Source organism: Sphaerodactylus townsendi, linkage group LG01 (genome assembly GCF_021028975.2).
Source record: "Sphaerodactylus townsendi isolate TG3544 linkage group LG01, MPM_Stown_v2.3, whole genome shotgun sequence".
Classification (NCBI taxonomy): Eukaryota; Metazoa; Chordata; class Lepidosauria; order Squamata; family Sphaerodactylidae; genus Sphaerodactylus; species Sphaerodactylus townsendi.
In genome coordinates, this window is record NC_059425.1 from 138,287,416 (window position 1) to 138,416,538 (window position 129,123).

General features: G+C 42.5%; 1 protein-coding gene across 1 annotated transcript; it reads right to left on the reverse strand.

The window, feature by feature from the left end:
* Positions 1–25,484: 25,484 nt before the first annotated feature.
* TTK (TTK protein kinase) lies at positions 25,485–101,831 on the reverse strand. Its single transcript, XM_048495491.1, has 22 exons — positions 101,658–101,831; positions 72,596–72,746; positions 60,814–61,039; positions 59,309–59,415; positions 56,404–56,547; positions 54,637–54,733; positions 54,468–54,549; positions 54,279–54,388; positions 52,164–52,260; positions 49,352–49,475; positions 43,231–43,409; positions 40,686–40,825; positions 40,031–40,157; positions 39,416–39,508; positions 37,305–37,462; positions 37,066–37,217; positions 34,112–34,236; positions 32,571–32,651; positions 30,040–30,216; positions 28,148–28,238; positions 26,797–26,888; positions 25,485–26,055 (listed from the first exon to the last, which is right to left on the reverse strand). Exons 2-22 carry the CDS (start codon positions 72,735–72,737, stop codon positions 25,972–25,974), a joined length of 2,628 nt encoding a protein of 875 aa, XP_048351448.1. The 5' UTR covers positions 72,738–72,746; positions 101,658–101,831; the 3' UTR covers positions 25,485–25,971.
* Positions 101,832–129,123: the final 27,292 nt, after the last annotated feature.

Sequence of the window (129,123 nt, forward strand, 5' to 3'; positions counted from 1 at the left end):
ATGTAAAGCCATTTACACCATTTTCACACCATTTTCACACCATTTCTACAACACTGTTTTTGGCCCATGTGGAATCCACCTGGGTTTTGTATTTTGTCAGCAGACAACAGAACCCAGTTCTCAGATGTGATAATTTGGGCTTCAAAGCAAGCTAATTGCATTTCTCTTAAGTCAAGGAAGCCTTGGATCTGAGACCAAACAAGACTCCGAAACCATCAGTTCAAAAAGCTTTATTTGGAAAGCATCAGTAGCCAGCAGAAGAAAAGCCAATTCTGAACTGAGGAAAGCTGTGAAATAGAGAACTCCAAGGCCAAAGGTTGAGATAAGCAGCCATCTGGCCTGGGCACCCCTACTTGAGTCAGTTCCACAGAAAAGAAAGTAACTTTCCATCCAGATTCCTCACTCCCCCTCCCAGTTGCAAAGAGGCCTCCCCGATGCCAGGCTCCTGCCTGACACTCTCACATGCTATTTTCTTACATTTAGTGTTTGATAGATGCTGGTCTTCAAAGTCTCACATCCTGGTAAAAATTTTGGATTTTACTGAAAGAAGCTCAAGTCAATGAAGAAATATGGGAGAAGAGGCTACAGAGAATGAACTTTGTGTGACAAAACTATGAAGAAGAAGTAATGGAGGAGGGAGAAAAGGGGGGGAAAGTGTTGTTTGAAAATGTATGAAGAAGGAAATTACTATAAACTGTAAAATTCAAATGATACAATAATTTTTTTTTTAAGATTTCGGATTTTACAATGGGGGTGTGGTAAATCTCTATTTACAGAATTCAGCAAGCAACCAGGTGGCTTGCAAATAAGGAATTTGTTCTCATGTGAAAGAAGGAAGGATTTTTGGATCAATAGATCCTTAGTAATATAGGGCTAAGGCTTTGTAAAGGAAGAGCCATTCTACTAGTATTACTGTCAATAAGGCTGCTATGAAATGAATTCTACTACTGGTCAGTCTATTAGTATATTATCTAATGACAAGGGTGATCTTGACTAAATTTTATTTTCCTGGCCTGACACAACAGAACCACATTGCTATATGTGCACACTTTAGTCTTCTAACTCAGCATTGTAAGTCTTGCCAGCTGACAAACTGACCAGTACAAAATTGCAAAATATCCAATGAGATATTATCAATCAATCAATTTTATTACAAGATCAGCCACCAACAACAACAAAAGTTACAGATCAATCTGATAAGATGTATATTGGTCCATATAAGTTATAGATGAAAATACCTAACATTATTAGAAATAAGCCATTTTCTTCTGCATTATTTTACATGCTGTGGCATAAATTTTTGCTACCTTATACAATGTTTCAGCAGCAATATCAGGAAAAAAAGACACATAAGAATGGTTTGTTCTATCAGGAAGTTTAGACAAAATTGGATCAATATATCTAAGATGAATATTCTGATAAAAGCAACAGTGTATGATTAATACCTTCCATCATTCCTGACTGCCATGGACATAAACATATCTGATCTCCAACAAAGCAGATGAGATACTAGAACCACATGCCAATGAAGGTTACGGGTTGTCTAGAAAACTTGAGGAATCAAAGGTTTCTGCTAGGAAACAACTGATCAGAGATGCAGATAACATGGGGAGGTTAGCATTTAATCAAGAGTTCAGTTATATGGCATAGCTTGTGGTGGAGGCAACAGCCCAAAGCTGCAAAATCAAGGGGGAGTTTAACCTTAAAAGTAGAGATCACAAACCAGAGATCTGATGGCTTGTGTAGTTGAGTACCTCTCAACTGCATTCATATGGCAGGTAAGCCATGTCTCCTAGACAAATCCGATTTACAGTGCCATCCAAAGCAAAATTACGCACTTTTAAATCCATTGAAATCAAGAGGCTTAGAAGGGTGTAATTATGTTGGATTGCACTGATTTTCTTGTGAGGAAATCCTTCAAGAAAGCTTCCAAAGGACGCTAAAGCTCCAGCCCAAGTGGCTTAATCTCCCTCATCCTTGGTATTTCTGACCCAGAATCCCAGTGTAATACAGTGGTCTGGGAGACATGGATTTGAATCCACACTCTGCCATGGAAGCTCACTAGGTGAACTTGGGCCAGTCCCTCTCTCTCCACTTACCTGATCCCACAGGTGATGGAAATAAAATTCAGGAAGGAAGAATGATGTTGTGAGTGCTTGGATCCTCATTGGGAGGAATAATGGGATATAAATATATAAATCAATCGAGAATACATCGAGCTGTTCTTTCCTCATGGTGCCTTTCTCCATATCAAACATTGATTTTCTCCTACCCACTGACCCAAGAAGAGGAGGGCTGATTTTTATACTGGCACATAAATACTTATAAAGAGATAAACCCATGACACGCAGCAATGTTTTAGTGTTTCCCTAGCACAAGGGTCCATAAAGGGTCACTGAACTTATGTATAATGGGCATTTTCCCTAGGTAAAATGAGAACTCTTCAGTGCATGCCTAAAATGGTTAGTGGTGACATCTGAAGAAGAATGAAGGAGATCTGTCTTCTTCGCTCAGACAACCCTTGCCTAGAACCAAAGATGCCAGGACAAGACTCAAAGATGACTTGCTGATGTTAAAGAGTTATGTAGAAGTCCTAGTCAGCCTTTTGCAGCATCACAGCACCACACCGTGAATATCTATGGTGACAGAATGTAATTTCTTTGCCTTGTAGAACATTTGCATACCAGCTTTGCTTGCATATACTGGCATGCAGGCGAGCAAGTCTGTAAACTGCTGGAGAAGGGTTGGGGACAAATGTTGCTATCTGCTCCCACTAAACATAGAGGTTACTAGGCACTTTTCAAGACCACTTTGATGTGTGCACAGTGAGCAATGAGCATCTGGGGTCTACCACAATCTTAATATGTATTAATGACTGCCACAGAGAGAGAAGATGTAATTCCTCGCTGCTCAATTTCCTCGGGAGAAATTACTACCACCACTCCCCACAGTCCCAGTAGGAAAAAAGATAAACAATCTTATTTAATTAAGTAAACTAACATTCAGACATAATGGTAGGAGGGATCCATATATCTATTCCTGCAGCCATATCGAAAGATGGATAAGGGTCCGTTTTTTAAATAATAATGGAGCCCATGGGCCATGGGAGCTATCGCTGCCCTTTCCAAGGCCTTACCTCTATGTATTCTGTTCTCGGCTTTCTTTGATATCAGAGCTGGGCTGGAAGAAATATTCAGTAAGCACTAGGGGAATATACAGTGAAATATGTTGTGGAAAGGGCAGGGTTAAACTCTCACCTGTGCAGTCTTCACACACTACTCCTGTTTTTTTTATGAATGGGCTCGTATTATTTCTTTATGAATTATTTCTTTATTATTATTTCTTTATTATTATTTCTTTATGAATGAGCTCGTATTATTGTGTGAGGATCCCTGCTCATTATTAGATTTCTTTTGTAACACATGCCTACTTCTTGGGTTGCCAAATTTTCCCTCTGTGGAGATAAGTATTTTAGTTTCCTATAAAAATTGAAGTTTCTTACATCTGACTGAAAGATGGCAGTTTGATGGTAAAATCTCTGAAAATGTAATCTCAGTTGAATGGGCTGGGGGAAAGTTATCGCTGGCAGTGTGCTTCCCCTTGAAACCAGGGGAAATTCAACCTGGACTGACTAAATAAAACAAGGCCATTTAATAAATAATTTAATCTTAACTGAAGTTGTTAAAGATGAAAATGAACCCAGGGCTTTGCACTGGATTAATAGAAATGCAGAGCAGGAACTTGAGATCACCCCTGTCTTAAACAGGGTTACACTCAGTGGTGGGATCCAAAAATTTTAATAATAGGTTCCAATGGTGGTGGGATTCAAACAGTGGTGCCGCCGCACACATGCACCTCCAGTCCCTATTGGGCAGGGATGTTGCTTTAGTAACCCCTTCTCGGCACTCAGAAAAAATTAGTAACCACTTCTAGAGAAGTGGTGAGAACTGGTTGGATCCCACCTCTGGTTACACTGACATTGAAGACTGACATTGAAGGCTGACATACACTGACATTCACAGACTGAGAGTGCTGCTGGATACAGCAGTCATTTTAGAAAACTAGGTACCTGCCAAGGTCCAGAATGTTTTTGTCCAGTTTTGCCATCTGGGTCACATTAACCACAATGATCCATATGCTTTAGTTTCATCTAGACTGGACTGTTGCAGTGTGCTTTATTTAGGGCTATTCTAGAAGGACATTTGGAAACTGTAGGTTTTTCTATAGAAAAACTGGTTCTATTAGCAGCCACTGGTTCAGCTCTCATCCTGCTCACAGGTCACAATCACTGACGTTGAACATTTGGTGGTCCAGATAGTTCACCATAGATATGTGTGCACATCTAAAAACGCATTAACCAAATTTACCTTCTTCACTCCCACTGCTAATTGTTTAATAAAGAATTTCACAGGGAAAAATCTTTTTTCTTATGACATGGGGTCCACCTCTGTCTTTTTTATAGTTTGACCATTAATGGTTGAACTGCCCTTATCTGAAACAGGAGCCGCATGGCATAGTGGTTAAGTGCTTGCACTGCCACTCACACGGTCAGGAGTTCGAGCCCCCTGTGGGTCAGATATCCTGGCAGCTGGGTCATGGTCAACTCAGCCATCCATCCATTTCTTGGTCGGTAAATGAGTACCTAGCTCATAGCTAGGGGGTAAAGAATAGCTGGGGAAAGCAATGGCAAACTACCCCATAGAAGAGGCTTGCCTATTAAATCAATGCTCGCAGTGGTACCCCAGGGTCGGACACGACTGAAGGGGAAACTTTACTTTATCTGGAGCAGTTTGTGTTTGCATGTTCTCGCATGCCTTGCAGTAGTTATAATTGTGAGGAGACATCTCATTTCACCTCCTCCACCATTTTCTCTTTCCCTTCCCTGAAAGGCCCCATTAGTTTTTCCACTTTTCTTATTCCTTCTCTCCTTCCCACCCAACAGTCAGCCTATCTACCTTTATCTTTCTCTTGGTCTTTTGTTCCCCCACCAGAAGCCTTTAACTAGGAAAACTGTGGCCCAGGTGTGAGGTACCAGCTACTGGGTGTGTCCGCTAGCATGGTAGAGAACCTTCAAGGGGGGGGGGGTGCACATCACTTTCCCTTGTTCCCCCACCAGAAGCCTTTAACTAGGAAAACTATGGCCCAGGTGTGAGGTACCAGCTACTGGGTGTGTCCGCTAGCATGGTAGAGAACCTTCAAGGGGGGGGGGGTGCACATCACTTTCCCTTATATCAACTCATGAGCTTCTATGACAGACTGGTGATTTGGTGGTTAAAGTGTAGACTGGTGATCAGTTTTAATTCTGCAAGATTGCCAGCCCCCACCTGGAAGTTGGCAACCCTAGGCTCCAAGGATTCTCCAAATCATTCTCTGCCCTGAAAGGGAACATTAGCAAGCATAGATACAGAGCCTGGATTTCCATCCCAGTATCACAACTATCATTACAGTGGAGTGGCACACTGGATACCATTTATTCTGGTAGAAAATTAAACAGAACAGATCCGAGCCTGCCAGGAAGGCAGCCAGCCTTTTGCTTCCTTGAGGAGATTAATATTGGCTCACACATAGGTAGATGGCCTCAGAGAAAAGGGAGTTGGTTTAGAAGGCTCTAAGTGTTACTGAGGAAGCCTCAGAGTTTTTTTCTTAATTCACTTAATTTACTTGTTACTCACTGCCCTCAGGAGCCCATTCAAATATGCCAGGATCACTGTGGAGGAGCTGAGGGCAACAACTGGGGAATGATTCAGCAGGATTTTCTCTTGTCACCAGAGTGCGGATGACGCTCAACTGTATTTACAGATGAACAGCCAGCCACATGCAGCCTCAGATGTATTGGCCTGTTGTTTGGTAGCTGTGGTGAAGTGAATGTAACAGAGTTAGTTGAAATGAAATCCATCAAAAATGGATCCTGTAGATGGACTGGGAGGATATAGTTTGGGCTGCCAGCTTTTGATGGTATGCAACTGACATCTGCACTAACTGTCAGGAGCCTGGGCAGGGTACTAGATGTCTCCCTTTCTATGGAGGCACAGAATGAGACCTGGGGATATGAATTAGGATGCTTTAAGTTAGATTTATGCTCAGTATGTTTTATTATTTTATTGTATCATGCATTTTATTGTTGTAAACAGCTCTGAGCCCATCTTGGCAGGAGACGGCAGTCTAAAATTTTAATAAACAAATTCCATTGCCTGTGGAATTCAAAAGTCAAATCTTGCAGCTCAATCGGTTACTGCTTTATGGCAGGCTGGAGTGGCCTATCAATCTAATAAATACTCAACACTGTCTTGGGAATGGCACAAGCTTTGATGAACCCTGGGGGAATACCCTGGAGCCTTTTAGGGTTCCAGTCAAGTTTGTTCTAGTACCATGAGATCTTTAGGGAGAGTTATGAGGATCATATCTCGATGGAAGAGCCAGTTCTTGCTCTGAGATAGCTCTACCCCTATTCCTCCTCTGTTTGGGCAAGGACATTTTATCTAACCATTCCGAAACGGTTCAAAGGAGTATGTATCCTGGTAATGGAAACAGCATCTTCTTTTTCTGCCATTTGGTGGTGGTCTCAGACTGAGTTCCTTGAGAGAAATGGTGTCATGGCCTGAACAATGGAGCAGAAGAGTCCATATGCTTCTACTCATTCTGTTTGCTAGAATGACATCTACTGTAGAATACACTTTTTTATTCTTCTGATGCCTGGATTTATGCCCATCCCAACATTTGGACAGGTTACCACCCATCAACCTGTTAAAACATCAGCTGCCAGGACTCCCATATCTTTGGTGACAACTTTCGTTTTCCAGGGCAGGAAACATAGATGAGCCATTGGGGAGAGGTCTACCTTCTTCTGTGGAGGAAACATCTCTGCCTTCCTCAAGTATTCCTTGGTATATCTGGGACCATTACAATATTCAAAAATACAAAATGAGCCAGAGACAGCATCTAATTTATAGAAGGAAAAATAATCTGTCTGGCTCTAGTGCGAAGTTAAAAACTCTATTTTTAATGAAAATAATTAAAACATTCATATAAAAGACCCACAACTCTTAATCAACAATAAGTATACATATTATAAATAACATATTATAGATAACAACAAAGCAATAAATAATACAAACACAGGGGATTCCAAAGACCATACTAAGATATCTAGTCTCTGTAATAAAGGTATCACTTTCAAAGAGATCCAGTGATGGTATCGATGCAAAAGATACCAAGTGTCTGATGCCAGTAAGTATTCAACTTCAGCGGATAAGCTTCATGTACTTATGTACTCAAAACTTCATGTACACAGAACATCAGGATGAAGATGAAGAAATTCTTGCCTGTTGGTCAATAGAAGGTGGGAATACTGACCTGGGAAAAACCAACACTTTCAACTGTTACGTCCTCCTCAGCCACTTTAGCCACAATCGTTAAATATAAATATAAAGAGCCAGAAGAATCTGGCTTGTACACAAAAAATTATCTAGCTCAAAGACAAGACAATTACAATATTCCCTGATGTCTGGGGCTCCCTTGAAAGAGAATCATTGCAGAGTATCCCACTGAGGATTTGATGGCTGTTCATAATCTGCCCTGGGATGCACCTAAATCACTGCTTCAGAAGCCTTGAAGACACTAAAATCATAACCCAAGCTCAGAAAGGAAAAGCTTGGCAGTGGAGCATTCCAAATAGTCACTATGGCAGTTTCCAAAAAACAGCGCCCTAGGGACGAAAAAAAGCACTGTCCCTGGGGCGCTGTTTGCACAGCTGGCGCTGCAGCGCCGTGTGCCGGCCCCTGAAATGGCGGGAAAACGGTGTTTTTGAAACTCACTCAAGGAGCGAGTTTTTCCAAAAGCGCTGTCTTCCAGCTGGCACAATGCAAACCGCACTGGCGTGAGGGCGCTGCTTTTGGCCCCTCTGGTGTGAGGAAGACACTTACCTTTGCTTCCTGTGCAGCTCCCGACGGCTGGAAAGACATGCCCACACGGCCCTCAGACCACCAGGGCAGCGGTGGTATCAGGACTGCCCGCATGAGACCGTGCAAATGGTCCCAACACTCCACCAGCTTCATTTAAGCTGGTGGGAAGCTGCTGCCGCTGGCCATGCAAAAACAGCTGATGTTTTCCCACCTCCTCTTCATCAGGGCTTTTGTGCTGATGCTGTACTGTAAAAACATTCCCTGTCATTAGAGATGGGTGCAAAATGCAGGAAATGTGGCTGCGGGGATGATATAATTGAGAAGTGTGCCTTCCTTCCAGCCTGGATTTCCAAGAGGAAATACACTTCCTGTCAGTCATAACTTTCTCTTCCTAGAAACTCTGGCAAATCTTATTCAGATTTCTAAGGTGAAAAAATGCCTCGTCAAACTAGTTTAATAAACATGATAAAGGCATGTTGTAAAAAAAAATACTCCTACTATGTGCCAAATTTCTTATTTGCTGGGATATTGATTTAGCGATCAATGTTACAAATAGAATAGTTCTTTATGCTATAGAAAGATTTTTTTAAAAAACTATGCATAGATGGAATTTATATAATACAAGCACTCATTAAAAGGCTACTAAAAACAGTCTTTAAAAGCATGAAAAAACCCCATAAATTTACAGTGCAATTCAATGCATATGTTTGTTTTCACTATCACACTATCAAGTCACAGCTAACATCTGGTGACTTTGTGGAGTTTTCAAGGCAAGAGACATTCAGAGGTAGTTTGCTATTGGCTGCCTCATGACTCTAAATGCCCTTGGTGGTCACCCATCTAAATATTAACCAGGGCTTACCCTGCTTAGCTTCCAAGGTCTGACAAGATCAGGCTAGCCTGACCTATCTAGTTCAGGACAGTAGAATATCTTCTTAAACAAAATTTCCCCTATGTTCTGTGGGGTTCAGTCCCTGGTAAAGGTTCATAACATTCCAGGCTTGACCTAAAATACTCTTACTTGGGAGTAAGCCCATTGAATAAAAGGGGACTGACTTCTGAGTAAACAAGCATATAATTGCACTTTTGGAATCACATCTGTGAAATGGTCGCCCTGAGCAGGGGTGAGCAAGGAGGAACAGTGCCTGGGGCATGCACACACCTTGAGCCCCTGCCACAGCACTGCCCACCCTGGAACGCCCCTGCCACGGCCCAGCCACCCAGGGTGTTGCACCACCCCAGATCCCATTTGTGCTACGCCACTGCCACTGAGAGAATATGAAGATTCAATAATTGATCAAATCTAGGTGAATTGAGGACAGAATTTCATGAACATTTTTAGTTACCTTTTGACATGGCCAAGTCACACGATAAATGGATTGCAGTGTTGTTCCATCACATCTCCACGTGGCACATTAGCACACAAAATTTGTTGGAAATTTTGTGCCACGATGAAAAAACCAATTAAAAAAACCAATGAACAGTTCATTAATCAAGTTGATTTCACCATGCCAAGCACAGGAAACAAAAGGATACCTAGGATTTGTACAGACAAAGCAAAACGATGTCAAAACACTGGAGCAATACCCAAACCTGTGATATTTGCATAGATTCCCCCATGACAGGTTTCTTATTTGTGTGGGAAACTGATGGAGAAACATCTGATGCAAGCCAGAATTACAATAGCCTTGGAAATGTATTGATGTAATCCGCTTTTCAAGTGATGCTAGCTGCAAAATATAAGCAAGAAGCTGGGAGCTCATGAGGAATCAAGGGTGAGGAAAGAATGATTTGAACATTCAGCCCCATATCTTCAGGATTCTTTTAGCTATTTCATTGATATACATTAGCTGAGATCTTATCTGTTGGTGGCCCAGTTAAGCTGCTTTTATTGTTGGCAGAAGAACAAACCAGTTTCCTATTAGGTAAAGAGATGATTGTGTTGTGTTTGTCAATAGACAAAAGATTGCAAAGTTACAAAATTTGCATGAGACAGAATTACTTGGAAGCAATATGTGGAGTAAAAGTAATTGTTCAAATATTAATGACATTGCCAAGGAAATTATGGTCAGAAATACTATATAGGTTTAAAGCTGCTTGGTCTCCCATTGTAGCAGGAGACCTCCCTCTCACCTGTCCATCCACCTAATGTTGCTTCAAACAGTGGTAGGATAATTAAAAAAAAATACCTGGTGACATTTGTATCACTACTGTCACTTCTAAGGGAAACCCACAATGACATGGGGTAGCTCTAGGCATTGCTGGAAGCTCTGTGGTAAAACCACAGAGTTTCTGACAATTTCTAGAATTACCATACATCAGTTCCAGGTTTCCTCCAGAAGTGACAGAGACAGCATTGCACTCTCTCATGTTTTAACTCTGCTGCTGGCCTGGCAACCTTAAGTGAACTGGATGTAACCAACTACTTCACTCAGTCTCACTCAATTCTATTCTTTACCACAGCCCCCGTTAACACATTGCTTTTATACAAACAGACCACATGGTATCCCACATAGCCTTTTCGGTGGCATGAGGTCTGCAGCTCAGGGGCGCTCATAGTTTAGCCATCCTCCACTCTGTCTGGTGACAGCTGTTTAAAGGATGAAACCACAGGCCAACCACAAGCCCTGCCAGGCAATAGCTTTGCCCACTTTTCTGGGGCAGGAACCACACTGGGAATGGTGCTCAGAAAGAGTCACTGAGTATTACTGCCTTATATGAAATGACTGGGGGTCACGTCATAAGAAGCAGAATCTTCCAATCATTACCTGCCTCTAACAAGATAAGTTGTGAGAATGAAGCATGTGTGCTCCATGATGAGGACGGATCACATTGTTGCTCTCTGTGCAAGAGAAGTGCTAATTCAGAATCTAAGACCAGCTATTATCTATTACTTCCTGGCAATGCAGGAAGAAGCCTCATGGGGGTTTTCTTATATAAATGCACCTCCAGCTGCTATTAGCATATGGTAGAATAAAAGGCCAGTGTGATATAGAGGTTAAGAATGGTGGCCTCTGATCTGGAGAACTGAGTTTGATTCCTTACTCCTCCACATGACACCTGCTGGGTGAACTGAGGCCTGTCACAGTTCTCTCAGAACTCTCTCAGCTCGCACAGAGGCGGGCAATGACAAACCACTTCTGGCAAACCATGTCTCTTGCCTTGAAAGCTTACTGGGTCCCATAAGTCAGCTGTGATGGCAAAATCATACACACACAGGATAAAAATGGTAAGAAACTTCCTATTCAAGTTATGAAATGCAGTGAATCATCTATTTTCAAATAGATTGAACAATATGGGTTAGGGGGATCAAAATGTTAATTTGGCAGGGAGGATCTTCTGGTTATACTTCTGAGAACAGGGTGGAAGTGGGGGTGGTATTAAACCTAGATATTTGCTTTCCATTAAAACGAAAGGAAATAAATTGAGTTTTTAATGAGCTATAAAACAACAAAATCTCCCCTCTCCTCAATGTCTTTTAGTTTCCAATTTTAACTTTTGTCAGCCTACAATGTATATTTGACACATCTAATGACGTTATCTCTGCTTCATGAAGGCTGATGCTGCAATAAATATGTCAGCCTTGGAAGTGACATCAAACTCTTGTTTTATGCAACTTTTCTCATATCTTGGTTATCTGAAAGTCATTTTTCTGCTTCTTTTGTTATATTGTTATAGGATGTTGTGGGTTTTCTGGGTTGTGCCAGCCACAGATGCAGGTGAAAGATCAGGAGAAAATACTACTGGAACGCAGCCATACAACCCGGAAAACCCACAACATCCTAGTGATTCCAACCGTGAAAGGCTTCAACAAAACATTGTTATATTTTGTAATCCAGTTCTATTGCATAGTATTATTATTCTTGTGTATACTGAATTATACTAGTTTAAGTTCATTGTTCACTATTTTTGTTCAGTTTTACTCACTGTAGTTTGCATGTTTGAGGCGCTATTACTATTCTTCCTAGTGTTGTCCCACTAATGCAGGGTCCGCTGCTCGGATTTTTAAATGCCACTTCTCTCGATCGAGCGTGATGTCTGGTTGCAGGCCTGCAATTTTCAGATCTGCATTGATGGTATCTTGCCATTGTTGCTTTGGCCGTCCGCATGGTCGCTGACCAGTAACCTCAGCGTGATAGGCGATGCTGGCGACAGTGTCCAGGGCTGCTTGTCGGACATGGCCGAACCAGCGCAGGTGCCTCTCTCTCATTTTTGCCTCAATGGGCGTGATGCCACGTTGTTTTTGGACCTTGTCATTGGTGATGTGGTTGAGGAGGGATACACCCAGTTTCCAGCACGTTTCCATGACATGGAGTTGTCTCTTAGCCGCTTTCGTTACGGGCCAGCACTCTGACCTATAGAGTGCTACAGGGTTATCACAAAGAACACCAGTGACTCCCTTCCACCTCAGCCATGTTGTGTTGACTCTCGTCCGTATTTCACTGTATTTTGAGGTACTATTATTGTTTTAATTGTGCAATTTGCCATGAGACTAAGTAAGAAAGGTGATATAAAATATATGAAATAAAGACATGAAAACTAAATAATATTAGGCATTTGCACTTCAGTTTTTTCCTATCTTAAATTTACATTGGGATTGATAGAAGTCATTTTTTATTTTTTCTAATCAGGCAAAACTTCACTTTTCAAAGGACTTCTTGCCAGGGGTGGGGAAACAGGGCAGAGTTTTGTGCAGCATCACATGACACTACTTCCAGAAGTGATATCACGTTTCCAGTGATGATCTAGCAATTCCTTAAAACTCTGTGGTTTTACTTCCAGTTACTTAGAGTAACATTACTTCCAGTTATGTGACTAGAAGGAACATAGCAATGTTGCCATGCCCGCGATGTCAAATTTTTGGCCTGATCTTTGTAGTTTCTACACCAAGCAGTGAACAGGATTTTGTCGGTCTCCCTTTCTGTCCTGCTATACAAAGCCAACAATTTGTGAACAGTTTTGTGGAAACAGTGGGTTCCCCTTGCTCAGCCAGTATCTATATCAGTGGTTGTCAACCTGGGGGTCGGGGGTTTCACAGGGGTCGCCTCTCTGCATCAGTGTTCCCCATCTGTAAAATGGATAAAGGTTAGGGTTGGGGGTCACCACAACATGAGGAACTGTATTAAAGGGTTGCAGCAATAGGAAGGTTGGGAACCACTGATCTATATGCACCAAAATCACAAGATCACCAGTTTTGGCATCTGATACCAGATATTGCTTATGCTGTCCTTCATACTGAAGGAGGAGGAGGAGGAGTTTGGATTTATATCCCCTTTTCTCTCCTGTAAGGAGACTCAAAGTAAGGATACCCTTCCCCCCTCACAATAAACACCCTGTGAGGTAGGTGGGCCTGAAAGAGCTCAGAAGAACTGTGACTAGCCCAAGGTCACCCAACTGGCATGTGTTGGAGTACACAGGCTAATCTGAATTCCCCAGATAAGCTTCCACAGCTCAAGCAGCAGAGTGGGGAATCAAACCCTATTCCTCCAGATTAGAGTACACCTGCTCTTAACCACTACGCCACTGCTGCTCCTGCAAATACTCCTGTTGAACGTATGGGAACTGCAAATACTCCTGTTGAACAGATGGGAACACAGATCAATCTCCCCCCAGTCTATCTCCCCAAGGAAATGGTAGGTTGGAGCTAGCAAAGTTGCCAGACATCTGTGCACATAGATTTCCTTTCATTTAGTTTGATATTGCATGTGAAGGTTTAAAAAAAATCAGGACACAAGTAGGCTATGAGAGTTCATTGGCTTGCGTTCTTCCTATATGTATGTTTGTTTATGTTGCCGCTTTAGAAGAGATATTTGGTAAAGAAATGGGTAACCTTTATCACATAGCTATTTTAACATACTTAAGGTAAACTCTTAAGTACTTAAAGCAGTTGATATGGCCACCCCTTTTTAAACTAGTCATCTCTTCCCTTGCAAGAACCACCTATCTTTTAACAATCCATCTGATTAGAGTTGGCGTCTCATGGTTACACCATTCTGTGTATTCAACCAGTCAGAATGAGGTAAAGAGTCAGATTTTTATCTTTGATTTCAGCAGTTCTCAGGCCAGCATGGAAAACAGAGCTGTACCAGGTGTTCTATTTCACTGCTTAAGGCTTGGTTAAGGTTTCACATTGTTTGAAGCATTTCTATGTCATGGGGAGGGAAATAAAGTACACACCCCTACACTTATGCCCTCAGCAATACTCAGCAGTAGGAAGTTGCACATCCTAATTTATGGAAGATTGCCAACGTTTCAGCTCCCTTTCAGGTTTCATTTGTTTTTGTTGCATTGTTACATCCTGTTGACTGGACTGACTTGCATTGTTAAATTAATGTTGTGTCTCAGTGAGGAAGGCACAGTATAAGCAACAAATAGATTAACAAAAAAAAGTAAACAGAGGAAGGCATGCTACGAAGTCTATACCTGGCTAATATCTATGAGTACTGACCTGGATGACCGAGGCCAGCCCTATCTCATCAGATCTCAGAAGCTAAGCAGGGTCAGCCCTGGTGAGTACTAGAATGGGAGACCACAAAGGAAGTCCAGGGTCACTACACAAAGGCAGGCAATGGCAAACTACCTCTGAATGTCTCTTGCCTTGAAAACCCTATGGGATTGCCAGAAGTTGGCTGTGACTTGATAGCACTTTCTGCCACCATATGTAGAAATATGATTAGCCTATACAACCATGAATCTAGCATGCTCCTGTTCCATTTGTATACCAATAAGTCTATATTGGGGGGGGGGGGATGACTGGCTTTTAATAACTTCAACATGAATTGATAGAAAAGCTCAGAGACCATAAAAGAACCTTTCAAGCTGTGGTCACTGGAAAAAAAGAAGCAACTATAGTTCAGTACCGGTAAAGCACTGGACACTGCAATAGAGAACAGGCTGTTCAGATATTGACGAATTTGGGCATATTTTCACCAGAAAACACTAAACTGGTTCAATCCTCTACATGTGTACTTGGAGCTAACCTGGCATATACTCCTGAGTAAGCATACAAGGAATCGCAATTCTAGACTTTTGCTGAGTTCAATTCCAAACAGATTCAGAAACCATTAGGCCAGGATTCCTCAGTGCAGCACCCATGAATATCATGGAGCCCACAGATACTTTGCCAGATGCTGTTGTGAAGGCAGAACTAGTGACTGGCGGCCTTCATGCAAATAAAGGGGCTTTTCATGTGGGTCCTCCCCACGACTCACTGGAGAAGGATCCAGAATCCTGTAAACAGGATGGGTGGATCAGCATCTAAAACAGTATAAGCCAGGGAGCATCAGAAAATCCTTTTCTCCTTTAGTCACGTTCTGTGTTTTATCCTCCCTTTCCCCCCTTTGATGGTCTTCTTGTTTGCTTCCTTTTGTGTGTGTGTGTGTGTGCACATGTGCTTCATTCCTCCTCCTATCACACCACACAACCTTTATTAGGCATTTGGTCTTCGGTCAAGGGTATACGATAGCTGCACTCCGCTGCTAGAACCTCCAAACAATCTCAAGGTTCCTCCTCCTTTGGCAGCCATTTTGTAGCAGTGCCTACTTCCCATCTCAAAATTTCCACAAAAAGGTTGAAGACCCCAGGATTAGGTCGTTATACATATATGACATTCCCACTTACTTCATGTATTATTACTGTGGGTCATCCTTTCCTAGCATGCCTTCATGACAAATCCTTATCCATACATGTAGATCAGGTCTGCACAGCTTGCAGGATAAAAAGCCAAATACAGCCTGTACATAGTCATGCATAAACCAAGTGTTTTTTGTGGTCTTCCTGACACTGCAAAACATGGAGCAGTCAGATCAGCAAACATGAATGCCAAGTGTGCATTGCAAGTCATATAAACTTGAGCTATGCCCTTAAGGTCTTATGAACACAAAGCAAAATCTCTGCCCGGGGCCATATTCTTAATATAACATAGCAGACATTCAACAGTATGGTAAAACCTGACAATACATGCAAAACAAAAAATCATCTTGGTGTGATATTAGTATTCAAAATTTTCATTGCTTTTCATTGCTTAGCCAGGAATCAGCCACTAGGGGACATAAAATTATTTCAACAGACAAGACATACATATATAGAAAGGCTGTTACAAAGGGCAAGGTGAACAGAAGGGGGCAGACACCACCAATGAATGCTACCAGTTCAGGGCCAGCACTAAGGGAAGACTTTAGAGGTGACTCCTGACAGAAAAGAAACAGACTAGACTAGTCTTGTCAATCTTTCATCTCTTATTTGCAAGAGAAGTTCTTACTATGTTTCACAATTCAATCTCTCCTAGCTCCTATGTAATGGCTCAGAGCTGTAGCATTTTTCCTGGCCTCTTCTACTCCCACCCCATGAGAAGGGAGTGGGGCTCAGTCATCACTGAGGATTCCTGAGGCTGTAACACATTGCAGTTGGGAGGGATGGGCCGTGAATCTGATTAAGAGCTACGCTTCTGATTAAGAGCTGTACTATATTTTCTAGTTAACCAGTTTCCATCTTAGACAGAATCTTGCTCTTGTTGTCATTAGGTGGGTGGATAGGAGGTAGCAGTTTTAAACACATTTGTATCAGCTGGAGATGTGGGAACATTTCAGGTGGGAAAAGGATAACATATAAATAGTGGTAATGTATCATAAGATAGACAAAGGCCTTTTCTGCATGGGCCAATAAATGTGGGTTAAGGGCAGGATAAAACCCGGATTGGAGGGAGCTTTGCATGGATCCTGCTCCTAACGTGAGTCTGCTCTGCGCCCCCCGCCCCCCGGGTTTTTCAAGAATCACGATTTGTGCGATTCTTTTATTTTAACATGCCTTGCAGTCGCGGCCAGGCAGGAGGCACGTTACGTGGCTGTGCTTTTTTTTAAAAAAAAATCTCCCAGTTTCCATCTGCACAGCCATGCAAGTACTTTGGGGAGAGCAAGGCTCTGGCGGTTCAAGTGTGCCTGCCTGCATAGCTGTGCATTGGTGGGAGGTAAGGGGGGGGGGGCGCACCTCCTTGCAAAGTCACATTGGTGATCCGCGTTAGCTCCAGGGCTGCCCACATGGAGGCGTGCAAATGGCCGGACCTGCACTAAACTCATGTACCCTGGCTGCACCCCGCTTTGTTTTGGCCATGCGGAAAGGGCCCAAGATTCCCCATGTCATAAGGAAAGCACTTGAAAGACAAAGGCTCAAATCACACATTTATTTTCAAGTGAGGGGTTGGTTGAAGCCCTGAACAGTCACGAATTCCCATGAAAGGTTTCTAATGGGGGACAAAAATAAACAATGTCTTTACCAGAAGCTCCCTCTGTCCATCCCATTCTTGCCTGGGATCAACAGTGCAACCTATTTTAAACAATCTTGTTCTTAGAAGCTTTGAGGTATAGCAGGAAGTACAGACTTTGTCCTGTCTAATTGTCTCAATAAAAGGAATGAATTCTAGGTGTCTCTACTATAGGTCTAGAACTGGGGTCTGCAACCTGCGGCTCTCCAGATGTTCATGAACTACAAATCCCATCAGCCCTGCCAGCATGGCCAATTTATAGCCAATTGGTCTAGAAGGAAAAAAATTAGTGATCTGGCCCACATTGCACATTATTATGATTCGCTTCAGTTATACTCTCCCGTTCTCACCGGGATTCAGGCCGTTTACACATATGAGAACTATTCAGTCGATTATCAAGCAAATTACAAAATACAGTAGGCAGGCGGTGTGAGGCAAAACAAAAGTACTGTATATACTTGCCTCACACATTTGATGTGTGAGGCAAAACAAAAGTACCGTATATACTCGAGTATAAGTCGACTTTTTCAGCACATTTTTAATGCTGAAAAAGCCCCCCCTCGGCTTATACTCAAGTATATACGGTAATTCCAAGTTGGCTGCTGGAGCTGTGGCTTACCAAGAAAGATCACACCAGCTGTGGCAGTTTTTAAAGGAAGCAGATACTGTTTGCTATCACCACTTTGTGAATAGTATACACTTTTATCCTTGCATGTTCAGGGACATATTTTATTCAAAGGTAAGATTTAGCCATTAGGAAGATCTACAGTGTCTCGTCCCAGAACCGGCTGGGACGACAGTGCCGCGGAGCGCCGTCGCCCGGCCGACCCACCTCTTCCCCGTCCTTCCCCACTCACTCAATTCGTCACCGTCGTCGCCCTGCTGGCCTCCGTAGACCCGCCCACGCTGCCCTCCGACCTCCAGGGGTCGGAGGACAGCAAGGGAGGGCCTTTGGAGGCCAGCAGGGCGACGATGGCGATGAGGTGAGTGGGGAACGACGGGGACAGCAGCGCATTCCCGACGGTGCCGTTCGCACCACGCCGCCGGGAATGCGCTGTATTCCAAAAACCTCCCTCCAGGAGGGAGGTTTTTGGAGGCGGCCTGAGGCCGCCCTGGGGGAGGGGGAAGGGAGCCAGGTCGGCGCTGCTGAGATTTGGCAGCGCCGCCTGTGCGAACGGCTCCCTAGGGACAGCGTTTTTGCCGTCCCCAGGGCGTCATTATTGGCCTGTGCGGAAAGGGCCAAAGAGACACTGTAGATCTTCCTAATGGCTAAATCTTACCTTTGAATAAAATATGTCCCTGAACATGCAAGGATAAAAGTGTATACTATTCACAAGGTGGTGATAGCAAACAGTATCTGCTTCCTTTAAAAACTGCCTTGCTTAATGACATTTTTAAAATTCTAGAGAGCCATTTTTGAGGGAGGCCTTGTGGGTACTCACAGTCTTTGGCACGAAGCAGCCAGGCAGTCTCCCTTCTTGCCTTCATCCTGTTCGTCCTCTGATCATGAAGATTGCTTTTAGTCAACTTTTCTTTACAACCAGTGAGATACCTTCATGAATTTTAATGGTATCTATTTTCTTTTTAAAATTTACCAGTAGCTGCTGCATTTCCCATCCTAGACTTATACTCAAGTTAATAAGTTTCTCAGTTTTTTTGTGGTAAAATTAGGTGCCTTGACTTATATTCGAGTCGACTTATACTCGAGTATGTACGGTAATTGCCCAAGCAATAATAACTATAACAATAAAAGAGAACACAGCAAGGTTAAAAACAGTTTTGAAATTGTCAAGGCCAGGGCATAATATAGATTGCACCACATTAAACATCAGGGTGAGTGTGTGGCACAAATCTTCTTAGCAGTGACACTGTATATGTGACACAATGTTCCTAACATTTCGCCCAGATCTATGGCTGGCATCTTCAGAAGATGTCACAGTGAGATGTCTTTCTTTCCAAAGCTCTGGTGTAATCTTGCTTTTGACAAAGTATGATAAAAAAATTTTTTTACATAACAATAAACATTCCCAGTAAAACAGGATAATTCTATTGGGACTGAGCAATTACAGGTATGAGAAAAACTAATCAATCACTGAACAGAGTACAAAGCATGATAAGACAATTCAAATATTCTTAATTACAAGATAATGCAGTGGGGAGGGTACTGAGGAATTGTTGGCTAAAGGTAGCAGATCAGTGTCAGAAAGATTGATCCCATATAGTCCCTTCGTGAGATGATCCATTAGGCTATAGTTTTGTTCCTTTTAAAGTGGATTAGTTCACTGCAATAGGCTTGCTTTCACAGTTTGGCTGGTGGGAACCCATACCTTATCTGACTTCAGTTCTTGATTGGTTCTTGCCAGTTACCCAGACCATTTTGAAGGTCACAGTAGTGATGAAATTAGCCACAGCCACAGGGGGGTGCTAAAAAGCACAAACTATCTTGAAGCACAAAAGCCACGAGAACACCAAGTCCAGATTCAGAGAATGTTTCAATCCCTTTGAGGAGAAAGCCACAAGATGCAGTTGCCCCCATTCCTATATATTCAGTAATTTAAAAAAACCAAAACGGAGGATAATGTTACCCACATTAGTCTGTGATTTTAATAGACTTGTAGCACAGTGAGGCATAGAAAGTTTTCCTGTTCACCTTATCATCATGGCAGGCAAAGCTTCATAGAGTTGGAAGAGACCCCAAGAACCATCAAATCCAACCCCCTGCAATGCAGGAACACATAATCAAAGCACTCCTGACAGATGGCCTTGACAGTCTAGATTTCTGTTGAGACTCCAGAGCTAGACCAGGAAAAAAAATTAAGTCACCATATTAGTTCTTTGAGCCAGTTAATTCCTCCCTAGAACTCATGAACTGACTTGCCAACCCTTCTCTGAAACCTTGCCACCCTGTTCCTTCCCTAGGGGCTTCCGTTTCAAAAATCTGTCCCTTTGGGCCTAGAATTCCCCTTCTCCATAGATAGGCTTAGCTTTCTGCACTTATGTTCACAGGCATTCTGTCATCCTACATTAATGTGAACTTCAGTTCATGACTTCAGATAATGGATAACCTCGCCCTAGCGGGAGGCAGAGGAACAGCAAAAGAAACAGAGAGTGGGGAAATGAGATTCCCTCTTCCCCAGCGAGTCTTCACAGGTTTCCCACCTCCCACTTACACACACACTTGTTCACCTGAGGAGATCCTAACAGACTGGGAATCATTATGTGCTTCCTGTTGTTTCTCTGAGTTTGACAACACCAATTTAATTGCAACAGTCTACTAGAGAAGAGACTCACTGAAATACTGCTTATCCTTTCAGTACCAGTTTAACTGTATACAACTAAAGGGTGTGGAAGATCATCTAGAAATCCAAGGAATGAGCAGTAAACTGATATCTCTGTGTAATTTCCATTCTTCCCACTTCTTGATAGCATCCTCAAACACACACACCCTTTAAAATATGGATATTGCAAAATTTGCCTTCAGCTTGACTCATAATTATCACACAAAGGTGTGCACTGAGTCTTTGCCCACTCTGATCACAATTAAAAATAGGCATTGCTTCCAGCTGCTGGGCTTTTGGTTGCAAACGATGTAGACAAATTTCATTTGAGCCAACATTCCTACACATCACTGGTAGAGGAGAAATTAGATGGAGATTGGTCTTTTGCAAACTTCTAGAACCCCAGCCTTTTCAAGACAGTGAACACTTCTGGAACTCAAAGGGTGGTAACCACAATCACAAAAATGGCTGCCGTTGTAGGTGGAGCCAACCACAAAATGTCAGGGATCAAGACAGTGACTCAATATTTTAAGCAGAAGCTGTATAACAGGATACCTTTCAATCTGCACAGCCAATCAGAAGCCTTGTTGGGAAAAAGCCACACCTATCCCTGCCCACTTTCTAAAAGCACTTGGCGGATATCAGGAAAAGTATTAGCAGTCACCATCGCACTCATAGACACCATGTTTGGGACTCAGTTCTATTGTATTGCTATTTACCATTTTTATGGTGTTTCAATTCACTCTAGCTTTCCTTGCCACAAACTTGGAAGTGACAGAACAATGTTATTATACAGCAGGTAACTGCTATCATGGATCCTTAAAGGATCCATGTACACCGCCCAGAGCCCTTAGGGGATGGGGCGGTATATCAAATTGAAATAATAAACAAACAAACAAACAAACAAAGGTGGCACTGCTGATTTTGTACAATAACTACTATTTATGTATTACATTGATTCTGCTAACAGTTCAGAGTACTGGCAACCAGCACAGGAACTGGCACAATTACGAGTTGGTTTGTAAGTGTCAAATCTGTCAGGGAGATTTCAGGTTTAAACTTGGTAGGTTAAAAGGCAACAGGGATAACTATATACAATAGATAGTTTGTCACAAGAATGTAGTTGTCTTGTTCTACCAAAACTGTTGAGAGGCATCTCTTGGCTGTCACTCCTTAGAGTCATAAGCTTATTTGACAAGTTAGTCGAGGCAGGAACAGTCACACAGCTTCCAACTTTCCTTCTTTTACACTTAACAGGGATCACCCCCCTCTTCTTGGAGTTATTTCCTTGAGGGAAGGACTACTAGTTTAATTTCCCCATCTCAGGAACCTCCTTGATCTGACATGCCTCTCCTTCTCCACTCCCTAGTGAACTAGATCTTAGTGATTCTGCCATGTTTGAGGCACTGAACTTTCTGGCTAAACAAAGATCTAAACCTAGACCCTTCCCATTTGCCACACTTCCTTCGCTTGCCTACTTGGAAGCCTGCACAACGTTTTTTATCCACACTTCATACTGTTTAAACCTTAGAAAGATTATAATTGAACCATGTAAACTTGAATGCTTATCAACAAGTCTTCAGATAAAAATGAGGAATAATCCTATGCGTATCATGTCGCTCCCTAATGAAGAACAGGAAACACTTATCTATATTTGTATTAGCCAGTTTCCTCCAGAGTCTCTCCCTATTAACTGAGTCGAACACCGAGGCCAGGTCGACAAACATCGCTTTGGTTGGGCCTCGCATGGCTGTGTCAGCTAGTTGGTACAGTAGTTGGTACAGTAAGCTAGTTGGCACAGTAGGCAGTGAGCAACTGTGGATTGCCCCTTCTTGAAACCAGCCTTGTTGTGGATATAGTACCTGATTTTCAGTTTCCCATTTTTCCAGTTTAAGGAGGAAGTATTTGCCAGGCAGTATTCAGAAGGCTTATGGAGGCAGTATTCAGAAGGCTTATTGGTCGGTAGTTGTTTGGGTCTGATTTATCCCCTTTTTTGTGGATTGGAACAATTATGCTAGTTTTCCATCCACTGGGAAAATTACCTTATTGTTAATCTGTGTAAAAAAATTAGCAAGAATTGGCACCCACCAAGATGGGAATGTTTTGAAAAGATCTGTAGGAATGTGGTCTTCTTCAGGGGCTTTTCCAGTGTTTCTTTTCTTTTCCCCTTACTGGGGCCCATATTGGGGAGGAACACATGTCATCAAGAGCAGCATTTATTGTCAGATCAAAGGGTGACAAGAGGGCCAAAGGAGAATCAAAAATTTGGGAAAGTATGCAAACCAAGAGTCACATGATATCTGTGCATCTAATGTTAGGTAATGAGAACTCTTCCAGTTGCAACCAAACCCCAAAAATGGGCTTTTTCTCAGCCATAGCCTTGGCTAATGCTTCCCATTGGTGTCTGGCATATTCTTTTTACTTCTGTCTAAGCAGAGATTTATACAGTGTTCTTATCAAATAAGTATACTTATTTGTAAGATTCTGTCTGGTTCATTACAAGACTGTGTGAGTTTCAAGACCGTGTGAGTTTCAAAGTTTTAGCTAGTTTCCTCTTTAATACTCTGTATTCCTGATCAAACCAGCCATTAAGGGCAGGCCTGTGACGTTTTGAGGGACTGGAAACCACAAGAATAGGTTTAAGGCTATTAATTATTTCATCATAGTTTTCAAACAAGTTTATATCAGATTGTATTCCTTTCAGACTTGAGGGCCTCACTGCCCAACACTGATGCTACCTCTGACATAAGCTGTTCCGTCTTTGTCTGAAAGTGCTAGGAAATGTGTTTTCTTTAATCTCAAGGTTTGGCATTTAAAAAAAAATTTTTTTTGGTTAAAACTTAATATTAGTTTCATTGGGGAATGATCACTTTCTACTCGATCCACCACAGAGAACTCTAGTACTTGGGGCCGTAGATCTGACGATACTGCTATATAATCAATGGTACTAGCTGAAGTAGAGGATAAAAAGGTAAAACAACCACCTGAATTGTCAAATTTTGTGCCGTGTAGAGTATTCAAGCTTTATAACGAGAATATTTCCAAAAGTTTAAGGCCTGCTTTGTTGATAATTTGGTCCTGGGCACGGCTGTCCAAAAGCAAAGCATGGTCAACTACCTGGGCATCAATGCCTGGAATCAGTTAAGATTGTCCTGGACCTATTCTGGCCTTGAAGTCTCCCAAATAAGTAGCTTTACTGCTGGATATAGGGAGACTGAACTTTCTAAAGTCTGCGACGGTTGTTCCCAAATTTCTTCAATAGTCCTTGGTTCAGTCTCCAATGCATCTGCACCATGCAATGGAAGTTATTCTATCATTTTACAGGCAAGTCATGCAAAAGCAGAGCATACGTTTGAAATAAAGCTGATTTTAAATTATGTATCACCAAATTACCCTAGAAACATATGCCCAGCAAACCAATAAGGTGTGAGCACAAATCCAGAGTGGCTACTTGACTAGCTGCAATGCTAAGTTGAACAAGTACGCAATTACTTGACATACTGGTGGGTTTTTTAAAATTACAGAATAAGCAAATTACTCTTGTGCAATGCTTCTCTCAAAAGGCCAGTGCAAAAAGGTCAAATCATTCCTACTTGGGAGGAAACATTTCAGTCCATTCATCAGATCATGAAGCCATCTAAGAAAACCCTGACTTTATCTACCAGTACTTTGTCAAAAGCTGCTGAGAAATGCAGAAAGGGTTGAAAAACTGTATTATTCTTGTGCATTTCGAGAGCTGTCCAGCTGAAAGCAGCCTCCCTTCCAAATTCACACAGGAAGCCACACTGAAATTGATTATTCAAATTTTCCCAGAATTATACAATGATCACACACACTATGTTTTCCAAAAAAGAGTGGAAGAGTCCTAAATCACATGTGTATATGTTTATTTTTAAGAGCCATGGGCTATTCAACAACTGTGCCTGAATACAGGTGCAGAGTAATGTATACTGGGTGGTAGTGGGAGTAAGAGGAATCCTAACCACTTAAGTACTTAACACATACTGAACCATTAGATGTAGAGAAGAAAAAGAAGAGTTTGGATTTATATCCCCCCCCCCTTTCTTTCCTGTAGGGGACTCAGAGGGGTTTACAATCTCCTTGTCCTTCCCCCCTCACAACAAACACCCTGTGAGGTGGGTGGGGCTGAGAGAGCTCAGAAGAACTGTGACTAGCCCAAGGTCACCCAGGTGGCATGTATGGGAGTGCACAGGCTAATCTGAATTCCCCAGAATTTCCACAGATCAAGGGGCAGAGCGGGGAATCAAACCTGGTTCCTCCAGATTAGAATGCACCTGCTTTTAACCACTATGCTACTGCTGCTCCTTAGACAGACCATGACAGGAAACTGAAAACTTCATTATTAAGGCCTTGGATGATGCAAGTGAAAATGCCTGGTATCAACTGTAAAGAAACCAGGGTGTTACCTCATAAATACAGTATTACCTCATAACTATAGCTAGTTGTGTGTGCATTAAATGTCATCAAGTCGTTTCCAACTCATGGCAATCCTATGAATCAAGGTTATTGCACTACTTAAATCTGGAATAAAGATCATACTGAAAAGGTCCAATTAAAGTAAATATTTATTCAAGAAAACCCAAGAAAAACAGCAACGAACACGGTTCTCATCCTCTATCTTTTAAAAAGTAAAGTATTGGAAGATGAAAATGCTGAAATCTGAGAAGGGGCTCAGGTTTGTGGAGAAAGCCAGTGAACAAATTAAAGTTTTATGGTTCAGCTAATTCCTGCTTTCTGCTCTGTGGCTGAGAATTTTTTGGGTTTGACTTTAAAAGACTCAACAAAATTCAGAAAAGCTGAAAAAGCTGGCATGGGGTTCCTGAATTTGTTTTTGAAAATTTCTCATTTAAAGATGAAGCTGAAAAATACTGGGGGAAAAATGGTATACCCCAATCTAGCATTGTTTGCAATAGCCACCGAAATACCTCTGAAGTTCATAAGAACACAAATGCAAATTGTCAGCTTTTTACTATAGTGAGAAATAAGTCCATAGAATTTTCATTTCTTACAAGAGAATACTTCATATTTTTATACTGTAATTTTTTTTATTTACAAGGTTACTTTTTTATCGGCATATTACACATTGAAATTTCCAGGGGAGCATAAAACACAGGTACATCAATTTACTTGCTTTTATTTACATACACATGCACATCAGCGTCCTCTGCAAACACTATTTGGAACTATACTGGATGAGAGAGGGATGAAATTAAATGATTGAGATCAACAAATGACAAAGGCTCACATTTTGTAATGGAACAATCACAATGTTTTTTTCACAATTTTAAGAGTTAGGGTAAGAAACCTTCTGAACTTTTTAACTTTAAGTCCATTTCACGTTCACTGTTCAAATGTTACATCAATATTCCAACCTGTTTCACAATGAAGTTGATATGCAAATAATGTATCAACAGATTAGCATTTCGTTACAAGAATAAGACGCAACAGGACCAGTCAATACCTAGCATACCACGCATTTTCATTACGTTATTTTAAAGTTACAATTTATATATCACTTTGCACTCCACGATTTACCAGAGTTTGCAAAAACAGATACATCTAATCCTTCGCCATTGCTGCACTGCTCATACAAAGTCTGAAATATAAAAAAGCAAAAGATGTTAGTTGCTTCTTTCAAATCACTCTTCAGAACTTGTATAGCTTTTGGGTTCTGCTTCCTCAGCTCTAAAGTTCAAGTACACTTATTTGCAGTTGCTTCTTTCTCCATTTGTTATCCTTACCTCTCCATTCTATTTACAATCTACCCCACCAATCAAATGTAACTAAGCTCACTGGGATTTTCTTTTTCTTTTTAATGAAAATTAGCAATACACCATGAATACTGATGTGGAGGCGAAACATTTCAGATTTTGTTGAAATCATGGAGATTTTTTCCCATTGTTCCACTTACACAAGATAAAATGCCTACTGTGAAAAAACATTATTATGCTGTACATTGTTTAGCACGTCACAGCTTGTGTGACAGACCCCATGAAGACAAGATGTGGACTGATATACCTATTCTTATGTTCTTATGTTCTATGTCTAAAACTGGGAAGAAATGGTCGCAAACACTGGGCCTCTAAGTATTTTATTTCAGGACTGCCATCTGATTTGATATGTTGCAACATGTTTCTTAAAAGACTGGATACTTCAAGCTTCCCTATTTCTAGCAAATTCTCTATTACCACTCAATTCTTTCTATTCCATTCCTCACTAGTAATTTTTTACATTCTGAGTACATATCTCTCTTGTGTCCAAAATGGAATTCTTTATAAGCATTAAATGCATATTACAAATATGAAATTATTTTATTCCAGGGTACTAATTTACTTACCCTAGCAGCTCTAGTAATGGAGTTAGGAGAGTTCAGGCCAATAAGATGACCAAGAATACGTTTCATTTCCTCTGTTGTTCCTTTTGCATCTCCTAAAGGTTTAAGATAAACATAACAAAAACTTCACACATTTATTTGCTGCCTCTTCTAAAAAAAATAAAAAATACTATAAATATTGTAATATTGTATATTTCCACCAGTTTAAAAGAAAGGGGAAGGGGATGGTGTTAAACACACAACAGATTATCATCATATAACCCAACATAATACCCTTGGAAAAGCACTATCGATCAAAAAACACTTGAAATAAACTGCCTTTCAGGATTTGTGTGAAGCAAGTAAGAAAGGCACCTTTGTATGCTGTCTGGTGAAGCGAAGACCCCACAAGGGGTGGGGGGAGGGGGAGAAATGGATTCTTATTTTCTCACAAGCCCCAAAATAGAGGAACTATTTCCTCAGAAATTATTCCCGCCTTTTCCTCTGAGTACCTCTAGAATAATCAGTACCAGAGCCGTACCACTTTATAGTGCAACAAAAGATTTTATTTAAATGAACAGTAAAGCTAAACTTCCTGTGGTGGGGTGAGGAACAAATAAACATACAATGAAAAACAGAAGTATGTATGGTCATTCCAGTATTTAGGCTCTCATATGGTCCAAAGCCCAAAGGTGAGTTGGTTGGGTCCCTGCCTAGAATCCTCATGTCTACTGGTTACACCAAGAAGGGTCACAGCTATCCCTTTCGGAAGCTGGTCTTCCACTTCAAAACTGACCAGTCTTCCTCAGGCACTTCCCTGCAGCCATAACTAGGAGACCTCCCCTTTAGGGAGAGTAAAGAAGCCCCAATGACACATTTCTAGGGTCACCCTAATTTTATTTCTTAGCCCTTTCAGTTTTTCAGGCTCAGACCCCTTTCTCAGAGTGTCCCTTCCTGGGATTCTCCCCAGAGAACTCCAAAACAAAACAAAAAAAATCCTCTTACTGCCTCTTTTTCAACCTGCAGACAATTCCCCTCAGCCAATCAGGACTAGACAGGGATTAATCATTCCATTCTGTCAATCACTTGAAACCACCTCCCCTATGGGTGTTTGTTACATCTGGCATTTCATTTCTTAAATTAGGGGCTACAAACAGAAAATGTTTGGGACCAAAGTAGCATCATATGATCCACCCAAACACAGGGCTCATCCAGGAAAAGGAGAAAGACCTCAGTTCCAATCCAGTTTCACAGGGAAAGGCGATCTTTTAGATTTTATACATTCCCAACTGGCCCACACACCACTTTTGTCCATAACATTCTGGTGAAGGTAAACAAACTGCAATTTTAATTTCATGATAGCTATTTAAGTTACCTGTTGCTGAGTTGGCTTCAATATTCACATAAGGATGAATCAACAATTCAGAGACTGATATTCTTTGTTTAGGATTCCTCACTAAACAGCGCTGGGGGAGAAGTCAGAAAACACACAGAATGTTTAGCCTCCAAAGAGAGACTGCCATTTCCTTAATATAGCTACACATAACTTGTTCTTCATGTCTTAAGAACAGGCAAACTTGCTGAGCTATCTCTGTACTTCATTTATGTAATTCATTTCTACAGCAAAACTCATTGTGCAGATTTAAAGTTGGTCCTATTTCACAAATATAATTGGGCATTGTAAACGGTAGATCCTCTGAACAGAGGCAGGCTAAGGTATAATAGGTTGCAGTTAGATGTTTAAAAAATCTGCCATTACCAGAATAGCAAGATATTATCTGAGAATATTAAATAATGGATATCCCAACTACCCTGCTTCTTCTACACCATACCTGTAGTGTCAATTATTGTCAGTGATACTAAGATGCCAATAGAAAAAAGACAGACAACCTCCCTGAGGAGGAAGTTTTCCTATTCTGTATGGGATTGCATTTCCCTAAAGGGTTTCCCGCAAAGTTTAGGTACCATAACAGAAAAGGCCCTCTCTTGGGTCACCACTCAACTAGCCTCAGATGGTGGGGCAACTGAAACAGGGCCTCCAAGGATGACTGGAATGATCGGGCGGTATAGAAATTGAATAAATAATAATAATAATAATAATAGGTTTGTAGAGGAGAAAGCAGTCTTCAAGGTATGTTGGTCCCAGGTCATACAGGGCTTTTAATATCAATAAGAGAACCTTGAATTGAGCAAAGAAGCAAATGAAGCCAGTGTAGGTTGAACAAGACTGGAGTGATATGGATCCTACAACCCACTCTAGTCAACACTCTTGTCCCAGCATTCAGTACCAACTGTTGCCTCTAGACAATCTTCAAGGGCAGCCCCAACATCACTGCAGTAATCTAATTTAGATATTATATGGGCATGCACCACAGTGACCAGAGCTTTTCTGTCCAGGAAGAGCTGTAGATGGCTTATCAGCCAAAGCTGCTGAAAAGGCACCCGGGCTGCCACTGCAACTTGCTTATCCAAAAGGAGGGCCAGCTCTCGGAGCACCCCTCCTCCCCAAGCTAAGAACCCTTTAGGGAAATGTAATCCCATACAGAATAGGAGATTTACTAATTTCCTGGGTCAGATCCCCATCCCCGCCCCTCAGTTACACCTCCATTTTGTTGTGACTAAATTTCAACATGATAGCCCTCATCTATTCCAAAACTGCCTTCAGGCATCAGGTACTACATTATAGCATATTTAATATTAAAGTGATTACAAACCAGATGGAGTTGCTCAGTTTAAGTTGTATACACCTATTCACTTGTTATTGTATAAGTTACCAAACTACACTTAATCAGTTAATTTATAACATTAAATTAAAATAATTATTATATAATTTATTTTAACTAAGACCAGGCTTCAACATATCCAGGATACGGGCTGTAGCTGAGATGGAAGGAGGGAAGGAAGTCAGCATAGACCAGGGATCTCCAAAAGGTAGCTTGCAAGCTGCCGCAAAGCAGATTATGAATCTCCTAGAAAACCCAGTTTTATTCACAAGACTTTTCTCTGCACTGCTTAGCTAATAAGCTTCAGTTCTGTGCTCTTTCTGGACCATGGCTCATCTGCAGAACAGAACAAAACTTGGTAACGTGCTGAAGGAGGAATAGAGGGGCGAGTCACTCAGAATACTTTTCATCACTGAGAAGTTGCTCTCATGAAAGAAAAGATTGGAGATCCCTGGTATAGGTAATTTGTCATAAATTATTAAAAAGTCAGAAATTAAATCACCTTTAAGTTTGCATGGCAACCACATTGCACTCACAAAGTTACCTTTAAGACATCCTGGAGATCTTTTTCCACAATGTCAGGAAATACTATTGTATAACTAGGGTCAATTATGGCATGAAGTTTTGTGATGTGATTGGTTATATGTTGAAATGGAGTTCTCCCGTAAGTCATGCAATATAAAATGCATCCCAATGACCAGACATCGTTTTTGGGGCTGATCTAAAAACAAAAGGGTCCTCAGACAATTAGCACCATCACTCATTGTTACAGAATATCACCTACCTGATGCAACAAAATGAAGCTTAAGCAATAAGAATAAGGTATACAACTTGATCAATGACACACCTTTTGCATTGGTATGGGAAATCAGCTGACTGGAGAAATCAGTTTGCTCACAGCAAGCCAAAGAAACATATATAACTATGCAAGAGTGTTATAAAAATGGCTTTTCAAGACAATGTTACAATGACTGCTAGAGCCTGTAGGTCATAAAACATGTTTAAGAAATCAATGCAGTGAAGAATTACCAAACATGAGAACGTTCTCTCACAGCTCAGAGTATAAACAGAACCTTGAACTCAACCCACAAGATCAAGGGTCCCCAACGTGATACCTATGGGCACCGTGGCACCCACTGAAACCTTTTCAGGTGCTCACCTTGGTGTTTTGGGGAAGTAGGTGGAGCCAACCAGGGTTTTTACCCAGCAAAGCTTCTGATTGGCTGTGCAGATTTTTTAAAGTGCTGCTTTGGTAGCAGCTGCCACCAGAACTCAAGGATCTATACCATGTTGCTAAGTTATACTATGGCAATCATTTTGTGGCTGGCTCTGCCTCCAGTGGCAGCCCTTCCGTTGTTGCACCCACAACACTGTGTCAGAAATCCAAATGTGTCTGCAGATTCTAAAAGGTTGGGGACCACTGCATTAGGTTATTTGTATTTAAGGTCTGCCTAGTCCCAACAACTCAGCTTTTACCCTACAGTTATTTCTCTCCAGATCAGCAAAATCTGGTTGGCTTCAACCCACATTCTCTCTGTGAACATGTGCTGAGTATAAGTACTGAATGCACAATGTAGCAAGTTACTACAGTGACATTGATTTCAGATGTCAAAATGGGACACTTCAGGACATTAAAGCAAGTACTTTAGGTACAAGTGTTTAAAAGCAGGAACCATACCGGGGTTCCAAGAATGCCTGCAATAAACATGGATTCTTCCTGTTTGCAGTCTTAGCGGCCCCTACCTTGGCCTGCTTTGGTTCCTCTACCTCTGGACTCATTTCTTTCTAGTAGTAGACACTTTGTACATGGAACAAGACCCTTGAAATAGAAGTTCTGGATAGGCACCATCTTTAAAACCACTTTCTTCTAGGACTGCCCAAATCTGCATAGGTGCCCTTATCACTATGTTAAAGGTCCAGCTAAAACTCAGTAAAGACATTTCTTTAGCAGTGGAGCTAAAGTTTCCACATTCTTAAAAGTGGGTTTGCTTATGTCTGCCACTGCGCAAGATTCACAGACAGGTTCTGACTTTATTGGATTATTTCAGCTGTACTATGCATTCAAAACAGCTATTGCATGCCTAGGAACCTGGCGGTCATGTATTCCAGAGGTCTAGCATTTCACCTGTAAATGGGGTGCTCTCCTTCTGTACCTGGCAGTTAGGCTTTTTACCAACTGCACGGTGATATTTGTGACCTCTTCTTCCATTTCTAACTAATCACAAAAACCCTATTCTCACAGGGCAAGACTAACATGCTAATCTCACGGGGCAAGACTAACATGCCGATGTGAATTAGGAAGGCCAAGTAATTATTCTGTTATCTCATTCTTTGAGAAAGTTACTGGAAGAAAATTGTTTTGGGCTTATCTACCTTACCAAAACAGCAAAATCAAGTATTTCCTCTCTCCTACGCAATAAAGAGCTTTTGTAGCAACAAAATACAGATAATGCTTACTATACACAAGGAAGATGAATCATATTTAGGTGCAACTTTCATATCACATGAAAGCCAGTAAGAATATTTTGGTTTTCAATAGACTATGAATCTCAGCCACAGACTCATGCAGTAGCAATGGGCCAGCAATTGATTCTCTAGGCCTCAGTTCCACATGCATAGTAATAATGGACTACTTGAGGCGATTTTTGTAATGCTAAAATAAAACTATATGAAGAACTCAGGACACTCTGAAGTGATGTCTAAATGTTAAATTTTGGTCAACAAGACTGTTTTATGAGTTTGTAAGGAAACTGTTGCTGTACTGAATTTCAACAAGCTGTATTACTGATTTCTAGCCATAATAACAATAATTTTTAAAATCAAGTTTTTTACATTCTCACTTTCTAGTTTTTCCAACTAAATTTTTGTTTAGATTGACTCTTCTCTCCTAGTCAGTCTTAAATTACTCCCTGTAATATTTGGCGCTCTCCACCCACCCACACACTCACAATATCCTGATTGTTTCATTTCCACCACTGTATCCAAGAAAGTGAAATAACCTTGTCCCAGATGAGCGTAAATGCACAGAAATAGAGAACAAAATTTTAACCTTTCCTCAGGATAGGAATATTTTACCTTTGATCTTGGCCTTCCATTTTCTACACAAGATGACATGTCTTTAATTGCCTCTGGTGACATATAGTTAATTGTGCCAACCTAACAACATAAAAATAGGGTTAAATACATCTAAACAATTATATATTAAGTATTCAAGTTTCCTTTTGAAAGTTTATACTAACAAGGGATCAGAAAACAATTGTCTCCAAACTCAAAATTTTAACCCATCCAAATATAGGTTGGGGTAAGTGGTAAAGGTATTAGAAGAGTCCTAGATTAGATCTTCTGAAAAACATGGTTGGATTTACCTGTAACTGTTGCTCATCGTCTTCTGTGCAGACACACATTGGGACTGCACATGAACAGGTCTGTGCTGGAGAGCCTATTCAGGTAAGAAACCACCAGGGATACTATGTGTTGGAGCCAAACTGAACCATTCTCATGAAAGCGGTCACATGCTTTAATGCAATGGAAACCCTTGGCCTCAGTTCCTCCTGAGCTGGTGAAGCCCAAACTATAAGCAAGAAGAGAGCTTACAGCAGGGCAGGAGGGAGAGACTGTGTGCCTGCACAGATCTTCAATGAGCAACAGTTGCAGGTAAGTGCTGCTTTCATCCCCGACCTTCTCGACAGTCCCACATTGGGAGCCTAACAAGCTACTCACCAGGAGGTGGGATGATGTGCTTGTTGAAGGCACATCATTTTAATAGGGATGAAGCACCACCTTGGCCACTTGCTCTCTCTTCTGGCTTGCAGGTCCAGTGTGCAGTGTCAAATGTGCTGGCAGAAGATCAAGTTGCACCTCTGAATATTTCTGACAGAAGAATTCTGTCAAACAAAGCTGCAAACAAGGTTTGCACTCTATTTGAATGGGCATGCACGTACAGTGGACAGGCAAGCTTAGCCTGGGTGCAGAAAACGTGATTGTTGTGACAATCTGTCAGGACAAAGGCCAGGCCCTCCTACCCTTAATAGGGCCAGCATAGCATACGGAAAAGTTCATATCTTTTCTGAATTCACAATATCTTTTTTAAGTAATTATAATTTTAATAGTCATGTTTCTAAATGAAGATCAAAAAACTATTGCTGGGACTACTGTAGATGTTTCTGGAAACCAAAATAAAAAGGTCGAGCTTGCAGAAACATCTTGAAGGGGAGGTGAAACAACACAGAAAATAATTTCCAAGTGCTGAGATCTCAACAAACTGCCTCATAAGATTTTGGGTGCAATTTTGGATTGCCTGTGCAACCACAGACCACATCTTCCAGGCCACCCAAAATGGCTCTGATATCGAACAAGGCGGAATGAGATCTTGGAACTTTTAACAATTTTGGCTTTATTGCACAAACTCCTTTGGAAATGAGGAGAACTGTAAGCAGGGGACAGGAAAGATGAAACTAATAAAAGCTTGAGACTTCCAAGTAACAAACTGGAGAATCAAGATGGGGATGCGTCAGTGACAAAAGCCTCACTATCCCAGAGATAATAACAATTGCTATTGAGAGGGGACCTCCAGCAGACAAAAAAATAACTTTCCCCCAATGGTAAGCTTTACTCGCCTGTGAATCTTTAACAATGCTAGTCACATCTGGTTGCATTTGGTTTGCAATGCCAAAATCTATTAATTTTAGCATTCCATCCACTAGCAGAAAATTTGCTGGTTTCAGATCACTATGAACAATACCTGAAAAAGAATTGTTTGAATTAAGTATGTAGTTTCTGAGGTAACTGTCTGTAAATAATGTTTATTCTGTTCTCGTTCATCATCTATAATTATAATATAATTCCTATTGCATGACATAGCTAGAACGGGATGGGCAGAAGGTCACTCAGGAATAATCAGTCACTCTTCAAGCAATTAAAGTACCTCTCTGTCTCTTCTTCAGTGCCATGGTGATTGCTTCCCTATTTTTCCAAAAAAAGCTACCACAGAAACATTACCCCCCCCCCCCCATTTTGATGAAGAAGAAGTAAGCACTCCGGGGAAGAGGCGGCCTATAAATCTAAAATATAAATAAATAAATAAATAAATAAATAAATAAATAAATAAATAAATAAATAAATATGCACCTTTGCTCTGGTTGGCAGGTCACAAGCCCACTTTCCCTTTTCTGTCTCCTTAACTTCCATGAATGCATGCATTAAAGTTGGCAGAAAGCCTGCAGGAAAAATGTCCTGCGTCTTTAATAAAAGCTTCATATATGGAAATGGGCAGCTGAAGATTTTCATGGCATGGAAGTAAATAATATCACACTAAGCTTCTTTAAAAGGATAGGAAATTTATATTTATTTATTTATTTATTTATTTATTTATTTATTTCACATATACACTCCCCAAAGTGGGAACCCCAAAATGGCCAACACCAGTTCTCATCATTGGTTTTATCCTTACAATAACACTGTGAGCTACTTTCAGCTGAGTATGTACTAATTGCTTCAAGGTCACCCAGCAAGCTTCTGTGGTAGAGTGGGGATCTCAGATTCTGTGGAAGAGTGGGGATCTCAGCCTACCTGTCCAAACTTCTAATCACTATTCATTACAGCCTCTCCATGCAACTGCCAATCCCAAACCTTTTTGCTCTGGATAAAAAAGGTACCTGATACTGACTCATTCTTCTTGCTTCAAAGCTTATATTTACTTTTTTTCATGGGGGAAAAAGAGAGATAACTCTGTATTTTTCACTTGCAGGCAAGTAACAATTTGGGCAGGTGGCGATGGCAATTTGTTTTGTGAAAACAGCAGAGGAAAGATTTCATCACCCAAGCACTGCATACCTACTCAGATATGTTGTAATTTTTGTACATGCCTCCTTTTTGGGACTAGCTCCACCCACCAACTCACCATTTTATGACTGGTCACAATCAAGGCTCTTAGGGGAAAGAAATTATATAGCTCCAATAAACATAATGTCTGACCTTCCCTGACGTAGCAAAACATTTGGGAACATACTTCAAACAATTAAGAGGTGATACCAAATGGTATGCTTAAATGTTCCTTGGCTGTTGTAAAACTCCCTAACAGTAACAGCAGTATGGGAAAACTTGTAACAGAGGTTCTTCTGGCACTGGTATACTTGCAGCTTCTTAATTCAATAATGCACACATACATGCAACTTTTTGTGGGTTTCAGGCAGTAACTTCCTTTCAGTTATTTATGAGTTCAAATTTAATAACAAGGTACCCAACATTTCATGTGAACAGTCTGCCTTGTTGGAATTTGCCTCAAACTACCTCATGGATTATTTAAAAAAAACAAACCAGAACAGTGTTAGTTGTATTACAGGTGAAACTGAAGTCTAGTCTGCAGGCAGACTGTGAAGATGGCAAGAAGAAAACATGTATAGGCTGGTGGCCTGAACTGCCTAGAGTAAGCTTAGGAAGTAAGACTTTGATGAACATTTGCTCTTAGCTTCCTTTGTCCAAGCAGCTTACGGCAGACTTGTCTGAGGATTATTATATCTTCATAGAAAAGTTGTTTTCATTCTGGGCCAAGTAAGAGCAGGGTGAACACCACACACAAAGGCAGTTTGCCTCTCTAGTTTGACACCAAGGTTCATGTTTGCAAAATGGCCTTACCTTTTTTCCCCTCGAACATGGTCAGTTTTCAAGGCAGTGGCACCTTGCCTGTGGAATGCACCCTCCCCCACTCCAGCTGTTCACCTGGCAATACTCATACGAGTGTGACAGGTAAAAGCATTCTTGTTCTCTTTCGCATTTGATGATTAGTGAGGATTTGTTGGATTGGAAACATTCTCTGCTGTTTTTTTAAACTATTAATCTGTAAATATTTTTGAGGCTTGATATCAGTAATTACACTATTTTAATAACTTCTCATGTAATACTGTTTTAGATATTTTATTGGAGTTTGGTAATGTTTTAATCATACAAGACACATTGACAAAGTTGCTGCTGACTTCACTCTAACACACTTCTCAAACATGATTTGCATGTTACTTAATACACATATACAACTAATGCAAATTGCAGAACACAAATATTCCTGGGTATCTCACTTCAGATTTCATTTCTTTGCAATGCAACACAAGTTCCCTTCCACAAATAACCCGAAATAATAGGAAGCACTAATCAAAGAATAAAATCTGCTTTGGGTATGGCTAACTTCTTACACTGAATGGGTTGTCCTGCTCAGAATCCAGATGTTTGCGACGAATTTCAAAGCAGGTAAGTGATGCATAGCAGCAGGCAAACCAATGTAAACAGTGAATGCAGGATACACAATAGAACATGCTCAAAAGGACAATGCATAGCATCTCTAGGAATGCTCTCACTTCATGCAGGGAGCAGCCTCATTCCCAGCTGGAAAAGTGTTAATCTATTGTGCATCAAGGAACATAGCCTAAATCATCTAGTAAGCACAGACTCCACAAAATCATTTTGTGAGCCACATCCAAAATTCAGTGAGTCTCGGTAAGAAAGGAAGACTAAAAATGAGGAAATATAAATTCTCAAAGCACTATAGAGACTAGAGACACAGACAGATTTTGATAAATACCGTGTTGATGGATTGTATGGACAGCTTCCAACATATTTTTCCAGTAGCTCTTCCTTTCCCATGGGTTAATTGCTTTTTTCTTTTTAAGCCAGCTACTAAGATCAATATTTCCACACTCCATCACCATGAAGATACTCTTCTCATGTACTTCACTGAAGCAAGGTTATACAAGTAAATATATATTTGAGAAAAAACTTACACAAAAAAATCGATCCTGAAAATTAAAAAAAATTACTCACTAGTCATAAAGTCGGATAATTTTATCACTGTGTTGTTGAAGCTTATTTAAATGAACTATCTCATTTTTATAACTTTCTATAGTCTGTTGATCCGCATCTTCCAGATTGACGTATTTGATAGCACGAAGGTGCTTCTCTTCATCGAGTACCTGGAATACCTGAAAAACAATCACAGATACTGCAGGTTTGTCAGTACACTCATACAATCCTAGACTGTAAAGCATAAAGAAACCAAGACAGTTCCTCAAACAAAGCTCTGCACCTCCCCAATTTACAGACTGTACGTCATGATTAAAGCAGGCACTACAAAGCTAATCTCATCTGCTGTTATGAATACAGACATCTCAGCCATATGCTGAAATATTTCCCCTCCACTTAGAAAAATAACCAAACATGTGTTGAGAACTCTTGGACTATTCAAGTGATCCAATACCAAATAACTATTCAAGTGACCCAATAATTACAAAGAAGTTGTAATTATTTTTCATTTCAATTTGTTCATTATACTTCAAATGTCAACATGTCAAAGAATAATCCAGGCTTTTAGCTTGTCCTTTAGATAATTAAGTCCACTAGCTCTAGGAATTTAAGACTGTGAACAAGTGGACACCAGTGATAGTCATTGGCAGGGGGAGTTCCTTCCCTCATGTACCCCTGTGCAGCTCCCAGGATGGGAGCCAACATGGTGTAGTGGCTAAGAGCAGTGGACCAGGTTTGATTCCCCTCTACTCATGAGTGGTGGACTATGATCTGGTGAACTGGATTTGTTTCCCTGCTCCTACACATGAAGCCTGCTGGGTTGGCTTGGGATAGTCACAGTTCTCTCAGAACTCCCTCAGGTCCACCTACCTCACAAGATATTTGCTGTGGGGAGAGGAAGAGAAGGAGTTTGTAAGTTGTTTTGAGATTCATTACAGAAGAAGTAGAAGAAGAAGAGTTGGGTTTATATTCCCCCTTTCTCTCCTGCAAGGAGACTCAAAGGAGTTTACAATCTCCTTTCCCTTCCCCCCTCATAACAAACACCCTGTGAGGTAGGTGGGGCTGAGAGAGCTCCGAAGAACTGTGACTAGCCCAAGGTCACCCAGCTGGCATGTGTTGGAGTGCCCACGCTAATCTGAATTCCCCATATAAGCCTCCACAGCTCCAGAGGCAAAGCAGGGAATCAAACCCGGTTCCTCCAGATTAGAGTACACCTGCTCTTAACCACTACGCCACTGCTGGAGAGAAAGATGGAGTAAAAATCTAAGCTCTTTTTCATCTTCTGCCTCTGCAGTCAGGCCCGCCAAGGTTTGATCCTACTAACGATTGATACTGGTGAGCACCCATGCAGCTCCCAGCCTCACCGATCCCCCCACCTATTTATGACAATGGCAAACCCCTTCAGACCTGTTGGGATTTGTCCCCGCCCACAGGCATACCCTGCACAGCTGTTGGTCTCTGCAGCAGGACCTGCTGTGGCTTCCAGACACAGCTGCTGTCAAACGGAAGAGGTAGGGGCATTGGCTGCACATATGCGGACAATGTTTTTGCTTTGGAGAGATTTAAATTCCTCACTATTTTTTTAAAAATACCTTTACAAATCTTTCTGCAAACCTGGGAAGTCCCTCAAGTCTGCAAAACTATCTGTTTTTAGGCAGTGTGAGCCCAACTTACAGGTTTAGGAATCTGCAGAAGACATCATGAGTGACTATTGCAATGTGAGATATCCAGGAGACTATCAGTTAGCAATCAATTATCACATTAAATTCAGTCTTTTAAAAATTCCATTAAAAGGTAAAGTAATGTCCATTACACACATGCAGAATAATGCACTTTCAATCCACTTGGGTTTGCCATTGTCACAGATAGGTGGGGAATCGGTGAGGCTGGTGGCCGCATGGTGCTCAATGCAGCTGTGCAGAATAGCAAAATCCACTTGCAAACAATTGTGAAAGTGCATTGGAAGCACATTATTTTGCATATGAGGAAGGGTTCTAACACAGCATTAGACAGAGAAAATCAGGTCACCTTACATTATTTGTGCAGTTAGTCAAACACATTACTTTTGTGTTACCTCACACATGAAAGTTAGCGACTTAGATTGGTTTTTAGAACTACATTTCACAACTTACCTTACTCGAACCTCCACTGCCAATTTTTTTCAACACAGAATACCATTTTCCTTTGATAAAAATACATTCATTGGAAGGAGCAGAAGCTGACACCTGAATAATAAAAGGACATATTTTTGTGCACAAATATGTTAGATGTTTAGTTATTAGTCTTACCTAGCACTTCATTTGGGTGTTTATGACGGCCTACAAACATGTATCACACTGTATAACTAACAGAAGAAGGGGTACATTCTGCATAACTGGCACAGTGACAAATTTCATTTATATGTTTTAAACACAACAATGACATTCATGAAAAGTGTCCCACTATACAGCATTACCTCAGGTGAAATTGTTTTATTCAACACTTTTCATTCTGTGTATAACTTTTAAATTAAATATGGGGGCGAGGTGCTGGATGGCAGCTCTGCAGCATGATTGGCCCAGCCGAAGGTAAATATAGCTAGGCCAAAAGTGACATAGCACTGTGGCAACCAGTACAGCCACCTCACAACTGTGGCCACAGATTGCTGAAAGGCCTGCAAAGTTGATGAATAGGTTTTCAGGAGCAGCTGAATTCTGTGCTAGTTCTTGTTAAGACCAATTAAGCCGGCATTTCAAAAAGTCTCTTACCTGTAAACAGTTCTGTCCTTGGAATGGAGTTGTTGGAGTACAAGGATTAAAATAGGAAAACTGGTTGTAAGGTGTGGTCACCTTTGTCCCCGGAAGAAAATCATTATTTACAACAGGAGTGCTGAAACTGTCAAAAACACTTTTTTTCATTAAAATGGTTGCTAATATGGTACACATCCTACTGTCACCCAAATCTCCTGCTAAGTAATCAAAATCTTGATTTTCCCCTCCCCCAACACCAGCAGTTGAAATGTAGCTTGCCAGCAATATTTAACAACTTGCTGATTCATCAAAGGATCTAATGCTGGTTTGCTGTTTTCAAGCAATCCCTCAACAGATTTTCAGACTTCAAAATCTTAATTTTGTCTAGTATATGAAATGACATTTCCTAGTTTTTATCACCGTTCACGATTACTTTTGATGAGATTTACTTTCTTTTAAAGAATTCAGTCCAAAATTTTAAACCCAATTACAAGATGCTTCTTGGACTTCACATAGGCACTCACTTACATGAACGAACAGTTAAAACATGCCTGCCATTTGTCTAGTACACAATTAACCGCTAGCTTATTTGAACAGTACCAAAGCAAATGCCAACACAAATATATAAATTTCTCTAAAATATTAAAACAGAGCGCAGCACAGAGAAAGTTACCAGGTCATGTAATTGTTTGATGTGTTGTTGCAAGGTGTACTGCCAACAAATGCCTGGTTGTTTCTCTTCGAAGCAGTCTCTGGTGGTGAAAATCTTCTGGAAATCGGAAGCACTGGCTGTTCGAAACATAGATTTTTCTCCTACAAAACGAAGAAAAGTGTTTGCCACCAGTTTTCCACTGACCACATACAGTACAGAAGGTCCTTCTGACAGACCTGTTTGCAGTGATGAAAATATAATGTGCAAATCAAAGATTGACAATGTCAAGTGACATCTGTAGGGCACGGGGTCCTCTTAAAGTTCAGAGCTGCTGCACACTTATTCAGCAGTATTCACTGCATCAGCATCTGGATGACAGGCATGCCACTTGCTAAACAGAACTAGACAAGTACAAGGCTGTGATGAGCTTTAAACAAACCTACTTCATAGTAGTTCTGGCCATCATTCCTTAAGATCCAGCTCTTCTAGTATGAATCCAAGATCCTGCACCACTCACTGCAACAATGTTTTTGTTGCCTTTTCCCACAGAGTAATGAAGAACATATTCAGACACTTTGACAGCTGCTTCAGCCATCAACACTCTCCTTTTGCCGTGGTCTTTAGTTATTTTTACACATATATATTCCCTCCTTTCTGCCCTCAAAAGGATCATCAAGGTGGCTAACAAAATCACACTTTAAAACCAAACACACTCATCATTAATACAATTAAAAACAGAGCTAAAATACAAACAAAAACCTAAAAACACTTGTGATTTAAGCTGATTTACAGTAAAACTGTTTTAATATCCATCTTTAAATATTATGTGAACCATTGGGGCCTCTTTTTAAAAGAAAAGGCAAGTTTAAATGTTTTAAAACAAACAAGTTTGTGCAAACAGGAATATCTTTAGGCAATTCCAACAAGCTGGAGAAGGGCCACTCTCTATATACAAGATGCTATTTTGAGGTCAGGTTAATACTGCATACTTAATGCTACTTGTGGAGTCATCACCATGCTTCGCACTCAAAGACTTTTCCAATCACATCCGTATTGTTAAACTCAATGTTACTAGGTGACAATCTTTCTGCCACGCATGGCTTTGGACATGGAACAGGGAAAAGAAGAAGAGGCTGACTAACAGACCCATGCTGACATTGTAATGATCATAACAGCATTATTTTTTTTGCGGAGGTCATAGCCACCTCTCATATTTTTGTGTGGTTAGCAGTGTCCAAGCTGAAAGCAGGCCCCAGGCAAAAGGTCTGTTTGCAAGATTAAATCAGTGGATGAGTTACTCCTGCATAACCTGGAGGTCTCATTTCGTTTGTGGGCATGATCTTGATTACCACACCTTGCAAAGATACTGTTAAAACAAAGAATATGGAAAGCCACTTTAGCATCAGTTGCTGAATTTCACTATCTCTTCTAGCAACAGATGGTTGCTTCCTTGCATTTCCCCAACCTCTAGATATGATCTCCCTAACAACAAGATCCCATCCTGAATCAATCAAGCCTCATTCAAATCTGAATACTGAAGGCAGAGACTGTAAGAGTTACTTTGCATAAAGCCATTCTGTGCTTCCTGATATAATCTAGGACCAATTGACTCCCATTGTCCCAAGGTTTAGAACAATAGAAGAGCTTTTGGATAGGGCTCAGCCCAGCAAGCCCAGCATGGGAAGTTCCAGAGAATTTAGAAAAATGAAACTTAAGACTCACTTGTTCCCGCCCCTACCTGGGCAAAAGGGTATAAAAGTTTAGTTCACCCCAACACCAGTGCTCTTACTAGCCTGTACCTTCCTTGGTCTGGTCAGTTTGAGACACGATATCGTCCTTCGCCTGGATTCAGATGCTGGTCATTTGAATTCTTGCCTTCTACAAGATCTTCTTCAGCTGAATTTAGGTAACATATTACCCAGAAAACCCCCCTCCATTTCTATCATCCAATCTATCTTTTAAAACCTTTTTATATCTTAGGAACTTGAATGTATGTGCTCTTATGTCTCACTGTGTGTTTGTATTTTTAAACAAATTTATATAAAACGTTTAAATTCAATCTGGACTCTTGCTTCTCTGTGGAATATTCATTGCCAGAATTCCTTCCCCATATTATACAGTCTAAAAGATCTCCTCCTGGCCCCTCTTGCTGCCAACGTGAGAGTTCATTCCCCTTTGCTACTTTTAAAACCCTATGTGTGCTGTTACACTTTTAGCAGCTGGTGGAGAATCCCTTTAATAAAACCCTTACCCCTATCAGGCCAGTAACACTAGCTAGCCAAATATTGCAAATACCAGAATACGGCAATGTCTTTCAGAGATCCACTCACTATGTAACATCTTTATATTTTGGAAATTGAAAGGATGGTTCCACAATCAGTAACTATCAAATGGTTTCTGGAAAATGTAAAAGCTAGTTGGACACCATGCTTATGCACTTGTGCACTGCCCACCGTGTATAAAAAGCCAAATGACCAAGATTTGCTTTCACATTTCACCACGACTGACACAGCACAGCTTAACAAGGAGTGCCAAAAACTTCACTTAAACGGATTTGCGAAATTACCTCTGAGTTCTTCTTTTGCATCACTTCGAGATGACACAATTTAGTTCCAGAAGGAGGACACCTTATTATGGACTGTTCATTTTCTTTGGAGGTACTTTCAGAAGAAAGAGAACACTGCCACTTCGTTTCTGAACTGCCTGACTCTATGCTCCTCAGGCCTTCATGAGGTAGTTCAGTTTCTGAAAATAATTTTTGCATATCATTATTAAAATGGGGGTGGTGGAGTCTCCTAACATGATGGCATTAGATTGTGCTTCCAGCTTGTGAAGAAAGCAGCTGGACTACTCTGATGGATAATAGCATGTTCTGCTCTCAAAGCACACAGTTGGGCAATTTATCTGTTGCCCAAATGATAGAGGTGAGGGTTCTTGGATGTTGGTGAAAGAAGGATTAGGAGGTCTGCTGGTTTGGCATGGAGTCCATGACAACCAGTGTGATGTAGAAGTTAAGAATGATGGACCAGAACCCTGGAGACTCAGGTTCAAATCACCACTTGTGCCAAGGAAGTTGACTGGGGGCGGGGGGGGGGGGGCTTAAGCCAGACATTCTCTCTCTGCCTATCCTACCTCACAGCAATGTTGTGAGGATAAAATGAAAGCAAGAGGAATGATATAAGCTGATCTGGGTCCCTAGGGAGAACAGACCATTGGATACTCACTGTGAATGGTCCATCTCCTATGGGGTCAGGAGGGCATCGTGACTGGGAGATTCCCACTCTTCCTTAGGAAGGTAGGAAAAAAATCTTGAACTTCCTATCTCCTTGGTATGAATCACCCATCTTCAGCCTGGATATTCTGATAGCAGACGACTATACGGATAAGTATAATTCACACTCAAACTGTGAAACATCCGTTACTCATAATCGTAAAGTATAGTTGTTAAAGAACAGAAAGGACAAAAAATAAAGTATGTGTAAGGAACAAGAGTAACCTGTTATAACTGAGAAGATAAATACAGTGGCCTGGGCAGGATAGTGTATAGATGATGTAGTCAGGAGGGACAAGATGTCCTCCTGACCTCATAAGAGAACGATCATTAATGGTGAATATCCAACAGTTCATTTTCCCAATGAGGCACGAGACCATCTTGACTGGGACCTCCCAAAGCAGTGTCCCCAATAAGGCAGGACATTGTCTATTATTATTAATCCAGAATGTGCTGTAATACTCTCCTACTGAAGGTCACTTCAGCATAACTATACAAGTCCAATTTGTAGTGCCTAACAGAGGTTGAAGGTGTGGACCAGGTCACAGCCCTACAAATTTCTTTCACTGGAGAATGATGCTGAGGTAGCAGCAATGCATACGGAATGTGCCATAATCCTCGTCAGGACTGGCATCTTATTAGCCTTGTAGGCCTTGATGATGCAAGATTTTAGACTTGAGCTAACATAGAGAAAGCCTCACTGACAGCTCCTTTAGGGTCAAAAACCAAGGTTGCCTTGACCAATAAGGTGCAATAATGATGATGATGGCCTTCAGCTTGCAGATTCTGCAGAAAAGTTATGGGGGAATTGGAATGGGAGGGAATGTGTATAGTAGCCTCTTGGGTCAGTCTGCAGAGAGGTGTGTCGGTGCCTTCTACCTGGGAATGAAAGTATTTGGTGCAGAACCTGCCCAGTTAATGGTTGTTTAAAGAAGCAAACAGGTTCATCAGTGGATGGTCAAGACGTCTCATCACCAGCAGGAACAGGGACTTCTTTTAAAACCATTGTGTCTTGGATCAGCTGGTGGCTTAGCCAGTCTTTCTGGATGTTTAAGCATCCTTTTACATGCTCTGCCTAGATTGAGGTAAGGTTGGTCCCTCTCCAAAGAAGGTTTTTTAGTTCTGTGCATAGTTGCGATGAATGCAATCTCACCTGATTGTTCAGGGATATTACATGATGATTCTGAATCCTCGACCTGAATGGGATTAGTGCTAGGCATATTGAATGAATCTCCAGTCTGTTTATTGGCAGTTTGGACCCTGCAGCTGACTATAAACATTGAATTGGATGGTCCTCCAGTATTGCTCCCCATACGGTCAGGCTGGTATCCATAAACATCTGTAGCTGAGTCAAGACATGCTACACCTTGCTGTTTGGTTGAGTCCACCAAGTCAGGCTGGAATATACTTTCTGAACGAGGGGTATTTTCTTGTCCATCTTGTTCATGACATCCAGTTGGTAAGGATGTAACAGCCTTTGTTGGTTCCCGGCTGAATTGTGTTGGTGGTTGAGATCATGAGATCCATCTGTTTGGCAAGCTGCACCAGAGAGTAAGATTTGCTGTACATTACCTGAGCAGCCATCCCCCTGATGGTCTCTGGCAGGAATCAGGCATGATGAAATCAGTCTATGGTAAGTCCCAGATGTTCCAGCCATTTGGTAGGAACAAGAGAGTTCTTGATGATGAATTCATTGTTCTGTTACACCCGGATTGGATGTATGTGTGTATGTCAATGATTTTTACCTGGAGCTGGATCTTATGAGCAGATCATTCAGATAAGGATAAAGGTACCCATCTATTTCCCTAAAATAGGTGATGGGTGCCAGGAGGACCTTGGAAAATACATGTGGCGCTACTGATTGTTCAAAGGGCAAAGCTCAAAACTGGAAATGACTGTTGTTGACACAGAAACGGGCAGTGGTAGGATTTAGCACCACTTCAGCAGAACCAATTGTTAAAATTGTGCTTGTAAACAACCAGTTGTTAAATTATTTGAATCCCACCACCGGAACCGGTTGTTAATTATTTGAATCCCACCACTGGAAACAGGGGTATTTTTTGTAGCCAGGGAAGATGTGGATGTGAAGGTAGGCCTTGGTCAAGTCCAATGATGTCATGAAGTCATTGGGTTATACAGTCTTGGTGATAAAGCAAAGGGACTCCATCCAAAACTTCCTCAGTTTGATTTATTTGTTCAGCAATTTTAAATTCAATATGGTCCTTCAGTCCCCGTTCTTTTTGGGAACGATGAAGAATATGAAATAAATTCTCTGCTGCTCTTCATACGTATCTCTTCTGTCGTCCATATTTCCAGGAGGTGCTGGAGAGGAGAGCCATCTGGGTCCTGAGTTGCTTAACCTTGCTCTTGCACTTGGGTAAAAGTTTGAATCTCTCAGGGGGGATCCTGGCAAACTCTAAGGAGTACTCTTGGAGACCATTTCCAACATTCAGGCATCTGTGTGATGTTGACGCCACACCTGTTGGACCTGTCGCAGTCTCCCTCCCACAGGAATATGTGTACAGTCATGCTTTGAGATTTTTGGTCTTCCAGTTGGACTTGTAGGTCTTGTTGGAATTGTTGAAGGACTTGTTGAAATCCTGGTGACAAAAGGGATGACCAGAATCTCCCAGGTAGATTTTCTGGAATCCCTAGAGAATCTAATTAAGGTACACTGAGATTTGAAGGTAAGTTGACTCGAGGTCTTCTCATTTTTGCTGACATATCTGGCTATGGTCTTCTTCTTATCCTTTGTGACCGCCTGGATGCTCTCCAGTGGATCTCCAAACAGATAATCTTCCTGAAAGAAGTATGTACTGATTACGGATTTGGAATGTAGATTGGCTGATCAAGTTCTCAGCCAGATGTTGTGATGTGCCATTACCACACAGTCAGTGTTCTGGATAAAAAAGATGAGGGCATTGAGGGTGGCATCTGCTGTAAATGAACTGGCTATAAATTAATTCTGTTGGCCCTCTCCAACATTCTGCAACTGGATGGAAGTAGTAGCTGGATGACCTTTCTCAAGCAGATGGTAGATCCTCTGGACACTAGGGATGAAAGTAGCTGAAGCGTGGATAGACATTAGCTATTGCTTCATGGGACTCTATGAGAGCAAACATGGCTCTTTTATCCATGAGGTCACGAATGCTGCCCTTTCAATCTATAGATACCAGGCCTATGGCTCACAGCGCAGACATAGGAGCATCCACAAGAGGGACATTAAAGAGCTTGTTGGTAAAGCTAGGAAGGTCATAAAGCTTTTTGACAAATAAAGAGAAGTTTCTGATGGCAGCTGATTTGTCTCATTCCTTTTAAAACTGCCTCTCAAAAAATCAGGAAAGAGAAAAACCTTTTCAGTAACATCACAGTGCGGAAAGAATTCCCTTTTGCCCATAGGTCTGCCCTTTTCTGATTCCTTGTTCACAGAGGAGCTATGTTGTGAATTATCCTGTAAATCCAGTGCTGCCACAGCTTTGGTTAGCAAATGCTGGTAATCATCAGGTTTAAAAAATCTTAGGAAGGAACCTCAATACGGTTTCTTCATCTTCAGAAATAAAATCTCCTTCCTCCACACTTAATTCTCTCTCACTGTGAGAAGATGGTTTGGAAGGGGAAGATTCCTTTGGTCTTTTGTGCTTCTCCTACCCTTTTCACAGTTGCCTCAGGTGCCCATGAAGAACAATCAGGTTCAGAATCCCTTTGTAGGACTGTCTAGGGGAAGGAGAGCAGCAACAGTCTAGTGAGGAGTACTCTAGTAGATGACGTCTAGTAGATGACATCCAGTCATGATGGTTAATAATCAGTTCCAGCATAGGTTGTTTAAAGAATTTCATCACTTCTTAGTGCCCTGGTGAGGAGTCTTACTCAGGATTAATCCTGAAGGGTAAGCCTTACTGACTGGTTAGTGAGAAGATCCGGCAGCTTGTATCTCTCCCACAGTCATTGAAGCAAATTGGCTGTCCTTTATTGGGCCGATATTGGGAGCTTTGCTGAGTCAAAATGACCACTGAACCATTCTTGTGCCCTTTTTTTTGCCGTGGCTTTCTTCTTCTCCCACAGAGGAAACCTCATGATAAGCCGTGGTAGTGGGTCCTTGGCAATTCAGCCCCCTTTCTCCTTCTCACTTGCTGCGGGCAGCTGTAAGAGGAGCTCCCAGCTCCTCCTCCAATAAAATGGTGTCATCCCTCGGTATTATGAGGCCTGGGATACGCTGTGCCTCTGTTTCCTCGTCTTTCCCTACTGACAGATGGGGAGGAAAGGGATGGGAAGGAAAGGAGATAGATGAGAGCTCAAAGAAAAAAAATTAGAAATTAGGAAAGAAAGCCCAAGTAACAGAAACTGAGTGAAAGTGAAGAAAGCGCTCTAAGATCAAATGGAAGCACAAAATCCAGGTTTCAAGAGAAGAGCATACTCTGAATGCTGCTACTCCAATCTGAGGCAGGAAAAAGACTGAAGATGACTGATCCACACCAAAGAAACAGGAAATTCAAGATCTGTTTCCTGCCTCTCTAAGGAAGGTTGAAATCACCCAGTCAAGATGTCCCCCTGCCTCATTGGTAGAAAGGTTGGGTGTGTATGAATGGATGAATGAAATAGGGGACTTTAGGGGACTTTAGATATTTTGTAGTACTTCGGTGCTCTTCCTATCAGAAACAGTTGAAAATTAAAAGACTTTCTCTTTCATATAATAAATGAGTTGAACAAGAAAATTCACTGTTACACATTCTTAAGTCTCAGACACTCCAGTAACTTTGTTACTGTAATACTGAGAAGACTGGAGAAAAGAAAAACAATAAACCAACCCACATATATCACTGAAACAAACTTGTTTCTTAGCTATCTTATGGTTTCCTCATAATTCCCTCTATACTAGGGCAAGTAAATCTCTGGTGGTGGTCTGAGTCCAGCCTCACTGATGAATAGAAGATGAAGTAGTCCCCAATGTCTTAATTATAAAAAAATGTATAAAAAATACAAAACCATTTGTAAGGTATGGAATTTATGTCCCTAGTTTCTAGGTTTGGAGACAAGCTGCTGACAAATCATTACAGCAGGACTTTTGGTGGACATTATTACAATTGTGCAGATCTTGATTATGGATCTGGACTTTTAGATAGGTAGTAGAAAGAGACAAAAGAGTGACAAGAGCAGCAATGTCCCTCAAGGGAAGAAGTTATGTTTTTCAGGGGCCCAGGTTACAAAGCCATAAAATAATGAGGAATCTATAGATGTTTGAAGAGCAGACTGTTTTCATCTGTCCTGAATTTTAACTTGCAGTACAATTTACTGTGCCATAAGATACTCTTGTCATGTATTTTATAAGAACTGGGGAAAATATTCATAGGATTATGCAAAAACACCACACACCGTGACGATCAATGTTAGCTCCCAACTGGTAATACATTAAACAAACCTTTCATTTTAGCAGCGTAACTGGAATCGTGTTTATTTCTTAAGGTTATGCTTGAATTGGCAGAAACTTCTGAGTGGTCTTCATCCAACAACTGTAGTTCTGCAGGTTTCCTGTTGGGCAATGGCTGAACAAAAAAATACACAAGTTTGAAAAAAAAAGAGACCATGGAAAATCCCAGCCACAGAACCCAAATAGAACCCCATCAGTTTGTTATTAAGCAGGTGAATGCAGTTAGTGGTTCAGTGTCCTGCTTGTGTATTTATAGACCGTCTGCTTTTAAAGGCTCAGGGCAGACTATGAAAGTGCAGAGCTAGATCATCATTATAAGTTTAAAACCTAGAGAAACCATCAACAGATGCACAGAATCAGATCTTCCAGCCCACAACACATTGCTTTGAGATTGCATGATACTTAGTGGCAAGTCAGACTCATCAGCAGTTCCACAGCCTTCATTCTCTCTTGGAGCTAACTGCACAATTGTATATCTTTTTATCCTTCCAAGGATCTCAGGGAGATAGTTGCATGTTTCTCTACCACTCTAGGCTCTACCACTTTGTCATGTAATATTAGCCCCTACCTTCACATGTGTTCCTATCATCATTCAAGATCAATGCTCCTTTCTCTTCAACATAAAACATGAGAAAGGATCCTAAATGGTAGGTCAGTCTTTGCATTTGGCTTATAGATCTGTATCAGCAAAACTGTGCTTACTTTCAAGTTCTTTTTTACAGGTTTCTTTAACAGCATGTGGCAGACTATGCAACTGCATGTAATGATTGCATATTTTTATCTTGCATTCCTACAGTAAGTTCAAAGCATGTTTCTCTTCTCCTGCAGATTAACCTTTTAGCAGCCTTGCAGAGCAGGTTAAACTGAGAAATAAAAAGTGTGAAAGGCCAAAGATCACACAGAAGGTTTCTTGGCAACTAGGGATTTCAGCCCAAATCATTTTATTCCCAGTCCAATATTCTAACCACTACACCAACTTTCTAGGCCACACGCGAACATTGTTTTTACTTATATACTTATTTTTTATCCTAAGCTGCTTGGTATGCAAAGGTGAAAAAAAACCCTTTTCAAGATAAATACATGTATTTCATATGTGTAGAAATATACACTGGTCAATTTAAATAACAAGATGATTTCGAGACAGAAAATACACTTTCCACTTCTATTTCATTTCCTTTTATTACAACCTGCTAAGCTGTGGATCATTAGCTGCAGGGCATACACACCAGTACTCGTCTGGTTCTGAGAGCTGCAGCCTACTTGCAAAGTGATATAATGCAGCAGTTTGGAGTATAGTATATAGGAAAACCCCAGATCAGATCTCACTTTAACCAAAACCTCAGTAGGTGGCCTAATACAATCATCATCCCTCAGTCTCAGTGGAATTAGGAACACAGACATCCCTTAAGGGGTTGTCATAAGGACTGCACAGAATATTACACCTGATATAATCATATACTCAAAGTATAAAGTTGTAATTTCACATGTGTGAATGCTTTCAAAGCACTGCTTTCAACTGAACTCAAAACATTCAAATGCAAAAACAGAGAATAACTATGAGTGAAGGTTTTTTTACGTTCATATTTAAAGGAACCTCTTTTAAAAGCAAACCAGGAAACTTTTCAAGCTGTGCGTTAAGATACATCAACCACTTACAAAAAAGCTTCTCATTTTATAGTATCTTAAGTACTAAGTACTAAACATTGCGTAAAACCTACCTTAATTGCTTGAATTATGCAGCACAGTGTTTCTCAAGTGGAAGGCAGCGCATCAGGGAGTACATTGTTTACATGCTTACTACTAATAGATTCAAGGCTCAGGAGCTTTCCCAAAGTGTGGACTATGACTTCACTGGAAACACTGAAAGGGAGTGTCTTCCTTGCTGCAGGCTATGCACCCAATGCCAGACTGAAGTCAAGGCAGGAGAGGTGGTGAGTAGAAGCCAAAGAGAAGTCCAATAACTGTATAAGGAGCAAAACTGCATGGAGTGGGGGAGCCTCCCTGACGCCGCCACGTGCAGATAGGGCCCAGCATGAGGCTGGGCTCGTCCCTGTGAAGCCAGCACAGGCAGCCAAGTGACAGGGGCCTGGCCTTGTTAAAACCGGTTGTGCCCGCCCCAGGGGCAGAGCTGGTGATTGGGGGGTGGGACTGGATAGGAGTACGAACACTGGAGAAAAGGGATAAAAGGGCAAACAAGGGAAAGCATGGGGTGGGTGAAGGAGGTGGAGAAGTGGTTAAAGTGAGTGACAAGCAGCACGGCAGAGGAGGAGAGCAGAGTGAAGAAGCTGGAGGGGAGGAACAACTGGAGAACAGGGACATTCAAATTTGTTTTATTTTACTAATAAATAGGCCATTAAAAGTTTAGTGGGTCACAGAGGAGAGGTATTAAAATAACTGGCAAATGCTGCTCTAAGGAAATTTTCATGACAGATTAAGCACACAGGATTAGATCCAGTGGTGGGCCTGGGCAAGCAGAGCAGCACTTCTATTGGCAGAAAGAAAGGCTATTTTGTACGGTCCTCTATTACAGAACCTCATTTTGCATCCATGTCGAATGTGGGGCTAATTCCTGATTCAAAAATATAGAGGGAAACCCACTTTTAAGCTCACAACTCTGACACTATAAGTAACAATTACAGCACAGGAAGAGATTTTTTTTTTGTAAGTACTGTTATTCATTTTATATTTACCTATTTTGGTTCCTGGTGGTACTACATTTCTGTTTTGCCAAAATAATCCAATATTCCACACCCAAACAATCTTAACTGCAACTGTTTATAAGAGAAACAAACATTGGAACTACCTTCAAGTCTTCTGGATAATATGAAGCACTTCTATTAGGTTTTGATTCATGCAGAGGTGAATTGATCAAACTGGTGTCTTTTGAAGCTGGTATTTGCCTAATTTATCAAAACAATAGCGTTATTTTAAAAGGCCAAAAAGGTTCTTTTGTTTTATAACAGAACCATGTACAACATATAAACAAAATATTTCCAAAAATAACCATTCCGATAACATGGAAAAAGGACTACACATCAGTAAATATGGGTTTTTTAAATATTTTATGGAATACTGTAGGATCCAGAGTTAAAAAGAGCGAACCCAAAAAGCATCCAACAAAATCAGAACACGTTAATAAGAATATACCAAAAAAACAACAACCAGTAAAAACTTTTTAGTGACTGGTATGATGGGAGGGGCATAAAAGATCCATCAAATGACTAGCCACTTGGCATCAAGTATTCAAAACAAAGCTTCCCAGTGCATTCAGTGAAAACATACTGCTTGTCCTAATGGCCAGAAGGTGTCCCAAAATCTTAGATTTCTTTGTTTAAGAGATGATGCAACCTCAATTGGCCTATGTAGATGATGCAACCTCAATTGGCCTATGCTGACAGGATTGAGAATATTTCATAGGCTTTAGTTAAGGAAACAGCTAACAGGTAAATTAAAGTGGGACAGAAGGGGGTATAGTATAGTCCAGTGGTGGCGAACCTTTGGCACTCCAGATGTTATAGACTACAATTCCCATCAGCCCCTGCCAGCATGGCCAATTGGCCATGCTGGCAGGGGGCTGATGGGAATTGTAGTCCATAACATCTGGAGTGCCAAAGGTTCGCCACCACGGGTATAGTCCTATCTGGTCATATCTTAAGCTAAGCAGGGTCAGTCCTAGTTACTACTCTGAAGGGAGACCATCAAAGAAGACTCTGCAGAGGAAGGCAACAGCAAGCCACTGCTGTTTCTCGCTTGCCTTGAAAGCCCCATGCTGAAGTTGTCATTATAAGTCAGCTGTGACTTGACAGCACTTTGTGGACACACACAAACAAATCACAGTGACCCTGACCTGGATGGCCCATGATAGCCTGATCTTGTCAGATGTCAAAGCTATGTAGGATCAGCCCTGGTTGGCACGTGGATGGGAAACATTAAAGAAGTCCAAGGTTGCAAAGCAGAGAAAGGAACTAGCAAATGACCTCTGTTCATCTCTTGCCTTAAAAACCCCATGGGTTACCATAAGTCCACTGCTACTTGATGGCACTTTCCACCACCAAATTAAAGCAATAAAGCTTTTAAACATCATTGTGCATGGTTTCAAGCACTACTTCTGCAGTATAAGCATAAAGAAGGCAGTATTGAACTTGCCTGTAACTGTTTTTCATGAAGTGGTTCTCAGTGCAGGCACACATGGGAGTGCGCAGGCCCTGACCAGTTATGGAGACTTTTCCCCCAGCTTCTTAGGTGCAACCGGGGGATGGGAGCACTCATTAGTCGGCTATCGCTCTTAAGAAGCTGGGGGAAAAGTCTCTGCATCTGGCCTGTGCAGTCTCATGTGAGTCACGATGACAAAATAAATTTTTGCTATTTTGAACAAGTCATTGTGTTTTTGTTTTTCTTTTTAAATTTCATTTGGAACATGTTTATGTTGCCTTTCAACCTAATCAGGGTTCGCAAAGCATTAAACACAACAAAATTAAAATATTTAAATTATTAAAATACAGTTAAAAGGTATAATTCAATTAAAACCACATAAACAAATGATAGTAGAGAGAGGGCCGATAACTCTTATTGACAGGATGCCAGGTGGAAAAAAAAATCTTCACTTATGGGTGAAAAGACACCAAAAGAAGATAGATTCATCTGCCTGGGGAGGGTATTCCAAATTTGTGGAAGTAAACCATTACAAAACTCAACAGCAGATTATAGCTCACTAGTCAGTACATACAACAGCAGACCAGTATGTATGTCCCACAGTCTGAGCCATCTATACCCCTTCCTGCATCACAGAATCCTGGGCAGCAAGTTGCTTCTACTCCAAAAAGACAGTATTCCAAATACTTCCGTTCTTTCATTTAATATTCCAAGCTGCCAATAGAAGCAGCAGAAATAAAAATATTTTTCACTAACATTAACATACCTCTTTATGACATTAGTCACATATGAAATATCGATCTTTTCTGAATCATCTGTATCATCATCTTCATCAACCTTTACTAATCCGATTGGCACTCTCCCAAAACTACAGGTCTAAACAACAAACATACAGGAAGGTATCAGATGCACAAATACCAGCATAAAATGCATGAATGTAAACAGACATAGCTACCTGGTTAGGTTGGTTTAATTGCTTCAAGGGTTTGCGTTCACCCAGGACAAACTCAGGCTGATGAGGATTCTCATTTTTCTGCCTGAAAAGAAAAAGTGTGATATTCTATATCTGCCAGCAGTCAGAAATAGAATCTAAATAATTCTATGGAGTGCATTATATAACTTACCCCAGACAAACATTGGAGGCACTGCCAACAATCTCCCCAGAATCCATGATTTTCTTTCTATTCAGCAAATTTCCAGGTACATTTTGTGAACATGGTGCTATAATTAAGTAATTTATTATGAGAATATTAAAACTCAGCTGTGACAATATTTTACCACAGGCCATAAAAGAAAAAAATGGGAAGACAGGCACAGACACATAATCTAACAGTCTAACACTGCAATGGAAGCAAAATTACTCAAACTAGGTTTTAATTTAATTAGATATACCCCCTACCACAATGTCATGAAAGCGATTTTATTTTTAAAAGTTTATTCTCCCTTTCTAGCAAGGATTAGATTTTAGACAACTGTTAAGGTTGCATCAATGTCCATATTTGACTGACCATGATCCAAAATTAAGATTTAAACTGTATGAATTTAGTTAAGATGTGGAGTTTATTCTCACTCTTCATTATCATCATCCTACTATAATTGCACATGAATACGATACAAGTCCACGAAAGGACATAAAGGTATAGAATGTGGTACTCATTCAGAATACTGCTCCTCAAGAACCTCCAATTTTCATTTATTGCAAAAATACAGTTCAAAATATATTGGCAAATTCTTTTGCCTTTTTTGGAAGTCAGAAGGGAGACTATGAGCAAGGCTTTAATACTCTACAAAACATCTAACACGTGTGAACAGCAAAGACAGAAGTTACACTAAATAAGGTAAGACTTAAGAACTAGGAAAATAAGTAAAATTAAACCACATCTGTATAGTTTATACTGGTTAAAGGAATGGGTTTTTTCAAGACACAACATTTACTGTGCAATCCGGGGCAGGGGGAGGAGGCTGAAGCTGAAGGGTTACACTGGCATCTGTGCCACCAGCACCTTGCAAAGTGGCACAGAGAGACTTACCTCAGTGTCGCCTGCCACAGCTCCCAACCTAAAAGTTGAACCCTGCGGTGTCAGGTCTCCACCAGTGTAGAGGGGACATTCCAGGGGCAGAAGTACTTTCAGTCCAGGAATGCCCCTGTGCTGGCAGCTGATTTACGTCACCAAAAAGGGTGGCACAAGTCAGTGTTTCCTATGGGATTCTTCAGGCAGTCAGGGTCCTCCCCCTCCCCCCGCGGCCCATTCCTGTACTGCTTAAAACTCCACTGGAGGCAGCACAGATGCACTGTCACAGTGCCATCCCTGGCTGATGCTCTACCCCCACCCCCTTGGATTGGGCTGTCCATCCCATAGCAACTCTCCTTTGCCATGCTTGAAAAAACAAGAGAAATGCAACAGGAAGGAACAAAGTAGACCAATGAAATGAACTCGCCCTTTTCCAATTAATGGAAATATTGTTTTTCCTTCCTTCCTATCATCATCCACCAGATCACTAGAGCAGGGTATCTTTGACGTAATATGTAATTCACAGTGCAATCCTAAACAAAATTACAACCTTCTAAGTTCTTGAAGTCAGTGTGCTAAGGACTGTACAATTAGACATTTTTGTGCAGAATAAAAGAATATCAAATCAGAATTAAATTACCCTTTAGTAAAGCAATTAAACTTGCTAGTTTTTTCCTTTACAGTTTGTACAGTCTAGGCCCAGATTTCAAATTAAAGGGAAGGTTCCAAATGTATGCTTGCATACACAATAGGGCATTCAGAAACAGGCTTGCACAGCACCGCTGAAGTTTGCAACTTCAAAATTAATTGCAACAATGTGTGAGTCAGTTCAAGAAACTATAATGGTTATAAAGTGGAAGAGTTTACTTAAAAACTTACCTGCCAAATTCTCTTTCTCTTCTTCCGAAAGTAGCTGCTTTTTTTGCAAGCTTAAGTTTTTCAGAGCAATTTCCAACATTTCTGAAGGAACTGCCAAACATTCTACAGCTTTTTCAAGAAGCTGTTTACACTTCTTAATATTTCCTAGTATAGAATAAAACATGGTTACAGACCAAGCATAATGTAAGATATTAAATCAATCCTTTGCATTCTTTATTACACATGTATAAATACTTGAAAGTAAAAACAAGATTTGGGTGTGCAAGTATACTTTTTTGTAAATTACAAAAATGAATAGGTCTTCTCCATCTGCAACCTTACATATTATGAACTAGATAAGGGGGGAAAATATTAAACACTGACACCAGATTACTACTTGGCTCTGTAAGGCTCATTCCGCACATGCAGAATAATGCACTTTCAAATTGCTTTCAGTGCTCTTTGAAGCTGTGCGGAATGGCAAAATCCACTTGCAAACTGTTGTGAAAGTGGCTGGAAAATGCATTAATTTGCGTGTGCGGAAGGGGCTTAAGAGAAAAGAATTGAGAAGGACAGCTCTCTGAGCAGCTACTCCCTTGTGAGGCAGGAACTAAAACTGAGCTCCAAGGGCCAACAGGTGGCCAGCAAGTGGATATTTAGTCCTGTCTTCCTAAAAAATGGGCAGGAATTACCCATGCTTTGAAGATGCCCTCTCCCTCAGAGCAAGTGAAACAATGCACTCTCTCTCAACACACTGCCCCTGAAAACTAATGGAGTGTCATCCTCTTTGATATGTTGGAACACAAACTTTTGCCAGAACCCACAGGCTCTAGAATTACTTCCCTTAGGAGCAAAAGACAACCGTCCTGATTGTTAATGACATGAACTTCTTATCCTAATGTCCAGGAAAATCAGCATTACTTATTGATATCCTGAAACTTCAGCTAAGTCAGGAAGTTTTCCAAAGAGTTCACTGCAGTGGTTCTACAAGAGAACACACTGTTGACCACTATGTGGAAACAGCAGTTACTTGACATACTTTTTTGGAACATGAAATCTTGTGTAAAGCTAAATTCCATACTAGATCAGTATCAGAACAGCTACCACAAATATTTTTTGCCTAAACTTTGTGGAGTATAATCACTGCATTGTTTTTCTTGCACAAGATCCCCAATTTCTCAGTGTCTCCTTCCATGCAAGATAATTCCACACTCAATTATTTAAACCATCAGTAGCTGCAACCGTCTTATTCTATATTGCTCAAAATGTAGTAACTACTATGTCAACATGATGTGTTAGAAAGCACATGTCCATTTCATTATTTCACTTCCAGGACAACCACCACTTGGGAAAGCCAAAATTTATTTGCCACCATGACTTCCTTAGAGTCCCAAGAAAGAATGCCCAGGATAACAAAACTAGCAAGCATACTAGACAGTTAAACTGCAAAGTGTACTACGTGCCAAGTAAAAACATTGTAAGTTAGACATGTTCAATCATGTTTATCAAAATTTATGCACCAGATATCTTTCCACCCACAATTTAGCAAGTGGTAAGAAATTTAAGTTCCATGGGAAATTTGTGCTGCAATATTGAGCATGAAAATCTTCCTCCAAAATTGTAATTTAGATTGTCCTGCTTACAACTGATGCAGGGATGGCAGGAGCGTAGGGAGAAAAATAGTCAACATTTTTTCCAGTAAATTTATTACTCCGTTATTAATGGTGGTATAACAGGCATTACCAAGTCGAATTAAGTGTAATTTATGCTGTTTAGTGCAAACTGATTTAAAATCAGTTAAGTTGATATATGCACGAAAGAAATTAAAATGTTTTTCTACACTTTGGGAACCTATATTTTACAACACAACAGCTGCAAATAGGTTGATAGGACCTTGACCACATTGTGCTTCCACCAGATTAACTGTTCATAATGCAGGTACTGATGGGAGGATGGTACCTCAATTATTCCATGTCAAATCAAGAATTGGCAAATGAGAGTTGATTCAGTCATGTCATTTGTTGAATTTTGCACCACACATTTCCCACAGGAAATCATTTGGTTCTTCCACAGTGTACTCAGATGAATACAAACTGACAGCTTTTGTTTCTGTTTCTGCTGCCAAGTCACAGCTGACTTATGACAACCACATAGGGCAAGAGATGTTCAGGGTTGGTTTGCCATAGCCTGCCTCTGCCTCACAACCCTGGTATTTGTTCGAGGTCTCCTATGCAAATATTTGTGAGGGCTGACCCAACTTAGCGGTAGCTTTTCATTAGGCATAACCAAGACACCTAAATGTGACATAGCACTGGACAAAACTTGGGAAATTTCTGAAATAACATAGAGATTCATTGTAATTTATCATAAAGCAGCACTCAAATAAATACTTCCATATGGACATTCATAGGATGACAGCAGTTCTTTGGACAATTGTAAGCTTTCCTGTGAATATATGACACTAAAATTATGGAGCACGCTCTCTAAGTACCACAGTAGCAGTATACAAATATGGCACTTTTTCTAGTAACCCTTTTCTTTGTTGGGTTTTTCAAAACCTTGGCTTTCTGAGGAACATTACACCAATGCTTGGGAAATTAGTGTCCTGACCGGGATAGCCAGGTTAGCCTGATCTCATCAGATTGCAGAAGACAAGCCAGGTCAACCCTGGCAAGAATATGGATGGCACATCTTCAAGGAATGCAAGGTCTTGATGAGGAGGCAGGCAATGGCAAATCACGTCTGACCATCTCTTGCCTTGAAAACCTCACCAGGGTCACTATAAATCAGCTCTGACTTGACTGCAAAAAACCAAAAGGAACGTAGAATGGCCACAATAAGCTACAGCTACATTTTTTTTGCACAAGGCATCTGGTTCATACTGAAAAGCCATTTCAAATTTAAAAGAAAACAGATTCCTACAAACCTTGTGAGAGTTCAAACTGGGCAAAAGCTACATGCACAAAAGCAAATTTCTTGCAGTTCAGCCTAGCAAGATGAAACTGATCACGTGCCTCTTCTGGGTCTTGAATACTGCAAAAAATAATAGAAAGTTCCAATTGGAAAAAGTAGTATTTAAGGGTACAGAAGAGGCCAGAATATTTGACACCAAAATGTACCACAGGAAACATACGTTCCTCAACCATTGTAACTCTACCCACTAGTGATCATATATCTATACAGAATGTTCTCAAGAGATACAAAGAAATCATTTTTTTCCAAAAACAATACATTTATTTGTTTTAAAAAAATCAGCAGAGGTCCACTGTAACAGAACTTAATTTTCCCTGCTTTACAGTATCAAAAGTGACACCCTTAAAGATTTCCACTGGACAGATATTAAAAATACCTACCCACCCCTATTCTGCAAATATACTATGTGGTGTTCTTGCAACCTTAGGGGCTGGTTTCAAAAGTAAAGTAAGCAGAAGCAGCAACACTTAAGCAGATTAGAGCATAAAGTAGTTTGATGGACTTATCGGCTCATGCAAATATAGTGACTATAGTAACTTTGCCCAATGTAATTTCCTAAGTTTTCCTGATTTTGTAGCAAGCCATTGTTAGGATTGTGAAATTCATAAATATATTCACTGGAAGTAAATATATATAATAGTTTCTCAGTGTAACAGCCTGAATAGTTTGCATCTTAGTAAGAACTGTGGTCTATAAACCAAGTAAACATTCAGATTCAGCCTGGGTTTTCTGGGCTGTGTGGCCGTGGTCTGGTGGATTTTGTTCCTAACATTTCGCCTTCATCTGTGGCTGGCATCTTCAGAGGTGTATCACATAGAAAAGTCTTACACAGCCCAGAAAACCCATAGAGCCTGGAAAACCCACCAGAGCCAGTTGAATCCGGCCATGAAAGCCTTCGACAAATTCAGAAGCTGTTTGACATTCAATTTCCACTTCTTATCAAAAACTATTCGGTAGCAAAAGCAATCATTATTTCTTGATATACATATACATTTTTATGTGGGAGACAACTGGATTGTGGAAGTTGCTTCTTTCACTGACCAGAATAAAAACTGGTAATTGGAACAGGGTTAGCAGTTAATCTAAAACAATTCAGACAAAACAAACAATTCAATTTGTATGAAGTAGTAATTTAATGATAACCATTTGTTTTAGCACAGGATTAGATTACCTCAGTTTCTTTTAGCCCAACATCAGATTGTCTCAATAAGAGTAAGAAAGAGATCACAAATTTATGCCTGGCATGGGAAATACTACATCATGATGACACTTTCTACAAGAGCCACGTGCTTAACTAAATTGGAAAAACAATCATGATAAAAACTGGACTACCTAAAATTATTCTATGGATGCAAAGCAACAGTTCATCAATGGTGTAAGTTTTAGAGAAATTAAATCCTTGTTCCGTGATGCATATAAATTCTTATAGAGAACTCATGCCAGGTCCCTAATACTTACGCTTTCAATTCTGCAAATCTCACCAGGATGCGAGCATAACTTTCATTCTGGCTGTGCTGTTCCGCAGGCAATGCTGCAACTGATTGACTGTAACGGCCAATTAATCTATTCAATAAGTCCATGTCAGTCAGAGGGACAGCCTTTCTTTCCAGTTTAAGTAAAAAGCTCAACCAATCTTCAGGATGATTTGCAGTCATCATAATCTGATTAACAGTTCCAGAATTGTCTAAGAAAACAAGAGAAAGGCACTCTTGAGATTTACTTATACAGACCAGATCCCAAAATATCTGTCCCTCTCTTACTAGACTACAGTCCAACACAGAATCACTCAGGGACGTAGGTATGGATTTTTTATGGGGGGGGTTCGGGGTGGGGCCACACCCCCACCCGCCCCTAGGGCATGGCCACGCCTCCCCAAGCCCCGCCCCTGGCCTAGTGCTTATAAAAGCAGCTCTCCGAGGTCGGGGATGGCAGACTCCCCTGCCCTGCCCTTCCCCTCTGGGCAGAGGCATAGAGGGAAAATGGAGCCTGGTGCAAAATCTGAGTTTTATGCCCCCCCCCAGCAGCCGCTGTGATGCTAAAATCCACCCCCAAACAGCATCGCTTTCAATGGTATTTAAACTAAAGAGGCCAAATTCTCCTTTTAAATCCACCTTAAAGGGAGAATCTGGAGTCCCTAGTTAAACAACATTGAAAGTGATGTTGTTTTGGGGTGGATTATCCCCCACCCTGAAACAGCATCACTTTCAATGTGGCGTAGTGGTTAAGAGCAGGTGCATTCTAATCTGGAGGAACCGGGTTTGATTCCCTGATCTGCCACTTGAGCTGTGGAGGCTTATCTGGGGAATTCAGATTAGCCTGTGCACACCCACACACGCCAGCTGGGTGACCTTGGGCTAGTCACAGCTTTTCGGAGCTCTCTCAGCTTCACCCACCTCACAGGGTGTTTGTTGTGAGGGAGCAAGGGCAAGGAGATTGTAAGCCCCTTTGAGTCTCCTACAGGAAAGAAAGAGGGGATATAAATCCAAATTCTTCTTCTTCTTCTAAACTGAGGACCTCAGATTCTCCCTTTAACTCCATGCCCAAGGGGGTGGATTTAAAAGGAGAATCTGGGGAAATTTGGGGGGTGCCTGCTGTCAGGGGTGCAGTGGTTCAGCTAGAACGGTCCATTGGTTACTTACCGAGAAGGGTCCTTCTACTGGACGGCAGGGGGACATCTTGATGGGTGTTTTCCAACTGGATCTCAGGGAAGCAGGAACTAGAATCTTGTCACTTCCTGTAGACCGGTTTGAAGCCCATGCTTGATCTCCAGTTGAAAACGCCTAGCCGAAGCAGTGAGCACTCCCTTTTTTCTTATTTAAACACAACTTGGGAGAAGCTCAGTATATAAGGAAGTAACAAGTAACATATTAATAGAAACTGAATAAGGCAAATAGAGTGCCAACCAGAGCTCCTATGGGGCTACAAGGTCTATTCCCAGAATTTAAGGTATGGATAGTGCTGGACCCGTATATGAGGACCTGACTGACAAGCGGAGGCTTCGCCAAGATGTCCCCCCTGCCGTCCAGTAGAAGGACCCTTCTCGGTAAGTGCAACCAATGGACCGATTCCCTACTGGAGTATGGGGACATCTTGATGGGACCTACCTATAGCGAGTGTCCCCTAAGAAGAGGAGGCGTGGTCTTCGTATCAGTCCCTTTAATGATGTGCTCCTTTTGCACTCTCCTACCAAAGGTCGCTTCTGAAGCCATAGCCATGGAGGTGGAGTTTGTAGAAAATGCCGGACAAAGGAGGAGACTAGAAGACCATGTAGCAGCCTCTACATATGTCTAGAACTTTCGACAACCTGACTTCTGAGAGCCGCTGCTTAGTGGGCGGAGCTGGGCGTTTTGAGTGTGCTGTAATTTCCCTTGGGGAATGGGCTGATTGGTGGCTTTGTAAGCCTCGCCGATGATACGAAGCCTTGATGAGTACTGGTGCATAATAGGCGGCTTTTGGGACATGGCTCCCCCCCCTAAAATTGGGAGGGGCGATGTTGATGAATAGAGCTACTAGTGCTTGCATGGATGGGCCTCGGTCCTAATGTATGTAGGTGGCCACTGATGAGCGACCGACGCATGCGTCGAGGTTATGCCATAGAAGCGTTCTTTAAGGAATTGAGACAGATTTGGAACCAAAAGTTTGAGTACTATTATGTCTTGGTTTAGATGGAGAGGTTGATCTGACTTTGGGAATGAACGATCGGATCCGTCCCTCAGGATCCACCAGGTCTTTAATGTAGAACATACACTTAGGTCCCTTGTTGACTGAAAGAGCGTTGATTTCGGACACCCTCCTGGCTCGTAGTGATGGCTAGAAGGAATATGATGCTTCATCGCGAAAGAGCCACTTTAATGTGAATAGTTTGAACTGGTTCGAAGGGTGGAGAAGTGTTAGAAGCTAGAGAGAACCAGGTGAAGGCGCCAGGATGGAAATCGAAGTGTCTGATTGGTGGTTTGAAGTTTGGAGCACCCCTTTGAGGAAGCCGAACCACGTCCGGGTGCTTGGGAGATTGGAAGTAGGCCCCTGTGCGAGGAGGCCAGATAGTGGAGAGAGCGCTGGCTACCTGCCTCTTCAGTGTTGCACTTACTGAGGGCCATGTCATAAAGGCCTTCTTGGAGAAAGAGGGAGAATCTGGGGGAGGTCTGGCGATATAGGGGTTGATAGAATTTGTTTCCCGCACCATCTCACAAGACCTTCCAGGAACAGTTATAAATGTTGTTGGTTGATGTTCTGGCGGGAGGCGAGAATAGTTGATGTCCACCTGTGCTGAGTAGCCTTTGTCATTTCAGCAAGTCTCCGTTTCAACAACCAGGCGGTCCAAGTCGGAACCAAGCCAAATGGAGTCGGGTGGATGAGACTGGGCCCTGTATGACAGCACAGAGATCGTGTGGTGTTGGAAAGCTGTCAAGGCTGGAGTGGTTTATAGCAAGTTCCATGATCGCTGACTTGAGCCAAGGTCTCCCATTGGCCAGAATATGGAGCCGCATGAGGGATCCACTTTGGCCTTTTCCTGGATTATTTTCCGAAGCACTACTTCTTTGGGGATGATCGGAGGTGAGGTGGATAGGCGTGAGAAGGAGAACCACTTGGGCCATGAGGATGTCAGGGCATCTACACCGAGAGCTTCTGGGTTGATGGACAGCGTGACATGAACGCCCAGGAAGTTGACGGTTGTGGATTGAAGCAAAAAGGTCCACTTTGGGAGGTTCCTTTAGGGATTGACTGACAAGTTGGAGAGATTAAGTTGGTTTGAGTTGCCATTTCCGCTTCCGACGCGACTGTTTGTGACGGCTCAGCCAGTCCAGCTGTGGTGTTCAGATGCCCTTGTATATGTTCGGGCCGAGAGCTGAGCTTAGGGGTGCTGCTCTTGCCCACTTAAGAAGTAGGGGATTTGCATGCGGCTTCGATGTAGTTGGGATGACCTTGAGCCGCCTCTGGATTGTTGATATAGGCTTTGGCCCGATGTATTTGTCCGTTCGGATCCATGCACGTGGGTGCTGTGGATGTGAGGTTTGAAAGTGTTGCAAGGCCAGGAAGATGGCCCCTTGGTCCTCTAGAGATGTTTATGGGAAGGAGGAGGAGACCCTGATCTGTGGTCCATTGACCCTGGACGCATAGAGTCCCCGTGTTGTGGCTCCCCAGCCCTGTGGAGGCTGGCATCCGTGGAAGATTTCCGATCTGCTGAGGTGGAGGTACACCTTCCCTCCATCCAAGAATTCGATCGAAAAGTCGTCCACCATCAGAGTTACGTCCGCTTCAACTGACGATGGCAGGATCAGGGTACAATCTCTTTCTTTGCCAACTTGATCCCCAATGGTGTTGAAAAGGTCGGAGGGAAGCGTCTTAGGAGAGGGCACACATGCAGTCTTCCCCATTGGATCATGTCGAAGACCGCACTACCATCAGGCCGAGGAGACTTGCCAGTTAGGTAGCTTAAAGAGGCATGCCTTTTTGGCAGCGACACGGGTTGGAAGATTGTTGAGTTCATGATCTTGTCTATCTTGGATGGGGGGAGCGAACAGGGCATTCTGGGTGGGTGTCTATGATGGCCCCCAAGGTGCTCCAGACGTTGAGATGAGGTTTGTGTGGCTTTTGGCATAGAATTCCACGAGGAAGCCGTGGAGTTGGAGAGTTTCTTGGGTTCTGGGAGACATCTAAAAGGTGCAGCCTCTGGTTGGCGGGACTTTGGACCTGATTAGAGGTAATGTCGCCCAGACCTATGGAGTGCGGTGTGAATGGAAATTGTTGCCTGAGGAGAGGATGATGGGTGCCAGGAGCACCTTGGAGAACACACCACGGGGGGGGGCTGTGTGCCGGAGGGCGAATCGTTAGGAGCCCACGAGGAACTGGAACTGGTCTGGCCCCCACTGCAAATCTGAGGAACCTTCGATGTCTGGATTGATGGCCAAGCCGACGTGCAGGTATAAGCCTCTGTCAGGTCCAGGGAAGTTAGATAGATCCCACTGGGCGTGGATTCTCTATTATCGACCTTAGGGTCTCCCATCGCGGAAGCGGTGCAGTTTGATGTGCTGGTTGGACAAAACCTTAGAGTTTTAGGATGGTGCGCCAGTCTCCGTTCTTTTTGGAGCCGGTAAAGAGAGTGAAAGGAAAATACGCCCAAGGATCTCTCTTGCCGAGAGAACTGGTTCTAATTACCTTGATGTTCAGCAGATGTTTGGAATGGCCAGTTGTGTTCTCCTGGCCCCTTTGCTGGATGTTGGAGTTGACCGGGAAGGGTTCCTGAACCGAGGAAGGAGGATACTTTGCGAATTCCCTATGACATATCCCGTTTGGATGATTTCTTGCGTCCAGCGATCCACATAGTCATGCCTCGGATCCACTGTTGTTGGAATAGGTGGAGGCTGACAGCCCACTGGTGGAAACGTGAGTCAGGATCTGTTGTTGCGGTCCACGCAGACCGGAAGGGTTTTCCCTGTTTGTTGTGGGGCCGAAAGGAATGGTTGAAAGGTATTGTTGGGATTGTTGTTGTTGTTTCGGTTTAAGAAATCCCCTGAGTGGAGTTGCCAGCGTCCCCTGCCCTCTTCCGGGGAATCTTGGTAAAGATTACGGTGTGAGCCAAAGGTGTTTGTTGGGCTTGGATGAGTTGTGGTCTGCCCTATAGAATTTTGGCATAGGCCTTCTTATGATCCCTTCGTCTCTACTCAGGATACGTTCCTAATTTCTTGGTCGAAGAGGGCGGTACCTTGGAAGGAGAACCCGGAGATAGAGCTGCTTGGAATGGTAGTCTGCCTGCCAGGAACGTAGCCAGGCGAGGCGTCTGGGGACTGAGGCCATGGCCTAGAGGAGCCACCGAGAAATGCGGTCAAAGAAGAGCCATCGAGAATTGGAATCAGCTAAGAATGACTATGGTGAGGAGTAGCCTTTCAACTCCCTCTCTGATCCCCTTTGTTTAGCGCCCATGGTGGGATTAGTTCTAGTAGTCCCTACTGAGCTCCAGACTATGCCGGCTCTGGGCCATAGTGGCCGGCTAAGAAGCTGTTATATTTTGAGGTGAAAGCCCAAGTGGCTAAAGTTCTCGATGAAGACGCTTTTTAAGGACTGTCCAATCAGCCCGCTTGTCTAAGGGGTCCCTTGATGTTTCCAGGTCACCATCTTGTGAAACTAGCCCTCCTGATGACTGAAGGGAAGGCGACGGGGGCGTCCACTAGTGGCACCTGGAGAAGACGAAGAAGGTGTGGCGGGGGAGTAGTCATGTAATAAGCTTCTTGAAGCTGGCGCTGGGAAGCCTTTGCTGGCGGAGGGGTTGAGCCATTTCCCTTCTACTCATTCTTTTTCAAAGTATGCTGGCAATGGGAGAAAAAATCTTTGCAGCCTGATCATCCCTCTGGGAAAAATGTCAGTTTTCTACTTGGGGTACGCATTTAATTGGCTTCTGAGAGGAGGACTGGGGGAAGCGGAGTCCATGGCAGAAGTCCCTCGGGGTCCCTTCAATTCCCTAATGCACGGCAATGGCCTTGGTGATGAGGAGAGAGGCATCCTCAACCTTAAAAACCTTATGTGTCTTTTCTGTGTTTCTCAGGGGTTTTTTCCTCGGGTTCCCTGAAAAGTGATCAAGAAATCTCTACATTTCCCCTTCGCTGGTTCCCCTCCCTCCCACTGGGAAAATGGTGGGATTGGAGAGAATATATGGACTGCTCTGAGGAGCCCCTGGATCTGGTGGGCGAGGGGGAGGAAGAAGAGGAAGGGGACCTTTGTTCTCCTGTGGTAAGATCCTATGATATGCCCTGATCTCCTCCCTCGTACTCTTTCCTAAAAGCATTTGCCACCAGCCTGCTTTCGGGGGGGGAAGCCTGTTGCCAAGTTCCCTGCTGGAGGGACTGAACTGGCATTAAACTAGACACGGAGGCCTGGTCTACCCCCCTCTCGTCGCGATCTTGCCTGCTATGATGAGTTGATCCGACGCTAGGGGGCGCTGAGCATAATGGCGGATCGTCGACCGTGGCCCTCTCCGGGACACTGGCAATTTCACCTTCCTCCTCCTCAGGCTCTGGTGGAGGAGGGCTGAACGGCCTGCCGGGGTCTCCAGCAACCGGATTTACGAAGCTGGGATCGTCCCCCGCAGTCCGGGGACGATCAGTACTCAGCGCGTCCCTGTAAGGGGCGGAGGTACTTGCGGCCGTTTTCTTCTTCTTTTTGGCGGCAGGCGCCGTCTCTCCCTCCGTTCGCGCCTTTTTCTTCTTCCCGCCCGCCGAGCCCGTGCCATGCTTTCTCGCGAGCTACTCCTTGCCTGACGGCTTGGTGCAGTCCTGCGTTCCCCCCCCTCCGTTAAGCGATCGACTCTGGATGCTTCTCCTGGCAGGAGATCAGAGTGTTTTTGTTAGAGGACCTCGTCCTCTCGACAGAGGAGCGAGAAAAGGTCTCCCTTGGGGGGGAGAAATGGCGGCACTCCATTCTGCCCAAGGGCAAGGAGGAGAAGGGGGGGAGCGAGAGAGCGGAGGGAGAAGAAGGGAGGAGGAAAGTCCTGGCTTGCGCCAAGGAAAGCCTCCTGGGGAAATAGATGAGAAGAGTGAAGAATTAGAGAATAGTTTGAGGAATTTTAAAGAATTTTTTAGGAGCTCTGTCTAAGTGCTGCTATCTCTGATGAAGCAGGAACGTAACTGGAGATCAAGATGGGCGCCAACCGGTCTACAGGAAGTGACAAGATTCTAGTTCCTGCTTCCCATCAAGATGTCCCCCGCCTCCAGTAGAAGCACCAAACTTTCAGGGTATCTCCTAATGATACCACCAGGTTTGGTGAAGTTTGGTCCAGGATGTCCAAAGTTATGGACCCTCAAAGGTGTAGCCCCATCTCCTATTAGCTCCCATTGGAAACAATGGGGGATGGGGCACCCCCTTTGGGAGTCCATAGCTTTGGACTCCCTGGACCAAACTTCACAACACCTGGGTGGTATCAATAAGAGACTCTCCTGATAGCGCATCCCAGGTTTGGTGAAGTTTGGTTCAGGGGGTCCAACGTTATGGACCCTCAACGTTATGGACCCCATCTTCTATTAGCTCCCATTGGAAACAATGGAGGATGGGGGCACCCCCTTTGGGAGTCCATAACATTGGACCCCCTGAACCAAACCTCACCAAACCCGGGTAGTATCATCAGGAGGAGAGTCCCCCAAACAATCCCTGAAAGTTTGGTGCTGCTAGCCCAAACAATGCGCCCCCTGCAGGCCAAAAACCAAAAAAGCACTAAAATGTTTTTAAAACCCACAAATGGGTGGGTGGAGCTCGGACATGAATGGGGGTTTTTTCAAACCTGAGAACCCCCCCTTACCTACGTCCATGGAATCATTCCAGTCTATATCCCTTGAAATGAATGGCTTTAGAATGGAGTAACTATGTACTGCTGTTATAGCTAGCTTCACGAAAAGTACTGAAAATTTAATTTGGTTTCAGAATCCAAACCTTCTGATCTCATGTTACTCCCAATGGAAAAAAAATAGGGCATTTGACTTCCCACATCCTGAGAAATATTTTGTATGTCAGAATCAGATGCTTTTTGAAGCAACATTTATAGTATTGCTTTAGCTGCCTTTTATTTAAAGTGCCCTTTAAGTCTGCAAGACAATCTGCAGGACCAGGTAAGTACAGTGTCAATATACATGTATAAATTTCAGATCTTCTAGACTGCTTGTGGTGTCATATAGGACAACTAAGTCCACTGATAAACAAGCGTGGTAGTGGTCGTGGTGGGTTTTCTGGGCTGTGTGGCCGTGGTCTGGTGGATCTTGTTCCTAACGTTTCTTTTTCCAGTTAGCACAAAAAAAAAGGTATCCTTACTGCAACTTAATAAACATTGGGCTGTTCTTGAAAAGTGTCTAGAGACTACAGCCGGCTCAGAAAGCTGCTGCAAGAATATCTGGAGCAGATTGTAAAGATCCATCTCTCTGCAGCCTTGCTCCATCTGATCTTGCTTTCAAAATCCAGGGTCAATTCAATATGCTGGCACTGAACCTTACAGCTATGGGACCTGCATATCTTAAGGACTATCCACCTATCAAGCCACCTATCAAGATCATCTTTTGGAACCCTGTTTCAAGCACACCCATCATCTGAAGCTGGACTGGTGGCAACTCAAGAAAGGGCTTCTTGGCCATGGCAACAAAATTTTGAAATTTCTTTTCCAGGAACTCTTTCTACCTCCCTCAATTTGTCTTTTGCTAGCAGGTCAAGATTTTTGTTCCATTGGGTATTGACTCCTGCTTTATTTTAGTAGTTAGTTTTATATGTATTATCATGTACTATTTTAAAAATGGATTTTGATGTATTTTAATTGTTTGGCATCTTGAGGATAAGCTGCATTCAAATGTTTTAATAAAATATTAATTCTTTATACAATAAATATCTTACAATGGCATTCTAAGCAGAGTTAAACACCTCTAAGCCCATTCTTATACAGATGTATCTCTGCTCAGGTTTGCACTGTTAAAGAACTGCTTACAGCTCCATCTCATGTCCAATACTTCTGTTTAAATTAAACATATTTCAATTTTATAAATGTACTAGCAGGATACCCGTGCTTCGCTATGGAGATTATAAAAAATGACCCCTCCTCTTCCTTCCCCCTTCCTTGCATGCCACCCCTTACTCCCTCCCCTTCCCTTGCATGACATCTCTCACTCCTTCTCCTCCCCCTCCCCCTCCCTCAACTAGGGTGGGTGCGCCATGTCCAGATGCCGGGGCCCCTCCCCTTCCTTCCCCTCCCTTGCATGCCACCCCTCACTCCCTCTCCTTCCCTTGCATGCCAAAAAAAATGAAAATACTGGAAAATACTAAAAATATGAAATGTACCTGACTAAATTACCCTTGAAGTTTGAAATGTTCTGAATTCATAAAAATATACATACTGGAAAAATACTGAAAATATAAAACGTATGACATAAAAATACCCTTAAGAGTTGCAATTTAATGAATTCATAAAAATAAAGATCCTTTAACAACACTGAGAATACTAAAACATAGTGAAAATATAAAAGTGACCTGATAAAAAAATACCATAAGCGAGAGGTTTCAAATGCTTAATGAAATTCATAGAAACACTATTAACCTATTTTACAAATGGTACAGGATGAGGTTTCTGTCACAGGATAAAACAATTGTAAAGGAATAAAGAATAATCACCATCCCTAGCTTTGTGGTCTACGAAATATGCCATACTAATAACTTGTTCAGCAGACAAGTTTTCATTTCTCCCTCAGATTAAGTTGCTTTCAAAACTTCCCTGTAAACAATATCACTCCTGGTTTTCTCTCTGGTTTGAAGGACTGACTTCAAGCTGCTCCAGGTGAACTAACTCTGGAGCACTCTGCATGTCCCTCTCATTGTTATCACCGCCAACAAAGTATATCTGAAGAATTGATGGCTGCTGCTGGGGTGCCGTCATGAGACTTCCTATCCTGTGGTAGACCTGTCCCTGCACTTTGAATGTTGGCATGAAATTGCTCTATTTCACCTCTCGGGTTCCAAAAGATGTCATTTAGAAGCATCCAATGTATTTCCGGGAAGCAGAAAGAAAGTGTTCTGCCATTGGATGCTGATGAGTGAGAAGGCTGTGAAGAGGTTCAGGGTAGGGTTGAATGGAAGGGAGCTGAACTTTACCACCACTGCAGCACATTCCTGGGGGCTCATCCCGCCACTTCAGAGCATGACACAAAGCACAGGGCGATCAAAGTCCGAGATGGATCACCTTGTCTCCTCAGTAATCAATGTGAGAGCCATATTCAAAACCCGACAAATATTTTTAGTCCAAGATGATAATTTGGTTTGTAATTTTTTTTATTGTATTTGGGTGCAGCAGTCTGGTTTATGTGAGGGATGTTAGAGGAATACTTTTTCACAGCCTGTCTGTGAACTTTGGGGTGACATTCAGCATACTTTTTCACAGCCTCTCTATGAACATCTGTGTTGGTTTTCGCATATTTTGCAGCAGCTTCCCTTACTTGTTTTTTTTAATCGAATCTATAAATCGCTTTCTGCGTTTAATCCCTCTCCTCCCTTTAGATGTTTCAACAGAAGGAACAGGTTCATATGCGTTGAGGAGGTCAGTGGTAGAATCCAGTTGGGCCACCATTGGCTCAATTGTGCTTGCTGTTTGGTGGGCATTATCAGAACTTGTCGATTCGACAAATGGAAGTAGAGCGTCAAAGTGCCCTTCATTAAAATCTCCCGTGAAACGAATAATTTTTACTCCCCGTACTGCATCCTCAAACTTGGCACGCAGGCTTTTAACTGTCACCTTTAGAATGTTCGCGCAGATGGCCAGAGTTCAACAGAAACGCAGATGGCCAGAGTTCAACAGTAAATGTGTAATGAGTAACACTGAATATTTTGAAAAATCCTTTCTTAGCGAGCACCTAAACCACATAATGAACCGGTGTGCCAAATTTCAACTTTGTAGGTTCTGTGGTTTTTGAGTTCTTTGCATGAGTCAGTCAGTGGTATTTTGCGTTTATAGATATAGATAAACAAAGCGAGTCTCAAAGGTTGAGCTGTAAACTATAAAATCTATAACAAAATAATTATATTTATTGTATGGTGTACACAATAGGTTTGCTAAACACACAGGGCCTGGAATATAGGATGCATTAAAAAAACATCAATATAAACTGTTACAAAGATCTCAAACAAGGTTCATGATACAATCATCATGTACAAGACCATACATGTTTTGGCCTATAGTTATAAATACCAAACATGATTATTCAGTACACCTCCGGAAACACACCTTACAATGTATTTTTATCTGAAAATCGAAAACATTATAACTTGTCTGGCGTGATGTTAACTATTAATACAAACCATGGATCTTGAAACATGGAAACCTGCTCACATAAAAATCTGGTATGAAACTACCAAAGTTTCTTTAAAAATTGTTTTTAAAACCAGTGTTAAATTGTTTTTCAATTCTGGTTTGGATTATGAGCTTTCCATGACAGTCTATGGGCTTTCCAGTTCTAGTTTGTACAGCAATCTATGGGTTTACCACAAACCAAGGGAAAGTGGAGTTGCAATTTGTGAAAGAGAAAAGAGCACGTGAGACCAAGACTGACAGATGTAATAATCATCATTTGTTTTTATATCAGAAGTGTCCCACAATGGTATAATTAGATTTGTTCTTGTATTTAATAAAAAGCAAATGTATCAGTTCACCACTTCAATCCTAACCACTCACTGTCCAAGTCAAATTACTAACTTAGTCCACCAATATACAGAACAAAACACTACATACCTGTTGTATCAGCTGATACCTTGGTAAAATTAAGCTCATCTATAACAGTGTCCTCATTTTTATATTTGCTTTTCAAGTCTCTAACTCTGCTCATAATAGAAGCCACGAACAGTTTTCTTCCACTTAATTCATCTTCCTCCATCTTAAAAGACTGAAAAGGAAAAAAGGTTTAGAATAGATCCAAATTTATTAAATTCACAGGAGAAAACTAACAGCTCAGAGAGAAACCTTTATCATCAGTACATTGCTTGAATTTAAGAATGCACTGAAAAGACCTGAAAAAACAGCATTAAGTAGTATTGTATTTTTCTCAATGTTATTTTTAGGTGTTTTCATTTCCCTAAAAGGGTATGACTTCAAGGCACTATCCTAAATTAGGGTCACATTTAGACATCATGACCAGGGTGATTTGGTAATCAAGTTCACAAAGGGGAAGCAAAGTTTACCTAGACACCAGCTTGCAGAAGTCACAGCAAAATGAAGTTTGATGACTTCTCAAAACAGGAAATTTTCAATTGAACTCCAAGCATTTGGGGTGGGGAGGGGAACGGAATTAATGTTAGCCCAACAAAGCACATGTTTATGTCAGGCACAACAAATCCAAACGAAAACAATGGGACTTACTTTCAAGTAAATGTGTACTAATTGCTGTGCCCTAAGGTCTTTGGATATTGGCTTCTGTGGAGTTTGATCTTCTCCCCCAGGCTACTTAATATCTGTATGAAGCTACCAAGTGGTCATCAAGAGGTACAGGCTGCAGTGTCATCAATATGTGGATGATACCCAGTTCTACCTCCCACCACCACCACCAAATTCCAAGGATGCTACTGATGTTCCGAACTGGCACTTGGAGTCAATAACGGGCTGGATGAGAATGAACAAGGTGAAACAATCCTGACAAAACAGAGGTTCTCTGAGTTAACAGAAACACAGACTTGGGATTTGAGAGCTTTCCTGTTTTGGACAGGGTTACATTCACCTTGAAAACCCAGGTGAAAAGTTCACAGCTTAGGACTGCTGCTTGAGACAGAAGTCACTTTAGAAAACAGACCATTGGTACTCACCCTGAAGGGACCTTCTCTTGTAGGCAGGAGACCTTCTCGGTGGGTGATTTCCACCCCCTCTCAGGGAGGCAGGTCCAAAAAAGTCACTTCCTGTTCAGGCTAGGACTCACTCTACTTTCCCAGTAAACTCCTGACTGAGCAGTGTTAAGAACCAGAATAAACAGATAAAGGAACAGGAAGTGTAAAACTTAACAACATTCAACTGTAACAGTAAGACTGAAAACTTCTAACATTGGCACAGAAGCTGGTAGGAGGGAAAAGAGAAAGGTTTGTTGACCTAAAATTTTGTTGAAATCATTTCAGACGCTAGCGATGTCCTGGGAGGGACGAGAAGGTCTCCTGCCTACAAGAGAAGGTCCCTTCAGGGTGAGTACCAATGGTCCGTTCTCTTGGAGGCGGAGACCTTCTCGGTGGGACCTCCCCAAGCAGTGTCCCCAAATCTGGGTGGGCTATTGCTAAGCGTCCAGTACGTTTTCAAGAACTCTGCGACCGAAGACGGTTTCGGCAGCACTCCATGATTGAAGTTTGTAGTGCCTGATGAACGATGATGGGCTGGCCCAGATGGCTGCTCTACAAATCTGTTCGAGAGACGCTTTGTTGCGGAATGCTGCATTGGTTGCCGCGCTTCTGGTGGAGTGGGCGGTGATGCCCCCGGGAACAGGGAGATTGAGGGCCTTGTGGGCTTCTACAATGCATGACCTAATGTATGAGCTAATGGCCGCAGATGACATCTGATGTCCCAGTTTGGGGGACGAAACGTTAATAAAGAGTGATTGTGTTTGTTGGATGTCAGCTGTCCGTAGACTAAAGGCCTTGAGAGACCTGCGCACATCCAACGTGTGCCAGGTATGTTCCCGTGGGTGCATAGGTTTGGGACAGAAGTTGGGAAGAACTATGTCTTGTTGGAGATGGAAGGCGGACGCTGCCTTAGGTTTGAAGGTAGGGTCCGGAGATAGGACTACCCTGTCCTGATGAAAAACGCAGAGATTAGAATTCACTGAAAGTGCGTTAAGTTCTGAGACTCTGCGAGCTGAGGTGATAGCCACTAGGAAGATGGTCTTCATGCGAAGCCATCAAAGGTGAATTGATTGCACCGGCTCGAAGGGTGAGGCAGTGAGAGCTGTCAGAGCTGTATGTAGTCGCCATGAGGGAAACCTGTGGTTGATTGGCGGTTGTTGCTGTTGAACCCCCTTGATGAAGCGTAGGACATCTGGGTGTTGTGATGGGCTCAAGCCCCAGAACGTGGGACACACCGTTGACAAGGCCGCGACCTGGCGTCTAAGAGTGTTGCTTCTAAGGCCTTTTTGGTAGCCGTCTTGTAGGAAGTCCAGTATAGATGCCACGGACGGAGTACTGGGATCTAATTGTCGTGCTCTGGACCACACTACGAAGGATCGCCAGGTTGAGTTATAGAGTCTGACTGTGGAGGGGCATCGGGATTCAAGCATGGTGTTGATTACAGCCGCTGAGTAGCCCCTGCGTATTAGAAGTCTCCGCTCACAAGCCAGGCGGTCAGACACAGCCAATCTGGGTATGGATGACGGAGAGGCCCCTGCTGAAGAAGGTCTGGACGTGCTGGTAGTCGGAACGGAGGGGAGGTCACCATCTCTGTTATGGCTGAAAACCATGGTCTCCTTGGCCAGAAGGGGGCCACTAGAATGACCTCTGCCTTTTCTGCTCTGATCCGTCTTAGAAGTTTCGGGATCACCGGTGTTGGTGGAAACGCGTAGAGGAGGTCTTTTGGCCACGGTGCGATCAGAGCGTCCACTTCCCGAGCTTGGCGGTGGAAGAACCTGGAGTAGAAGGTTGGAACTTGGGCATTCTCTGCCGTGGCAAAGAGGTCCACTCTCGGGGTGCCGAACCGAAGGGTGATCTGATGGAACACCGATCTGTTGAGCAACCATTTGGCAGGGGAAACCGTCTTTCGGCTCAGCCAATCTGCGTTTAGGTTGAGTTTTCCCTTGATGTGTTCTGCCTGCAGGCTCAGCACGTTTTCCTCTGCCCAGTTGAAGATCTTTTTGGTTTCTTTGAGTAGTCTGGATGAGCAGGATCCGCCCTGATGATTCAGGTAGGTTTTGGCCGCCACGTTGTCGGTCCTGATGAGGACATGTTTGTTCTTCACTGCTGAGTTGAAGTGTTGTAGGGCCAGGAATATGGCGCGCAGTTCCAGCAGGTTGATTGGGAGAGAGGATGTTGCTTCGGACCACTTGCCCTGCACGAAGTCCTCTCCCAAGGTCGCTCCCCAGCCCTGGAGGCTGGCATCCGTGAATATCTGGATCAGGGTCTTGCTGGTATAGATTTTGCCCTGCGACAGATGGGTTCTGACTGTCCACCAACGGAAGTCTGTCTTGAGGGACCGGGGAATGTGAACGGACCTGTCCTGTTTCTGAAGAATGTCCCATTGATACGGGCGCAGATGAAGTTGAAGGCTCCTGGAGTGGAATCTGCTCCACTGGATCATGTCGAAGGTAGCTGTCATGACCCCGAGAACTTTGGAGAGGAACAGGAGTGATGCGACCCTGGACTTGATGATCGTTGTCACCAGGTGTATGATCTTGGCAATTTTGTCCTCTGGCACAAAGAGGGAGTTTCGAATTGTGTCTATGCGTGCCCCCAGGTGTACCAACTGTTGAGTTGGATGTAGATGGCTCTTCTCTCGGTTGATGAGGAAGCTGTGGTCCTGGAGGACCTGAATGGTCAGATTCAGGTCTAGAAGGGCTGTCTGCGACGACTTGGATCGAATCAGAATGTCGTCCAAATAAGGGTGTATGTGTATTCCCTGTTGACGCAGTAGAGTTATGGGTCCCAATAGTAGCTTTGAGAAAACTCTCGGTGCTGTGGCTAGCCCGAACGGCAACGCTCGGAACTGGAAGTGTTGGTCCCCTAGGCAGAATCGGAGGAACCTGCGATGAGCTGGGCGAATGGGGACGTGAAGGTAGGCCTCAGTGAGGTCCAGCGAGGTGAGGAAGTCTCCTGGTCGCAATGCTTCCGTGATGGACCTGAGGGATTCCATTTTGAACTTTTTTAGATGGATGAATTGGTTCACTGTGCGTAGGTTGAGAATGGCCCGCCAGTCCCCGTTTTTCTTGGGGACCGTAAAGAAATGTGAATAGTGACCTGATCCTTTCTGCCAGGATGGAACTGGTTCTATGGCCTGTATGGTTAGGAGGTGTTTGACCGCTGCAAGGGTTCTGCTTGCCTTCTCTGGTCTGGAGCTGATTGGAGATTGGAGGAAGTTGGAGGGAGGTAGCTGGAGGAATTCTATAGTACCCGAGTGTCACCACTTCCCAAGACCATGCGTCGACGTGGTCTCCTCTCCACTGAGCCCGAAAGTTGAGAAGGCGAGCACCCACTGGAGTGACATCGGAGTCAGGATCTAGGAGCGGGCTCTGGTCTGGGGTTCTTATCGAACTTGTTTTGAGCTCTGAAGTTGCCTCTCCTACGAAAGGAGCCCCTGTTTGGCCAGGAAGGATTTCGATTATCCTTGTGTGGACGTTGAAAGAATTTTTGAGACCGAAAATTATTTTTAGGCCACGAGGTGGAGCCACTTGGACGCACATATCTGGGCATGGACTTTTTATGGTCCTTTGACTCTACTAAGATGTCATCCAGCTCCTTACCGAATAGTCTACCCCCTTGGAAGGAATAGGCGGCGACAATAGATTTGGATTGGTTGTCTGCTTGCCAGGTTCTGAGCCAGGCGTTTCGCCTAGCTACCACATTGGCAGCCATGGATCGAGATGATAAGGTCAGTGCGTCCAGGGTGGCGTCGGCGATGAATGATGCCACGATTCTGACCCTTTCCAGACCATCACGGACCCCCCGGACCTCGGGGGGGAGGAGTTCCATGATGCGCCCCAGCCATACCAGGATGGCTCTTGAAACTGTGGAAGCAGGGGCTATGGCCTTCATGGCCAGGGCCAATGATTCATGGGAACGTCTGAGGGCTGCCTCAGACCTTTTATCTAGAGGGTCCTTAAGGTTGCCCTCTCCGTCCTTGGATACCAGTCCTGCGGATTGGATGGCCACTACAGGAGCATCTACCAGTGGTACTTTAAGGAGGTCCTCTACGAATTCTGGGACTGAATATAGCTTGCGGGCGTTAGCTAACAGATGCTTGTTGGAGGCGGGAGTCTCCCACTCTTTCCTGATCTTTTTTATGAAATATTCTGGAAGGGGATGGATTTAGAGGGTTCATCCTGAAATATTCTGTAAGGGGATGGATTTAGAGGGTTCATCCTGAGGGAAGAACGTTTTACTGCCCTTGGGGCAGCCCTTGATATTGGTAGTGGTGGCAGAAGTGGAAGGTTGGTTTGTTTCCACTTCTTGGAGTTCTAAAGCTGCCACCGTCTTGGCGATCAGGAATTGGAGATCTTCAGGGTTAAAACATTTGTAAGACTGGTCTGAGGGGGTCTCCATGACTTCCTCTGTGTCAGAAAGGCGCTCCAGTGTGCCAGGATCAGGGCCTATGCCGTGGAGGCCCTCTCCCCCTTCTGAGGGGGGAAGGAGCACGCGCACCGGGGATCTAGGATAGCCCCTAGCTTGCCCATGGCTCAGGGAATTAAGAGCGGGTGCGTTGGAGGGAGGTGGAGTGCCAGTAGCCCTGGATCCCCTGCCTCTTAAATAAGCCTCTATATGGTCCTCAAGAGCCTTCTGAAAGATGGAGGGAAGCTCGTTTGGAGGCCAAGTCTGTCAGTCCCTGGAGGGGGCAGTGCGGGACAACTGTCTTTCCCCGTCTGAGGAGCCCCCCTCCCTTCCACCGGAGCGCTCTTGCCTGCGGGATGAAGGGACAGACGATCTGGCGCCAATGCTGCTTTCGCGTTGGGGCTGAAGAGAAGCCTCCGATGCCTGACCTCCTCCTGAGGAGGTGTGGGATGGTGCCTGTCCCGGCGTCGTCTTTCCCTGTTTGGACGGAGGTTCGCTTTGTCTGGAGTCGGCGTTGGCGCGCTTTTTGCCGGACCAGGACGCGCTGCGGCTGGCCGCCTCCACCGCCGCCTCCGAAAGAGAAATGCTGGGCGCGATAGAAGCGGCGCCGCGGGAGGCGCGTTTGCTGTTGTCGGGGGGATTCTTCTTCGCTGAGGCTCTGGTGCCTTCTGCGACCCCCCCGTGAAAGGTCTCCCTGGGGGGAGAGAATTCTTGATCCGCCATTTTGTCAGGCGGAGTGAGGGGAAAAAAGGCGGGAAAAGGAGAAGCAAGGGAATTAAAGAAAATCCCCAAGCCTCCTTGCACAAGGGCACAGGAAAAGGGATAGAGAAGAAAAGATAGGTTCTAAGAATAAGTCAAAGAAGAAAAGGAGAATAGAAATTAGTAAAGGCTGAGGAGTCCGCAGGATCCGTGCCTCCCTGTTCAGGCAGGAAATAGAACTGGGAAAGTAGAGTGAGTCCTAGCCTGAACAGGAAGTGACGTTTTTTGGACCTGCCTCCCTGAGAGGGGGTGGAAATCACCCACCGAGAAGGTCTCCACCTCCAAGAGAACCCATGCTTTTTCCAGCTGCGGCTGGTGCATCATCTGCACCCATTCCTGGTTCAGTCAGATCTAACCATGATGATCCATGCCTTCATTACACCTAGATTGGTCTATAGTAATGCATTTTGCTTGGGGCTGTCATTGAAAAGTTTGCAGAGGCTGCAGCTAGTACAGAATGCTGAGAATAGACAGCTACTCAGGGACAACTACAAGGAACAAGTGATCCCAATACCACAACAATTACACTGGTTACTGATCCACTCCTGATATGAATTCAAAGTGTTTTGTCTTTTAAAGCTCTACACAGTCTGAACAACCCTTTTCTCCCATAAATTCCTGTCCAAAAATTAAAATCACAGGAAGAGGCTCCCCCTAACTGCCCCACGAATCAAAGAAGCTTATCTGGTGAGCACACAAGAGAGGACTTTTTCAGCAGCAGCTCCACATTTATGGGGAAAGGAGCCTGGCCTCCCAGGAGGCAGTTGCAGACAGATTTATTTGACTAATTTTGATTTTATTTATTGGCAGTTGAAGCTGATATTTTAAATGGTGGTCTTTCATGTGTTTTTATTATTGTTTTAGAACCATAGAGTTAGAAGAGACCCCAAGGGCCATCAAGTCCAATCCCCTGCAATGCAGGAACACATAATAAGAGCACTCCTGACAGATGGCCATCCAGCCTCTGTTCAAAAACATCCAAAGAAGGAGACTCCACTGTACACCGAGATAGTGCATTCCACTGTCAAACAGCCCTTACTGACAGGAAGTTTTTTCCTGATGTTTAGGTAGAATCTCTTTTCCTTCACCTTGAACCCATTACTCCTGGTCCTAGCCTCTAGAGCAGCAGAAAACAAGTTTGTCTCACCAATGTGACATCCCTTCAAATATCTAAATATGGCTATCATGTCACCTCTTAACCTTCTCTTCACCAAACTAAACACACCCAGCTCCCTGTCTCTCCTCGAAGGGCATGGATTCCAGATCTTTTACCGTTTTGGTTGCTTTCCTCTGGACCCGTTGCAGTTTGTAAATATCCTTCTTGAATTGTGGTGCCTAGAACTGCACACAATATTCCAGATGAGGGTCTAACCAATGCAGAATAGAGAGGTACAATTACATCCCTCGATCTAGACAGTGTACTCCTTTCGATACAGCCCAGAATTACATTGGCTTTCTTGGCTGCAGCATCACACTGCTGACTCATGTTCAATTTGTGGTCTACTAAGTCTCCCAAGATCCCTTTTGCATGTAGTGTTGCCAAGCCAGGTATCACCCATTCTATATCTGTGCATGTCATTTTTTTTTTGCCTAAATGTAGTATCTTACATTTATCTCCGTTAAAATTCATTTTGTTTGTTTTGGCCCAGCTCTCTAATCTGTCCAGGTTACTTTGAATTCTGACCCTGTCCTATGTGGTATTAGCTACCCCTCCTATTTTGGTGTCATCTGCAAGTTTGATTAGCATGCCCTCTATTCCATCATCCAAGTTGTTAATAAAAAATATTGAATAGCACTGGGCCCAGGACAGAACCCTGTGGCACCCAACTAGTCACTTCTCTCCAGGATGAAGATGAGTCATTGATGAGCGCCCTCTGAGTTCGGTCAGTCAACCGATTACAAATCCATCTAATAGTAGCATTGTCTATTCCACATTTAACTAGTTTACTTGAAAGAATATCATGGAGCACCTTGTCAAAAGCTTTACTAAAATCAAGGTATGCTATGTCCACCGCATTCCCTTCATCTTCATCTATGTACATTGTAAGTCACCTTGACTTCTGCAAGGTGAAAAAGCAGCGAATAAATAAATAAAATTGTGTTTTTAAATGAGTAGAAGGTTAATTCTCTTCAGAGGTAAAAAACTACAATTTGCCCTTTCCCTAACTTTAAAAAAGTGCAACATTGTGCATGTTCCCAGTCAGCCAGTCAAACGACTTTTCTGCGGACATGACACAATAGCACGAGCAAATGCCAGGTCGCTGTAACAATAGTCAGTTAGCAATCTTCTTATGACATATCAAGATGTGAACAGAAGTTGCATCAGTCCCATTTGTTGAAAGAGCATAAGGCCACCTGAAGACTTGCCACATTTCTCTCTGCACATTCCACTCCTTAACCAACCGGAAAGATTCTATAGCTGGGTTAAAAATAGACAATTCTTAATTAACAAATATTTTGATGGGAAAGCTTGTAACTTTTAAAAATTAAAGTCTTCAATATTAGCCACAGTTAAAACAAAATATAACACCACAATTAACCAAGTAGCCATTCTAGCCAAACTCGGTTCACTGTGAAGTGAGTGCACTTTGGTGCTTCTTCCCATAGCAGACTGTTTTAAGCATTCAGGCACACAGGACTGTTTTATTTAACTGTAGTTATAACATGGAATGTATTGTAAGCTCTTGTTCTCTGCTTGGAGCCTGTTATCATTTGGATTATGTGGGTAGATTAGTTTGTAGGAAGAGTAGGAATGGTACATGTGTGGGTTAATGAATGGGAGACTGACTGAAGCTTATTTACAAAATCTATTCAGCCCTATGATTTTTGAATGAACAAATAGACTAAATTTCAGGGAGAAAATAATTTCTCAGCATTTTGAAACTGTCCGTATTAGTGAGAAGTTCTTCACCAGCTTCACATATATGCAAGAGGTACTTGTAAAAAAATTATGCATGACAGGGATGCTCAGAATGGGAAATTTGTCTCAGAAGCAGGGTGGGGCCACGGGAAGAGGGAATGAATAGAAAAACGAAGTCTTGGTTTCAATCATTAATTGCAAGCTACCTTTCCATAAAGTTGCCTGTACAAAGGAATGCAAGCCTTCTGACCATACAAAGAATGTATTTTAGTCACAAAATAGCAACCACTGCCAGACTCCTGCTCGCCTACTCAAATCTGGAATTAGGTCTGAAGATTTATAAATGCACAAAGCTCAGAAAGGTTTAAATTACAGAACCTTACAGAACCTTTCACATGAGAAAACAGTAATCACACACCCCTACCTACCTGATATTAGGAAATAATTTCTTGGCTGGAGGAAGTGATTTATCGGTTGGTGTAACCTGGAGATCTTCCATGTCAATAATTAATGCACTGGTTAAGTGCTAGTCACACCAATATCTCCTTCTTTCCCAACCAAGTTTTGAAGCCTACCCTACAGTCTTATGCCATGCAACATCTCCTGAAAGAATGCAGGGACACTGATTAAATCAATTTACTCGTACAGTGGTCATTAGCAAACTGTTTTCTTCTGGACCGCTATGCTGTATATATACAGCTTCTTCTACACATGCCTGTGTTAACTACTGAATGTTCAACTTGGAGATGGGAGTAATAATTAACACATAAAGTGACTTGCATTGTTCTCTTCTCCTTTATTTTATGTTACAACAACCCTGTGAGATAGGTTAGGCTAAGAGTAATTGACCTAATAATTCCTACCATGGAGTTTGCCCTTATCACCACTATTGCACACTGGTTGGACATTTTTATAGAGTTTTCCACTACAACTCGAAGATATTTCAATCTCATTCTCAGCTACTTGAGACTCCATCAGCATATATTTAAAATCAGGACTTCTTGTTCCAATGTGCACATTGAATATAATTTGCCACATCCACTAACTCAGAGAAATCTGTTTGCTTTTCTGAATAATTTAATATTCTCTGCAAACTTGATTACTACACTGGCCACTGTCAATTCCAAAATATTTATGAACAAATTAAATAGCGGTATTACCCTCCCTGAAACATTTCACAATTTAATTAAGGTGGGACAGTAAATTGCTTTTGACAATTGATTTGGTGGTAGATTTGAAATCTTCACCCAAAAACCATGTCAATCTGTGTCTTAAAATAGTTTCACTATTAGATTAGCATGACAATATGATTATTTACAGTGCACTATATATTTTTTTACTTCATGTATATCCTGTCTTTGCCCGCAGTGGGAACCCAAAGCAGTGTACTGTTCTCCATTTCATTCTCATGCCAATCCCATGAGATAGGAGAGGCTCACCATGATTACACACACATGGTACGTACCTAGTGGTATGTGGAAGTACTACTATTCATCAGGAGCTGGTAAATGACTCTTAGGGTTTAAACTGTTGGGGAATTGATATCATGGTCTCCTCAGTTTACTCATGCCCAACTATACCATAAAAGTTCACATGGGCCGCCAACCTCATAACTAAATTAATCCCCTGAAGCAGTTTTACCTGGTAGCCCTCCTAAATCTTAATAAAACTATAGTAAAATATTTCATTACAGTTTCATTGTTTAAAAAGTTGTTTTCAAAAGCTTATATGCATATACAAAGTTCTATCTCCGTTTGATTGTATACATACATACATCTATATGAAATATCTAAATGCATATACATTAGAAAACAGTCATATCTGCATTTCTATAGCAGGAAACCCTTACTTCTGATTATCCTTTATAATATCAGTCCACCTGTGAATAGGTCCACTACTCCACTCTCTAAAAAATCAAGCAGTCCTTGGGAATACAGAGTTTAGAGATTTCCAGTGTCAATTAAAGATTTTACAACATTGTTTCCTACAGTACAGATTTTGTCTCCTTTAGGGAATCCTCCAAAGTAGGTATCCAAATCCTGCTTAACTAGGTGGAGCATACAATGTACTGACCTCTCAAAAAAAGAGTATGAGCCCTCTTCCTTAGTTCCGGAAGCTATCACCTTAAAGTAGGGATTCCCAAAGTGGTGGTACCGCCCCGTGGTGGCAGTGGAAAAATTGAGGCAGTAAGGAATTTAGGGGGGTGGCCGAGATTTTAGGTGGTAGGGGGCAGGGATTCCAGAGCCAAGTAGCATGGCAAAGATCTTGCCCTTCCATCCTTGTCATGTGGTGATTGGTGAGTTTTAAAGGAAAAGTAGCTGCACTTTCCTAACTGTGTAGCCCAGGGGTGGGGAGAGAGGTTGAGCCAAGTAATAATACATGTATTAATTTATTGCTGTTTATTATTGTGTTGTACACCGCCCTGAGCCCTGTGGGGAGGGCGGCATATAAATTAAATTTCAAATCAAACCAAAAGGTAAAGAGCCTCGTTGCGGCTGCTTTGCAAGGCAATATTTTTTAAAGGGAAAGTGGAACTCTCCTCACTGTTCAACCTGTGTAGGAGGGTGTAAGTAGGCCCATGTATGTCTGTGTTTGTGACTGAGGGAGTGGGAGGGAGTGGCCAAGCCAAGGACAGCTGCAGGGTTAAGGTGGGCAGGTGGGCTGGCTACTCTGCAAGGCAAGATATTTTTTTAAGAAAAGCAGCAGCACCCACCTCATTGTGTAGCAGGGGTGGGGTGAGGAGTCAAGACAAACAGCTGTATCACCACGCTTTGCAAGGCAAGGTTTTTTTAAAAGGAAAAGCGGCAGTACTCTCCTCATTGTGTAGTCTGGAGCAGAGGGGGGGGGGTGAGAAACCAAAGCAAAGTGCCCCATTGTGTTTGCTTTGCAAGACAATATTTTTTTAAAGGAAAAGCAGTAGCACTCTCCTCACCGTTGTTTTGAATTTGCAGAAAACCTAATACCAAGAAAGAGTGTGTTCGTATGTGTGGAAAGGGCACTAGAGATGTGGCCTGGGAGTCAAGGGGAGCAGCAGCCTGAAAAGGTTTGAGAACCACTGCCCTAAAGGAACTCTTAACCTGCCTCCTGTAGTTCATCTTGTAGTATTTGTGTTCTACTTTTCTAATGAAGCAAGTGAGGCAGTGAATAACAGTAACAAGCGTCTGGAGTCAACAGCAGAACAGATAAAGGACAAAACCTGAAGATTAATCTGAATGATATAACAGTGGGAGGTTCTATTTTGGAGCTGGTAACTCCAAAAAGAACAAGAGTTTGATACCACCTGTGGATAGCCTGGTTGGACTTCTGTGATACATATAATTGAAAACTGTCTAGAAAATGAGAGCATTATGCAAATATTCTCCTAGAAATGTTTAGCAAATTGACTCTGGTTTTTTAGGAGATTTACCAAAAAGCGCATCAGGACAAGGGAATTTTATTTCATATTTGCGATGCATTATTTGCACTGCTATCACATTTACACAACTATACATACTTGTTAATTTTAACAGTGTGGATTCACTTTTACTGTTTAGCTACCATGTATGGCAGAGGACACAGAATGAAAAATATTTTTTAAAATGAACCGATGAACCTGAAAAGGTTATGCATTAAGGCAGTGTCAAACTTTAGAATGCATTTATATCCTTTGAACCCATCCATTAATACTTAAGAAACAGATTCTGTAACGCACTATACTTTGATCCTTCTTTGACTTCTGCTAATATTCTAATGCAGAGCTTGCTCATCAAATGTCTTAATAACTCAACTCGCTTTACATATAGATGAACTAATTGAAAGAAAAACCTATGTCAAGAAGCTGGGCTTTCAAGGTAAAAATGTGTTTCCTGGGAAAAGGCATCCCAGGTATGGATACAGTTTTGGGGACAAATTAGGCCAAGCGCAGCTTAGCTCTTTAATGCAAGTAAAGAACAGAGTTTGTGAAGCTAAGCTTTAAGGTAGCTGGTGCTGCATTTTATACAAGGAGTGTCTGTGAATCATAGGCAGACACATCCTTAAGGGCGGGTGCCTATCAGCTTTTCTAGTTTATATAAAAGGGAGTGTCTGAGGAAGAGCTAGAGGTATTGCTTCATTCACAACATACCTGAGCATCTTCACTTTTTAAGAGAACATATTAAAGGCCTAAAAGACCTGGCCTTTTGGGGTTAGGTGTCTCCATATTACAGAGCTTGAAAAAAAAACCTGTTCGAGTAACAGTAATGCCTCACCTAATGGCTCAAGACTACCACGCTAAGAAATAAGATCAGATGTAAACCACAGCATTTAAAAACAGTGAAAAGTTTATTTGCAATAATGACAAACGTGGTACATTTCTATTATTACAGGAGTATAGGATTTTATTTATTAGTTATTGATAATGCTACTTATGCACCAATTCTTCAGATTTAGACAGTCTGTGCTCACACATCTTGCTTTTCATCTTTTGTGCTGTGATTCTTAATTAGGAATGTATGGTCCCTCTCAGGGGGACCTATAAATCCTGGTGGACACATATAGGTACTTGAGGTTTTAAGGGACAACTTTTTCCTGCTGATATCCAGCAAGGTAAAATTTCTTTATACTGCTTACTCCATCCTGAGGACAAAATCCCAGATTTATCTTCCACTGAAAAGAAGCACTATGCAAAAAATAGGACATCAAATCTAACTTTAGTTAGTTGACTGGTGACCATCAAGCACAAAAATCTCATTGAATGTATGGCTGAGATGTGTATTTCAAGTGTTATTCATAAATAAATCTATATAAAAATTGCCTTGTCTGTACAGCCGGTCTTCCATCCTAAGTGCTGATTTGTGATTTGGGATGTATTAGGTTTTAATGTTGCATACATGGCAAATCGTAGCTTAAGAGTCACAGGTTTAGAAATGCTGTTATAGAAAGAAAGGGAATCCAACTATATTCATGTATGTTCATTTCTCTCATGGCTTTGCATTATTCAGTTACTTTCCAAGGCCATCAATTATTAATGACTGAGCACAAAAAATGTTCTGTGGATCTGTGGCACGGGTCTGCATTATCAGACATATAAAGTTTCAGGAAGTAGAAAGACGCTGAGACATTGGGAATCCCCAAACCCCAGCCAAGTCATAATTATGTTATGACATAATAATGTTATGACATAAACATGACTCCTACTAGAAAAATCCATAGTAGATTTCCATATAATTTCAATATAATTTGGGAAAAGCTACTTGTGTTTTAATCTACGGTTTAAAATTCTTCGAGGGAATATTGCTTATTCTTGCATTAGCGGAGTCAATCAATCACTTCTTATATTCAGACATGCAGTTCCACAAAGTTTTTATTACTGTGATTTTCTAAGGATTAATTAGTACACAACACTGATGAGGAGTGGATGCCATTACCAATAAAATATTAAGTTGTAAAGAGTATTTTTCAGATGATTATCCACAATCAGTACATGCAAACTGAGGGAGGGGGATGACACAAGAACATACAAATAATCTAAATTTTAAAATTGTGAATTCACTTGATTTCTCTCTCCTCTGCCAAGCCAGTGTAAGTGCATTATTTGCACAAGTGCAGATAACCCTTCTCCCGGAGAAGGGGGTGGAATTAAACTTCCACACCATTTTTTTCAAGTTTCACTATACAGTAGTCCCTCAGTTTTCGTCGATAATTCGTCCGAAAGGAATCAACGAAAACCGAGGCACCATTTCCCATAGTAATCAATGTAAATCCAATTAATCCATTGGAGGCACTCCAAAAAGTGCCTCCAACAGATTAATTGGCTTCCTCAAACCCCAGCAGGGAGGCAGAGGGAGCTCCTTATTTGGGCAGTGACATCAGGGAGAGTCACTGCCCAAATAAGGAGCTCCCTCTGCCTCCTCGCTGGGCTTCCTCAAACCCCAGCCAGCAGAGAGGTCGAGGGAGCTCCTTATTTGGGCAGTGACATGAAGGGGTGTTACTGCCCAAATAAGGAGCTCCCTCTGCCTCCCTGCTGGGCTTCCTCAAACCCCAGCCAGTTTCAGTTTTCGTGGACTTTTCGTCGGTTTCAGTTTTCATGGACTTTTTCTGGGCGAATTTTTTCTGTGTTTGAGGACAAAAACTGAGGCAATCGACAAAAACCAAGACAAATTTTGCCCAGAAAAAGTCGAAGAAAACCAAAACCAACTAAAACCGAAGTCAACGATAACTGAGGTACCACTGTATATTTTTATTTATTTATTCATTAATTTATTCATTAATTTATTTTGCAAGCTGGGAGTAGTCCCCAAAGTTTGTGGAAAAACCTGCTTACAATCAGAATAGCCCCAATCCACAGATGTAAGTATTGGCACAGGGGAATACAGTTGGCTATTAGAATACAAGACTGTTTTATCGACCCTAATCAAATATTTCAGTTCAAGTAATGGATAATAGCGGACTTAAAATTAGCTTGAGACATTTTACAAAATTGTTTATTTTGACTTGAATTTAGTACACATGCTACATCAAATCACACCCTTGTTAGGGAATTGGAAAAAGTTCCAAACGTTTTCTAGTAAAAATTTTAGGCATTTTTCCAGAAAAGCCACATTATTGCCTATGCTGCAGTAGACTAAATTTACTGTGGTCAAGGATCCCCACAAACTTACCTGTGAAACAAGTTTGGCACTGCGTAGAATGATGGACAGAGATAAATTTAGAAGAAGCTACATGTTCAGTAAGTTGAATATTTTATGACAGTGTTTACCCGAAAATAAGACAGGGTCTTATATTAATTTTTGTTCCAAAAGATGAGTTAGGGCTTATTTTCAGGGAATGTCTTATTTTTTCCCCATGATTTTGCCCTCCCCCCCCCCCAACCAGATCAGCTGCACGAGGAATCTGTAACCAGGGCTTATTTTTGGAGTAGGGCTTATATTTCAAGCATCCTCCAAAAATCCCGAAAAATCATGCTAGGGCTTATTTTCGGGGTATGTCTTATTTTCAGGGAAATGGGTAATAAAGATCAGATGCCTAAAAGTCTGACATTTGTAAATTATCTCAGATCAAATTATATTGCCATATTCTGAAAAGTATGCTCTCTGGCGCAATGTTTCATCTTACTTGTTGTGGTAGATGTGGCCATACACACACAGGACAGTTATCTCTCATGGCCATCACTACAAAAAGACCATGACATAAGTGTGAAAATAAGAGATTTGCCAGTCGATCTGCAATTAGCTATCCAGCATATTTTTAATTGCTCACAAGCAGAATGTAGGGAAGGGGTCAAATCATACCATAGGGTTAGCTTGCACAATGTTCTCTCAGTCTGAAATGGCTCCATGAAACTACATTCCACACATTTCACCCAATAAGACAAACAGAAAAGGGGTAGATTTGAAGTCAGGAAAAATAATGTAAGGGAAAGAATTAAGAATCTCTTCTTCCATGTTGCTATTTAGCAATAGAAAGTGTGATGAAGATCTTATCATAAATTTTCTGGCATCTTGCCCTGTTTGACCTTAAGGTACTTTCATAGTAAGTACAATGAGCCCTTTGGGGGTAGGGTGGTTTACCAAATCAAATAAATAAATAAATAAATAAATAAATAAATAAATAAATAAATAAATAAATAAATAAATAAATAAATAAATAAATAAGAAAGACTGTTAAATGAAATATAGGCCGTCGCCTGAGAATTTGTAACTAGCTAAGCTAATTGCATCTTACTAAACAAAAAGCACCACACACACACAAAGTACAATCACCAGATGCTTTCCAAGACTCTGATTAGCAAAATTCAGTGGATCACAAACTCGTCAGGTCTGTTTTGGATAATCACTAAGGCTCATAAGACACAAAATTTAAACTGTGGGATTTAACTCAGAAATAATGTTTGATGTTGAAAGAAGTTTCTACAGGGCAAAGGAGCCTAACATGTTGGCCCAGAAAGAACCAAACTGTATTCAGTTAAAGCTACAGAACACAAAACTAGAATAATTTTATTAAAAACTCCATTTGCACTGCAACTTCACATGGAATAAACTTGAAGGAAGGCATTGGTGCTAGGGAGAATCGCTTTGCAACACAAATGTAAATATACCTACAGACCACAAGATCCTCCACAATGTAAAGGAAAGGTCTTAAAATAATCCTTTAAAATTAATCCCAAAGAAACAAGATTATGCATAACTGGTAACAGACTTGCCTTTGACAGGGATTTCCCACACTTTCATATAAGAAGAATTAAGGAACATTAAGAAACATACAACTTACATCACCACCCATACACAAACCCAAATTCTTACTCTTGTGGGGGCGAGGGGAAGACTTGTCATTTGCAGTCACAATACCAGAAATGTGTTTCCCAGTGGCAATCAAGGATTTGATTTAGCATGTTCCACTGATTAAACCGGATATTTTTTTAAAAAAATAAAAATCAAACCACTCCCTCACATTCTAATTATGCCAGCATCTTGCACAAATACAGACTTGCAAAAGGTTACTAACAAGCAAGTTCTTTTTTGGAGCTCAAATGACACCTCCCCAAAGTTTCTCTCTCCAAAGCAGCAGTTTCTCATTCAGAAACTTGTGTGCATGCCTTTCAAATTCGCATTACAAACACTCAAGTGCAGATTTCAGACACAAATTTATGTACTATGTCTTCTCCCATAGCACAACTCAGAAATGCAGGAAGTTTCTAGTTCAACGAGCAGGTATGTCTTCAAGTGAAAAATACCAAAGAGCACAGTCCAACTGGTCAGAGAGGCAGGACCAACTCTACCAACTTCCTCTTTCCCGAGTAGAAGTCATCTCAGCTCTGTTTGGTTACTTCACAAGCTAATGAATCCAAGGACAGGAAGGAACAGAACAGAAATATAACATCCACCAGAACAAATAAACCATTGTTAGAAACAGAACAAGTGATAACCACAGGAATGATATGAGCAGGATTAAGGAAGGGCTGAAGCAATCAAGCATCTTCCCTCTATCACTTAAGCATGCAAGGTTGATCAGACTCGGGATTTTGCTTTTCATGGATGTTTCTCTTTCCTTTCCTTTCTATGTTTCTGTCTTTTTGGAAGGGGGGGGGCAAGATGCCCTCTTAACTTCAGAGTAGAAAGAACCCTCACAGCGAGTATTCCAGATTCCATTCTCACAAAGGAGTTCAGGTGGGAATTAACTATGATCTACCACAGTCTGCAACACTCTATGTCCAAAGGCAGAATCAGCCAAGGAGAAGGAGTTATGTTTGTAGCATCTGATGAATATCAAAGTTGAAACTCCTTGTTCCCCTGAGTTCTGGATTTATTTCCTGAAGGATGCTCCCCTGAGTTTCTGTGAGGTCTAAAGCCAAGATAGCTTTCGGTAATAAAGACTGGTAGTTGTCTGCACTGAACAGGCATGAGGATTGCTCAGCAGATATGGGTTCCTCCTCTGAGAACTCTCAGGTTCTGATTGTAATGAGGGGGTTTCCATCATTGAGGGGCTGCCTTGAACCCTGCCAGGGGTGGCAGTGGAGGAGGCATTTTGGGCAGCCTTGGCAGGCCACTGAGAGCAAGGATCCTGACAGGATAAGGCAGGTCCTCCTAACACCTGGACCTGTCCCTGGGGCCAACAAGGATGATCTTGGATTGCAGTGTTTGGATTCCCAAGATGGGGTTGGAAAATTTTGGTAGGAAAATCTGAGAAACCTATGATGGCCCACATAGATCAGGATCTGTAGGTATGCTTTAGTGAGATCAATGGAAGTCATAAATGCTCCTAGTGAAGCTTTGGCGACCCAATGTAAAGTCCATATGGAAGTGTTTTGGAGTCACAGACCTGTTGATATATTTCAGATCTAGAATGGCTCTCCAATTCCCATTTTTCTTGGGAACTGTGAAAAAGATAAAGTAGACTCTTGATTTTATCTCACAGAGAGGAACTGGTTCTATGGCTCTTATCATCAACCGATGTTCTTTGGTAGATAAAGTTCCCATTTTTTATTTTTGAGAGATCTGGGAGAGCTACAAAATTGGTTTGGGGGAAGACTAGAAAAGTCTATGGCATAACTGAATTGAATGATCTGTTGTACTGGATTATCTGGTTGAGACTGTGGCCACTGACCCTGGAATAGTTTATAGTCTTCCCTCCACCAGCACAGTCCTATAATTACTGTTTTCCTTGTCTGAGGGACCAATTGGTCTTGTTGGATCATTAGGATTGGGAATAATTGTTAAAGCTCAAAGCTCTGTGAAAAAAGTCTCTGCTATTTGGCCCAGGAGCAGCAATGGTGTAGTGGTTAAGAGCAGGTGTACTCTAATCTGGAGGAACCAGGTTTGATTCCCCGCTCTGTCGCCTGAGCTGTGGAGGCTTATCTGGGGAATTCAGATTAGCCTGGGCACTCTTACACATGCCAGCTGGGTGACCTTGAGCTAGTCACAGTTCTTCTGAGCTCTCTCAGCCCCACCTACCTCACAGTATGTTTGTTGTGAAGGGGGAAGGGAAATGAGTTTGTAAGCCCCTTTGATTCTCCTATAGGAAAGAAAGGGGGGATATAAATCCAACTCTTCTTCTTTTCTTCATTGTGCTCTCCTCTGGTCAGGACTATATTACAGAAGCATGTGGTAGCAATGAGAGGAAGTTTGCGAGAAAGGTCTCCTGCATCTATCCATAGAATTCTTGGCATGGAATTTTTCTTGTCTTTGGTCTCCATCAGTATTCTGCCAAGGGTGTCCCCAAACAAGCTGCTATCTTGGAAAGAGTAGGCAGTTACTGTTGATTTGGAGTGAAGGACTCTTTGCCGGCCCATAGCCAGAGTGCATCTGGTGGTAGCTGTCATAGCCATGAAACAGGCTGCAAAAGTCATAGGGTCTAGGGAGGCCAGGAGGGTGATGGGGGCAGAAAGAGAGAGAAAATGACAAGCATGCAGAAGAGAAAGGAAGAAAAGGGGTAGCAGCAGGGAGAAAGTGTGTTTGGTGTGTGGTGGAGGCGAATATCCGTCACAGCAAGACTTCTTGTACAGACATATTTCCTCAAGCCCCAAGTTCACTTTTCATTCTGTCTGTGGTAAGCAAGACTATTTCTAGCACAATTTTAATTTGTGCTTCGCCAGAGCAGGGAGATTTGCCAACGGACACAGCTTTGCCCTTGGACATCTTCTCTCCGCCATGACCAGCCTTCTTACTCCCTCCTATTTCTTTGCACGCCTTCCCCCTCGTCCCCCCTCACTGTCAGATCCTTCCTGCTTCCCTAAGTGCTGTGATCAAGAGATTGAGAGATCTTCATATGTATGGGGGGGGGGATCTCCCCATCTCTGTCTAACACCTGTGTTCAGTCTCTCCTCCACCAGCACAGCCTCAGCACAACACAGCCTCAGCTGCCACGTGCCCTGGAGCCTTTCTCATCTCCACCATGCTGCTGGATCCCTCCTCCTTCTCTAAAGAGAACGTATTGAGCGATCAAGAGATTGATTTTTAGATACAAAACAGAGGGAGTTTTTTTAATAAACAGCACATACAGGCATTTTTTTGGTTCCATCCACCTCCCACACGCTGTTTCTGCCCTCCCTGATGACACTGTTTTAAAACAAGTCTTTCTCTTCTCTTGCCATGACAGCAGAAATAAAGAGAGAGTGTGTGTGTGCGCGCATGTCTGTGTGGAGGAGAAGGGAGAGAATATCAATACTGTGCTTTTAAGGTTGTTGATGGCCGGAATTAGATAACCTGGAGAGAACCAGAGGTCCCTTTGAGACTTCCAAGCAACTGCAAGGCACTGGGCAGCCTCCGGGCATGTAAACAGAGAAATGAGAGGACAGCCCACTACAAGCCAACTGCACAGAGTATAGGTTCGAGGTAAGTGTTCCATGCAAAATGGGCCTCAGAGAAGTAGGGTGAGAGGGAAGGAAGCAAAGGTGATATGGGATAGCCACTCCTGCAAGTTTCTTGCAGGTTCCCACTTACATAATGATGAAAAAATACAAAGCAGTAAAATAACATTAAAACTCACAAGTAGTAAGTATTGCGTATATTTCCATTTTTCTCTCTCCATCCAATTTTTTTCATCCACAGATTTTTTAAAAATTACTGGTTCATAATCCTTCAAAGGCAGCTTTAATCTATCGGGACAACCTGCCTATCCTACCACTGAAGAGGCAAGTGCATACTTGGGGCAGGGAGACGGGGCAAGAAACAGAGTTCCCAAACCCTATGCATGGCCAATATGTGGCTTAGCTGGTAGAGCCTGGATCTCATATTCTAAGAGACAGCAGTGCATATTCTGCTGTTATCCCTAACAGTTGCAAAGAAGAAGAAATGGGCTAGGGCTGTGGTGGCAAACCTATGGCACTCCAGATGTTCATGGACTACAATTCCCATCAGCCCCTGCCAGCATGGCCAATTGGCCGTGCTGGCAGGGGCTGATGGGATTTGTAGTCCATTAACATCTGGAGTGCCATAGGTTCGCCACCACTGGGCTAGGGGCTGGCTCAAATCTCCATTGTTTAAAATACTGAAACGCATAACCACGGCAGGTCTTTTTAAACCAGCCAGAACAAAGTCCTCTGTATTTGAAACTTGTGATCTGTCCATCCTTGTCACCTTTTCAGTTGGTCAAATGGAAACTTTTATTTCTTCAGATGACCGTTTGCCTCCAGGTGGTAATGCTTCATGACAGCCATGGTTCTACCATCTCTTGTTTTATACTAATAATCTGTGGAATTCTGCACATGACACTACCTCATACTGAATCTGACCATTGATCTATTAAAGTCAGTATTGTCTACTCAGAATGACCATGGCTCTCCAGAGTTTTATATGGAGGTCTTTCATATCCCTTGTGGCCAGATACCTTTACCTGGACCTGAACCTGGGACCTTGTGCATGCCCGGCAGATGCTCTGCCACCAGGCCATTGGTCCCTCTCTTCTTAACCAATGCCAGGCTCTAGTCTACAAAGAGAGATAGTTTCTTTGCCAAGCAACAATGCAGGTACATATATTCTGTCCAGGAAAATAAGAGTGAGGAATTCACTCTCCTGCTGTCTTGTTAATTCAGGGGGGAATTTGGAAGATGTGCTACCAAAGCAAATAGACAATGTAGTGGGGCCAATAACAGACTACCCACACTTCTTTCTTCCAAGAAGAATCAAGCCAACAAAAGAAACACTGCTCCTTTGACGTTAAAGTTACATGACTTTCCTTCACCTCTTTTCAGCAGTGGCGTAGTGGTTAAGAGCAGGTGTACTCTAATCTGGAGGAACCGGGTTTGATTCCCCGCTCTGCCGCTTGAGCTGTAGAGGCTTATCCAGGGAATTCAGATTAGCCTGTGCACTCCAACACACGCCAGCTGGATAACCTTGGGCTAGTCACAGTTCTTCTGAGCTCTCTCAGCCCCACCCACCTCACAGTGTGTTTGTTGTGAGGGGAAAGGAGATTGTAAGCCCCTTTGAGTCTCCTTGCAAGAGACAAAGGGGGGATATAAACCCAAACTCTTCTTCTTCTCTGCCTCCCTAATGACTGGTGAACAGCAAAAGAACTGTCTCTATTATCACAGTAAATCTAATATATATCATACACAAGCTATTTTGCTTAGGTGCCTTAGCTCTATAAACACTCAGTTCTAAGATATTTTCATTACAAGTAGAAACTATGACCTGGGACACCCCAAATCAAATCCACACACACCATAGAAGCTTGCTGTGTGACCTTGGACCAGTCATACACTCTCAGCCTCGGCCCTGGCTAGTATTTGGACAAGAGACTTCCAAATAATCCCAGGGTCATGACATGAAAGCAGACAATGGCAAAGCACCTTGACAGTGATGGCGAACCTTTGGCACTCCAGATGTTATGGACTACAATTCCCATCAGTCCCTGCCAGCATGGACAATTGGCCATGCTGGTAGGGGCTGATGGGAATTGTAGTCCATAACATCTGGAGTGCCAAAGGTTCGTCACCACGGACCTTGGAACATCTCTTGCCTTTAAAAACTTATGGGGTTGCCATGAGTCAGCTGTGGTCTGATAGTAAAAAAACAAAACCCAATCCCCCCTCTAATCTTGTGTACAATGACACAGAACTTACTCCCACTGAATTAAATGGAACTTATTTAAATGGATAGGATTGCAAGCCTTATAGTTCAGTCCTATGAGGTCACTTCAGTTTCAGGGAATTGACTTCAGTTAATTTATTCTGGAATAAATCGACATAGATTCAGGAGTGGACTGTAAGGCCAAAATGACTCTAGAAACAGGTTGATAGATAGCTTGTTACTGGGGGGAGGGGATTTATTTATTTATTTATTTATTTATTTATTTATTTCGATTTATTATACCGCCCCATCCCCGTAGGGCTCTGGGCGGTGTACAATACAATGCACATATACAGATAAAAATGCACGTATACAAGTAAAATAACTAAAACCATTAAAAGCAGCAGTAAAATAAAAACTAGTAGAAAGATTAAAACTAACATGCAATGGCGTCCGACAGATCCATTTCCAAACCCTCTTTCAGGGGGAAGATCAGCAAACCCCAGATGGCAAAGGCACTGATGTAAAGGCCATGGGGCACCATCAACGGCTGGATCCTCCAAAGGCCTGGCGGAACAACTCCGTCTTACAGGCCCTGCGGAATTCAGTAAGGTCCCGCAGGGCCCGGACAGCTGGTGGGAGAGTGTTCCACCAGGCTGGGGCCAGAGCTGTAAAAGCCCTGGCCCGTGTGGAGGCCAGTCAGATCATCGAGGGGCCAGGGACCACCAGTAGATTGGCCTCCGCAGAGCGGTAAGAGGCCGATAGGGACATGTGGGGCGATGCAGTCCCGAAGATACCGAAGGTCCCAGGCCGCGTAAGGCCTTAAAGGTCAGCACCAACACCTTGAAGATGATTCGAACTCTACTGGGAGCCAATGCAGCTGGCGCAGCACAGGCTGGATATGATCCCAGGTGGCACTGCCTGTAAGCAGACGCGCAGCTACATTTTGGACCAGTTTTAACCTCCGAATCAGACGCAAGGGGAGGCCCGCGTAGAGCGAAGTTACAATAGTCTAGTCTGGAGATGACCGCTGCATGGATCACTGTGGCCAGATCGTCTGGGAGAGAAAGGGGCCAGCCGCCGGCCTGGCGAAGGTGGAAGAAAGCAACCCGGGTTATATGGGCCACCTGGATCTCCATTGATAGAGATCAATCCAGGTGGACCCCCAGGTTGCGTGACGGAGGGTCGGTGCCAATGTGACCCCCCCTCCCACACCGGCGGCTGAAACATCCCCTCTCCCCCTCACGGCCCAGCCAGAGGATCTCCGTCTTCGATGGATTCAGTTTTAACCTACTCTGTCGCGAATCCAACCAGCAATCGCTTCCAAACAATGCTGTAGAGCTGCAGAGGCGGTGGCTGTTCCCCCCTCCATCAGCAGAATGAGCTGAGTGTCATCTGCATACTGATGACAAGACAGCCCAAACTCCGTACCAGCTGAGCAAGGGGTCGCATGTAGATGTTAAACAACAGCGGGGATAATAATGCCCCCTGGGGTACACCGCAATCAAGCGGGCACTTCCGGGAGGCCTCATCCCTGCACCTCACTTGCTGAGTCCGCCCCCGGAGAAACGAGGCAATCCACTGAAGGACGGTGCCCCGCACTCCAGAGGCAGCCAGGCGGTGGGTCAAAAGGTCATGGTCGACCACATCAAACGCTGCGGTAAGATCTAACAATACCAGCAGCGCCGATCCGCCTTGGTCAAGCTGCATACGGAGTGTATCTGTGACGGCGACGAGAACAGTCTCCGTCCCATGCCCAGCACGGAAGCCGGACTGGAAGGGGTCGAAAGCCGATGTGTCATCCAGGAAGCCTTGAAGCTGCTCCAGCACCACTCTCTCAATTACCTTCCCCAGAAACGACAGATTCGAAAAGGGGCGGTAATTGGCCAGATCCCTAGGATCTAATGATGGTCTTTTTAAGAGTGGGTGGACCACTGCCTCCTTCAACCCATCTGGGAAAACTCCTTGCTCAAGGGAGTTATTGATGATACTCAACAGTGCAATTATAGTGCAATTATCACTTAAATACTTATAACATTCAATATCATTGTAATCTCTTTTGGACTTCTGATGGAAAACAGAGTGTGAACAATGGGCAAAAAGTTATAAGGAAGCCAGTACCAAGATAAGGACATTTTGTAGCTCCGAGAAGCAACATGCAGTCTACCTTTTCCTCTCAGGCAGGTGCTGAGTAATATTTACTTTAAAAAAGCAATGAGCTCAACTATTAACCCTATAGCAATTATTCGTCATAGCACCCAATAGCAAATAGGGCCATTAGCAAACTATTTGAAATATTTTTTTTTAAATCTGCAGTTATTAATACTGAATTCACAAGCAAAAAACAATACTACATTCCACGATATAAATAACAATATAAAGCACAGAGCCCCAAGGCAGCAACAATATTGCAACAATATTGTTTCAATGTGCAGAAGTGTGGTTCAAATGCTTCCTAAACCACAAACCGCATCAGGATTCCTTTGTCATGAGGCTGATAGGAGATTAAAATTTATTTGAAAATTTTAATTTTAAAAATTATTAAATTAAATTATTTTAAAAATTATTTGACATCCCTCCCCCATGCAAGCTCTAGAAAAGGCAGATGCCAGCAAATAAACTATGTTTGAGGAACTACTGAAAAGACACTCGTCCTTATAGTCATTTGCTGCAAACTGCGGACTGCACAAACAATAAACTATCAAACCAGGATGCCCAGGATAAAGAGTTGTGGCTGAACCAACATTTCTCCGTTGTGTTCTGACAGCACAGGATTCAAAATGAGGTTGCCTCTCCAAACCCTTTTCCCGCCTCTGCCCGAGGACCCCGGGCTATATCTCCGCCTGTCTTTACTTGAATTGTGGCGCGAGTCAAAGGGACCGCCTCCTCTCGGGAAACCCCCGCCACGGTCTGCATTACGCATCGCCTGGTTTCTTACGCCTAGGTACGCCCCCACTGTTATTGTATACATAAAGTAAAAACGAATACAAAATATCGCTTTTTTAGTTTCCTTTCTCTGGTGTTTTCTGGAAGGAGATCAAAAAGGGAGAAAAAGCACATCGCCTGATTTCTCGCCCTTCAATTCAAGCGCTAGTAACTAGAAGTCCCAAGGACGCTGGAGATTAAGGCATCCTCGCGCTGCCTTCCCCCTCGGGACGTGAGAGGGGCTCGCGGGGGTGCGGGCTGTTAGGAGCGACGACGGGGCTGAGGATGCAAGCTGACGATTAGCTTTGGGTGGCAACCGTGAGCTACTGTACTTGCTACTTTTGCTATTAAAAGGAGGTTATCAGAAGCGCAGCCTTGCAGATTTTTGCCTGAATCACGTGCTTTAGCTGCATGAAAAAGGGACTATTGCCAAGTACTTACTATAGCGTTATTAGCAAATTCAGAGAACACGGTTTGAGGAGGTAACACTGTATTATGCAAGGTTTTCGTATCTTAAGCAGGCGGTTTATTTAAATTCTGACAGACACTCGCTGTTGAACCAGACTATTACTAAATTCGTTGCAGCAATTAACCTTGAGGGATAAAAACGTGAACGTGTCACCTTCGAATGATTCCGACTGAGCTATTAAAATGATTTGAATTCAAACCGGGCAGGCAGTGTAGAGAGGAGGTGACAGTTCGGGGAGGGGGAGAGATAGTTAAAATGCTGTCACTTATGTTTAGGCAACCAAGGAAAACAACTTTTTGTGTTCTAGATCAGATCATGGAATTTGAAAGCAATGGTTCACTAGGAAACCTTATCCGACTGCCAGTCCGTGAAAAGGGGCGGGGAGAGGGGCTGGTAAAACTTGGATCTTGATTATTTTAAACTAATCCTCCTGAATTAACATGATTCTTATACTGAAAACACAAAACCACTATATTGCTGCTCGCCCATGGAAACACATTAAATTATATGTTTCTTAATGCAAACAATGACTGTAAAATGAAACACACATAACCCACTTTTCTGTTGATATCACCTCAGATTGTGGAATGAACCACAATAAACATGGATACGTTATTTTGTGGCACCATCAGGGTGCAACATGACTTCTATGCAGTCTTCCAAAATCACCATCAAATAGCACACTATATGCCTTCTGATTGCAAAAAAAAAAATCTGGAACTACATAACACTATCTTGGGTAAGAAACACAGATCTGAGTTATGGATCCTCATGGGTATTTGTACATTAATTTGTACAGAAATCCACCAAAAATCACATACAATATCATCAATGAACTATGCCACAAAGATACATCATGAATGCCTAACAATGTCACAACTCAAATCTTCATGGATCACTTTAAGGTTTTTTTGAATAGAGATCCTCCAAACTCACTGTCACATCATATATCAAATCCATGTCATTGTTCACAGACTATCATAAAAGACAGATATGTAGCACATTATGACATCATCATGCTACAAAAATAATTTTAAAAGCTAAGAATAATTATGATTTTTGTATGGTAACACCAAAATGTAATGCAAAATCAGGAATCCCATACACTGTCAATAATTGCAATAAAGTGAATTGCAATAAAGTCCACGTCATCTGTGGAAAAGCTCTCTGGCCTGGTTGCCCCCTTTTGTTGTTGTTCAGTTCTCCATTTTACTTTCCCCCACACCTGTAAATTTGATTAGGCTGGGAAATAGGAATTATTCAGAAAGGGACTGAAAGTAAATGGCCAATATTATGATGCCTTTGTATGGAGCTATGGTACAGCCTCATTTGGAATACTGGACGCAGTTCTAGTCACCATATCTCACAAAGGATATTGCAGAGCTGGAAAAAGTACAAAAGAGGGCAACCAAGATGATCAGAAAAGTCCAGAGTCCGGGACTTTTGGAGCTAAAAAAGATGGCTAATGGGAGACATGATCGTTTATGAAATTATGAATGAAGTAGAGAAAGCAGATGGAAAGAGCTTGTTCTTCCTCTCTCATAATACTAGTACTTGGTGACAGTCAATGAAATGGGTGGGAAAAGGTTCACAACATACAAAAGGAAAGTTTTTTACTCAACTGCCCATGGATATAATGATAACCACTAATGTAAATGGCTATAAAGAGTGATTAGATAGATTCATAGAACAGAGCTCTATTAACTATCAGCCAACCTTCAAATCCCAGTGCAAATCCCAGCATTAGGGGAAGACCTTAGTCTCTGTATCCTGTCCTTCATAACATTTACATTTAAAAGGAACCAGTGGTCCTTTTAATCCATATTGTTTTACACAGCACCCAACCAGTTGCTGCAAAGGTCCAAACAATATAAACTAGTTATTTCATGTTTGTTCTCACTATAACATTCAGGGCATGGAATCATTGGGAGTGCTGTGAAGAGAAGCACAGTAGCTAGGGTTACCCCCACACTGCACCGGTCAGTTCCCCTGGAGGAAATGGATGCTTAGGTTGCCAGCATGCTCCTCATCACCTGCACCGGGCCTAGACGTGCAGGAGGAGAAGCCAGTCATCATGTTTCTCCTTGCTGGTAGGACTCAGGCCATAACCCAAACCAGGCACCAACCAAACTAGGGGATGCCATTCCCATTTTCCTGTCTGCCAGCCATACCATCTTCAGGCTCTACTGAACAAACTGTATACTGTGTAATTCTGGACTGCAGAATGCATACTCCTCCTTCTTCCAAACACCACCCAGAGCAAGGGAATCCAAGCACCATCAACCAACAACACACCGAAGTCTGGCTTACAGTTGATTGGTCTGTGTACCCTGTTTGGCATGCATCCAAGCACCATGCCTGTACTCCTCCTCCCTGGCTGCACAGCACCTGGGTCAGCACAGGACAAATTCAATTATCTACATATTCCTCATTAGGTACATCCTGGACACTATCCGAGCTAAGCACTGCTGTGCCTGTAACACTCTTTGCCAGCCATTGTGCAATCTGGCTGGCGGGAGGAACAAAGCCATGCACAAAACAAATGAACAAAGCCTCCTCCAGAAGCGGCCAAATGATGAAAAAATGGGAGCTCACTCACCAGGGCGCTTCAGTTCCCGCCAGCACCGTTCCGTGGGAGGCCACGCGCGGAAACGATAAGGAAGAGAGGCGGTTTTGCTCCAGGACCGCCCCGAGAGACCCGGGAAAAGATAACGCGAAAAGAAGGAGGGACAGGAACTCGCTATCCCCACCCTCCGCAGCTTCGTGTTTGAATTTCGCCACCAGTAAACAAGCTGTCTTTTGATTGGTCCGTTTTGTCAACTCCCACAACCTGCGGACCATTCTTAGTGGCATTAGAGGGAATGACTGACAGGTAGGCAGGCCACTCTTTTCGGTGCAGCGGCCGTCGAGGAGCCTTTAGGAAGCGTACGAAGAAAATCCCGCTTCCGCCTTCAAGGCTTTTCGGAACTTTTCTCGCTATCCGCACGCTCGCGCGGGCGAGGCAAAGACCACTCAGTCCTGGCGGTTCTCCGTCCCCGTCTTTCGGTTCTGCTTCTGAACGTTGTTTGCTGCAGCGGTGGGTTGGGTTGTTTGCACTTGCATTTTGTGCAAGCCGGCGTTATTTCTTTCACAGGCTTGGTTGCCATGCAGCGTTGGGGTGGTGGGTCTTGCAGACCTATTGTGAGCCTCGGAGGAAAGGTGTGGCATCAGAAGTGTAGTGTCAGCCGTGAGGGAAAAAAAGATTATTTCAGAGGGTGAAAACATCTTGTACTCACAGGTCATTTTCTCTCAGGCTAATATACCTCACAAGATTGTTATGTGGGGACAGAGAGAACTATGTTCCTTTGAGGAAGAATAAGTTAAATAGGTAACACAGATGGAGTCACTTTGCTGAAACAAAAACAGTCTGAGTACTGCCAGTGACTGGATGGGAAACCACCTGGGAATTTTATGTGAACATCAATTCCGTGACAGAATAAGAGAGGGAGGAAGAGACACAAACAAGCAGTTTTAAAGTCCATAAAAGATGAAGTAGATAAATTAAAGACATGCAGGTAGTCATCTGCTGAGCATGACAAATTCGAGTCATACTAGACAGCTTCAGCCAAAACAACAGAAAAGTCTTGGGCACCTTAATGACTAGCATATTTCTTATGGCATGAACTTCCATGAGCCAGAGCCAAAACTCTGGGCTTGGAAACAAGCCTGAATTCTGAGCAAGAGCACTCCAGTCAAAGCAAAGCAAAGCCTTTATTGGCATACATAGAACAACAGCAAACATAAAACACAGCAAACATAAAAATTTTAAAAGGCAAAAAGGATAACCTCAGATATTATAACCTTAGATATTATTACTCTGAATTATTTCCATAACAAAACTTGCAACCTCTTCACAAAAAAACAGAATCAGAATTATTCAACAAGAGAAATAATCTAATCAAATCTGTTAACTCAGATTGGAAGAGAGGGTGTAGATTGACATATTTAGATCTAATTTTAGCAAATTTAGTGCAATGTAATAGCTGGTGAGCCAATGTTTCAACTACCTTAGAATTACAGCTACACAACCTTTTAGATTTTTCCAGGTTATTAAACTCCAGTGGGAAAATATCTCACAAAGCAGGAGAATGAAGTCAAGACACTAGAGTCTGTTTTTCTTAGTGGATAATTGTATAACTGAATAAACACCTTGTTTCAAGTTAAAAGGCATTCAGAGACTAAAATTGCAATCCAGATGTGGGGAATGTTTAGGTGGCCAGGGATGGCCACTTCCACAGGGACCTTGGGCAGCACCGGAATGAGTTTGTTTTAAAAAATCCTGCTGCCAGAATTGTTACATAGCCCAAACAGGCTTGCACTGCACAAAAGGGCAATATAAGTGAGGGCTTTGAGGGTGGTGGTCCCAGGCTGAAACGCCAGAAGAAGCCAGTTTCAAAGGTCTCATTGCCACTGAGCTGAGGGGCGCCTGGCCACTGATACCTTTGTCCTCTCTGCCGGTGGGAATGCCCCTTGTGCTGGTGGAAAGGGCAAATGCATCAGTTCCGCACTCCACATATCCTATAGCCTATTCAGCCCCTACCCCAATCAGGACTGGGCTGCCCAACAGTTATAAAGACAGAAAGCAAGGGTGAGTGAGGTCTGCCTGGTATATTAAGCATACTGTTGCATTTATGTGAGTATGCCTACTAGGGAGAAGTTAGCTGGTGTGTGCTCAGCTGTAATAAATTCATACCCTTGAGACTATGTCTGTACAGGATGCTGTCTGTACAGGATGAGAGATGCAAAGAGGTATCTATATAAAACATTCAGATACTTGATGTTTCATTGTTTATACTACTATATTTCATGCCACTGTATTATGCTTATTGATGTTTTTGACATTTTGTGTTGTAATGCTTATTGACGATTTGAATATAATTATTAATGTTTTGTTATGTGACTGTTGTTCACCGCCCTGAGCCCTACGGGGGAGGGCAGGATATAAATTGAATAATAAAATAAATAAATAAAATACCTGCTCCCATAGTCATGGTTTCTCTGTAATTGTGCAGAATAAGGTTCACAGCTATGGTGTATCGAGTAGGGGAGGAAAAGCAGTGCCTTAAAAGGAACTGTTCATGTGCTGAACAGATATCTTCTTGAAGCAAGGTTATCTCTAAAAGGAACAATACTTTGTGTTGGTGGGAAATTGAATGTTTAGAAATATACTGTATTCATGCAAATGGAAGACTGCCCCAAAAGTCCAACATGACAACATGTGAATAGAGAAGGAAAAATGAAAGGATTAGTCAAAAAGAAAACTGAAAAAGAAGGTAAACAGGATGCTTGGATATTACTGATCGACTACAAAGTCCTTCATGGCTTTGGACTCAAATCTGCAGGATCACCTCTGCTGCCATGTTCTGTTATGGCAGTTTCTCTCATTTAAGCAAAGCCATACAAATATGCCTCTGAGTGGCTGTCAACAGTGATGATTGGCAAAAGACCTCGCACAATAGCAGGAGGCTGGGTAACCCTACACCTACATGGTCAAGATCAAGTACAAGTGCATTCTGTGTTATATCATCTGCACCAGTGGTGTAGTACCAAGGGGACGGGGGGTGTGACGCACCAGGTACGCATCAGTGCAGGGCCATTCCAGGGTGGGTGAGGGCGTGGCAGGGGTACAGGACGCATGCATGCCCCAGACGCAGTTCCCCCTTGCTTCAGCCCTGTTCTGCACAATGGAATGGTTCCAGAGAATTATTTTAAGAAGTGTTACCTAGCTTAACAAAGGTTATCAATTTATTAAAGGGAATCTCCACGAGCTGCTAAGAGTGTAACAGCACACATATGGTTTTAAAATAGTAATGGGGAATGAATGCTCACTTGGCAGTGCGAGAGGAGGCTAGGAGAGATCTTGGAAACTATATCACGGGGAAGGGATTTGGCAAGGAGCAATCCGCAGAGTAAATGCAAGAGTCCAAATGAGTTTTCAAATATTTATATAAATTTAGTTCAAAATACACACATACAGGAAGGCATAAGAGCGCATACATTCAAGTTCCTAGTATATAGAAAGGTTTGAAAAGTAGGTGGGAGAATAGAGAGGGAATTTGGGGAAACAGCTGGGGGATACGTTACCTAACGATCTTGAAGTAGCAGGAATTCCACGCCAGCACAGAAACCCGGTAGAAGACGATATTGTGTCTCAAACTGACCAGACCAAGGGAGGTACAGGCTAGTAATGAGCAATGTGCTCCACGTGAACTGAACTTTTATAAGGTAGATCGTTCTCTTGGCGGGAAAAGGAGCTAATTGCACTAGGTTTCACATCTGTGCTGGGTTTGGGGTGCAGAGCTAATTAATCAGCTCAACTATGACTAAGACCGGGACAAAGGGGCCAAATTACATTGTTAAGCTAAATGTGGAGCCGCTGTAAGGCTTCCATGCAGATTAACCTTTTAGGGTTACTGCCCAAGATATTCAGATTTTGGCTGAGACATTAGACCGGGGTAAGGTGGGTGACTTTAGGAAAGTAATAACAATGGATAGAGGAGATGCAGAGGAGCAACCATCTGTTGATGTCCTGGTTTCCAGAAGAGATAGGGAAAAGGCAGTATCTGATATTAAAGTGGCTTTCCATATTCTTTGTCTTTAACAGTATCTTTGCAAGGTGTGGTAATCAAGCATGCCCTTACACAGGATGAGACCTCCAGATTGCTGGAGTAACTCATTCTCTTAATTAGCTCATGTTAAAGCAAACTTTTGACCTTTAGCTTGCTGTCAGGTGAACATGCTGCTACCACACAACGAGGTGCTGTGAAAATTGGCTTTTGCCAATATGATTTTAAAGGAAAATATATTGCCATGATATATATATATTTGTGGGATTGATCAGGGTCCTAACAGTTGGAAGCAGGATAGTAGCCTATTCTACTATTTATGATATGTATTCTATTTTTATTATGTTGTGTTCTATTTATGTAACTTTTGTAAAATGCAACAACATCATGATGCATAGATCTGTGGTCAGGCTACATTTGGAATGCAGGTGTAGAAATGAACAAAAATTACCTTGGAAGTTGGACGAGATTCCATATGAGGGAATGCTAATGAGTTTGAGGTTTGAGTGTGCAGAAAACATTAAGAGTGTACGGAAGTGTACAGAAAACTTGGGGACTGTTTATAAAATTATGCATGGAGAACACTGCAATGGAACTTTCCCCCCTCTCTATATTATCAGAACTTGGGGTCATACAATGGAGTTGATAGGATATCTAGGACACAAAGATGGTTCAGGAAATGGTAGATTAATTCACAAATCTTATGTCATCTTTCATTGAGAAAGTGATTAACAAAAATGCACTAGGAAGATGCATGGAGGAGAGGAAAAATTAGATCTGTCCTGTGAAATATTTCCCCCTGCAGGGAAACCACCACTGCATAGCCAAAACCCAGTAGAGAACCAGGACCTCAGGCAGCACTTGGCCACAGAGAAGCTTCTTACAGCAGCTATCAGCTGCAATGAGATACTTTCCAAATATAGAGGGGGCTGGCCTCTGAGAGATAACTGGGGCCCTTTTTCCTTTAAGAAGGCACTTCAGAACTAAAGGACACAATAAACTAACTGGTGATGATGAGAAGCTAATACCTAGTTTCAGAAGAGGCAGAGGTCTAAGGCACATGGCAAGGGTACTACCCATAGGCTTTGGTTATTGTTTTTACCTGTTTTGGGAGAAAAGCTGGATATTTCTGAGCATGTACAAGTTCCATTCCAAATGGAAAAAAATCTTTAAAAAGGAATGCAACTTACTGCAAAATATTCCTCAGTAATAAAAACTTCATTTGTGAATGGAATATTTTCTATCTCCCTAGAGACAGGAAGCTGCATTCTGTGCCTTGCCATCTAGGATGGCAGCACCTCTGAAGCTTAAGCAGTGACTCACAAAGACTGAGAAAAACCAACTCTTTTGGACACCTGTTCTATATGAGATTTGAAAAAAATATTGTATTTATTTACAACATCTTTCTGTCCCTCTAGGCCACCAAAGTGGCTAACAATTTCAGGATGCCTGAATGCCACGCTGGACACTGTGTCAGAACTCCCACACCTCAGCTAGCCCCATTGGTGCAGTGGGGGCATCAGCTGACTGTAGTCACGTTCTACCCAGCCTTTAGAGCTGGGAGCATCACAACTCAGGCCTCAGAGTTATGCCACCCGAAAAGGTGGTTTAACTCCATTCAGCCCGATGGAGGGCTTTCAGGTGACTAGGGTGGTGTTTTCTTTTTGGCTGCCCGTTGTCCCAGCGATTGCGCCATCTGGACTGGGCTGTAAGTGCCTCTTTTTCTTTCTGTAGCCAATTTTCATTGTAAATGTCAGCAAGCTACTCTTTGCTGTGCACAATTATTGTTATACTTAGTTTATTCAAATTATTGTTAGTTTATTCACATGTCATTGACCACTTTGGCTATTTATTCTGGAAAATTCTAGCTTCTTCCATAGTTGATACTGTGGAGCGATTTTTATATATAGCAAATTTACCTCACAGTTGTTTTTGTGTATGTGTGTATTTTATCACATATATTTAAATCTGATTACTATCTACACCAGACTTATAAATATGGTAAATTATCCTATCACCTGTGAATTATAAGAATTGCCTCAGAAACCAGGCAATGAATGAAGTTTTGCAAAAGTTATTTTGTTTTTCCTTTTGGGCTACAAATGTCTAATATGCATTTGTGTAGGTGACAAATTGATAGGAATGTTGTGGGATAAGTTCCATGTTGTTTGTGAAGCTGATACACATATGCATAAAAGCTGAAGTCAGGTTCGTTATTTTAAGATGGTGGAAAGAAGATTTGAGGCAGGTGACTGGTGCAGAAGGAGAACTGCCTCCACAAGGCACGTCTGAATTGTTTTTCTCAATATGTCTCTCCCCATGAGCTAAATGTTTACTCTGTAGATACCTAATTTTCTCTTGACTCATTTATTTCACAATAGTTTACATGCATTCATATTGGTGGTGGTAAGTGCCATCAAGTCACAACTGACATGGGGATCTTGTAGAGTTTTCAAGGCAAGAGACATTCAGAGGTGGTTTGCCATTGCTTGCCTCTGTGAGGACTGAGAAAGTTCTGAGAGATCTGTGACTGGTCCAAGGTTATCCCGCACACTTCATGTGGAAGAGTGGGAACGTGAAGCAAATGCGCCATGGTAGAGTACACTGCTCTTAACCATCACACCATGCTAACTAATAGCACAATAAAGCACTCAAATTGTTGCTTTACTATAGTGAATTCAATTGAAGTTCATGGTTTCATATTGGCGCCTCTAAGAACTAAACATAATATGGATCTGGTATCCAGTAATTATGAGGGCCTTAACATTCTGATTTTTAAATTTCATTTAAACTACCTATATTCTTTGGTGTGTCTATCTTCATGAATGCCTTAATCAAAAACTAAAAATTAGGCCTCCTTTTAAAAAAGAAAAAAGTTAAAATATGTCCACTGGAATTCAAGCTTTTAGAAAAGCACATTTCTAGACACTGTCAGGTAAATTAATAAAGACTTGTACTAAGGCAATAGTATGACAAAAGCATGTTTTTGCAGTGTAACCACTTATAATGTCTCCTGACTTGTGGGTATATAAAATAAAGAAAATGTTTAGAATGGGGATCTGTTTTCATTTTACTTTACTTCAGGTATACTTTTTAAATATGGGATAGGATATTAAACAGGTATGACTTTCCCTATCACTGTGTCTAGATGGAGGCCAGCTCTACAAATAAAAAAAATATTGATTTTTTGGCCTCTATAAGCATATCACTGAAGAAGATTCTTTGAAACAGAAGAGACAACCTGTAATCTTCATGTCTGAACAAATTGGCCTACAATGGCCTTAAAAGCATTGCTTCCCTCTAACTACTAGGAATAGAATAATTCTCATTGATACAACTATTGCTACAATAGGCGTAATAATATGGCATACTGTTAACTAAGATTTTGTAGAATAGGTTTAAAAACATTGTATATTGTTAACAAAGAAGATTTTTATATTTTTGGAGTTACTGTGTCAGCTCATTTTGGAAGCTGCCTTATTGTATTTGGGATTTTTAAAGCTGCTTTGATCTTGGTTTGATTTTATCATATATATCCTTATGACTATTGATGTCTAATGGCTGATTTTGAAAAAAAATAAGCATGTAGCTTTAGCTGTATAATAAAATTGTATAATATATACATGTATGTGTTTGTTCAGGAAGTATTTGATTTTTTTAATTTGAATTTTTAGCCTGAACACATTTTTTGGCAATATACTTGAAACAGGAAGAGGAATTCTACCTGCTGATGATGTTCTCTTCTAAGTGGGCTCAACCCAGACTCTATACAATTGCAAGCCATATGCACATATCTCTTGTTGTATAAACAAACATGTAAATCCTGGAAAAGAAGTATTTCCAAATGTGTTGACAGAGCCTACTTGTGTACAGTTTATATACGTATAGTCAAGGTGTGGCTGAAGAATATCTGTGTGGGTTTTTGGGGATGGCAGGGGGCTGGTCACAGAGGCAGAGTGAGGGGAAACTGTGCCTGGGGTGCGAACGGACCCTGCGGACCCGGCCGTGGCGTCACCCGCCCCACCCCGGAACACCCCTGGAACGCCATGCCCCCTCAATGGCCTGACCATGCCTCCACTGCTGCTCCACCCGGGGTGTCACACACCCCTTCCCGTGGGTGCTACGCCACTGGTAGCCACTTCCTTGTATATGCATAGCGTATCAATTCATGTTGTATACAAGTCTAGTAGTTTTTAACCTTAAAATGTGACAACAAGTGCAAGCTGAAATGATAAAACAGTTGGAAGTGTGGTGTAGTGGTAAGAATGTAAGACTTGCAATAGATAGATACAAGTTCGAATCCCCGCGCACATAGAAGCATGCTGAATAATTATGGCAATATCTCAACCAAAGGCCATAGTTGAAAAACTAGCTGAAGCTGACTGAAGGACCTATGCATCAAAGGAAAGACTTGGATCTAATAAAACTTAAGATTCTGTAAGTGAAAAAGGTGCCCAACATTTTTACAGTTGTACACAAAGGCTAACGGAAGCCAATGTTTCTGTTTCAAAACAGTCAACATGTGTTCCGCTTGGCTAGCCCTTAACAATAACTGCGTTCTGGACCATCTGTTGTTTCTGAATTACTTTAAAAAGCAACCCAACAGTGAGCACTTTATAGTAATCCAGCTGCGAGGTTACAGAAACAGTGTGGGCAGAGTGGCAGAAGCTAAGAGAGCTGGCAAACCAGATAAATCTAATAGAAAGCACCCTTGACCATTGTATTAACTTGCATTCCAGACAGAAATGTTGTGTCCGCGAGCATCTTTGAGCTCTTAACTTCACTCCACCCAGGGCCAGTAAATCTAATCCCTCTAGAACAGCGGTTCTCAACCTGTGGGTCGGGACCCCTTTGGGGGTCAAACGACCCTTTCATAGGGGTCGCCTAAGACTTTCTGCATCAGTATCCTCCATCCGTAAAAAGGATAAATGTTAGGGTTGGGGGTCACCACAACATGAGGAACTGTATTAAAGGGTCGCGGCATTAGGAAGGTTGAGAACCACTGCTCTAGAACATCAGTTTATCGCTGGTTTTTTTCTGGATACAACCTCAGCTTGTTATTGCTTAGCTCCCTGACTACTGACTCAAACCACTGGTTCAGAACCAGGGTGGAAGCTTAGATAATGAAATACTGAGCTTGTGTATTGATGACACTCTACCACAGAATTCCAAATGGTCTCATTCAGTGGCCTCATGTAGATTTTGAAGGATATGCTTAGGAGAATAGAACCCGGTAGTTCTATACTTGGCAAATCTCACTCAGTTGATTCTGTACCTCTGGTGGAAAGTCTTTGTGTCTGATCAGATGGAAAAGACCAAAAACACTAATCTCAAAGGGCACTCATCAGTGGCTCATCTTCATCCTGGAGAGAAGTGACTAGTTGGGTGCCACAGGGTTCTGTCCTGGGCCCAGTGCTATTCAATATTTTTATCAACAACTTGGATGATGGAATAGAGGGCATGCTAATCAAATTTGCAGAAAACACCAAAATAGGAGGGGTAGCTATAATACCCCAGAGGACAGAGTCAGAATTCAAAATGACCTGGACAGATTAGAGAGCTGGGCCAAAACAAACAAAATGAATTTCAACAGAGATTAATGTAAGATACTACACTTAGGCAGAAAAAATAAAATGCACAGATATAGGATGGGTAATACCTGGCTTGACAACACTACATGTGAAAGGGATCTGGGAATCTTAGTAGAGCACAAGCTGAACATGAGTCAGTACGTACCCAAGAGGGTGGTGTAGGTCCATTCAGCCCCATGGAGGGCTTTCGGGCAGCTGGGGAAGTGTTTTGCTTTTTCTGCCTCCCCATTATCAACTGAGCTCTCTGGAGGCAGTGGGGTGACACAGTAGCAGTGCCGTCCACAATCCAGGGCTGTGAAGTGGGCTGCCTGGCCTACTCCCTTTAACACCCAATCCACATTCCAACTGGTAGATAAAAATGGAGTGGTCAACTGCATCTCACTTTGCACTGAATACACTGCATGGAATATGTCTCACTTTGTAAAAACAACTCACAGATCTCTGCAGAAATGAACTTGTGATCTTGATCTGGATATAGTGACAGCCAAGCCTGTGACAGAATGATAATTCCTGAGCATGAAATAAGCTCCTTTTCATGCAGTCTCTTACAATAATACAGAGAACTTTTCATATTCAGAAATCAGAATACTTCACATAGATGGTCACATTAACTTTTACAGCGGTCCTATAAATTGGACCAGTGTAATAATGCTCATATTACAGATGGGGGCGGGGCAACCAAGACTAAGACAAGGTGATTTGCCTTAAGCATGTGAGGTGACAGTTGAACCCATTGCCTTTGTCAACACAGCTCCATCTCTTAGCCAACCTCCTTCATCAGCTTCTTTGATCTATGGCCTCAATCACTGTTGCAAATCTTTTATTTAGTTTTAGAAAACCAGTTACAGGTTTACGGGGAGAGATGATGCAGAGATGATGCGCTTTGTCTCCAGCCTTCCCTGTTTGTGAGTTAAGCTGTGATCAGCAAGGGGTGAGCATTTGGTCCAGATGCTTGGTGGTTGACTCACCTTTCCTCTCATGAATTCCATGTGAAACTTCATTGTGGCATGGGGTGGTAAGACATGCTGCCTACTCTTTTCCCTATTTCTCAGTCTGTGACTCATGCTGCCCACAGGTGCGCTGAGCTGATAGCATGTGAATATAAAGGGTTCCTGCCCGCCTCCCAAACTGCCTGCTGTACTGGCTGGACTTGTATAACTTCTAGTGGTTGTGTACCAGTTGGTCATTCACTCAGTGCTATTGTGTTGGGTTGGCAGATTTGCAGGGGTGGGGGGAGGTTGTTGCTCAGCTGCAACCCTTCCATTGCCTTTTCAGATCCAGCAATAGGAGTGGATGGAATTGTCCTTATTAACCCATCTCCCTCCAACACTATTGCCTCAGCAGCAGGAAAGACAGTAGAGGAGAGCAGAGGCCATTCTCACTCATCTTCGATGCTGCTGCCTTGGCAGTGATTTCGAGGATGATGGGAGGCTGTGGAGGCTTCACCTCAAGTGATACCACCTTAGAGGTGATTTTGGTGGCTGCGTGGGTGGGGCAGCAGAAGCTTTTGTCCTCTTCCAGAGTTGCTATCTTAGTATTGATAGCAGTGGGGGGTGGGGCTATGCAGCAGAGGTTCCTACCTGCTTCCAGCACTGCTGCCTTAGCACCTTTTTGATGGGAAGGGAGAGGCTCCCTGTCCTTTTTACCCAGCCACCCACATGCCTCCAGTGAGTCCTATGAGTAGCAGGCAGAGGAAGAGGAGACAGCCCCAAGCTCTGTATTTTGATTGAAAAGGAAGTCAGTGACACTTTTTTAGGGTTTCAAATTTCTGTACAAACCGGGAAGGCACCAAGATCTCCTTTCTGTCAGCATGGCCCTGGTCAATAGATTTAATTATCTTCAGATTGGACTGGGTTGAGAATTACATGTATTGATGTAAATTCTCCAATACAGAGGGATCCCGGAAACATGATGCCTACAGAAGATCTGCAGGAACAGCAAACCCAAGCTTGTATCAAAGAACAGATGATAGAGCACATGATGCTTAAACTGCCCCAGCTCTGTGAAATCTGGTGAGATTTTTAAGAGGGGGGTCCAATTGAATGAAGCCTTGAAGGAAGCCAGCTACTCTGGGATGGATCTAATTATGTATGAGCAGTAAGGAAACAATCATAGCTTTTCAACCATGAACATGATAGTTTTTCATTCATGTTTCATTTTTTTAAATTCCATGCTGATTAGCAATTAATCACAAGGACGAAGTACAAGTGTATTTTCATTATACAGAAAATCATTAAAAGAATGTACAACCTCAGCCCAATCCCTGGTCATCCTTCTGGATACACTTTCAAAATAAGGAAAGTTGCAGTTGTCTCCCTGTAAAATGTCCACACAGATAGTACTGCACAGTAATGACCAAAAATACTTTGCACTATGCCTTGTAGATGCAGAAAATAAAACCAGGATACACTTTGTTCTTTAGTGATTGTGCTTTTGTAATTATTGTTGTACATATTGAAATGTTCCATGGGATCAAGAAGATGAACATGCCGTTAGGTCACAACTGACTCATAGCAACACCTTCTGGGGGAGGGGGGACGGCTCCAGGAATGAGATGGGCAGAAGTGCGGATTAATGGCGAATTGGGCTCACGTGCCAACTTTTCGTGGCAGCCAATAGAATGCAAAGCAGGAAGAGGCGCACCCACCTCATCCCGCCCTCCGAGCTCGCCTAAGGGAGATCCAGCTCGGCCGATGTGCAGAACGACAGCGAGTCGGACTCATGAAGAAAATTTTGGCCGGACACAAGTCGAGCTCTGCAGAATGTAGTGTGGGGAATCACCCTTGGTGTTGTTACATGATCTTATTACTTCATCTTGCACTCATTCAAGGCTTATTTAAACATCTTCCAGGTGGTAGCAGAAACTCTCTGTCAACGAAAGTACCTAGACAAAACTGGCCGGGGACAAAACCTGAGTTTAAGCTGACCCGGTGTATGGCCGGCCACCCTCCCCCACCATGACCAAACAATTATTTTTGTACCAGCTCTGGAAATCACCTCCCTCCCATCAAAACATACATGGCTCTCTACCCGCAGCTCTTTTTCCCTAATTTCCACAATCATGACCTATGAGGTAGGTTTGGTAGCCTGAGAAAACAATTCAAGTGCAGAGTGGGTATTTAAGTCTCTCTAAATCACCCCAGCAAAGGCATTTACCAGAGCAAATGTCAGCATCATCTCTCTAAAACACCTCCGAAGTGGAATCCACTTTCATTGGTGTTTTAAACTAGGGAGCTCAGTTCTTCTTTTTTAAATCTACCTTAAAGGGAGAATCACAGGGTCCCCGGTTAAAACTAAAATTGAAAGTGATGCTTTTGAGAGTGGATTCTCCCCACCCTGAAACAGCATCACTTTTGAGGTTGGAGATTCCAGATGAAGAATAAATAACCCAGGTCGGCTGGAATCTGGACAAATTTAGGCACATTCAGACAAAAGGAATTGTCTGATTATGGTATACCCAAAATTACCAAATCGCAGTCACAAAGTATTTGGGTTTTGGGGGGTATTTTGGTGTTTTCAGCCTGCAGGGCGCATTTTTGAAGCTAAGCGGCACCATATTTCAGGGGCATCATCAAGAGACTGCCCTGATGATACCCACCTGAGTTTGGCAATGTTTGGTTCAGGGGCATATGAGTTATGGACCCCCCAAATGGAATGCCCATCCCCACTGTTTCAATGGAAGTACAGCAGGAGATGAGGGCTACCCATTTGAGGACCATAACACAGTTTCGAACATAACTTCACCAAACTTGGGTGGCATCATAGAAATAGTTACAGATGACACCCTGAAATTTTTGGTGTCCACTGGCTTTAAAATACATCCCTTCCAGGCACCCCAAAGAAATTTGCCCAAAGATTCTTTGTTTGGTGACTTTGCTCCATTGTAGCTAATGAGGAATTTCTAGGGGCAGGCTCACATTTTTGAAGATAGAGGTGCCAGACTTTCAAGGCTGAAGCTCAAGAGGCCTTGAGTATGGCATCAATCTTGGTAGGCTTTGCTTCTGGGTGGGGAGTTGAGAGAGTTCTACAGAGGCTCAGCCCACAGGCTTTCGTAATGAAACAAAATACAAGCACAGAGGAGCTCATAAAATTAGACCCCCAGAAGCAAAGGTCTCCAAACCTGGATGCTATTACCAGGAGGAGGCCTTCCTAGAGCCACCCTGAAGTCTGGTGCCTCTATCTTCAAAATGTGCAGCCTGCCTACTCCGAAATTCCCATTGGCTGTAATGGAGCAGAATCACTACAAAACAAAGAATCTTGGGCAAATTTCTTTGAGATTGCCCTGGAAGGGGTATATTTTTTAAAGCTAGTGACACCCAAAATTTCGAGTATCATCACAGTAATAACTATTCTTAGGATGCCACCCAAATTTGGTGAGATTGTATTCCAGGAAACCAAAGTTATGGTCCCTCAAATGGGTAGACCCCATCTCCTGTTAGCTTCCGTGAAACCAATGGGGATGGGGGCACCCCATTTGGGGAGTCCATAACTTGCACTAAACCAAACATCACCAAATTTGAATCAGTATCTAGGACAATATCTGGATGATACCCACCAGTTTTAATTGCCGATAACTGTAAAATGCACCCCTGCCCAGGCACCAGACGTGAAAAAAGCGGCTTAAAGTTTAAAGAGCACACAAAAGCGACCACCAGAATGTTGAAACCCGTGACCAAGATGGGGGCCGGGGACATAGAACTAAGGCAGGAACGCCATATCTGTATCATCAGGGCGACTCTAGGCAAACTGGCTACTCGGGACAAAACCTGAGTTTCGCTCGCCCGGTGTATGGCCCGACCACCCTCCCCACCATGACCAAACAATTATTTTTGTACCAGCTCACAAATCACCTCCCACCCCATCAAAAAACATACATGGCTCTCTACCCACCAACTCTTTTTCCCTAATTTCCTAATCACAACGCACCTCTAAGGAGGTAGGTGGCTTTTGCTTAGCCTTGGAGAAAACAATCTTAAAGCTAGTGCAGAGTGGGTATTTAAGCATGGAAATCTCTCTCTACAAATCACCCCAGCAAAACATTTACCAGAACAAATGTCAGCATCATCTCTCACAAAACACCTCCGAAGTGGAATCCACTTTCATTGGTGTTTTAAACTAGGGAGCTCAGATTCTTCTTTTTTAAATCTACCTGAAAGGGAGAATCTAGGGTCCCCGGTTAAAACTAAAATTGAAAGTGATGCTTTTTTGAGTGGATTCTCCCCACCCTGAAACAGCATCACTTTTGAGTGGTTGGAGATTCCAGATGAAGAACAAATAACCCAGATTCGGGTTGAATCTGGACAAATTTAAGTACACATTCAGATGAAAGGAATTGTCTGATCATGGTATCCCGCTCCAAAAAATTACCAAAATGCTAATGCAAAGTATTTGGGTTTTGGGGGGTATTTTTGGTGTTTTTTCAGCCCTGCAGGGAGCGATTTTAAAGCTAAGCGGCACCATGATTTCAGGGGCATCATCCAGAGATCTGCCCTGATGATACCCACCTGAGTTTGGCAATGTTTGGTTCAGGGGCATATGAGTTATGGACCCCCCAAACGGAATGCCCCCATCCCCACCGTTTTCAATGGAAGTACAGCAGGAGATGAGGGCCACCCATTTGAGGACCATAACTTTGGTTTCCCCTGAACAGGAATCCTCAATTAAACTTGGGTGGTATCATAAGAATAAGTTACAGATGATACCCTGAAATTTTTGGTGTCCACTAGCTTTTAAAATACATCCCTTTTCCAGGCACCCCAAAGAAATTTGCCCAAAGATTCTTTGGCAAGCGACTTTGCTCCATTGTAGCTAATGAGGAATTTTGAGGGGCAGGCTGCACATTTTTGAAGATAGAGGTGCCAGACTTTCAAGGCTGAAGCCCAAGAGGCCTTGGAGTACGAAGTATCCAATCTTGGTGAGCTTTGCTTCTGGGTGGGGAGTTGAGAGAGTTCTACAGAGAACTCAGCCCACAGGCTTCACAAAAGGGGAAACAAAATACATGCACTTTGGGGCTCATAAAATTGGAACCCCCAGAAGCAAAGGTCTCCAAACCTGGATGCTATTACCAGGAGGTATGCCCTCCTAGAGCCAAATTCTGAAAGTCTGGTGCCTCTATCTTCAAAAAAAATGTGCAGCTCCGCCTACACACTTGTGAAATTCCCCCATTGGCTACAATGCTGTAAAAGTCACTGCAAAACAAAGAATCTTGGGCAAATTTCTTTGGGATTGCCCTTGAAGGTGTATATTTTTTAAAGCTAGTGACACCCTAAATTTCCGCATCATCTGGCAATAACCACTCTTAGGATGCCACTCAAATTTGGTGAGATTATGTTCCAGGAAACCAAAGTTATGGTCCCTCAAATGGGTAGACCCTAATCTCCTGTTAGCTTCCATTGAAAACAATGGGGATGGGGGCACCCCATTTGGGGAGTCCATAACTTTGCACCCCTAAAATCCAAACATCACTGGGAATTTGGGTGGTAATCAGTATCTAGGACAGTATCTGGATGATACCCTGAAATTTGGTGCTGATAGCCTAAAAAATGCACCCCTGCCCAGGCACCGGAACGTGGAAAAAGCGGCTTAAAAATTTAAAGAGCACACAAAAGCGACCTCTTGAAATGTTGGCGCCCCCCCACGTGACCAAATGGGGGGCGCCCGGGGACATAGGGTACCCCCTGTCCCTAGGCAGGAACGCCACTGTCTGTCAAGCCCATAGGCCATTGACACAATAACACAAGAAGAAACTAGGAATGATCAGAAAATGAAACCAACAATCTTTTCCACACTACCTGTGCAATCCAGGGGAGGGGGACAGTGAAGCTGCATTGGAAGCAGTGGAATGATTGCACTGACACCCATGCCACCAGGATTATTCAAACTGGCTCTGACAACAAGGGACTTCCTTGGCAGCTGGGCGCTGCAGTGCCCACACCCAGACATTGGACCCTGTGGTGATGGTAGGCATGGAAGGAGGCATTCCGAGGGCATTTGGCCTGAGAATGCCCCATGCAGTGGTGTAGACTTAAGCCACCAAAAAAGGTAATAAAAGTCATATTTCACTATGGGCTTTCCCAAGGGAGAAGGGAGTTTCTCCTTCACCCCCAACACTTGCTTTGCCAATTGCCATTTTGGAGACAGTGTGGCAGCACTGCCTCCAGTCGCGCCTCTATCCCCTCCTTTGGTTTGGGCTGCCTATATCCTATCATTGTTGCCTCAGGTATGCTACATGTCCATAGTGTGTGAACCCCTAAAGGGTAAAAACACCTGCATCAGCTCCATACACTGCTTCAAGCTATGCACTTCCAAAGAAGAGATTATAGAGCTCGTTAAACTTGAGCGGTTGAATTATATATTATTTTCCACTCCATTAAACTCAGATCTTTGCCCTCTGCTTGCAACACTCAGAATAGTAATCTTTCTAGTGGAGGAATATGTAACACTAATTCTAGCACCTATCAGATCCTCAGTCTGGTGATTGACAGATAGGAGATATGAAAATGCCGAAGTGGAGAGTAACACAGTGTATCAAGATTCCATTTTAAGGGATGGCTATGGTAGAACCCCCTCTTCAAGATCCATCTACAGAACTAAAACCAAGATTGATTGTAAATGCAGCTGGTCTTTCTTTTGTCCTCAGAGATGTTACCAGAAAGTGAAACTTGATGATTAAATGTACACATGAATTAGACTTCAAATTGTACACAATGCATGTTGCCAATAAAAATGAAAGAGCTTATTTAATTAATTAATTAATTGATTGATTAATTGATTGATTGATTGATTGATTGATTAATATCCCGCCCTTCCCATCAAGGCTCAGGGCAGCAAACATCAGTAAATCAAATAAACCAATACAAAAAACCAGTATACAATTAGCCACATCAGTTAAAAACTTATCAACAATAAAACAATAAATAAGCAGATGGCGATAAAAACCCTATAAAAGACACCTATAAAAGACCCTATAAAAGCTGGGAGGTGCGAAGTTTGGGTCAAGCCGGCTGGCAAGATATAAAAGCCTGGTGGAAGAGCTGGGTCTTACAGGCCCTGCGGAATTCACCAATGTCCCGCAGGGCCCTGATCTCAGGTGGGAGCTCATTCCACCAGGTGGGGCCAGGGGCAAAAAAGCCCTGGCCCTAGTAGTGGCCAACCAGACCTGTCTTGAATCCGGGACCACCAGCAAATCCCCCCTCCCAACAAACAGAGGGGTCTCAAGGGGCAATATGGGGAGAGGTGGTCCCATCGGTATGTAGGTCCAAGACCGCTCACAGCCTTAAATGTCACAACACAATATCCTCAGGATGAAGGTAATTCCCTTTGTAGCCCAACCCTTAGTTTATTGGGAGATATTGATCCAGATTCCAAGAACTGTCTGTTTTACTCAATGTGGTGGAGTAATATTAGACAACTGAGGTCACTGAGCAGTCCAGGACAGCCTAAGCACAGCTGAATTTAGCAAGCTCATGGTGCAAGAATGCACTACAGTTGGATGACCACAGAGTATCTACCTGTGTCCGCAGAGTATCTACTTGTCTTCATTTGAGAAACAGGATGATCTCCTGGACACATCAATTGAAAAATGAGCAATTGGGTCTCCTTTCTTTTTTTATTATATACCAGAAACTCTATATCCAAGGAATAAGGGAATGTTGCAGTGTATCAGAGGACAGCTATTTAGCATTCAAGAAACCTGGGCAAAACTCACATATAAATTCTATGGATTTTTGATTACAATGCAAGTTCAGCAGTAATATGTTGCCTTCCTAGAATACCAGGCAACCAGCCTCCTCCCACCCCACACCCAAATCATTTTCTATTGTTAGACACATTGAAAATATCAGCAGAGACACATTAATTATAGCTCTGATTTATACTATATTTCACCCAAGTCTTCTATGTGGGATTATATACTGATGAGGAATCTAATTTTATGAGTACAGATTCTATTAAAAATAGAACCCTGAAGCAGGTTGGTTTATCAGCTGCATTGAATAGAGTTGTGGAAATATTCAACCAGACTTTGAAACGCATGCTTTAAAAATGTATACCTTTAAAACCTTGTCAATGGACCTGCATGCTAAGACATTCCTTGAGTTTTCTTAAGAGTTTTTGAGTGCAAATTCCTTCGTGGTAAAGACAGCTAAGGGAGCCCGAATCTTCTATGAGGAGAATGGAGAAAGCAGGACAACCAACACCTTGTGTGTATTGGAACTCATAGCTATTATATTAGCTCAGATTTCATCTGGTCTCCATGGGGAAGCTGCTATATTTCTATGGCTGGGGGACTGCAACATGATTCATATTTTCTTTAACAGCTTTGTTTCAGTAATAAACAGAAGATGTGTTATGTGTGGATTATGAATAAAATTACAGCCTATAAATACATGTGGAACCAGAAATCATGGTTGGATTCAAAATTTGTTAAAATCTGGTCTCCATTTGTGAAATATTGGAACTGTCGTAACTGATAAGGTGAAGAACAGAAGGCACTAGAGTAGAGGTTGGCAGCCTGTAGCACTCAATTTGGCCCCGCCTTCCCAAGCCCTGCCCCTGCCCCGGTCTCCCCGAGCCCTGCCTTCAGCCAAGCGGGTGGGCTAGATAGCGGTGGCGACACCAACGACGGCAAGTTGCGCTTGGGATGCAGCAAGCGCACCTCCTTCCCCACCGCTACCTACCTACCTACCTACCTACCTACCTACCTACCTACCTACCTACCTACCTACCTACCTACCTACCTTCCTTCCTTCCTTCCTTCCTTCCTTCCTTCCTTCCTTCCTTCCTTCCTTCCTTCCTTCCTTCCTTCCTTCCTTCGGCATCCTTTCCTCTCATTCCCAGGCACCAGACGAGGGAAGGAGGGGAAAGGATGCCAGAGGGAGGGAGGGAGGCAGGAAGGAGGGGGCAGGGAAGGAGGCATGCTCACCGTGTCCCAAGTGCAACTTGCTATCGTTGGCATCGCCGCTGCAGAGCCACAGTACGAGGATGAAAGAGCCCCATGCGGCTCCAGAGCCATGGGTTGCCGACCCCTGCACTAGAATGTCCTTCACAGGCATGGGGGGAAATGGTGCCTGGGTTCTGCCCCTGCAGTGCCCCCTCCTGCCCCACCCCCCACTTACCTTAGAAAAAGCAGGGTCTGGCTGGTGGAGCTGTGTGTTGGTCTGTGGGTGGGAACTACACTTCCCAGGAGACCTTGCAAGCCCCAGCTCCTGAAGAGGCCTTCCTGAAGTGGGTGGGAAGGAGGCTCACAAGGTGTCCTGGGAAGTGTAGTTACACTCCATGTGAATGAACTCTTGTTGGACTATTTTTAGGGTTGTTGTAATATACAGGAAATCGTTGGTTAGATATTGTACTGAATATTATGTGATCTATTGAATTGTATGTTATACTGTGATGTTATAGCAATAATTTACACAGGGATTAAATTCATAGCGGTGGGTGTAACACATTTTGTTTCTTTCATAAGTGTAGTTCCCACCCACAGACCAACGCGCAGCCCCACCAGCCAGGCCCTGTTTTTTTCAGCCTCTTTTCAGCTGGCTGCTCTTTGCAGTCGGCTAAACTAAGGTAAGTGGGGGGTGCAGGGGGAGGGGTGTGGGGGTGATTTTCCACCCCCACATGACCCCAATGGCGTGCCTGGGCCACACACACCCTGCCCTATTGTAGCTCTGCCTATGGTGTCATTAGAAATAGTAAATTCTTCCTTTGAGTTTTTGTGAAGGTGGTGAAACATGTACTATACAAATAATTTCGTTCTATGTTTGTTATAAAAGAATAATAAAATGAATTATAAAATATAAATAGAATACTCTCATGTTAAATTAACAGAGGAGTTAAACTTAAGTAATCACCAACCAATCACCACTGTGAGATGACCAAGAGGGGAAGAAGGATCTCCATGCTGCATTAGAAGGGACCAGAATGGGAGAAGAAAGTGCTAGAAGAACACATTCAAAAGAAACACGGGGAGGAGCACAAAAAAATCTCCACTGAAAGGGGAAAGAAACTGTATTCCGAAATCATGCCCCATGGGAATTTTGGACTGTTCCTTTAGAGAAGCTTTCAGCAAGATGGCTAGGCTACAGAGGAAAGAGATGTGCTCCCATGAAGGAATGTAGAGGCACCAAATCATGACTAGACCAGAGAGCTGAATCACTTCTGGACAAGTATGATCTTGGTGGGAAGGACAGGTGTCTGAATAGAAGCTGCCTGTATTTCCTGAAAATTATATGTTGTGTAGCCTCAATACCAGTAAAGGAGTGAATCCCCAAAACTCCTTCGGCTTGCACTAAGACCAGAGGTGTGAAAGGGCACTGTCAAAACATCATGGCCTTTAGAGATCATGAGGATTAAATATATATATATATATACATAAGATATCAAGATGGAAAATGGATCTATTTGCACATTAAACAAGTTCTCAATCAAAGCAAGAACTGAAAAAGAACTGATAAAATCATAACCAAAATAGGCCAGTAGCAGATTTTCTCCACTGGCATCCAGGTAAATTCAGGTGCAAAAGAACTCCACTTTTGTAAATGGTTTCCCTCCAGAGCCACCTTGCATCACAATGATCATGAAATCGTTTCTATTTTCCAGTTTCCATCTTGGGTAAGTTAATAAAATTACATGTTGGTTAGGTGCTTGTCTCCCTCCTGTCTTTATGTGAAATTTAGTAGGGTTGCCAAGTGACCCCTGCAAGTAGCAGGAATGTAGGGAATTTCCCTGTAGTAGGGGGAGGCATAGCCCATCATTGTGACATTGGAAACATGGGACATGCTGATATTTGAGGCAAATACTGTATGGTTTTTGCCCAAATACCAGAGCATCTTGCATTACTGATGATGTGATGATGTCATTTAAAGTATGGGCCCGCCCCACTGCCATTAATTCTTCCCACCAGCCAGCTGATTGATTGGGGGAAGCAACTGGGGCGTGTATACAACGAACTAAAAGATGTGTGGTTTAATCAACATACTTTTTATAAGCCGGTATCCATCTGACTGACAAATCTGGATTAGCAATGTATTTCTACATACCAATGAAAATACTGGGAGTTCTATAGTGTTCCTGCACTATATGATTCTATGTGCAAAGTGAACAGCGAAAACCAGCCACTCCATCATTATTTTTATTACTATCAGATCTGGCTGATTTTTGTTCAATCCCCCGATCACTGAACATGTTCTGCACTTAAACCATTGTTATGAGATGGAACTAATTAAAATGGCTCCATTTTAAAATTAGTTTAAATTAGTTTTTAAAGAGTTGAAATGCATATGTTTATGTAAATTTTTAATCTGTCTGGCATTGTAGGAGTTATATTTTCTATATTGTATATTTTAGTTGATATTTATATGTGGGTATATATGTAAATCATAGTGTATTTCTGAATCTGCTGTGAGCTGCCCTGAGCCCCACCTTGGTGTAAGAAGAGCCAGATAAAAGTCTAATAAAATAGAACAAACAGAAACAGAGCCTTATTGGGGGTGGTGCCTTGACTTTAGAGTTCCTTTCCAGTACTGGTTCACATGGCATCAAGCTTGTTAAGCTTCAATTATTCAAGTGAAAATGTCTTTTCTCAGACATACTTTCATCTTTGTCTTCAGTGCCACTTCTGTTTCTTCCAGGAAAAGAAGTCAGTATGTTAGGATAAGGGTTTTTTCCCCTTTCCCCATTCAGTTTCAGCTCCATCGTTCTTTGTAGGCCAGGGAATTTAGATCAGAGACAGAGCACAGGAGAAAAACCATTAACACATCCTTCTCACCACTGCATTTCCAAGCACATGCAATTTGATTTGCAGTTAGGTGGCTGGTATGGGTGCTCTGAAGTATTTAAAAAGTGGGAGATCCTAATCATTGAATTCCCACATCTAATTTTGTGGGAATATATCTGCTGAGATTCTTGAATATCATGTCTTTATACCGCTCTGTCACAAGTGAAGGAATTCCTCTTTTTTAAAGAAAAAAATAGTAATGTCTTATATTCCCAAGGAATTCTCCTTTTTTCTAGAAAAAAATAGTAGTGTCTTATATCAGGAGATATCTCTGTTTCATTCATGGATCCAGTGATCTAATTTGTACAATTACTATGCTGGCTTATCTGGAGGAACCAGGTTTGATTCCCCACTCTGCCGCCTGAGCTGTGGAGGCTTACCTGGGGAATTCAGTTTAGCCTGTACACTCCAACACACGCCAGATGGGTGACCTTGGGCTAGTCACAGCTCTACTGAGCTCTCTCAGCCCCACCTACCTCACAGGGTGTTTGTTGTGAGGGGGGAAGAGGAAGGAGTTTGGAAGCCCCTTTGAGTCTCCTATAGGAGAGAAAGGGGGGATATAAATCCAACTCTTCTTCTTATCAATGTGAGATGTTTTATAATCAAGCAGGCCTATTTGTTTGTTTGTTTGTTTACTACTTTACATTTCATAGACCACCTCATCCCTGAAGGGCTCTATAATACACTAATACTTAAACATGAATACTGCCTCATATCTCTTAAGGAGGTCTGCAAAACTATATCTGTGATGGACAATCCCTCTCTGGAGTCACACAATGATGGCAGTACCTGGGTTCTAAAGATGCCCCCATAGACAATATATTGCTCTAATTCCACAACTTTGCTCTCATCACATCAAATACTTCAATTGCCACCTTTATCCAAGTTGTTTCAAAATCTAGTACCAATGTAATATACCATGTACTTTACACAATCAACACCTACCCCCTTGACAGTATTGCCACAACTCCTGTAGAGAAAGATGCCCTACATTAAGTAAATATTAGTACGGAAATCAGAATGCAAAATCGTATGTGCCAACAACACACACCTTAAAGTAGCTGACGTACCCATTAAAGCATATGTGGTAACAATGGTTCACACCTGTAACGGAGCTGCCTATATAAAGCTGAATTTGTTTTAATTCTGAGCATACATCATCACCAACATACCAATAACGAAGTCAGCCAAACCGGAGCATATGTAAATCCAATGACTAGAACTGTGAACAGTCAATTCTACAAACATAAACATGCCCAAGGTTTGTAGAAAAATGTGAAATCTTTTTTTTAAACATGTCTTGGGTATGTTTTTTTTTAAAGATAAACAGATCAGCTGTAGCTTTAAGCAATGGATCCCATGATTACTAGGTGACTATGGCGTCCCAAGGTTTAGTTCTGTCAGTAAAAGGTAGCAGGAGGGTCCTTTCTAGGCCTATTTGGCCTTTGTGGGAGCACTCATTGGGACCTGGCCTGGCTAGAGTAATTCTGCAGGATCTCTATATCCCCATCTGGATGCTGATAAACTGGCAGCAAAGTCTGGGTGATTTCAAACCACCTGATTTGCATTATTTAACTAGGTCCGTTTGAACGTCGCACAGCATTAACAAGCTTTGCCCTTTAGGTAGTAAAACATTTTAGATTAAAAGGAAATACTAAGAAATAAAAACTGAATGAGGGTAAAAGAAATTTTAAAACTTATCTTAAATGTGCAAAGGAACTCAACAGGAAGTGACCGCACGGCAGCTGGAATGGATCTCATATAATACTACTACTACTACTACAACTACACCTAGCAGCAACAGCTAAAATTACACATCTAATAGAGACAACAGCAACAACACAACTTTCAATTCCAAAAGCTAACATTACATCAGATAACATCAATTAATAAAAGACTCACACCAACAACTAGCAATCATATGCTGACACCAGTAACAATACAAACTAACTTTCTACATTGCTACATAGATAATATAAACAGCAACTAATACAGACACAACTTACTAGCAACAAATAAAGATTTAGATCACCTAAAATGCATAGCATACCAAAACCAGTACACCAAAAAACAAGCCCTTCCCACCTACCAATATAGTCCAGGCCACATATACTTAAAATCTGAGAATAGTAAGGAGCAAGGACATAGGTAAGGGGGGGTGTTCCCGGGTTTAACTCCCCCATTACATGTCCAAAGCTCCGCCCCCGTTTGTGGGTTTTTTGTATTTTAAAGTGTTTTTTTCAGTTTTTGGCTTGTTGGGGATGATGGTCTCCCAACGCAGCCTCAGAAAGGGAGAAGTTACCACTGGTCCCCCACAGCCACTACATGCTCACCAGTGTTGGTCTCAATGGTATTTCTCAGCTAAGGTGAGCAGGTGGAACAATCAATTGTTAGACCACTAGCCAGGCTTGGGGGGGCGGGGCTTGATTAGGAGTGGGCCTGCCCAGGATGCCTCAGCCAGCATGCAAAGTGTTGCTTCAGCTGGGGCTTGTTGGGGGTGATAGTCTCTCAATGCAACCTTGGCAAGGCAGAAATCACTGCCCTTGCAGCCAGTACACACTCAGTGACACTGCATGCATCATAAATCTGAACCAACTAAAATTCATGCACATTTCTGCAAGTTTCCACATTCAGTTACAGTACAGAGTATCTGGGTCTCCCACATACAATAGAGGGAAAGATCATCAAAAAGCATGGGGAAAAGATAGAACCTTGTGGGACCACATTAGCCAAAGACCCAGTATCATTCTTTGAAATCTATCTTGGAGGTAGGACAGAAACCTTTGAAGAACAGCACCTCCTAGTCCCAACCCCAAAGGCAGTCCAGGAGGATGCCATGATTAATGGTGTCAAAAGCCACTGAAAGGTCCAGGAAAATTAAGAGAATGGTACTCCTGCTGTCCATCTCCCAGAGCAGGTCTTCACCAGGATGGCCAAGGCCATTTTGGTCCCATGAGTAGGCCTGAAGCAGATCGGAACAGATCCAAACTACCTGATTTTTTTAGGAATCCCTGAAGTTTCCCTGCCACCACTTGATCAAGAATGGTATATTTGAGACTGGAGGGCAATTATTCAACTCTCCTGAGTCCCGGGCAGGTTTCTTTTCGGAATGGATGGACCTCTACAAACTGTTCAAGGCAGATGCAACCACCTTTCTCACGGGAAGATATTAATTGTCTTCTGAACCCCGTTTGTGAGCTTCTCCTGACAGATTTAAGTAGCCAGGTGGGCACGGGTTGCATAAGCATATGTAAGTACAGGATACACAGCATTTGCTGAACTCACACAGATAGCACATATCAGTTGTTAGTTCCTGACTGCAAAGAGCAATTATCAGCCAAACTTTTATTCCAGTTATTTAGCTAACTTCCTCTAGAAATTAGACTCTAATATAATCTCCTCTTCAAAGTACTCACTGAAATTAGCTGGCTAACTTGCTCAACCAGGCTCTGAAGACCACACAGTTTCTTGACACAATCTCACTTTGATCTCACTCCCTGGAAGCTCAAATCCTATCTCAAACCATTTGCTATCATATTTATTCAAAAGAAAGCCTGTAAACAACCCTTTACAGTGCAACAGAAACAGTGCAACAGATTTTTCTGTTTGACTAGCCCCCTCCCATATGTCTTTTTCAGCCTTCTGTGAGCTGATTTGATTTTAGCTGCTTTATACACAGCTAACAGAAACGAAGTAGATTGACAGAAAGGGACAGGATCTTTAACTGAGAGGCTCTGCCCACTAGCCAGTTACATCCAGTACTGCTTTGAACAGGGCTTCTCAAACATTTTCTGGCCGCCATCCCTTTGATTCCATAAACTCATTCCCAATGTCCCCTACCCTGCCCTATGAAAAGCACGATTCAAAATAGTGGTTTTCATGACTCACTAAGAAAATAAGAATTAAATTAGAAACAATAACAAATAATTGCACATCTATTCTAAATCCAACCCAACCCTTTCATTTAATTTATTCAACAAAATTTATGCACTTGAACCAGGTTTTCAGGAAAAAAATCTGATAGTTTCCACCAAATTTGCCAGCATGGTTCCATAACATAAGTGAACAACACAATTGAGAGGGCCCACCTCAGCACCCCCTGCTGCCCTTTTGCCTCTTAGTGCCCCCTAGGTAATCCTACCACCCTCCCAGGGGGCAGTACCACCCACTTTGGGAACCACTGGCTTAGAAGCACACTTCCTGGTTTGATTGCAACTCCACAAGGATAGAGCAACAACTCCAGAAGGCTGAGAAAAGACTTCTCCAACATCTCTCTTCACCTCCAAGAAGAAAGGCAGGAACCATGCTTCCTATGAAAACCATATTTCATGTATTATTTTAATATATAAATAGTATAGATCCTTGGTCATTATCAACTGACAAGAGATCAGTGAACCAAAGGGTGAGGTATAAACCTTTAAAATTCACTATACTTATGTCATTAGACTGGAAAAATAATCTTGTAGCAACAGCTCCATTTACAACAAAGATTGCTACCACATATGGAACAAAGAATGCTTGATGTCCAAGCTAGTTTCAAAGAAGGAAGAGGCACTGGATTTCATATTGCAAATTTATATTGGAACTAGAGCATATGAGTGAATTTCAGAAGAAAATCTAATTGTGTTTCATAGATTACACCAAATCCTTTGACTGTATGGGTCATGAAAATCCATGGCTGGTTATGAAGCAAATCGGTGTGCCACAGCATCTGACTGTTTTGAAATGCAACCTGTACTCCAAACAAGAGGCTACTGTTAGGACAGAATATGGAGAAGCACTAAGCAAAAGTGTCAGATAAGGATGTATTTTATCTTCGTATCTCTTCAAACTGTATGCAGAACATATCATAAGGAAAGCTGGATTAGATTTAGACGAAAGTGGAGTGAAAATTGGAGGGATGGATGTGGAGAAATGGCTCTCCCCCCCTTTTTCTATCTCCTCCCTTTCTCCAATCAGGTATCATAGATTTGGAGGACTTAGAAATTCCAGATGAACATCAGGAAGAGCTACCTGACCTAGTGTGAATAGATACCTTGACCCAGACTGACCAGGTCAGAAGGGGGTGGGGTCTGGGATCTGATAAAACTCTGGGAA

Excerpts from the sequence above, each read along its gene's own strand:
- TTK (XM_048495491.1), bottom strand. The coding sequence starts at position 72,737 with ATGGAGGAAGATGAATTAAGTGGAAGAAAACTGTTCGTGGCTTCTATT. Across the intron at positions 56,548-59,308 it reads CCAGTTTGAACTCTCACAAG|GAAATATTAAGAAGTGTAAA; the intron begins GTTTGTAGGAAT and ends ATTCTATACTAG. Across the intron at positions 37,218-37,304 it reads ATTATCCGACTTTATGACTA|TGAAGTACATGAGAAGAGTA; the intron begins GTGAGTAATTTT and ends ACCTTGCTTCAG.